Here is a 110,089-nt window from a genome sequence, read left to right as displayed (position 1 = left end):
TCAGCCGACATGGAGTATCATTCCATTGTTACGCTGATGACACCCAACTGTACCTCAGGATCAACCCTACCTCCTCTGCAGCCCAGCCTTCGCCCACACTCACTGCCTGACTGGAGGAGATACAGGCGTGGATGAAGCAAAACTTCCTGAAACTCAACAGCTCGAAGACCGAAGCCATTAGCCACAGACGTCTGTACAAACTGTGAAGTCCACTGAGACAAATGTAACATTTGTGATATTGGGCTATATAAATAAACATTGATTGATTGATTGATTGATTCTAGTTGGCACCCCACACCAGGTTCGGTTATCCACCATCACCACCATCACCTTCTCCGGCCAGGACATTACCCTCTCCTCAATAGTCACCAACCTGGGTGTGAAAATGGGCGCCCATCTGACCTTTGAGGCTCACATTAAACAGCTGTGCAAGAACTCCTTTTATCACCTCAGGAACATCACCAAACTCCGCCCCACACTCACTATGTCTAACGCCGAAAAACTAGTCCACTCCTTTGTCTCCTCCAGGCTGGATTACTGCAATGCACTCCTCATCGGGATCCCTAACAAAAGCATCCAGAAGCTCCAATACTTTTAGAACAGCGCTGCTAGAATCCTGATGAGGGTGCAAAAATATGATCACATCACCCCCATCCTTAAATCACTACACTGGCTCCCCGTGAAACTGAGGATCGAATTCAAGGTCTCCGTCCTCACCCACCAGTGTATCCATGGAACTGCCCCTCCCTACCTCAAGGAACTCCTCACCCCCCATACCTCCTTGCGGACCACCCGCTCCAGCAACTCCAACTTCCTCAAACCCCCCAGGACTAATCTCCGTACTATGGGAGACCGGGCCTTCTGCTCGGCTGCCCCCAGTCTGTGGAATGCTCTCCCCGACCACATGAGAGCACCACAGACCGTGGAGGCTTTTAAAAAAGGCCTCAAAACCCATCTTTTCAATAGATTCTTTCTTTAGACCTTTTATCTATTACCACCCTTTTATTTTATTTGTATTGTTTTTTTTTGTTGTTTAATGTTTTTATATTGTTCATACTCACTGCTTGTAGCACTTCGGGATTTGAAGTCAAATATGAAGTGCTTTATAAATGCAACCCATTATTATTATTATTTAACCACAAGAGAACAATAAGAGAACATCCATTTATAGGTACAGAGGTATTGGGCAGAAGAGGTTTATGATCTTGTTTAAGTACATACAGTATTGTTTAAATTACTAAGTAGCCTCATAGACATTTCAACACCGGAGCCTCGCTGAGAAACGATGGCATTGCGTTGCTCAGTATACAAATCAGTGGTTGCGGTTAGACCTTTTCGTAAAATGTCCGTCACAATCCATCATTACCATGGATGTATAATCATACGATTATTACCCGTTGGGTCAGTACTCAACTCGTCTCTCACGTGTCGCGAGCGGTGACAGTGACGGACGGACGGACGGACGGGAGAGGTGGAGAGGACGCTGAACTGTTAAGGCGGGGGGGGGGGGGGAGAACACTGAACTGTTGCGAACTGTTAGCACTGGTGTTATGCCATTTTAGTGACTGAATCCCTAATGCTAACGGTAGCTAAATTTGAAAAGTTGGTTCAGCCTATACAAACGCTACTGAGCAATGCACACGCAAATAGTGCCTCATTGAATTCGGTATGAAAGTCAACACAAATATTAGCTGGTACCTTAAAAGGGCATTGTATAAAGATTAAATATCAAGAACATCAAAATAAATTGTGACATAGGACCAACCTTTTTTCTCCTTGCAATGCTTTTAGTCGAGACAAAGACAACACAGACTGACTGAATCCCTAATGCTAACGTTAGCTAGATTTGAAAAGTTGGTTTCGCCTAAACATCCAGGAAAGTTGGCATGTTTGGTAACTTAGTGTAACACAAAACGATGTTCAACTGCAACAGCAACGTCATTTAAAAAATGTGTGTTAATTAACAACAATAAAGCAGGTCTTACCTTTGGTAAACTGGCAGTCACAGAGTGAAGTGTGGCAGACGCACGATGAACATGACCATGTGGCGCAAAATTCCTGGGCGGAAGTGTAAAGGCAGTAGAACTGACGACCTCCCAATGAGTAAAATGTATCAATATTTTTGCATTTTTGATGCTACTAAAAATATACCATTCATTTCTACTCAGTAATCCACAGCTGATTGTATTGAAGCAAACCTAAGTAAAATGCAATTAGTAAATAATTCAAAATTGTTTGAATTTAGCTTAATGTGATTCTAAACTACACAAAGTAATTTCTATTGTGTATAATTTACTTGGTATTATTTATTTAATATTAATTGACCCCAATCCCAGTTTTTACAGTGTACATTTCTTGAGGTTTGTCACGATTCTCATGTTATGTCACGTTTATAGTTTTGTAAGTTTGGGTGTTTTTGCTGTTTTCCATGTCATGTTTTCCTTTGGGTTTATTGTCTGGTCCTTTTCCCTGTGTGTTCCTCTTGTCATTAGTTTCCCTGGTGTGTCTAATTGTCTGATTATGTTCACCTGGGCCCCTGTGTTTTCTTCTCCCTCCTCACCTGTGTCTTGTTGTGTGATTGAGTCTTGTGTGTATTTAAGTTCTGGGTTGTCTGTCTGTCTTGGTCGGTTCGCCTTGTTCCCTGACTAGTTCTGCGGTGAGTGTTCTGTTTGTAATTGTATAGAAATATCATAGCCTTGAAATAAAGGAAGTTTCAGTTTAAATCTGCATTTGGGTCCTGCTTGTTTCACAAACTGTGACAGGGTTACTTAGCAGTTGCTAGGCCAAATGTTGGTGTTGCTGTTATATGGACTATAAACTTTAAACACAAGTCATGTGCACGGAAATGCTGTTCAACAATTGGTCAGACATTAAGGGGGTAAAAAAGCAAATCCCAGCAATTTCTACCTTCGCCTCCACCATGGAGCATCCGCAGGTTATTTTCATGCTGCTGTTAATCTGGAGAGCATATCAACAGACTCCTAGTGGCCGGCGCATATGATTATACCATCAGACAAAGTGAGATAAAAAACATTATAAAACATATAATGAGAGACGTTCTGCTGTAAGGAGGAGGTTTCACCGAGGACAGGGCCTCGCACGGCTTAGTACGTTATAGTTATGCCTTGGTAGGCCAGGCTCACTTTCTGCTGCGTTTCCATTACAGTTTAGGAACTGGGGTAGTAACTATAGTAACGCAGTGTAGGCGGAGCCGTGACGTCATCTTCAATGCGAAACACAAAACCAACATCAGCCGTTAGCTGTTAGCACTCAGAGCTCACAGCTCCTCATATCTGTTCAGAAACTGGACAAAAGTTAAACAAGTACAAACCACAGACTGTCTGTGTCATGGCGAATACATTCACTGGTTATTTATGTCTGTATAGGCCGTTGTTGTGAGTGTGGACGGTCGGAGCATATACAACGTTAGCTTAGCCGATCTCCATTCAGAAAAAAAGCATTTAAAAAGGTTTTTCGCCTTCGTTTTTCGACTTGTCTGCAGACTTGTCAAAGCATTAATTCATGGTTTTTACTAACCGGTATTTGAAACGTTTATTACAATTAAATCACGGTAAAATATGTTCATTTTGTTGTAGTTGCCAGCGATTCTCTCACTAGTTTAGCATACTCAGCCCGGTTGTTGGCCCGGAAAAAACCTCGATTTGGGAGAGCCAAAAAACTGTGAAAAAGTACCCACTAGCCGGAACTACGCCTAGTGGAAACGCAACCAAAAAACGGGCCGGGCACGGCACGCTTAAACCGCGCTGTAGTGGAAATGCACCATTAATGACCTAAAACAGCCTTGTTGTTATTTCTTTTTTTTAAATGTATTATTACACATTTTTTATTTATATAACTTCTATTTTGGGATAGCCTAAACCCTCAGGAACTGAGCTGGGCGTTGAAGCCAATTATCCGAGTGGCCAAACTACAACTTCTGTGTCAGTCCGTGACATCATTGGGCCCAAAAATACTTTTTTTTTTTTTACTTACATTGGGAAAGAGACATCTGTAAATCAACTTTCCAGTAATGAACACTAAATAATTAGATCCTAAAAGTTGTAAAATGTGCTTAAAGCCAAAATATTTTTCCTAAGCCGGCTTTGTTTTTGTCTCTTAAAAAAGTAGTTATTTGTAAATAATGGATTTACAAAATAATCTGCAATTTTTGTATCCATTTGAATCATAATGACGGGTTAAAATGTGCTTCCCACACAGAGAATACTTTTGATTATTATATCATGATATTGACCTTGCATGAACATTGATGCTAAACATATTATTGTAAAAAGCAATTAGGGGTGGGTAATGCTTAATATTTACAGTATAAAACCTCACAGTATTGCAAAATGATCATGATCACACACACACAGACAGACAGACACACACACAAAGAAGTGCTTAATACGTCTGAATGCTCTATGTGCTCCCTGTCCATAAGACCTCTCTGCGTTCTGACAGTAAAGCCTGAGACTCGTTGCTTTCTTGGCAAGATCAGTGAGGCCTGAGTGTGTGAGAGTGTGTGACGTACACGTGTAAGCAGCACCTCAGCCATCAGGGCCAGGATTGTGCTTGCGATTAAACCACTACAATAGAGAGGCAATAAGAACAGGATTGTTGGTTTGCAACTCTGCAACATGCATACAACACACTGAGTTTAAAGCTACAGCACTTTCTCTCCCTCTCTGTGTGTGTGTGTGTGTGTGTGTGTGTGTGTGTGTGTGTGTGTGTGTGTGTGTGTGTGTGTGTGTGTGTGTGTGTGTGTGGCCTTGACAGGAATATGCTCACACAACATGCTGTCAACATTCCAGCATGAACTAGAACAAAAAGGGTGCAGCATGTGGTGTGCATCTGACATATCATGTACAATCTTAGCATGCATGAAAACACATGTAGGAATAGGTTTGAATACATATACATAGAAGGTTTCTAATTTCTCTAATTTCCCCTCCTCGACTCCTCAAATCCTCAGTCCTCCGGTTGTGACCCGGAAATGGATTTCAGTGCGCCATGTTGAAGGACATCTCATTTCTCTAAATGCACATCGAGGACCGAGGATCGAGCATCGAGAAGGCTCTCTGGAGGAGCTCTAACCGAGGAGACACTGATGGTTCCTCCACGGATCCTCCGTGGACGTATCTCCGGGACCAGAGATGTTTAAAAGGCCGGACTGATCTCAACCAATGACAGTTCTGCATGCATCCCCTGGATATTATTTTATGTTCTGCTTGAATCGCGATGCGATGTTTACAGTGAGAACAGCTGTGAGGTCCGTGCAGAAAGCAGAGCAGTGAGTATAATATATACAGTGGGGCAAAAAAGTATTTGGTCAGCGACCAATTGTGCAAGTTCTCCCACTTAAAAAGATGAAAGAGGCCTGTAATTTTCATCCTAGGTGTACCTCAACTATGAGAGACAAAGCGAGAAAAAAAAATCCAGAAAATCACTGTCTGATTTTTAAAGAATTGATTTGCAAATTATGGTGGAAAATAAGTATTTGGTCATCTACAAAAAAACAAGATTTCTGGCTCTCACAGACCTGTAACTTCTTCTTTCAGAGCCTCCTCTGTCCTCCACTCGTTAACTGTATTAATGGCACCTGTTTGAACTCGTTATCAGTATAAAAGACTAAAACTAAATAAATAGACTAAATAAAAGTCCACAACCTCAAACAGTCACACTCCAAACTCCACTATGGCCAAGACCAAAGAGCTGTCAAAGGACACCAGAAACAAAATTATAGACCTGCACCAGGCTGGGAAGACTGAATCTGCAATAGGTAAGCAGCTTGATGTGAAGAAATCAACTGTGGGAGCAATTATTAGAAAATGGAAGACAAACAAGACCACTGATAATCTCCCTCGATCTGGGGCTCCACGCAAGATCTCACCCCGTGGGGTCAAAATGATCACAAGAACGGTGAGCAAAAATCCCAGAACCACACGGGGGGACCTAATCAATGACCTGCAGAGAGCTGGGACCAAAGTAACAAAGGCTACCATCAGTAACACACTACGCCGCCAGGGACTCAAATCCTGCAGTGCCAGACATGTCCCCCTGCTTAAACCAGTACATGTCCATTCCCGTCTTAAGTTTGCTAGAGAGCATTTAGATGATCCAGAAGAGGATTGGGAGAATGTCATATGGTCAGATGAAACCAAAATATAACTTTTTGGTAAAAACTCAACTAGACGTGTTTGGAGGAGAAAGAATGCTGAGTTGCATCCAAAGAACACCATACCTACTGTGAAACATGGGGGTTGGAAAAATCATGCTTTGGGGCTGTTTTTCTGCAAAGGGACCAGGACGACTGATCCGTGTAAAGGAAAGAATGAATGGGGCCATGTATCGTGAGATTTTGAGTGACAACCTCCTTCCATCAGCAAGGGCATTGAAGATGAAACGTGGCTGGGTCTTTCAGCATGACAATGATCCCAAACACACCGCCCGGGCAACGAAGGAGTGGCTTCATAAGAAGCATTTCAAGGTCCTGGAGTGGCCTAGCCAGTCTTCAGATCTCAACTCCATAGAAAATCTTTGGAGGGAGTTGAAAGTCTGTGTTGCCCAGCGACAGCCGCAAAACATCACTGCTCGAGAGGAGATCTGCATGGAGGAATGGACCAAAATACCAGCAACAGTGTGTGAAAACCTTGTGAAGACTTACAGAAAACGTTTGACCTCTGTCATTGCCAACAAAGTGTATATAACAAAGTATTGAGATTAACTTTTGCTATTGACCAAATACTTATTTTCCACCATAATTTGCAAATAAATTGTGATTTTCTGGATTTTTTTTCTCATTTTGTCTCTCTGAGGTATACCTAGGATGACAATTAAAGGCCTCTCTTATCTTTTTAAGTGGGACAACTTGCACAATTGTTGGCTGACTAAATACTTTTTTGCCCCACTGTATCACTCAGTATAACAGGCCTACATTACTCTCTGTATTTGTATGCTGTAGTTTAGTAGATATCTACAAACAAAGAGTCGATATATCCTGATATACAGGACTGTCTCAGAAAATTAGAATATTGTGATAAAGTTCTTTATTTTCTGTAATGCAATTTAAAAAAACAAAAATGTCATACATTCTGGATTCATTACAAATCAACTGAAATATTGCAAGCCTTTTATTATTTTAATATTGCTGATTATGGCATACAGCTTAAGAAAACTCAAAAATCCTATCTCAAAAAATTAGAATAGTTCCTCAGACCAAGTAAAAAACAAAGATTTATAACAGCAAAACACAATCAAACATTTGAAAATGTCCATTAATGCACTCAGTACTTGGTTGGGAATCCTTTTGCACAGATTACTGCATCAATGCGGCGTGGCATGGAGGCAATCAGCCTGTGGCATTGCTGAGGTGTTATGGATGCCCAGGATGCTTCAATAGTGACCTTTAGCTCATTAGCATTGTTGGGTCTGGTGTCTTTCAGCTTCTTCTTCACAATACCCCACATATTCTCTATGGGGTTCAGGTCAGGGGAATTTGCAGGCCAATCGAGGACAGTAATGCCATGGTCAGTACACCAGTTACTGGTGGTTTTGGCACTGTGGGCAGGTGCCAGATCATGCTGGAAAATGAATTCCTCATCTCCATAGAGCTTTTCAGCAGACGGAAGCATGTAGTGCTCTAAAATCTCTTGGTACACAGCTGCATTTACTCTGGGCTTGATGAAACACAGTGGACCAACACCAGCAGCTGACATGGCTCCCCAAACCATCGCTGACTGTGGGAACTTCACACTGGATTTCAAGCAACTTGGATTTTGCTCCTCTCCAGCCTTTCTCCAGACTCTGGCGCCTTGACTTCCAAATGAAATACAAAACTTGCTTTCGTCTGAAAAGAGGACTTTGGACCACTGTGCAACTGTCCAGTGCTTCTTTTCCTTAGCCCAAGTCAGACGCCTCTTCCGTTGTCTTGAGTTCAGAAGTGGCTTGACCATGGGAATACGGCTATTGTAGCCCATTTCCCGGACACGTCTGTGAACAGTGACTTTTGATACCTGGACTCCAGCTTCAGTCCACTGTCTTTGAAGCTCCCCCAAATTCTGGAAGCGACTCTTCTTCACAATGCTGTTAAGGCTGCGGTCATCTCTCTTGGTTGTGCAGCGTTTCCTGCCACATTTCCCCCTTCCAACAGACTTTTTGTGGATGTGCTTTGAAACTGCACTCTGTGAACAGCTTGCTCTTTGAGAAATTTCTTTTTGTGTCTTACCCTCCTGATGGAGGGTGTCAATGACGGTCCTCTGGACAGCAGTCAGATCAGCAGTCTTCCCCATACTTGTGATTTAGTTTACTGAACCAAGCTGAGTGTTTTTCAAGGCTCAGGAAACCCTTGCAGGTGTTTCGAGTTAATTAGACGATTCAAGTGATTCGTTGAACACCCTACTAGTATACTTTTTCATGATATTCTAATATTTAGAGATAGGATATTTGAGTTTTCTTAAGCTGTATGCCATAATCAGCAATATTAAAATAATAAAAGGCTTGCAATATTTCAGTTGATTTGTAATGAATCCAGAATGTATGACATTTTTGTTTTTTTAATTGCATTACAGAAAATAAAGAACTTTATCACAATATTCTAATTTTCTGAGACAGTCCTGTATATGATATGCTTTAGGAGCTGTAGGTGCGTGTGATACAGTGTGTGTGTGTGTGTGTGTGTGTGTGTGTGTGTGTGTGTGTGTGTGTGTGTGTGTGTGTGTGTGTGTGTGTGTGTGTGTGTGTGTGTGTGTGTGTGTGTGTGTGTGTGTGTGTGTGTGTGTGTGTGTGTGTGTGTGTGTGTGTGGGGGTGAGAGAGAAACTTTTGGCCCGTCATTTCAATTCCCCATTGTAGCGACCAGAGAGGCGGGGGAGATATATCCAGTCTCTGATAGTGTTACGTTATTATGAGAGTGCTCTCATACTTGTGTGAGTAATTGTAGAAGTAATTGTCTCATTATACCGCACTGTGAATGAATCAAAGTAAATATATAAGTCATCATGAACACATCTTTCCATCAGGGCTGCTGTGCCTCCTGTCATCATTAATGGACGTCTCTTTAAAATGACCGCTCAGAGGAGAGGAGCTCTCATTTCTCTAACCGCCTGCTGCTTCCCCTCCTCTCTCCTCGGCTCCCCTCCTCGAGTCCTCCGCTCGCATCTCCTGTGGGCGGGACTAAGACGGGAATTAGAGAAATGAGAAACCTTCATAGATGCAAACACATACGCTGTACGGAGAGATGTCTGAACAACAGGTTGCCAGTTAGCCGGCGCCTGGGAGAAGATGGGGGTTCGCTGTCTTTCTCAAGGGCACCTCAGCAGCGCCCAGGAGGTGAACTGGTACCTCTCCAGCTAGTCCACACTCTGTATTTTTTTGGACCCCATTCGGCAGTTCAAATTATACTTTGACCGGCGACCCTTTGGTTCCCAACCAAAGTCCCTCAGTCTGAGCCACTGCCGTCCCATGTACACTGGGAGTATTGGTCCGGCTCAGTCAGTAGGGGCTTGGACTAGGCCATAGGGTTGCCGGTTCAAGTCCCAGAACAGACCTAAATATGGAGTGTGGACTGTTACTTGGAGAGGCACCGGACTGATTTTATTCAGCGACGAGTTCAGATTCTGCCTACGGCACTTGGATCATAGGGTCACAGTGTGGAGAAGACGCAGAGAACGCTTTGCTAATTGCTGCACCGATAGAGTAGGAGTGGAGAGGATGGAATGGCCTGCCTGCTAGTGATGGGAATTACGGCTCTTTGAAGGGAGCCGGATCTCACAGGTCCGTTTCTTTCCGAGAGCCGTTCAAAAGAGCCGTTTTTACTAGGTTTATCTGCGAAATAATCACCAGGATAATGATTGACTTCTTCCACACGCTACTGAGGCTGATTGTTAAACAAATAAATTGTTGCCAATATGTCTTGTTTCATCAGAATTTAATTATCTAATCTACCAAACAAGAGTCAACAGAAAAAAGCTGTTTGGCATTTGCAGAGGAGATTCCTCACATTTTTCATGGGCGCACCCCACACACTCAGGTCTCTGCTGCTCATCCCAAAAATCCATGTTCTTCACAAATGTGGCACCATTTGAAAGGTAAGAAAACAGGCCTTCCAATGGTATAAGATTCATTGCCAAAAAGCATTGATACAACAAAAAATAATCTACCAAACCTTACTTTTTGTGTTGAGTTTATATATATATATTATTATTTTTGGAGGAGCCACACTGTAGCATTGCATGTGACCACCTTTGACTCTTTGAATTTTCAATGTAGTTATTTTGTGGTAGCCTTGGAAAGGTATCTTCTGTATTTAATTGCTACATTTTAAACATCAGAGTCCCCTTTCTCAACCCTTATAGTTTTATAATTAATTAATCAAAACTAACACGTTAATTTGACAGCTCAATATTATATATTTCACTTCCAACCTTTCACTAAGTCCAGCTCTCATCCATCCAGATATTTAGAATATCTCTTCACCACAGAAGGGACTCCATCAGAGGATAATGCTTTACAGCTCACTACCAGTCTAAAATGAAGAGTTCAGGCTGGGGTCTGACCACAAACACTCGTAGCTCTTCAATGGTCTCACTGTGCACTGAAGCTCAGCACAAGTTCAAGCAGGAACGTTAGGCTTGTTTGAGACAAGCGAGACCTGCGCAGTTGCGATCAACGTCTTGCTAGTGCGTTGCATGATGGTTAGTCATTTTGTCCGACTTGTTCTGGAGGCTCGCCTACATGAGACGTTGAAATCTTGCGGGACAAAGACTCCCGCAGACTTGAGAGCGAGGCGCAGCGAGGTGGCGCAGTGAGGTGGCGCAGTTTCTCTCCGCGGGCTGCGGAAGCGAAATGCTTGATGGGAAACGACTCGCTGGTATCTCGAGCTGAGCGCTCATTGGTTGTTTTTACCACGTGCTGCTGATGAAACTCTCCAATTGGCTCGGCAAAAGTTTGTTGTTGTTTTGTGTCAGTTTTACGTCGCCACTTCCATTCACATTTTTCATCATTGTTCCACAATGTTTATCATCATGAAATTAATATCTATATATTTGATACTATACTTGCACTGCTTACCGTTTTCATACTTTATATATCTTAGCATATTCATACACACTGTTCATGCTGCTCACAGGCTGCTTTGTGTATTCATACACACTGTTAATACTGCTCACAGGCTGCTGTGTATATCTAGTGTATTGATACCCCTCTTCACTATTTATTCATCATTCAATTTATTCTATATTTTATTCTGTAGATTGTGTACATTACTTTTCACTTTACTGCTTTTTGCACCCCTGGTTAGAAGCTAAATTGCATTTCGTTGTCTCAGTACCTGTAATATGTGCAATAATAATAAAGTTGAATCTAATCCTGAGCAGGAACAAATGTATTTACTAAGTACATATCTGACATTAACGATTAAACACATGTGTGCATTCTTTATAAATGCAAACCGAGTCAAGCCGACTCCGGAGTTGGTGGTATGCACCTTAAAGTTGTTTGCAATCCGCCACAAAAACGAGAGAAGAAGAATAAGAAGAAGCCGACTCCGAGCTATCCGACTTCATGCAAGCTTTTTGAGACCTCCCCCGGCTGCGATCGGCTATTCTCGTCTACTTTCGAGGCGAGCCGCAGCTCGTCTCAAACAAGCCTACTGGCTCTACATTAATTCACTCCGCAGCTGCATATAATCAGCTCATTAACCAATTACATTTCACCACAATCTCCAGCAGCCAATCATTTGGCTGCAGCCAATCATTTGGCTGCAGTCAAACTTTAAACAGTTCTCCTCTCTCCTGCAGTCAGCTGTGATTTCAGGTGCCCATGCAGCGGCCCGACTCCCCCTCCTTCATCACACCCAGCACCAGGAGAGCTGCACTTCCACCTTAAGATATACAATATCATGATTGGGTTTTAATCGCCAAAGAATATGAACATTCTATCATATTGCGCACGTGTCAATAAATGTTCTTTAAACGAAAAAAGTATTACTATTATTGCTGATTTAAATGTATTGAATTACTCTTCGTCTCTCCTGGTTTAAATATCAAAGTGTTCAGTTCCATCTTGTTTGTCCTCTAAACAAGAGTCTCCGCTCACATTTCAATTTCCTGCTAAACTTTTCTTTCCGACACAGCTGGGCTCAGCATGTCGTGTGAGAATATTGAGAGTCATTCAAAACACCTGCACAGCACTCAAAATATTCAGCACGTGTGAGGATATCTGCACAGGAACTAAATCCCCTCCATTGTCCTTGTGAGCCGTCTTGAGAATATGTGAATATCTTAGCTTTAACCGACCTGCCTTTGGAAGGAAGGCAATTACCGTGGGATTTCATGTACACCACAGCTCAGGATTTAAAAAGCCTTGTATCAGGACGGTGCGACCCCACCCTCCATTGTGGCTTCTAAGGAGGTATCCGCCGTCTCCAGCTAGGATGAACTAACTCTAGACCTGGGAGGTAAATGTAATTTCTGAAGATCACAGGATTTAATGATAATCGTATCCAGCACCGGACTGTGAGAGATTTCAAGAGACAGGATTACCAGGGTTTGGTGACTTAATTAAAAAAATATATATATATATGAAAGATTAATTTAGGGGTACACGGGAAGACAGCAGAGAAAACAATGTCTATGCTAATTTTACCCGACCCCTATTTGTAGAGATATTCTATTATATATACTATTGTTCTTCTACAATTATAAGATTGATCTAATTTAATAATACATAGTCTATTAGAATTACATTTAACTTATATTGCAATAAAGCCAGATCTATGTAGTATATCAAATGTTCCTTTTAGAGAAATAGACAACAATAGACGGAAACATCCAGAAGATAAAGAAAAATTAAATAAGTGACAAATGGAAATGATCTACTGTTCAAAATTAATTTAACCAACTAAGTATACAGTTCTTGAACACATAAAAGTAGATAAATGAATACAGATCTCAAAGAGCGGTGGTGATTGGCCTCTCCATTGCTTTTATTGAACTAATACTGCAATCTATTCAAATTATTATTTCGTTTTTTTTTTAAGTCAGAGCTTTTCATTTGTCTGAAACAGTCTTGTTTGTCAGTGTAGGTGAGGACATTAGGAAATATAATGACTTGCATGTCTCAGAGTCTCTCCCTTAGTGTTTGCCTGTAAAAAGAAAAATAGTCAAAAAGTATTTAGTTAACAGATAATAGATGTTAACTAATCTGTCATTTTTCCCAATTAATTTACCTGATTCTTCCTTTCTGAATTTATGAAGTCATCATGGCCAGCACTAGCACCCCGCCGCTTGCATGTCCAGGTAGTGCCAGGTACAGCTAGTACACACGGTTCTCTTTGGCATTAAAAGGAAAGCTGAACGAAGAAAAAAAACGTAGGAGTGTAGCAGAGTGTCAGGGATGAGGAAAATCAGGACCCAAATGCAAATTGAGGAGAAGCGGGTTTCAAACTAAAAGCAAGCTTTAATTAACAAAAGCTGTTGACATGGAAAAAACAAGATAAAACCATAAATCCCCAAAAATCCTGGACGAAAAACGCACAGGGACCAACATGGAGGGTGACAGGAAAGATGGGAACAAACTAACAGAAGGGAACAGGCAGGTAACACGGACAAGGAAGACGAGCAGATAACTTGGACTTAAAAAACAGGAAGGTATCATGGACGAGAGAAAAGAGACGAACAGGTAACGTGGACTAGCAGAGAAGACGAACAGACATGGAGCACAGGGGAAGACAAGACTAAATACACAGAAGGGTAATCACAGGACAAGACATAGCTGGACAGGGGAGGCCAAAACACAAGGGCAACAGGTAAACACAATCAGACACACAGTCTCACTCTCTGATCGTCCAAGAGCGACGCTTGGTCAGGGTCCCGTGGCGTGCAGTTGGGATGCGCCGAGGCTCCTTCAGCTTCATAAACGGACGCAAAGAATTTCAACTGATTGCAATGTGTTCCCATCGGCGGCGGTATTTGACGCTCAGGGAAGCACCGCATCCGTCAATGTCGGCGGCTCTTAAAGGCAATGTGAGCGTCCATTCCCATTGGATAACGGAGGATTTTAAACCCAGAAGTAAGTATTCTCCTTACTGTCGATTGATTTTACAGTGATATCTGCACTACTCATCGACTAATAAACACCAGATTATCCTTGTTAATTACACAACAGTAATTGGTTTAAATTGTGTGCAATACTTTTGTGTTTTTCGCCTTCCATTCTGAGAAACAAATAGTTTTATCGGAGTTTAGGATGGCAGAAGACACTACACTACCCATAATCCTCAGCTACCGTTTGGGACGAGCCAGTCCGCTTTGCTCGACAAACCCCGTGATTAGTCCTGAAGCTCTGTGATTGGTTGACCTTCGACTGTATTCCATATGAAAAAAACGTTTCGTAAAAGATAAAATCATACTTTATTCAGCTCGTGCTTGGTTTACTCTTTGAAAGTCATCACATGAATGCATTGTAATGAATGGTTCGGCTGCATTAAATATTATACATCTGGCTTAGTTCTTTATTTATCTACAGAGATTGGGCCTCAGACTAGACCGGAAACTTTTACCGTTCTGTTTTAATTTCACAATAAAGTTAATAGTACTATTTTTTATTAACTAGACCGCTGGGTCATGTTAAGACCATCTTTTCTGTGTTGCTGTGGTTTTTTTCGATCGCTTTTCTGTTACAAATATCAAAACAATATGTGTGGATAACAAAATATATCCGTCGTAAACTAAACCGGAAACTGCAGTATAACTTATTGTGTTAACACTGTAAACTTGACAGTTTTTTAACCCGCACCACCTACTGGTTAAAGCACGTTATTACACATTTAGAGACATTTTAATGCTGGTAGATTATGTTGGTTTATAATGACTGTTTTTAAATGCCTTTTTCTTAATGTCTTTCATTTTTGTAAAGCACTTTGAATTGCCGTGTGTTGAAAGGTGTTGAAAGGTTGAAAGGTCCATGGACGGATGCTGTGCTTCCCTGAGCATCAAATACCGCCACCGATGGGAATACATTGCAATCAGTTGAAAGCTCTTTGCGTCCGTTTATGAAGCTGAAGGAGCCTCGGTAGGCATGGGCGGTATCATTTTTTTCATACCGTCATACCTTGCTGACATCATACCGTGGTATACGGTATATGACGGTATCAGTCCCAATTTAAGGGGTAATTTCTCCCCCCAAAAATTTTTTTACTCACTATATCAACTGCCCCACCAAAAATATTTGCCACCAGCCGCCACTGACGGTATGACTTGGGTCGACTTGAGTTCGGCGGCAAATAGATGTTTCGAACGGTATATTATATGTTCGGTGTAAAATGCAGCCCGAGCCAGTAGACGCTCGCAAAGTGCCGCGACGTGCGCGCAAGTGCAAAACAAGGGCTGCATACATGACACATTGTGCAAATGGCACATTTTGAGATCGGATACAGGACGCGTTTGTAGATGTCCGACGTTGTTTCCATAGTGAGCTAAGTTAACAATATATCATCATACATAAAAAATTTCCGGGAGTAAATACTTGACTTATTGAATAAAGTTTGCTATATTCACTAACTAGTTTGGCAATATTATTCCGTGCATGTGTTAAAAACCTTATTTCCATTTGATTCATTGGATTACTCGCGTGAATGTTTAGCACGTAAATGCTTTCGTTTTTAAAACCGTCCGACCTCGACTACAAAACCATCAACCAGTTGCATAGGATTAAAAAATGTCAACACTCACTCACCCCGTCTTAAACATTCCCAAAGAAGTGCCTCTGTCTCTCGTTGTGCTGGATGAAGTCACTGGCGACGAGTAAACCCAAAATAGTCCCAAACAGGCGCAGAGGCATTTTTCTTTTTTACTAGTTGTCCGAGTTCGGGGCCGGCAAATGCTGCCGCCATCTTGCTCAGCTCAGCTCTGTGCTGAGCTCTGAGAGCGGGAAAGACGGACTGCCCTCCCCTGCCCTCTGCTGGCGCGTGCTGTGCATTACAACCAATGTCGTCCCTGTCAAAACTCCGTGTCAGTGTAATAGAATGAAACGCATCTGTGATTTGGCGCACAGTCTGTGACGTCACGGTTTTGAAAATCATACCGACGGTATTTCGAAATACCCTGGTATACCGTAATACCGTCATACCGCCCAAGCCTAAGCCTCGGTGCGTCACAACTGCACACCACGGGACCCTGACCAAGCGTCGCTCTTGGACGATCAGGGAGTGAAACTGTGTTGAATCAGACAATCAGACATAGGAGGGAAACTAAAGGCAGGAAGGCAAACACAGGAAGTAGTACCAGACAAGACACAAGGAGGAAAACATTTCAAAATAGAAAGGTGGAAAATTGCAACAAAAATCCAAAACCGAGGGATATCGGACGCAGTGAAATTAGCTCCTAAACAAACTCCTTCTTAACTCCTATTTTGTGCATTTATAGCTCGGAACAACCTTATTTGCCTTGAGAGACTATCGGTACAACACCAAACTGTAAATGCCTCAGAAAAAGCCAGAGGCTAGGGACGACAAAAGTAAGAAAACAAGTGAATTGCCCACAGCTAGCAATAGCATTAGCCCAGTCAAGGCAAACACCGTGACCGAGGTACCGCCGTTGTGGTTTCTGGAAGAAATGGAAAAGGGGTTCAACAAAATTCAAACCTTTCTGGACCACAAGCTGAACACTTTAACCGTCTCTGTGGAAACACTTCTTAATGAAAACCGTACTCTGGGATGCCGTGTTAAAGAGGTCGAAGAGAAGCAGGCTAACCACACAGAAAGTCTCGAATTTTGCACCAGGACCTCGCAGACTTTAAAAAACAAACAGAGGAAGAAGTGAGCGGACTAAAAGAAAAACTTGATGACATGGAGAACAGGGCGTGGAGGATACACTTAAGGCTGGTTGGCTTCCCTGAGGGTGTGGAGGGGAATAATGTTGTTGCCTTCCTACAGGAATGGCTCCCCAAAAGGCTGGGTCACAACACCGGGGACTCGATCGAGATCGAGTGGGCTCACCGTTCACTCCAGCGCAGACCCGATGACGGCAGCCTCCCCCAGGCTCTAGTGATCTGCTTGCGCCGCTTCACCGACGTAACCAAGATCCTAGATGCGGCGCGGAAAAAAGGTCTGCTTCATCACGGTAACTCCAACGTAATGATATTTAGAGACATGTCTACGGCTCTGTACAGGAAAAGGAAAGCCTTCGTGCCGCTGAAGAAGATGTTACACGGCAAGAACATTATGTTTAGGCTACTTTATCCTAACGACTTAACCCCGGAACTTCCGGAGGGCCGACGCACCTTCTCATCACCCGTGTCGGCATAGCATTACTTGGGGAAACATCACCCAGACGTTTTGGCGTGAGCCCGCGACGGTCACGGCTCTCTCCATAAAGACTACTTGGACAATTGCAACAAGGCGCAGATTGCATTTCCAGCTGCCTTTTCTTTTTGTTTATTACTTTAACTTTTCCAAATGTGCATTTTCACACATAATTGTATAATTATGTTCCTTTCTACAACTAGAGATGTGCGATGATGTGGGCTCTCACTTGTAGACTCCCTCACCATAGTTCTGCCTTGTTCGGGCCATTCGTTTCACTTTTTTTAATTCATGCTTGAATTAATCTCTGTAAGAGTCCCTTTTTATACTTGCTTCAAGACCTCAATTTCAAGTTTAAATACAGTTATATCATTCCCCTATATGACCCAAGGAATTTGTGTTCACAGCGGAGTTTATATATTTCAGTTTCCGGAACTCTGTCTCAGTTTAGATAGCTTGATTTCACTCACTAGGGTAGTGCAGTAAGACTTCACGGTTATGGATGGAAGTGTAGGCCAGTTTCCCCTTTCAAGGGGTAGGTGGGTTTTTGTGGAGGGGGGTGTGCTCCAGACAGGGCAATCATTTAATTTCTCTATGTTCGTTATTTCTTGTTTTTTTGTACTTTTTTACGAACAAGCTCTTATGTCAACTCAGGAAGTGTTTGCAAATCCATTTTTTTCAGCTACACCCATAGTTACACCTATCTTATATCATTTGCATGTGTGCAGCCATAACATATAAATTCCTAAGCTGGAACATTAATGGAATCAACAAGCCAACCAAGCGCCGTAAAGTTCTCTCCTTCCTTAGAAGGCACACAATTGATGTGGCTTTTTTTTTTTCAAGAGTCTCACTTAAAGGAGACATGTCATGCTTTTCCGGTTATTACCCATCCCCTTGTGTGTTATGAAGGTGTTTATGCATGTAAACGGTCTGCAGAGTCAAAAACCCTCAAAGTACACCCTGTAGGGAGTAAAACTCTAACAGAGAAAAGACCTCCCCAAAACGCCTCGTTGGAGATTTCTCATGTTCTTCCTGGGCATTGTGACGTCTGAATACCTACCAGGAGCCACGCCCAGAGCTATGACCAGGCTGATTGGTCCAAATTGACCAATCCACTGACTTCCTCACACACACACACACACACACACACACACACACACAGTGCAGGTAGCTCTGCAGATTTATCCTCCCCTGCTGCAGGCTGATAACAGACAGTTGGGATTGCGGCAAAATGCTCTCCGCAGACCCATTCTCACAGCGTTTATCAACCTTTTTCTTACTCAATATCAAGCCACACTTATGTGTGACTTTGTGTGTGCTCAGGATGAGCTTGGCTGTGTTTCGCTGTGTATCGCTAAACAAGGAAACAACACCCTCCACGGAGCTCAGCGCGATTCACAACGTCCCGACCAATCAGAGCACACTGTGCTCACAGGGAGGGTGGGGGCTGGAGCTATTGGAGCTACAACGAGCCGTTAAAGGCAGAGAGTGAAATTCAGTAAATACACGTAGTTTACAGAGATGCTGTATGAGAAACCAATGTGAGTTTTGAAAATTGCACAATATGTATCTATTCTAGTAGACCTCAACAATGGAATTATGATCAGTGGAAATGGCCATGACATGTCTCCTTTAACAGATACAGAGCACTGTAAGCTGGGGAAACAATGGCAGGGTCAAATATTTTTTTCCTCATTTACCTCGCCTGCAAGAGGGGTGGTTATCTTGATAAGGAAAGGGACGTCCTTCCAAGTAGAACAAGTTGAAAAGGATAGAGGGGGTAGATACATCCTAGAAACAGGATATTTTGGAGACCAATTGATCACTATGCTTAACATCTATGGACCAAACCAAGACGACCCTGACTTTTATGTTAAACTTTTTCTTAAAAGAACGCGTCATCCTTCTGAGTTCATAATAGGAGGGGATTTAAATCTAGTGCTAGACCCCAGAAACGACGGATCCTCTGGCACCTCAAAAAAATTTACATCAGCAGCCCAAGACCCTGAAAAAATTACTTTTAGATCTATATGTACTTGATGTGTGGCGGGAGGGACACAAATCTCAACGTGACTATAGCTTCTACTCACATATGCACAAAAGCTACTCTAGGATAGACACTTTTTTTCTTCACACAGCAAAAACACACCTTGTGTCTTCATGTGAATATTTAGCCAAGACACTCTCAGACCATGCTCCCCTTATGCTTCAAATAATATTAAAGGACCCCCACACAAACCCTAAACGCTAGAGGTTTTCAAACCACGTTCTTAATGATAGTGACTTTGTCAACCTAATTAATGAACATTTGGGTTGGTATTTAACAGCAAACAGAAACTCTGCCTCCCCGACTATCGTTTGGGAAGCGCTTAAAGCCTATTTTGTTCACATTATATATGCTTCTGTTCGGCAATATTATAAGGAATCATTCTGTACATTTTCATTGTTATGCGGATGATACTCAACTATATTTATCAATTAAGCCTGATAAAACCAATCACCTAAATACAATTCAAGACTGTCTCAAGGACTTAAAAACGTGGATGACTTTAAACTTTTTGATGTTAAACACGGCCAAAACTGAAGTTATTGTACTCGGCCCAAAGAATCTACGAAACAAATTATCTAAAGATATACTATGGATGGCATTAATTTGGCCTCCAGTGAGACTGTAAGGAATCTTGGTGTTATATTTTATCAGGATTTATCCTTTAACGCCCACATAAAATCAATTTCAAGGACCGCCTACTTCCATCTACGTAACATTGCAAAAATCAGGCCCATCTTGCCTCAAAACTATGCAGAGAAACTAGTCCATGCATTTGTTACTTCTAGGCTGGATTATTGTAACTCTTTATTATCAGTGTGTACCAATAATAATAATACATGAGACTTGTATAGCGCTTTTCAGGAAACTCAAAGACGCTTTGACAGAGAATTAAAAAAAAATTAAAAAAACAAAGACAAAAAGAGATAAACAAAACAAAAAATAGGGGGGCGGGGTGGTTGAATGCAGTGCTGAACAGGTGGGTTTTGAGTGATGTTTTGAATGCTGTGAGTGAGGAAGAATCTCTGATGGATTGAGGTAGTGAGTTCCAGAGGGTGGGTGCAGCAACGGAGAAGGCTCTGCCGCCCCAGGACTTGAGATTGGTCCGGGTGGGGGGGGACAGGAGGTGGGCAGTAGCAGAGCGGAGGGAGCGAGTGGGAGTGTGTCTGTGCCAGGTTATGGAGGGCTTTGTACGTCGTTAGGAGGACTTTGTACTGATTTATCCAACCCGGTATCACGGCAAGACGTGAACATGTGACGATTTACCATGCTGGGAGACATGAATATGTCACGGTTTTGTCCCTTCAAAACGTGACAGTTACACGGTATTGTTAACCCATGTTAACCAGTGGAGAAATACCCGGAAGTGCCAAGCAAAGGCTCTACCGCGCCTATTGGTCGGTTTTTATTGTCAAAATTAGATGTTTTTAATTTATTTTTTAATCCTCACACTCGATTTCGCCGATGTTCTTGTGGCCCTAGCTGGTCCACACCTCTTTCAGCAGAAACAAAGGCTAAATTCATGTATTACATCGATGTTAACCCCCTTCAAGCGTGACAGTTACACAGTATTGTTAACATGGACAAATACCCGGAAGTGCCAAGCAAATGGTCTACAGCGCCTATTGGTCGTTTTTTATTGTCAAAATTAGATGTTTTTAATTTATTTTCTAATCGTCACACTCGATTTCGCCGATTTTCTTGTGGCCCTAGCTGGTCGACACCTCGTTTAGCAGAAACAAAGGTTACGATGTTAATCCATTTGTGTTGTTGTGGAAATACCGGACGTGACGTTGTGTGATCGCTTAGCAACTGAACTCCGTGAAAAATAAACACCACTAAGGTTCAAGGGTCAAGGGTTTTTGTTATCAGATGCAACATTTTGGCATTTCAAATCTTAGATCCCGAGCTCCTCCAACAGTGCAACATAATATAAATAGGACATAATAAGAAAATAAATAAAGATCAGTGACGTGCGGTGAGGTTCATGGCTGGTGAGGCACTGACTCTTTCAGAGTCAGATTTACAAATATTATATTTTGACCTTAATCGAAATATTCGGCTATTTTCAAAAGCTTTTTTAGTCTGATGCTTCAATTCATTTTAAACAGACCGTTCAACAAAAGGATACCCAATATCTAAATATTGGATTGTTCTTTCTTAGTAAGATCCCATTTTCATTACAATTGTGGTCTTACCTTGACTTGAAGATGAAGTCCATGCTATCCTTCTGGACAACAATCTCTATTACCTTTTTGTAAAAGTCCTCCTTATCTTCCTGTAGTTTGAAAAGTCTAGTTTGTTGTTTGCGTCTCTTCTCTGCGTAGAATAACAGTAGCAACAAGAACCTGTGGGCTCACGTGCGCCCCCTTCAGTGCGGCAGAGGTTATGGCTGCCTCCCCTGGTGCTTTTTTCATTGCCGTTGTATGATGAGACCAGCGAGCCTAAATATCATATATACGTGAAATAAGTTATTTAGAGACTATGGATGGCGAGGATAAATGTAATAAAGGGATCTACAAACATTACATTGGTGACCTACAGTGAGATGGTAACAGGCATGCGCTTAGTGCCCGCGCCTCCAGCCAGTTTCTGTGGGGTGACGCATTCTGAGGTGAGGCGGAGCTCATCTGTGCCTCACCTCACCCCACAGTAACTGGCTTGAGCGCGCTCACAAAATAAGTGCCCGCGTTAAATTAGTGCCCGCGCTCCAGCAAATTACTATAGGCTTACGAGAGGCAGAGCTTGTCCCTGCCTCACGTCTCATCGCTACCCGTAGTTGTAGCGGAGCTCGGCAAATTTGCTGATTTTGACTTTAAAAAGCGATTGGAATCATACATAAAGCACATTTACAACACAGATCAGTGGAGAGATTTTATTATTATTATTACTATTTAGTTTTTCTTGAGTTGTTTTTCCGTTACATTGGAGTATGACAGGTGAGGCTCTGCCTCCCCTGCCTCCCCTGACCGCACGTCGCTGATAAAGATAGATAAAAAATAGTGCAAAATGCACCACTTTTGTTTCAAATTATGAAACCAGTAGATTCATTCATTTAATTATTTTTGTTGCCCCAGCTAAATGGATTTTAATCCATTTATGTGGTTGTGGAATTACTGTACGTTACATTGTGCGGTCGCGTAGTAAGTGAACACCATGCTACCGATTACTATCCGATGACCATGAACGCACCGGACATCGGCTACAACCTCCTGTCTGTCTGACTTCGTCAAGCAGGTAATGTGCTGCACCACATGCCTCCAATATTTTAATGTTTATTGCAAGTAAATCAGTTGTAGTTACATATATTTTTAAAGCAGGAGCTAGCTAAACACATATTAGCTTTACTTGACCGGAGATATAGTGCAGTGGTGAGTCCTACAACCCGGAAGTGAGTTAGCATTTTACAACTATTGGTTCCCTCGACTCAGAGTCAATAGCTGTGTCCCAATTCAGCGGCCGCATCCTCCTGAGGATGCATTCGAAGAGCGCATACGTCACTTCTGCCAAACAAAGGCTGTCCCAATTCAAAAAAAGACAGGATTCCTCCGAATGCAGCCCACAAATGCAGCCTTCTATTCCCAGATTTTGAGGATACATCTGATGTACACTCCGCAGTGTACCATATCCCAGGATGCAATTGGCGACGGTGACGAATGAGTTTTTTTTTTAAAGAAAATGGCTTCTAACGTCCTGGCAACGGCTGAAGCTTCCGCGGGAACTGAATTTGTTTTTAAATGTAAGTATAGGGTTTCAACTCACCCAAATAGTAAACGACATGAAACAGTGAACCGATTTAACTGTTTTATTTAAAGATACGGGCGATTGGAGATGTCTTCTTTATATTACATACATAAAATAATATGAAGTGAAAATATTTCGACATGTTGTAAACCCTGTTTGGTTTTCATATTGTTGGGATTCATTATAAAGCTAATTTATTTATTTAACTGCTTTTATTATACAAATCTTACTGCAACAATTTGTTTTGATATCAAGAAAGGAGTAGACTGCTCAATTTATTAAAATGCGTGGGGAGAATGAATCCCTCTTCACCGGGGCCAAATTCTCCGCGAGCATCGCTTGGAGGTAAGGCACAATATCCAGTTTGTGTCGTTCTTATTTTATGAATCATCCCTCATTTCATACACTCCATTCTAATAAGACAACTAGTATATGGGTCAATACCTTATTTTCTTTGTTGTATTTGTGTAGGGATGTGATCAGTGCTTGAATTGGGCTGGTACTCACCGGTATGCAGTACCGGGATTTCTGATTTTTACCCATAGGAGTCAGGCTTTAGCCATATCCGCTGCCTTTCATACTTTTTTTAAGTACAGTGAGCCTTTCTAAAATATACAGTAAAGAGACAAACCCACCAGCATTATAGGATATGACCTGATGTAGGCACATGTCACGTCATGTTCTCAATAGCAGCATTCACACCGCAGGACTTTCCCTGGTACTTTGGTTCTTTAGTTCCGTTAGTACCAATAATGTCGCGGTCACACCGCCGGGACTACTCAGTGCCGGGAACTCTTCTGGCCATTTTCAGTCTCTGCTAGAGAGGTGGCACGAACCTGGTGATAAAAGAGTGCCAATTTCTATTCTATTTCTATTGGCTGGGCGAATTGCAAACCACGACCCGTTAGACTCTGAATTTTTTTTGTTAGGCAGCCATTTTTTTCCTCGCTACAAAACCACATCCACACCTGAGCGAGTAGTTTTTTTGTACTTTAAAGCAGTTATGACCACACGTACTACAACAATGGAGCGGTGGAATGATGAGGAAGTGTCGGCGCTTCTGGCAATTTACTCTGAGGACGGGATGCAGCAGCTTCTACAGAAAGCAGTTCCCAACTCCAAATGTTTTGAGCGATGTTCGCAAAAGCTACTTGAGCTGGGAATCGTGCACAGTGCACACGGATGCCGGGTAAAAATAAAGAAACTCAGGCAGGACTATAAAAAAATTAAAGACCACAATAATAAGAGTGGTAACGATCGAAAGACCAGTAAATGGTACGAGCGCTTGGATGATCTGCTCGGCCAGAGACCCTCGTTCTCCGGGACAACGGCGACCATTTCACTTTTATTTAACTTCAATTTACATGCATACGACACACCTGGAACAGCGTGATGCCGTTATTGTTATGTCTTGACTGTGCAATAAAACAAACAAACCCCAAATTTGGAGAATAGAAGAATTTGAGAGCAGACAGGTGTCGGTGGTTGAATTTATCTACAATGTTGCAACCTTGTGCAGCAATGGCAGGGGCAGAAACACAAGTCTTACACACATAAACACAAGTAATTTATCATGTCATTTGTTTTAGATAAATAAGGGAAAAACACCAAACAAGGGTTAATGTCCTTTTCCAAAATCAGCCTGAGGGGGTATGTATTTTGTATAAATACATAAAGATAAAGTCCATTGTTATAATAGATATAACATGAGCACAAAGACAACAAGCTCAGTGAACTCCATCATGCCTGAGGTCTCATGTACAGCGGGTGGGCTTTATACCCCCTCCCCCGTGTAGTTGTTTTTCTCTCGTTTTTTTTTGTACTCGCCGTGAAGTGGTTTTGCCAGTAAACCCAGAGAAGAAGAAGACGAAGTGACGTCAGCGTAATCTTGCCTCAGGGAAAGTACTGCGGTGTGAATGCGATTGGCACTAGCCCCCTGGCGGATTCAGTGCCGTGGTACTTTAGTGCCGGCACTAAAGTACGGCAAGTCCTGCGGTGTGAAAGCGGCTTATGAGAACCCCGGACCTCCCTGATTAATCGTGGAAAATCATGCAATTTCTGAACGTTACAGTTAATATTCTGTTTTTAAAAAAAAACTTTTCCTTGTCTGTTAAAGCTTTGTTGTGTTTCTTTTTAATTACTGAATCAAAGATATGATGATAAGAATAGAGGGAGTCGTATGTTGTACAGATTGTAAAGACCTTAGATCCAAATTCTTGTTTTTGGGCTGTATCCATAAAATGTACTTGAAACAGTTGCTGATTTAGAGTACTGGCACCTTTTTTTATTCCAATTCAAGCACTGGGGATGTCTCCATGCCACCATTAAAAAAAAAAAGTGTGTATTGTTATTGTTTTATTCATAATCTTTAAAAAATATATAAAGTATGTGAGTTTTACAAGTTAATAAACACATTTGCTGACATTTGTTTATCTGCTGGTGTTTTTTTTTGTAATGCCATGATTGTTTTACTCTGCCTTTAGGATTGCAAATACCCAGGGTCAGGAGAGGGAGTCGGTGGGAAACCCACTGCTGCAACTTGGCCGTGGTTTGTCCAAATGGATGAGATATTAGGACAGAGGCCCTCCATCTGCCCGCCTGTCCTAATATCCTCTATTCTAGAGGACACGCCGCGGCCAAGTTCAGCAGTGGGGGACCAAGAGGAGGACGAGGACGAGGATCAGGTTGAGGCAGGGCCATCCCGGCTTAAAAAGAAATGAAAGGATGGGCTAATGGACTTCATCAGAGAGGACATGAAGCAGCAGAGGGAGGAGAACAGGGAGAACCTTAACAGGCTTTTTTCTCTCCTAGAAAAATGTGTAGATAAATAAATGTAATGAGCAATATGAAACTTATCATTTATTTGATGGAACAACATACAAATGAAACAACATGCAAATAAAACAACATTTAAACTATATACACATTCAGGCTGAGCAGGGAGTCCCAGGTGGTGGTGCTGCTGGACCTGGCTGCCACAATTAAGACCCTGGTGTCCTCTGACGGTGGGTGGGGCTTCATTTGGGGTGGTCTCCAGAGCTGTTGGGGATGCTTCTCTCCACGGTACATCGGATTGTCGGGCTAGGGTTCGCAGGGCGGACGCAATCGACGGCTGCCATGTCACTAAGATGTTTTCAGCAGCAGATAAGAACAAAAGATGTATATAAATATTGCACAAGGTTATTTTATCACAGCTCGTCAATTGTTCTACATACCTTTACACATAATCGTGGTCACCAGGAACCTCCTCCAGGGCAGACACCTCTGCAGACAGTTGGTCCCGCCAAGGAGCACAACTGACTGCCTCTAACACATTCTCCCCCTCATCCTCCGCTAAATCCTCCACAATGTCCTCTTCTGGGGCAATGATGTTGCCGGCCCCAATGCAGATGTTGTGGAGGACGGCACATGCTGTTATGATCTGAAATTTGAAAATTGGCAGAAATATATAAATATACTGTATATATATATATATATATATATATATATATATATATATATATATATGTTATACCTCATGTTAGATCTACTCTTCAGTATTATCAAAATGTCCTAATGAGTGATTACTTACTTGAGGAACAAAGGTGTGGTGCACCTCCAGCGCTTGCAGGAAGATACTCCTGAATCGTCTCTTCATCACCCCGAAGGCACGCTCGATGATGCAGCGTGCCTGGGAGTGATGGCTGTTGAAGCGCTGGGGTCCCACACCTTGCAGCGGCCGTTTGTAGGGAGTGATGAGGGGAAGTGGATGTTGGAGGCAGGGGTACCCCCCGTCTGCAAGGATATAGTGCCCTGGAGGAGGCTAGAGTGCCCGCCGATAGAGTGGGCTGTGGCGGAGCACTCTAGAGTCATGGACTGACCCAGGCCAGCCCACGTACGTGTCGATGAAGCGGCCCTGATGGTCAGAAACAGCCTGCAGCAAAATGGAGCTGAACAGTTTTCTGTTTCTATAACAGTGACCATCAGGGCCGCTTGGTGGTACGATGCGAACATGGCAGCCGTTGATTGCTCCAGCAGCTTTTCTGAAGGCTCTGTGTCTGGCCAGCTCTGCGAACCCACGCGACACAGCCTCCAGGTCTTCTGCTGTCCTGGGGAGGTGGATGACCTGGTGGCGAATGGCCACCACTTCCTCAGTCACTCTGTGGACAATCCGATGTACCGTGGATCTAGGCATCCCAAAAACTCTGGAGACCACCCTGCATGATGCTCCACTTGCCAGCCAGAACAGGAACACCAGGGTCTCAATTGTGGCCCCCCATCCATGTCTCCTGTCCTGACCCAGGAGTTCCAGCAGCACCTTCAGGGACTCCCTGCTCAGCCTGAAATCAGGGCGTGTGTCCTGGTCATTAAAAAACCTGTCCAGGACAGGGACGCTTAGGTTGACCCTGCAATATAGGGGCCTTGGCTGGTAGAGGGAAAGGTTGAGAAAAAGGGTTAAATAAGTGAAGAGCATTTTTTTTCTATGTTTATGTGTATACATATATCTATTGACATGTTTATATATATATATATATATATATATATATATATATGTTTATTATACATAAATATATATGTATATATATATACTTATATATATATACATATATATATATATATGCTAACAGTAATGTTATTAGCATATAATACTGATACAAATTTAATTTCAGGTTGAGTATAGCTTGAGTATATATATATATATATATAGTCATGCTATACTCAACCTGAAATTAAATTTGTCGCTTCATTCACAAATACAGAAAGACAAGTTTCATGGACTTTCAGTTGTGTTTTGAAGAGCATTTGAACACATCAATATTTTAGATCAACTAAAGTATATCTAATCTTGTAATTAAATAATATATAGTCTTTATACATTAAATAATCATAATTATAATGTAAATGTTTACATTACACTTCTTTATTTGTTATGCTCATACTTTAACCTTTACAATCGTTTGCTTTAATATGCCGTATATTTTTTGTATATTTTTGTGTTTGCTTCCTCCTGCTCCCTTTCGGACACATACTGTATGATTTATTATTATTATTAATATGAAGATATTATTAAGATAAGATAAGATGTTACTTTATTGATTGAACATTTTAGTTTAGAATGTGCTGTCCCACGGTAATTCAAAAGGCTCACAGGTCACATTCCGACCATTATTTAAAACAATAGGTGCTTTCACACCGTCTACAGTTTGATTTGTATAGAGGGGGCTCTGTCAGTTTTCGAATTACCCATTTGCTTTCGGGGAGCCCTATTTTTCAGAGCACATCCTGCTACTAAATATGTCACACGCACGCTCTGTTGACTGGCGCAGCAGCGCGGATGCGATCAATTGCTATAAAAACACTCTTCTACTAATACAGACGGTGTCACTATGCCGGCGGATGTGGCCGTTGTTGAAGCCTCTTCAGGCTCCGCATCGGCAGGCCTCTCCCTCGGTGTGGAGCTGTCAAGCTCGACCCTAACGCCGCTTACAGCCGGCCAACTAAAAGTTGTTTTCCGTTCACGTTGTCATTTTTAGACTCCTTTGCTTCTTTGCTTGTGCATCCAAAAGCTGTGACGGTTGGCTGTTTTCGTTTTGCCATGTTTTTTATTACAAAGCCAGAGTTAAAAAAATATCAATATGAACATGTCAAATTACCTCGCCGGCATCACCGCCATAACCATAGCAACGTAAGTAAGAATGCAGTGCCGCCACGTACAGATGGCAACACCCAGACATATTCACAAATATAAAACAAATATTCAGAAACTGTAATGAACAATAACTATTATTTATTTCAAGAACTGTTATTTACAGAAACTCAACATTTCTAATCTGTGTGACACAAATATGCACGATTGTTTTGGGCTCCCCCTATTTATCTCAAAGTCAGCCTTCAGGGGAGCTCCCTCCCTCTTCGGGGGAGCCAAGCTCCCCCTAGCTCCCCCCCATTTCAAACAGTGTCTGTGGCTGAATGGCCAGCGATTAGGTGCGGCGCATTTATCATAGGTGATCAGAGCTAACTGCCTGCCGTCAGATTTCATCTAAAAAACAGATCTGATTTTAATACTATTTCTGCGCTCATGAAAAATGATAAGAATAAGAATAATGCGTATTGAACTGGTTTAATTAATTAGTGAGTTTATTTAACACTAGAACCGCCAATCTGGTCAATTTGTGTGATGTGTGTGTGCAATGTAACTTTTTTTCAATAAAATATTAAAGTCTCCCAGTCCGTGACTTTTCCTGAAAGTGTGTTATGTAGCACCCTATGTTGTAAAAAATTGCATTCTAATAGCGGGATTTGACGGGTTTAGGTAGGCCTATCCAAAGACGTCTGGCGGTTCTAGTGTTAAGGCAGGGGTCACCAAACTTTTTTCTCTGGGGGCCACATTATTGTTCCTGACTCTGATGGGGGGCCGGGGCCGAGTCAGCTCATTGTGTAGAAGAGATTACTAGCCCGGCACAGCCATCCCCACTACTACTTCCACACTACTGTATCAACACTTGATTCCTGTCACATATTTGTTTACCATCTTTACTAGTGGTTTACAAAAGTAGCAATTGAGTCTTCACACTTTGCTTTAATTTGAAATACCACAGATATTCCATTTATTTGTTTTCTAATAAAAATAACATCAAAGCTGTCAAGGTAAGAAACATCTGCCTAGTTGAGGTGATTGACACTGGCAAAGATGAGTTTAAAATTATAAATTATAGGTAGGCCTGATGATGATGATAATAATAATAATAATAATAATAATAATAATAATAATAATAATTGTGTGCAGCACTTAATAAAGGTCAAATAAATAGGCCTATAAAATAAATAAATAAATAAAAAACATCAAAATTATAATAACATGAGTAGGCTAATAGAACTAGCTAACTCTTATGCCTATCCAGGTGAGCATGTTCAGTTCACATTTTGTTTAGGTCAAGGTGAAAAGGACATGAGCAGTGTAGGCTCAAAACTAAAGCACAACAATAATACAGAATAATGGCAATCAAAATCAGTAGCCTATATGTAGGTGAGCTGGATTTGTACTTGTTGATGAATTGTGCTGTCTTTGGGATGGGATCAGCAACAGCAATCTCCTCTCCTCACTTCAGAGTGCCTTCCGGAGCCCTGGCATGGAGGGATGACGGATTGAACACAAGAAGCACCATATTCAGTAAATGGCAAGACATGCTGCTGTCTGCTTTTCTCTGTGAGATAATTTTACAACATATGTAGCAAATTAAAAAGAGCCTTCACATTTCATATTTATAGCAATTAAAATCAGTAATTGTTAAAATCAGTGTGCTTACCGTATCAGTGTGAACTGTGTGTTTGCTTCTGGCTGATGAGAAGTTCAATGTCTGGTTGCAGTCTAGTGGTAGCCAGTCTCAAGGTCTGATGCAAGTGTTTATCTGTGAGTCTGTTCCTTGTTGTATTCTTGGTTTGCTTCATGCGGGAAAAGGTTTGCTCACAGATGTAGGTGCTGCCAAAAACTGTGGACATCTTCATTGCATGCTGTTTGATGTTTGGGTAGGTTTCCCCTGGGAGCGAAGCATAGAACTCAATGAGACTGTCAGGCTTGAACGCATCTTTAAGGATATCACAATTCTGCAACTCGGCTAGTTCAAACTGAAGAGAGGGATGGGCATCATTTATGTCGGCAGCAAAGGGGTTCTGGAACAAACGTATTGCTTTACCGTTGACATGAAGCTCACGGAACCGCACACTGAACTGCCCCTGCAGCATTTCCAGTGCATCCTTGCACTTTTCGACTGGGAACGGGACAGGTGGTTTCTCAGCGCAGTAGCTCTGGGTGGCAGGGAGATGCGTAAAGTCCAGCTTTTCGACCTGTCTCACAAGCAGCACTAGTTTGACCTCGAACGCTTTGATGTGGGAATACAGGTCACTGATTAGCTTCCCTTTGCCTTGGAGCTGCACGTTAAGGTGGTTCAACATTTCAGTCACATCTGTTAAAAATGCGAGGTCCCATTTCCATTCTGGCTCGGTCAGCTCTCGTACCGTTTCACCTTTAGACTGCAGGAAGGTGTTGATTTCGGGTAGCAGGTCGTAGAAACGGCGCAACACTTTGCCTCGGCTTAACCACCGGATTTCTGTGTAGTACAGCACATCCTCGTAGGCAGACTCAAGCTCGGAGAGGAAGGCCTGGAACTGTCTGTGTTTCAGACCTTTTTTTCGGATGTAGTTGACACAGTGCACAACCACCTTGATAACAGATGCCCACTTCAAAACTTTGCAGCATAGGGCTTGCTGGTGAATCAGACAGTGGACTTGTAGTGGGGGGGTGAGACCTCGTTCCTCGAATTCGCTGTTCAAGCGCCTTACTAGCCTCCTTGTCGTGCCAACCATACTAGGTGCGCCATCCGTAGTGATGCTGGCAAATTTACACCAGTCTAGACCCAACTCTTCCATTGTTTTGCACACTTGGACAAACATATCCTCTCCTGTTGTAGTTCCTTTGAGGCTTTTTAGTGCTGCCAGCTCCTCAGACACTTCAAAGCTTTCGCTTATCCCACGAATAAAAATGAGCAGTTGTGCTGTGTCCTGCACATCATTGCTCTCATCCATGGCCAAAGCAAAAAACTTGAATTGTGACGCTTTCTCGTTCAGCTGCTCATAAACGTTGTCCCCCAATTCTTCTACTCGCCTGGTCATAGTAGTCGCGGAGAGACTCACACCGTTGACTGCCTCTCTCTTGTCGGGACACACCTCCTCGGCCACAGCAAGGATGCATTTTTTAACAAAGTCCCCATCAGTGAAGGGCTTCCCATGGGTAGCTAGTATGTGAGCTACCTTGAAGCTAGCTCGAACAGCAGCGTGGTTTACCTGGGTTTGGCGAATGAATGTGTGTTGTTGAGCTGCCAGTCCGCCTTTCATTCTGCGAATTCTGTCTGCTCTTGCTTGCCCTCGCAAGCTAGCAAAGTCACTGTGGCGGGTTTCGTGGTGACGACGAAGATTATATTCCTTGAAAACCGCCACACTCTCTTTACAGATAATGCAAACGGCACGGTCCTTATACTGAACAAAAAAATAGTCGTTGGTCCACTGTTCTTTGAAAATTCTGCACTCTCTATCAACTTTTCGTTTAACTTTAGCCATTTTTGCTGTCCTGAACACTGACAGTTCTCTACGCGTGCGTTGTCTGTCACTCACTTGATCTCCAAGATGTCGGGTGACGACAATTCGGCAAATATAGTGCATTTTATTTTATAACTAAATATAATTTTTTTAACTGAAACAAAATCAACAAAATACCAAACGCAGACATGTTATTATTTTCCAAAAATCTATTTGAAAAAAATAAGCCATGACGACTTTTGGGGATTTGCATCATAGGGCCGGTTCAAGTAGTGGGGGGCAGAGGGGGTGGGGGCCGGTCAAAGGGGCCGTAGTTTGGTGACCCCTGTGTTAAGGTAATTAGGTACAGTCGAAGCCCTTTTTTATCAGTAACGAATTTAGCAGTTGAACATAAAAGTCAACTAACTGAGGGTAACTTGCAATGACAGTGTTATGTCTAATTGTAAGCTTGTCACTCAGAGTAACCTACAATTAATTTAGCTGCTGGAGAAGAAAGATCAAGGGGGGAGGGGGGGAGAGAGCTGTGGTTGATGGGCCATTAGTTGTGTAAATACACAGCTGAGAGCTGCCGTTTCATTCAGACTGTTTAAAAAACTGTAACAACGGACTATTTTTCTTCGCGGATGCATGTCAATTTAAATCAATACATACAACTATTTTTTAAATCAATAAAAACATTTTCTAAATCCATAAAAGCATTTAAATTAATATTGGGAGTTATGTCGTTACTTTGTTGAGAATGTGGCCATGTAATAAGCGGGATAATTTGCAGCGACTTGTTCCTTATGGGGAAAATAACACCCGTCATGTGTGTGTAGAGGTGTGTGTGGTTAAAACACTTTCATGAAGTGAAGGAATTTCCTTCTATAAAACAGCTGTGGGCGGCAGTGAGTGTCATGGACATGAATTCATAGATCAAGGCAGACTGGTGCACACACTCTCCTGTCCTGCCAGGCGACACGCGCGTTCTAAGCCGTGTCCCTCACTCCTCACATCCCAAGCATCCCCAAAAAGTGTATTATGTTGTTACATCTCAGATGTTATGTTTCAGTTGTGCTCTGTCTATGTTCAGTGATGCAACTTGTCACCTTTCGGCGAAATTCGCCATTTTGAATCCAAAATAAGTCGTTTGTGTGATTCATGTAGATCTGCAATAAAAATATTTTTGGGGTATGGGGGGGTCTGGGACCCGGAGTAATCTGCGGCCGTGAGCTGTTATGTGCCATCAAGACACGCATGGTGTTCTTTTTTTATATATTATAATGAAGTGCGAGCTGTGTGCTCGAGTCTTCCTGCCTGTCGGCTCTGCTCATGGATGTATAATAAGGCTCTGCTGCTCCAAGATGATGGTCTCGCTTCAGCAGCTACATTACCTACGGGTGCGTTCGTTAATATTAACTGTGCGTCCGGAGTCACTGTGGCACAGACTGGACCGCTGGTGAACAGCTGTTAGAACGGGCCGTTCAGGTGTTCAGAGCAGAGCTCCCTGTCGGAGCGGCAGAGCGTGATGTGAACTGAAAAGTTTTTCTGTGGCAATATTATATAAGGAATCGTTGAGCTACCTAGCTAGCATACATTGTCACTATCTGCTAACGTTAGCTTTAGCCTTCTATTTCTAATAGCTTTTTTAATAAGCTATAAACAGAGGTGGTATAAGCAGAGCTCTCAAGTCTCAATCATTTCACTGCATTCACACGCTCACACGCCACACCTTGTATTTCTCACGCAGAGATTTCTTTCCAGGGTACCGCCCACCAAGTCGCGCCACAATTTTGTAAACAAATTAGGCTTGTTTGAGACCCCCCCCCCCCGTTGACATTCGCGATACAGAGGGCTTCATACTCCACTAGCACCCCCCCCCCCCCCCCGTTGGCATTCGCGGTACAGAGGGCTTCATGGGAACTCCAGAAGTTGGAGTACCAAACACCGCTGCCAAAATCTCACTCTGAACTCTGTTCAAAACTTGAGAGCCATAAGTATAGATATATTTTACTTGAGTAAAAGTAGAAGTACTCAGATCTTGTACTTGAGTAAAAGTAGAAGCACACAGATCTTGTACTAGAGTAAAAGTAGAAGTACTCAAATCTTGTACTTGAGTAAAAGTAGAAGCACACAGATCTTGTACTTGAGTAAAAGTAGAAGCACACAGATCTTGAACTAGAGTAAAAGTAGAAGTACTCAGGTCTTGTACTTGAGTAAAAGTAGAAGTACTCAGATCTTGTACTTGAGTAAAAGTAATAGTCCCACAGTGTAGGAATACTCTGTTACAGTAAAAGTCCTGCATTCAAAATGTTCCTCAAGTAAAAGTAGAATAGTATTATCTTCAAAATATAGTGAAAGTAGCGACAGTAAAAGTAGTCATTGTGCAGATTGGTCCATTTCAGAATAATAGATATGATATGTTTTATAATGATTGATCATGAAAGTGTTCTCAAAGCTGGTAAAGGTGCAGCTAGTTTGAATGACTTTGAATACTGCAGGGTAGCTTGTGGATTTACTCCAGGTGGAACTAAAGTCTGATTTAACACTTCATTATATTTCACATCATTCATCCACATCTGTAAAGTAACTAAAGGTATTACATACATGGAGTGGAGGAAAAGTACAGCATGTACCTCTGAACTGTAGTGGAGTAGAAGAACAAAGTAGCAAAACATTGAAATACTTAAATAAAGTACAAGTATCTCAAAATTGTGCCCAAGTATAGTACTTGTTGAGTTTATGAACTTAGTTACTTTACACCATGTGGCTATAAAGATAGAAAGACTAATCCTTGCACAGAGGCATGAAAATACATTTTCAAAATGCTCAACAGTGCTGCCAAAATTATAAACTGACTGCTACACAATTTAAAATAAATGCTTTTATATATTTCTATTAGATGTGACTCTTTGGCATTTCTGTTATTATTAACACTGCTGCTTTAGTTGTTCTGACTGCTAAAATCCTCTGTTATTCCGTGGGGTGAGGGAGCCGGGGGCTCGGATCCTTGTCACCTTTTTCATACCTGATGAGTTTGCATCCCTGTATGTTAAAAAGCCTCAGTCACCTTAATTCATGTAATAAAAACATCTCAGGTCAGTAACACTCAAAGCTAAATGTGCAATACCATGTTCAGCTATGTTACTATTTATAACGTAGTTGTTGTTACATCCGAAGATGTACATATTGGAATGATTTCTTAACTTACAGTAGGCTATTTTTTACAATGTGTGTTGGAAGGATTTATTAAATTACTATGAATATTGTCATTGTTGAAGGCTTATAGAGAAGGGTGAACTATAAGCCTGAATTACATAACATTTTATACCTAAAAACATAAAAGCCACAATAAATAAATCACAATTATTCTAGTTATTTGTACCTCCCGTATTGCTTTCAACCCACCAGCTTTTATGGTGTTGTTACGTCACTAACTGTAAGCTTGTCACATACAGTCTATGGTCACTCAGAGTAACCTACAGTTAATTTAGCTGCTGGAGAAGAAAGATCAGGGGGGGAGGTGTAGAGAGAGCTGTGGTTGATGGGCCATTAGTTGTGTAAATACACAGCTGAGAGCTGCCGTTTCATTCAGACTGTTTAAAAAACGGTAAAAACTGACTATTTTTCTTAGTGGATGCATGTCAATTCAAATCAATACATACAACTATTTTTTAAATCAATAAAAACATTTTCTAAATCCATAAAAGTATTTCAATTAATATTGGGAGTCATGTCGTTACTTTGTTGAGAATGTGGCCATCTAATAAGCGGGATAATTTGCAGCGACTTGTTCCTTATGGGGAAAATAACACCCTTCATGCAGATGAGGATCCCTCCGCTACGCTTTGGGATCCTGATCGACCGACGAAGCTCCTTTAAAATATACATATTGTTGGTGAATTACTGAGTTTAGGCACGTTAATAACGTTTTAATGAAGTTGAATACAGTATATTCATATGTGTCAGTGATTTCATGTCAATTTGGCAAACATAAACATAAATGATCTGGGTGAAGATGATGATTAAATTAGGATTAAAAATCGAGAGCCGGGCTGCATTTCCTCCCGTTCGTTTTTTTCGAATAACAATTTTTTTTTTTTAAATAACAACATGTTGATGTTTTGTAAATGATTACAAGTCTCTTATTTAGCACAGTAATATGATATCCGTGACATATGGATCTTAACAAAGTTCCGCTGTACATCCAGCGTACTGTATCTGACTTTATTTCACATGAGCTCCAGTGTGGAACCCCACTGCACCCCCTGGTGGATCAATGATCCATTGCAGCTGGCTTCATTATAATTACATTTATCTATCACGGGGGTGGTCTCAAGTCAAGCTGGAGGTTTTCCCTTGAGCGAGGGCAGATCACGTACCAATCACGGCCCTCGCGTTTCAAACTGTCTGAAATGAATCGCTACATCTGTAAGTAATGTAGGCTACATGGGGCTATAAGACTAGTCGCCAAAGACCCCACCGTCTCAACCACCGGCAGTGACCCAGATGGAGCAACACCATCTAAACAGCCAAAAAACGACTTTTTTAAATCGCCACATGTCACCCAGTCAACTAAACAGATTGATTGCCAGGTATGTTGTTGAGGACATGCTGCCCATCGCAACGGTTCGAGTCTGTTGCCTTCAGAGAACTAATCAGCAAAAACAACACAAAAACTTGTATTTTTATTGTTATTATTTTTAAAGTAAAGTAAAGTAACTTGTTACTAGTTACTTTTATAATTTAGTAACTAATAAAGTAACTAGTTACTTTTTGAGAGCAGTAACTATAACTATTACTAGTTACTTTTTAAAAGTAACTTGCCCAACACTGCCCATGAATGTATGGGTTGGGGTATTGTTCCGCATGGACATTTTAGTTAACCGGACTTCCTGTTGATGTGAAATCCGAAAACATTTTTTAAAAATAAAATAATACTTTATTCCGAGTTTGCTTGCTTTTCTCTTTGGAGGTCATCACATAACGGCATTGTAATACACGGTTCGGCTGCATTAAATATTACATATCTGCCGTAGTTCTCTATTTATAGAGCCCTGATGAGAAGACTTCTAGACAAACAGGAAGAACTGCCGCCAAAACTGAATATGTGACGTGGATCATAAATATATCAGCTATTAAACAACATCTTCAATTTATCTTCACAATATAAGTCTCCTTGCAGTATCAATACTAATTCGGCTGACTTTTATATTTGATCCAATTGGTAGATAGGCTGTATTTACACCATAAAGGTGCACAGCTGATAGAAAGGGACACCTAGTAGTTAAATCACGTTATTGAATTTGATTATTTGTATTATTAGATATTAATAGGAGACACAGTCAGACACACTAATAAAGCTTTATTTAAACATTAAAGAATACTTTAGGTTAAAGGTGGGGTAGGTAAGTTTGAGAAACCGGCTCGAGATTGCTAGAATTTGAAAATACACGACCGGAGACAAATCTGCCACTTCCTTATAGAGCCCCTCCTCCAACACACACGAACGTGCACATGACCAATGAGGGCACGAGATAAGTTTGTGCACCGATGGAAGGCTGACAGGCAGGTAGGCCATCCAATCATTTTAGCCGGCCCGGCTTCCACAGATGATATTTTTTTATGGATTTTTCGTCAAAGCACTTAAGATATTCATTGCTATCGGGATGTTAAGAGCATTCCATGGAATATAACAAAAAGTGTATCTCGAGCCGGTTTCACAAACTTACATACCCCACCTTTAAGGTCTTCTTTTGAATAAGAAAAAAGCTTTGGGGGTAGGCTATACAGATAAATATTAAGCCTGACTAAGTACTAATATATTGCTTTCCTGCAACGTTAACTACTGTATGTGTAAGCACTTATTTTAACTGATATTATACATATGTATTATACTCTTATAAGATGTATGTAGATAGTATAAGAAATGTGCAGAATATGACAGTTTAATGGTGGAGGTATACACACATATTGATAGATGTCTTGTAATGCACTGTTGAGGAACCTGCGACCAAAGTTTTTCATCTCCGACCTTGTCAGGTATTAAACATTCAATAAATAAAGAACACAGACTTATTAAATATAAAACACAGAATTTGTGTGATTATACTAAATGGTTTACAAATAAACACCACTGCATATTTACAACTGTTAGACATGCTGCTGTAACGAAAAAATGTTTCCAACTTGGGATCAATAAAGTATATCTTATCTTCAGATGATCGATGGCTACTGCCATATTTACAACATTTGCCTCTGAACCTTGACAAGTGCATGTTTCAGACTTATCAATTAACAACAGGAGGGGTCACAGACATAAGACCAGCTGTTAAATAAAGTTCTTCTGATCTTAGCTGTCATGTGGGTATATATTAATGCTGCTCATTATGGACACAAGCAATTTTCACCCATGTATTAATGATATGTTTTACATTTGAGTGTTCCTATCCCCTAAACCTCCAGGGATGTACACAGTTTTAATACTGGCAACTTCTTATTATGTTCTTAAAACGTCTTTTAAAATTACAATTCCCAGTAGAGACGTGCCATAGAACATGTTGCGAACATGCTTGCGAAAACACAATAGCTATTAGGGGTGGGCGGATCGATCCCAAAATCCGAATCCAGTTTTGAATAGTCTGCCGTGGTTCCATCCCATTTCAAAGTACTGCCTGTTCGACGCTCGGCGTAACCAACGGCGCACTGCCACTCAAACATCCAATCACAGAGCTTGAGGACTAGTCACGGGGTTTGTCAAACATAGCGGAGAGAATACTTCTGTGTGTATGTGTTTGTGTGTGCCAGATGTGATTCACATTGGGGGATGGGCACATAAGGGGGGGAAACACATCTAGTGTATGTGTATGTGTGTGTGTGTGTGTGTGTGTGTGGGTGCGTACGTGCGTGCGTGTGTGTGTTTGTGTGTGTTGTATCTGATCCGGATGGTTACTAATTCCATTTCTTTATGGCGGTCATTGGTGTTAAAAAGTGGACTAAATCATCAAAAATTCAATGAAAGTGCTGATCAGCAATTGTATATGTTCAAATGTCTACTGTGAAGGAGATCATAAACCTTAATGCAATCGAATGTAAAACAAACAAGTTTTGATTGATGAAAGTAGTAAATCGGTCAGATTTGACCCGAACACAACAGGAGGATCAATGACCCCATTTTGTGTTGACTTTGTTGGAGTTTTGTCAGCTAGGATGTCGAACTCGTTAGCCTAATAGCATAATTGCCCATGTCATATTTGAATGTTGTTGGAAAACAAGAAAAAACTAAATGTTTAGCAAGCACATTGGTATTTTTTATTGATTTTGTAACAGTAAGTTCAACCAGATGTGTGAACACATTTGCACACAAAAAAAAGACACAAAATCAATTGCATAACAAATAAAAATGACTTAGGCAGAATGTGCCATGACTTAGGCCATTTTTCTTACACAACTTTTTTTACACATTTATACAAACATAACATAGAAAAGTAGTTTTACTTTCCTAAATATAACCAAGTTGTGTTACCTGTCTAACCTTAACCAAGTTGTTCTTAATGTCTGACCTTAACCAAGTTGTTTTACTTGTTTAACCTTAACCAAATCCTACTCAGGTGCTGTGTGAACTCGTTTTCTATTGATGAGGGAGGTTGTCGTAGTACTGGTGGGCCACTCTTGGTAGTACTGGTTTCATTGCCTGAAAGTCATTGTATTTCCTGAGAGTAATTGGCAATTGGGCAGGAAAGAGCGGGACCCAGTGGACCGGTTCTTCGGGGATGCTGAGTCGCTGAGGTAGGTCCTCCCAGTCAGACTCAAAATCCAACTTGTGCCGGATTCAACACTCTGCCAAGTACTGGAGAGCCCGAAGGTCATGGACTGTGGGGTCGCCAACTTTTCTGCCTGGTCGAATTTTAGTGACATAGGCCCCAGATAACTTCATGAAGTCACTATGGTATAGCTGGGTCACCTTGTATGGGGATGGGTGCAAACGTGCAGTCTCAAAGATGACAATGTAATCACGTGGAGTGTGAATATCTTTGATGGTACGCCGTTCAATGAGGCTATGCATGGAGTCACACTCCATTTGTGTGTGCCCTGCAACCAGAAACTTTTGTTCTATGGTGACCCCATGCTTCATGGCCAGATCTAGGTACACATTTGTGATGGTACAACATCGATTTTGATAGCCGCAGCCATCACTCCAGATTATGACCTTTTCGATATTTCGGTTGGCATCTAGGACTGACTCAAAGTGCTTGTACTGCAGATGGGCAAAAACCTCGCTGCTGAGGGAGCCCTCATGCTCCTCCCAGGCGTAACAATACCCATCTTTGTTACCCAGGTTGAAGCAAGTAAAGTTGTGCATCTGTAATTTAGTTTTGTAATACATCTTGCTAGCTTTTGTCTTGGGACACAGAAGAACGCTCTGAAGGTTCATTGTCCACACTGAGACCTTGTCACTGAATTCCTGTTTATCCTTAGCTTTTTCAGCTTGAGCTTGAGCCTTTAATTTCATGTGAGTAGTAAGGGTATCCTGATCTATATTTCCCACCTTGGCGCCGATACATACATCACACTGGTCTTTTTTTGGTACGAACACAGAGTATTTCTGCTCACTGAACACTTTTCGGAAATATGTCTCACTCACAACACGTGCTCCACTTTTACCAGCAGCTTTCTGGTATTCCTTGTGAAGGTCACTTAGAACTGTTCCCGGCTCCACAAACTTCTTATCCTGATAAGAGGGAACCTGACGGCAGTAATGGGATGGAACAATAGGCAGCCCAGAGAGCCATTCTTTCAGGAAGGTCTGGTCAGCATCTGATATGGGCATATGTAGACCAGTCTTATTGATCTTGGGTTTGGGCGGATCAGTTTTGGTTTTCATGTCCACAGTTAACCATGATCCGATGGTTCTGGGGGCAATGCCAAGGGTTGAACAGAAAATAATCTTACACACAGGTAGTTTACATCTATCTGCCAGTTGCAGGTGGTATGATAGGGATGTTTTTCTCCTTGATGCAACACCATCTTTCTTCTGCTTTATAGGCACATTTTCCACTAAAGTCTGGATATACAGCTTGCATGTCTCCCAGGAGGGCATGGACCAGAAATTGTTGACGATTCTTCACTCAGCAGTTCACAACTTCGTTTCTCCGACCTTAAGCACTGCTGTGATGTGCAGGGTGGGCCCATGGTCTTTGGCTGCCTCTCCTGTCCCGCTGAGTTCTTGTAATTCTCCCCCTTAAGGCGCTTCTCTTTTATCACCTGTCGCTTCCACATATGTGACCTTGGACGCTTATGACGTTTAACAGCGGGAACTTCAAGTGCAGCCTCTTCTTCACTATGTTGAGCCGTGTCTGCATCACTATCCTCATCTGGGCGGTCATCTTTCTTAGGTCTATAGTCCTCATCCAAGACAGAGTCATCGTGTTCACTTTCTGACCATGAATCAGGATCAGAATCAGCTCTGGAGGCTTCATCGGCTGTTTCTTCTTCAATCCGTTGCCCGTTGTCTATTTCATTTCCTTCTTTCTCACATCTACTGTCATCTAAATCCTTCTCTGAGTCCTTCTCTAAATTGGTATCAAGTTCATTTCCTGACCCTGAAGCAGAAGAAAATAAAGTTGCTGATTGTTGCTACTTCATCATACCTTGTCGCAGAAATGTGATTAAAAGTTTAAACACACAGTTCCTAATCCCTTTGATTGACTGAAAGTACTTTTAGTGTCTAGAAAGTTGAAGAAATATGAACTAGCTCACCGGATGCATTTTTTTTATGCATGCATTAACAGTCTTAAGACTGTTGCGATCAGCAAGTAGAAGCTTTGAAACTTATTCTGCATTGCATTTCTCATTTCTCTTGGCGGAATTTACACTGTATATATCATCTAGGTTTGTGGAGCAGCACTGTGGTTTATGAACAGTGCCATAGATTCTAAGTGGGATTAAGTTTAGAGCCATTCTACAACATAAACGTCGCAATTTTTTGATCACCTGCAGTATTTTTTTTAGTCTTGTGCTTGGGGTAATTGTACTACTAGAAGGTGAGTATTCACTTGGATGCCTTACAAGTATACTAGATGTTCTGCTGTTGCACACAGGCTCAATCACAGTGTTCAGATAATATCTCTATTTCTAAAGTACACTGTGGAGTATTTATAGGGGTTCTATCAGATATAATTGATTATGGTATTCATAATTAGGTTTCCATTAATGTGTATAATCACCTATAACTATTTTTTGTTGTGATTAGCTTAGAATAAGCCCTTCATATATACATAGCGAGCCGGTCTATTTCACTCTCTTCTCTTTGCCGTATTACGACAGTACTTCAATCGGAAGAAAAAAAACACTGGCTCTAGAGAAGGCCTTTCATGTTGTTATGGCAATGGATGGCCACTGTAGGTTTTTGTACATGCTTATAAAGGGAGAGGTACTCAGTTGGTTGCAATTTAGAAACCTCACTATTACACAGTGCACCTTTAAATTACATTGAATCAAATTCAGCGATGATTCGCCAAAGTTAAATAAGCATAACTTATCCCTGCGTCTACAGTAGTTGTATTGACAGGGAGCAGACACACTGATGAAAATGTCTATTTCGAATGTAAGTTGAATTGGATAAATGATTAAATAGTGCAAATGTATTTAGCTGTGTTCTGACACAGTGCTTTAAAACTTGAATGTACATATAGTCACATTTTTTTTGGGACACACAGTTCATGCAGGTCATGAAATTTGCATAATGTGCACCAGCTCAAAGCCCATTTCTACCTAGGGCTTTGAGCAGCAGATTTGTATTACGTAATTATGATCAGATATCGTCAGATATTACATTTCTGTATCAAATGTAAATATTTTTTCAAAATCCAGAATGAACAAGTACAGGGCTGTTATTAATTATGCATGCAGGCCAACAAAAAAAAAAGTCCATCACATACCACCAATGCAGCTTGATCCCACAGGTGGGATGAAGTTTTATTCTTTTTTTGTGCCTGGACCCAGGTGTTTGCTTTCGTATCAAACTTGTCCATTCGTTTGCTAAGGCGCAGTTTGCGGGGCTGCACCGCCTTGCAGAATTTGCAAGTTTTGCATGCCACATTCAGTGACATGCAGCAGCTTGAGCATTGCCTTGAAGTGGATCCTGGTCCTGGCATTCTTTTGGAGATAAAGACAAATAAAAGGTCATTTAAAACTGGGTTTCAAATTCAGAATGCAATCAAATACAAATATTGACTAATTTTCCTCTGTCTAGTCCCTCCCCAAGCTACAACAAAAACTGTATCCTATTTAGAATAGAATAAAAACAATTACATTTTTATTTAATTTGAGTAAATTAATTTAGTATCGATGCAATAATGGCCCCCTTACTTAGTTTTAGTACAATTTCAAAGCAAAGCTAAAATTCAGCGGTAAAATATTATGTCATCGAAACGTAAGGTTACACAACTTCTACTATATTACAAGCTTGACCATGACATTGCACTGTAAAAGCACTATCTTGAATTTGACGAAAATATATGATAATGTTAATCTGTTGAAATCCTATATATAAAATCTTTTTTAGAATATAATCTAGAATTATAGCAGTAGGCTACTACAGTATAATACACTGCAACGTTGTCTACTGTGTTACCAGGTCGAATAAGACCATTTTTAATTTCACTGTAAGTTTTGCATAACAAAGACATAAATATATGACACTGTTAGTCGATTGTAATGCTACATATAAATCGTGAAAAGTTTAAGTTCTTACCTGTGGGCACAACTACCTGTGTGTGTGTGTGGTGTGTGGTGTGTGTGGTGTGTGTGTGTGTGTGTGTGTGTGTGTGTGTGTGTGTGTGTGTGTGTGTGTGTGTGTGTGTGTGTGTGTGTGTGTGTGTGTGTGTGTGTGTGTGTGTGTGTGTGTGTGTGTGTGTATAAATACAAAAGAGAAAGTGGTAAAGAGACAGCGATGAAGATGGTAAAAATGGGGAGAAGACAGGAAGAAATGTAGGGAATATAGCTCTGAGGGAGAAGAGAAGAAATTGAAAAAGGCTCTTAAAAGTGCTGTTTGATCTTGCTTTGGTTGAACACTTTAGAATGCATGACAATTTACAATCTCACATATCATCAACAAGCTTTAACATTGGGTGTAATTTACGAGTTAAAGCACTAATCAATCAAGGGCTTCTAAAGGTAATTATTCTAAAGGTTCTTATTATTCTTTCACACACAGTGACTTCATGAGCTACCCACAATGCAACGCGCAAAATACGCCATTTTCCTGGAGGTGCAAATATCTTGGAGAGGTGCAAATATAAACAGCTAGCTAACGTAGCCAGGCAGAGCGCACTAGGTTTTTTTTCTGAATTAACGACTGAAGAAATCGCTGCATGTCTTCGGATTACATCTCTGGACTTGAGGGGTGTGCTCTAGGTCGTTACCAGCGTAAACTAGAGCTGTGTGGGTTGTCGGATTGCCCTTACAGACTGCCTGCAGATGTATGGAAAAACGACCCTCGAAAGTGGCCTTCGGTCGATTTTCGCAGCATCTATACGTCTATCATCTGGAAACACCAGGTGAATACCCCACTTGTCACAATAATATTATCATGCTATTGCATATGTGTGGTATTTTAGAGTTGACTAGATATTGATTAAGGCAATAGACTATGATATTCAGTACAGGAAGCTTAACAACACCTAGACTGTTACAGGATTTTTATTTTGGAAAGTATTTTTTTTTTCTTCTTACTTCTCACGTTTTTTATTATATTTTATTATATCATAACTTAGTACTTTGTTCTTAACATAGGTAACATTAATCTTTATGTGGCTCTTTCCTGCTGTAATGATGCAAATTTCAGTGGTTACTTTTTTCTGTTTTCAAAAAGACATGTGGATTACGACGAGAAGTGCGACATTCGTGCGTTAGATAGACGATATTCTTCTGATTGTGTGTGGATAGCGTCCCATTTTGTCCCATAATAGCGTGTTTAAACCGAAGAGATGACCATACTGGCTCTTAAAGTCAAAACATTTACGTACATGGGTAGAGGGCTATGACGTAAGGGTATGAGGCCCATTTATCATTGTAAATTAAATAGAAATGTTATTTTAAACTACAGTGTTGTGTGTTGAATTTACTTGAGAAAATATCACCCACCATTATTTCAACTCCACTGTGAGAGCCACGAGGTGTTTTTTTAAATCCCTTTGTTCTTCAGGTCAAAGGTTGGAAAACCAGTTGTCATCTTGTCTTGACCTCATGTTCACAGTTCGCAGTCGCCATTTCATGAAATGCTAATTGAAGTACTCTGTTTGCTTTAACACACTGAGGCTAGGCATTCCATCTTGTAAAGAACATCATACTTCTTGTCAGAGTTAAAACTATTGGAAGTACTTCTGCTGGTAAAAGTGTATTGGCTGGTTTTGGGATATTCTTGGTTGCAAGTGTGTATTGGCGGTTTTGTGAATATTCTTGTTTGCAAGTGTGTATTGGCGGTCTTGTCACTATTCTGGTTTGCAAATGTATTTTGGCGGTTATGTGCTGTGTTGTTTAACCATAGTGTAATGTTCTTCCTATTTTAAAGATATTTTTAAGGAAAATAAGTCTCTCCTTGTTAAAAACAAGTCAGTTTTGCAACAGCTATTCCCTAGTGGATTAAGCTGGAAATTAAAATAGCGCACTCTGGTGGTAGTACAGAATTATTACACAAATAGAAGAAACACCATAACATTTTGAAGTATAATTTTAAGTGTTATAAATAAACACATGCTTGATCGCCAAGATCGAATTGCAAGTGGTTTCTAATTATAAGATAAGAAACTTTACATAATACTTTTTCAAACACCAATTTATTGAAGCTAACACAAGTAGTGACATTAGCATAATTTCATACACTTCGGTATGCACTGTACACTAGAGATGTTAAGATTCACCGATTCGCATCGGTGCACCGGCATAAACGTTCAAGATGCGAGTGCACCGGTTGAAAGAGTGCACATCGGCTACAGTTTGGATTGAACCGGGTTGAACTCGCGATGCATCGATTGCCTAGCGTCTTTGCATCGGTAAAAAAACGATTCATTCATATAAAATCCCCTCATCTTGTCAACGCTCAGCAGAGACGATCTTTGATATTTGCTTCGCCACTACGGAGGCCGAGAGTCTCCGTTATCAACACACACGGAGGTTGAGGAGAAAGAGAAACACAGCGCACCGAAAAATACCTACAAATCAAACGTTTGGCAACACTTCGGATTGTTCAAGAAAGACGGTGTAATAGTCCTTTATGCTATATAGTTGACCGCAGGTCATGGAGAGTAATAAGGTATCCGTAGACCTTTGTATGAGGTATCTTTATTACTTAACAGGTCTACAGCCATGATACATAGATCCGTCCTAGATGCGGACTTGCATACACACAGTATCACTCCGCAGCCGCACCCCATCAGTAACGTCCTGATGGTATATGTGCGCGGCACTATATACTACAGACGGTCAACTTGAAAAATCACTGGCAAATTGTTAACGATGCAGAGCCGCTTTAAAGTACACAAGTAGTTCGAGGAACTTAGCGACGCACATAAAGAGGCGACGTGGGGTCTGCGGCTGAAAAGAGAAACCTGAAAGTTAGACATATGAGTTAAATCACTCAGTGAGGTGTTCTGTCAGAGAGAGTGGTGTTTAGTTTACCGCAGCCTGTGACGGCCAATAATAATTTAAATGTCTTCCTTACTGTAAGCAGTTATGAAATACCTGTTTGTGAAAGGTTATTTGTATTCTTTATTGTTCATATAGAACCCACTGCTTTCTGCTCACTGATGAGTTAGCCTATGAATGAGTGTTAAGCACATCAGGCTGGCAGCTGAATGGGCATTGCTCTATGGTAGCTGTTATTTTCACATTGTTAATCATGAGCAATGCATCCTTACATTGTTTAACTGTGAGGTGTTATACAATTGTACTGTACTCTGGAGAGCTTTTAAAGGTAAAAGAATAAACGGCATGATGGGATGTGCAGTACCAAATATGTAAAGCACTTTTTTGTTAATGTATGATTTGCTGCATATAAGGAATAAAACAAAAATCCTCTGTCGTACCATTTTGAAGTATCATTATTTTTGCATCGTGTTGAATCGCATCGTATCGCCCCGAATCGCATAATGTTGAATCAAATCGTATCGAACTGTATCGCAACAGGGGTGAATCGTATCGTATCGCATCGCCTGGTGTTTCAAATGTATCGTTAATGTATCGTATCGTGGCAACGTATCGAGATGCGCATCGCATCGGCCTCAGTGATGGAGATGCACATCCCTACTGTACACAGGAGATTTAGATTTTAACCAATATTCATATTTCAAAGTCAAAACCATACACGGTAACATTTTTATTTTAACATTTCATATTTTAATTTTGCATAATAATGATATATTAATTAACTTTATTAATATTTTCCATATAACTTTAAAAAAAAAATGTATAAAACCTTGAGCATCTAAAAAAAAAAGAAAAGAAAAAAAAAAAGATTTAAAGTTCGGAAGAACAGCAACGAAGGTGCTAGTCAGAAGATTAGTGCTTCATCTTTGATAAGTTAATAAACAATTAGAGAACATGTCACCAAAACAAACTAAGTTGAGACTAGACGCAGAGCCAGGCTCAACAGCAGATATCAAGGGAAGGATACAAATCAGATCAGATGCTATAACAGTTCCAAATCTTAGACAAAAGACATGGAACCACATGGAGAAACTGTTGGAACAGTGGCAAACGAGATGACTGTTTCCAGCAGATGATCAGCCTGAACCAACGAAAGCCCATAGAAAAGCTGTAGTTGAACATGAGAATGCTGAATACCTACAACAGGTAAAAGCATGGATCAAAGCCGGACAACCCTCTTGGTATGGACCTGAAAACATTGCTATGAACAGAGCTGAAAAAAGAAAAGTTATGGTTGCAAGTCTGGTATTCCATCTGGAAGATGCCAGCCAAGGATTGACAAACAGCTTACATGTGGTAGAACTCAGCAGAAGAATGGAAGAGGAGACCAACAGAAGAATGGAATAACTCAGCAGAAGAATGGAAGCAGAACTCTGCAGAAGAGAGGAAGAATCCAACAGAAGAATGGAAGAACTCGGCAGAATAATGGAAAAGGAACTCTGCAGAAGAGAGGAAGAATCCAATAGAATAATGGAAGAACTCTGCAGAATAATGGAAAAGGAACTCAACAGAAGAATGGAAGAGCAGCTCAACAGAGGAATGGAAGAGAGACAAAAAGCAGATGAAGCCCATAATGACTTTATTGAAGAGAGACGAAAGTCAGTTGAAGCCCATAATGACATTGTTGCAGAAAGACAAAAGGAGGAAAATAAATACCAACAACTTCTGGCGGGAGGACGACAAGAAGATGTAAGATTCCAGGACATGATGGCAGATAGACAACGGAGAGAACAAGAAGAACGAAGAACCGGTGCATATACCTCCATGCCATTGATAGCGGCTGGAAGAGGAGGATTTCAATACCAACCATGGACTCACAGGGACATGGAAGCATTAGTGTCAAAGCTACCTCCACTCACGAAAGGAGGTCAGAAGTGGGTGAATGATCTGGAGAGATACACAGCCCAAGACCACCTGTGCTTGGTAGACATGAGGGCACTGCTCGGACGGATTGAAGGACGACTTGAAGTGAGAGCAATAAATTCCAAGGCCAAATGCACCAACTCTCCAGATTACATTTCCTTCAACAAAGTCAGGTCGAGGTATTGGGCTGCCATTCGTCAAATCTACCCAACAACACGGAGTTTACATGCCCTCAACAGCCTGAGAAAAGAACCGGGGAAAGACATGTATGCCTTCCTGAAGAGATGTGAAGGAGTGTGGGAGGACTGCACTGGAGAACGACATGACGTTTCACCATCTGTCGTAATGCTGTGGAAGAACTCTGTCATTAACGCCCTTCCCCAATCAGTGCAGGCAAGCCTGGGAGTTGTGGTGGCATTAGACGCTATACCCATTGAAGAATGGAGACAACATCTAATTTACCACGATATGAAATACCAAGCAACCCAGAGGGAAAAAGACGAAGAAATTAAAACATTACAACTAAGACTCTTGAAGATACAAATAGCTGAGAAAGATACCGAAGCTAATAAAAACAAGAAAGCGGCAAGGCAAATTGCAGCTACATCAGAGAAGGCAGTGCAGATTCCTCCAACAATTCAAGCTCAGGAAGAACCAGAGAATGCAGGGCAGACATCTCAAACAGTTGAATCTCAGATAGTGCCAGAGAATCAGATGGAGAACCAACAACCAGGAGGTTTGCGAGGAGGCAGAGGCAGAGGAAAAGTTCTCCGGTTTGAGGGATGCTACATATTCAATCAGCTGGGCCATTGGGCTAAAGATTGTCCACAACAACAAATAAAATACCCACTACATGCACCAAACAACGGCCCACCATGCAGTTTCCATGATGACGACGGAGCCAGGGGGTCCCAGAGATGTCAAAGACGTACAGGATTTCCAAACATGAACCAAATGCCACTGACAGCCTGGTATCAACCACAACAATGAGGAAGCTTAGAGGACCAGACCATCAGGTGATGCATCTTCAGCACTAGAGTATTTAGAAATCCAGCTACATAGAGCCACATATGTCACCACAGGAGGGAGAGGTTGAATGTTATTTAAAAGATAGTGAGTAGAATATTGCATTTACACATAAAGCATCCACAGAGTAGTAGAAGATTAAGACATAGTTGAACATTTAGCAGACTATTTTTGTAATTATGAGAAGGAAAATACATTACGAGTGATGTTGTTCCCCCACACAGAAAACTATTGTGTCAACACAGCTAGTGAGGTCGAGATGATGGGCTTCCACCCAAAATATGCAAGGGGCGGCGACGATACACCTGACGTGAAGCTGTCCAGACCTAAAAACAGAAACTCGATTCTGCTGTGGTGAAGTCTGGCTACAAAGGGAGGTGTTCCAATAGGGTCGCTTGTCTCAAACCAGTGAAGAAGTCAACAAGAACCCAGCTGAACTAGAGAGTGACTGTTAGCGGGAGAACTGTGACGGAGCGACAGAGACTGGCCCAACATTTTCGAGCCAGTACATAGATAGACCCCGTCAGAAGACCAGGGCTGTGTTTAAAGGGGAACTTCATTTATTCTTAGCCAGAAGTGCAGTTTTTAATTAAACAAATTATGTGATTTATGGAGTCAGATTACATTTTTCTCATAAACACAATTTTATAAATCGGTCTGAAGTATCTGTTTAAGGCATGAGCCGCAGATTAAATAACATAACACTGATTGAGAGCTTGGAGGAAGAAGTTGTAGGGTTTTTACAACAGTTTCAAGAATCGGTCTTTATTTATTTATTCAATCTTGAGTAACTTTACTGATTTATAGTGTTGTGCGTAAGGCAATATCTCATTTGAGTGAGGGGCACCAGCCCTTCATGCAGGTCACCCTCTGTGAGAATATTTCATATTTTCCCTCCAGTTTGGAGAAATATTATTTTATGATATGTTAGCTCAACAGTGTCAACCAATCCTCTAATCCAAGAATTATTGAGACGCATTAGCGACATCAGGGGTATTGTTTTTCGTAGCAACAAATGTATAATACCATGACAAAAGCCATTATTGAAACAAGTAAACTATTAGAAGTGCTAATGGCAAACTTTTTGTGAATATGCATTTATGCCATCAGAAAGCCATACATCATACGATATTTTTGTAGGCCTTGTGGGTACACGGAGACGTTATAATTGATTTAATCCAACGTTATGTGTTTTACATATCCTGTTCATAATAGGGTAATCATTGCAATATTAATTGAGCATTTTATGCTCAAAGGAGGGCGTGTCATGATTATACATATGTTGATTTCAGTGACATAGTTAATAAATAATAACATGTAGTTAACCATAGGTCTCATAACAACAAGAGGTATGCTAGGGCTTGGGCCTTCTCCAAGGAGGGAGTGGTCCAGTTTTAGATATTACACAAATAGAAGTGGATGAATATGTCAGAACTCTGAGTAATATTATGCAAGTTTTGTCTACACAGGCTAGGAAAACTACAGAGATACCAGACGAGACACCAGAAGAGACTCCTGTTCGGCCAGGTGAATGGGTGAGGGTGAAAGTTAACAAAAGACAGTGGGCTCATCCCCGAGGACGGAAGTGTGAAAAGTTGTAACAAACTTCACACGCGCTCCGGTTTAAAGGTAAAGAAAAAGGAGCAAATTGACACCACCTCACACATTGTCATCCTTCACTGGCAACTTCCAGAACATTATTGGGAGTTAGGACTGATTTGGCAGAGCTGGAACAAAACAAAAAATAGAAATAAGATAAAGATAGAAACAGCTCAAAAGACAAATTGTCTATAGATTTTTATAGATTGTACATTAATGTGAAAACCTATTTTTTTGTTTTACATCTGAAAAAGAGTCCAATTTTTTGTATATGTTATTTTTGTACTCATTATTTAAATTCTGTAACGGACACAACCAGGGATAAAATAGAGATGATGACAAGAACAAAGCCAAACCAATTGTGGGGTCCCCTAGGGATAAGAGGCAGAATAGCATTATCGATTGTGCTCATTACACTTGGCACCTTTCTGGTTGGAAGGGGAGTACAATATCAAGTAAAACATAGAACCATTAGTTCACTCATAAAGAATGCCCACATCACTAACAAGACTCCAGCTGTGTTTCAGAGACTTTCACTTATCCCCAGAGCCAAAAGATCAGCTGAGCAACAAGAGGAGGAGTTAGAAATACTCGTTCCCAAAGGTGAGGCGGTTATAATCAAGATGATTCACCCCCCCTATATGCAGTGCTTGTATCAAATGATGAGATGGGTTTAAGTGATCGGATATGTAAGTGATGGGGATTTACAGATTAGGGGAATCTCTAAATACACTGGATCCATGTTTTAGTCTGTACCAGAAACACCCCCTGTTAAGCTATGAACAACCGACCGGTGACCTATCTGAGCACAATTATTGAAAATGATTGTTAGACACAGGCTACTAACCCACAAGTACAGCTTTGTATATACAAACTCTATGAACAAGATTCCCCAGCAGATAGTGGCGACATTGCAGATATGTTCAGTCACAAAAGTTACTAAAGTTCTTAATAACAGTGGTATTAAAGTGATGTAGAAAATATGGAGACGTTCTTTTATAGTGTGTGAAATATCTGGTGCTTGAAACATATAGGTATTTAAATGTATAGAAGAAAATGGTTTCCTGAAAGAGTTAATTGGAGTAAACATGTTGCAGTGGGTGAAAGCAATGTTTAGGGATATGGTAAAATTATTAGTAGACATGAATTGTGTTTAGATGACATTTAACAACTAAGATGGATAGTAAGATTAGGAAAATAGAGTGGAAAAGGTTGGATTTATTTTACCTCGGTGTGTTAGAATTTAACTATACGTAATGCCTCCCGAGATCTCTCTCTCTCTCTATATATCCGCCTGTCAGACCGCTACGACCCCATCATCCAAGCAGACAAAAGACCTCACCACGGAAGACTCCTCCTCCTCCATCAAACAGACAGAGAAGCAAAGCTGAACCATCTCCACCTGAGGCATCCAGAACTACAGGTGACATAAAAAGGCACACTCTCATCGGTCCCCCACAGGACATGAAGTTCCAAGCTGAGCCACAAGATTTGGGCACAAGAGCAGAGTGTGGGACATGAGAGCGGAATACGCCCTCCATGCAACCAGTAGAGACTGTAAAGGAGGAGATGAAATGCAAAGCAGTTGGGCCACTCAAAAGAGTTACAGCGGAAGGATCCAAGAGCGGATGGACTGAGGAGAAGGTGGACGGAGGAGAGGACAGGACGGAGGAGTTGGCATGGTCCGGCAGAACGTGAGGGGGTCGTGGCTTGACAACCAGAGGGGGAGAGAAGGAAAACGGGAGTGAGTGAGTTTACACATAAACACACTTATTCATCAACGAGAAATACGTAAAGAAAAAGATTTATTAGCCATGAATTAATCAATTGGTGAATTTATAAAGAAAAAAAGAGGAAAGTATTAAATAACCCTAAAAACACACTGAGGGTAGAACATATTATTCAATCTTTTCATCATATGAACAAATTATTCTTTAAGAGTTTTTTATTCATGTGTGAATTTGGGGAAGATTTAATTTGTTACAGTATAGACCTACAGTTTAAAGGGATGGTTTTAGTAACCACTCTATAAAAGCAGACAAATCTTTATTTGTATGGAAAATGTTAAAGGTAGAGCTAGTACCAAGCCAAAGATAGTATTCCAATCTAGAGTATTGATTTCTCCATTGTAGCATGGTTATTACCTCAGGAGGGAAGATTAAGGTGGAAATAACATTTGTTTTTCGTCCAAGGTGTAGAGTTTTAAAAAGACACTGGGCAAAGAGAGATTGCACATTTTAATAAAAAAAAACTAATATAATTGGGAGTAATACATGCGGGGCCTTGGATCACTCATGTGATGGTGCATATTTTACAACAAATATCGTTCAGGGAGAAGGGGTCGCTCGACCCACCCTGCAGATGTTTTAAATCTTACTTGCAGCTTCAGAGGGAGCGCACGGCACCAGAGTATGAGTTTTAAAAGACAAGCGCCACCAGCTCCTAATGGTCATCCATTCACCAGATGACCTGACATTTAGAGATGTTATTTAAAGGAGAAACATATCTGCCATAAGTGTAAATTCCTGAATTGAACTGCAAACCATTAATGAAATGACTTCTGTTTTAAAGTCCTTGTTAAAGGAGGGAGTAATTATCACATGCTCGGGCACCCAAGGTTCCACACACTGTTAAAGGGGTTAGCATAGCTATTTAAGTAGACCATAATTGAAAATAAATGAGTATAATGCGTTATTGATATTCCACCGGTTCTCACACCATTTCAGGGACTTTATCACTGCATTAGAACAGACCACCCAAAGGTACTTAGTAGGAACTTTTAAGTGATGAAATTCTACAACTGTTGTAAATGACCAAAATCTTCTCCCAGAAATGACTGTCTAGAATGCCGTACCCCAGAGTAGAACGCACAACGGCCCCTTCTAGAGAACATATTACTTTCATACCTTAAATCAGGCCTATTCAACTGGCGGCCCGCGGGCCAGATGCGGCCCAGAACCAACTCCTGAGTGGCCCAGCCTCCCGCAGCCAAATTCCTACACTAGTACAGACCATGAACGCAACACTCCGGGTTGTATAGAAACCACCAAACCACAACGCAGCACGTTTTTTGAAAGTGCATCTAATGGTGCTAGTAACGGTGGTCCTATGATAGCAACTCTAAAACATGTCTCTCTCAACTCTGAAGCGTAAACAGAGACAAAACGGTCATTGATCTTGTGGAGCAGATCCAAGTCAAGCTGGACCTTTTCGCGACCGACTTGAGCACGGGTCGGATACTGCATTTTCCGACGCTCCCCAAACACATCACATCTCCGTCACAAATCACGGATGTGATGACAGATTTCATTGCGAGGTTGAAAGAGAACTTTGCCGGTCGATTGGATGGACTTGCTCTGCCCACAGAGGTGATGATGAGCTTTGCCAGAGACCCCTTCACTGTTGCAATAGAGGGGGACGTATCAACCAGAACAAAGGAAGTGGTCCCCTGCATCGACAAGGGGAAATATACACTGGAACTTATTGACATGCAGCGCACTAACGGGCCCAGCAAAGTTTTGGAGTGATGTCAAAAAACAGCAATTCCCTAACGTTCAGAAAGTAGCGATCTGTGTGCTCAGTATGTTTGGATCAACATACACAGCACTCTTCACCAAGTCTTAGGATTGCATTGACATCCGAGGAGCCAAAAATCACTGCTCTTGTTCAAAACAAAAAATGTCCCTTCTCCCATTGAGAAAGTCAGCGATGACAAATCACAAATGAGGTGATAGTAAGCACCTATATACTATAGTAGACGTGTACTGTAGTATTCATTCATATAGTTACCCTTATCCCTTGTTATGGGTTTGTGCACTGAAGGGTTTGACAGTTCTTTCTGTATCCATTTAAATGCACTTTGTAATGTGTCTGGGTCAAATGTGACCAAAACATATGATTTTTTTGTTATTACTTGAAAAGTGAAAAAATAGTATTGCTACAGTACTACCTCTTTGTGTTGCATTGGAGCTCTTTAGCTGTTTTTTTTGGATGTGAGGACATTTATTAAGACTGCTATTATTGTATTCAGTAAATGCACTTTGTGATGTGCCTGGTTAAAAAAAAATAAACTGAATATTTGACTTCTAAAGCAAACAAATGTAATGCTACAACTGTGCACTTTTTTTTCAGATTCTGTTAAATTAATGCAAATTTGTTGTGTTTTTATGCACTTTTTGACCTACCTTTGTTAGATGAACAATGAATAAAAAATGCATGTTTTTCATCGCAGTATAATGTGTTGGTTTAAAATGTATCACTACCCGCTTTTTACAGGCCGCTGAATGTCTGGCCCAGCTGAATTTTGTAGTTATAAAATCTGGCCCAACTGAATTTGTAGTTGAATAGCCCTGCCTTAAATGGTATGAAAGGAGGGAGGGTACATTTCTCATGAGGAGACAGTTACAAATGCTAGCAGAACAAGACGACCAACCCCCGTATACAGATGTTGATGACAATGATGCGTTAGTTTAAATGATATGGATGTTCGGAGATGAGATTGATCAATGAATGTCCAGCCGATGTGATTCTTTAAATGATGAAATCATGTGAAGAAGTGAGCAAAATTAAAATACTAAAATGGACTGAATCCATTTCGATTTACTTCATACTATTCCAAGATAGTATATTTTTATTATTCCAATTAATTTTACACTATTCTAAGATAGTCCATTTTATTTGACTTTATTATTTTATACTATTCTAATATGGTAGATTTCATGTTGTATGTATTGCTATTCTAAAATGGTTTGTTTCTTTTCACTTTGTAAAAACAAGTGCCTTAACACTGAGCGTGGTATGAGAACGGTTTCTGTGAAAGGAGGGAGGAAGAAATGTTCTGATACCAAGCCATTGCTGCTATTTTGAAGAATGATATTGAATGTAAATACTAGAAGTTATGCACAAGAAAAAACGTTTATGTTTGAACCAAGTCAAAGTATTTTTGTAAAGTTAGGGCTATTGAACCATTCCATTTTGATTGTATGTTTGTAACATGAGTTATGTGCTATGCAAAGTTCAGATGAAGAACTCATTGATTTCAGTATTAGATACACACCTTTTAGGTGTGTAAGGAGGGACTGTTAGAAATTAAAATCAATGTTTTGATGGTATAATGTAGCTTAAACATACCGTCAGTTTAAACGCTGTTTCATACTGAAAAAAACAGAAATTCTCGTGCACAACCAGTTAAGCTTTTATTCTGAAAATCCTTCATCTCCGGTTAGCATTTAGCATGTGGCTAATATACGATTTCCTAAAGAGGTGAATTTAGTAGCGAAATGACATGGAGTGGTGCAAACCGAAACCTACTGATCTATCACTACAACTATAGATGTCGAGATACTACCATGCTGAATATTAAATGAAGGTACAGTTTATTTGAATACATTATTGTTTACAGACGAGAGTAGCATGTGACAACATCCGGAATGACCGGAAACCAAACCAGCCGTGAAGTATTTTCTGTATTTTTTAGAGTATTGATTACAGCGTTTCGAATGTGTTACATGAAAAGTGATGAAAGAGATGAAAGAGAAGATGAGGAGAAAAGGCGTGTTAAGTATATATTGAATGTGAAAAGTACCAATCCTCTGTTTAAATGCAACAACGGACATTAGAGACGAGGCGAGCCGGCTGGCGGGGAGGAGCCAGCAGAGGATATATATAACAGCACCAGACGAGGGATTCGCTCTCTTCTCTTGCTCATGAGAGCCGGATCACAGCTGTTTTCTGCCTGAACAATATTCTGTCTGTAACACTACCGCGCCTTTTTTAATTAAAGTATCCCATTTTAATCTTCTCAGACTCCATTTAGTCTCATTTTAAAGCTTCTCTCCTGGACGCGAGAATAACGAACATATTTAACAATTGACCTTTCGCAAAGCCACGCCCCCCCTTGGTTACTGTTGCTAGTCCGACAAGCTGAGAGCCAGATGCGTTAAACAAAGCCATAATGGAGGGTCTCCGTAACGTCGGAGTCGCCTTAACAGACTCATTTTGGAGCAATAACGCAGCAATATCATCCAGGTCCCGACAAAAGGGGCTACAATACGCTATGGAGGGTTATATCCACAGTATAAACATTAGAAAACAGGGAGGCACAACATCAATAGAGGAACTTGCATACAGGTCGCAGTGCAAGAGTGAAAAACCACATGAGCTGTATGTCAAATTCGACGGAATTATTATTATTATTATTTTGGAATAAAACAATACAATCACAAGAGGCATTAAATGTTGTAGTTTGTCTAAAGTTAACTACCATTTCCTTGGTGGCTTTCTGCATCCACCTTGTTGTTCCTTTGTGGGGGTCGGGGTGCCCACTTGTGCAGCAGGATTAGGGAAGTCGGCAGTAGGCTTTCCATTAACAAAATGCTACAAAGATTAAAGCAAAATATAAATGAATGATTGGCTGTTGGCTTTCTTGTTTGTACTTTGACCACAGGTAGACTAATAACGGAGCTCAGCTGTTCAGACATTATTATGCATCAAGTGATATACATGGTCAAAACGACCTAGAAGCAAACAGCTTACAGCTGTAGTCGTGTGACTTTAGCTAACGTTAGTTAGTTAATTTCTGAATGTAATCTTTGCTAGCTAGCTAGCTACGTTAGCACGTATTTACCTTGGAGCAAACGTATTTGTGTTTGTTGATATTCGCCATATTCAGCTGGGCATGGGGCCTGCCGCATTTCTTTATCCACTGGCGGCATCTCGGGTTTTGGGTTTAGTGAACGGGTAAAATATCACCCCCCCCCTCTAAGCTTATGGGATATCTGCTATCCGATTTGCAAAGACCATAAGCACAACGCTTCACCATTTTCGCAATGAATTTGAACGCTATCCTTGTCGGACTTCCACAGGGAGCCGCGCACGTGATCGAATATGATTGGACAACGGGCATTTAGGGGCGTGGCTTTGCGAAAGGTCAATTGTCATTGGTAGATAGGAACTACAATTTTGGGGCTGACTAGACCAACCATGATGCTATGCTACCATGCTATGATTCTGCTGTAGAGGAAGGTAAACAGTAGTTTGGTCCAGTCCGGGCTAGGGGCGGACATCAGATTAATCATAAACATAGTAGTTGTTCTGAAATACAACTTCAACTTACCAGAAATGAAGTGTGCCGAGCAGATGTACACATATTGCACGGTGTCCTTGGGTTTCCATGGCTTTTGAGTGATGGCATCGACGCGAGCGCAAGCTCTCGCCCACTGGGCCCTCCGTCCTGGCTGTTTTTCGTGACTGGGGAACTTGAAGAAAGAAAACTTGGATTTTCCATCACTATCTGTCATCGAATGATGATTTCTACAAGTCCCAGCACTGTACCACTTCACCACCTTCAAAGTATTGTATCTAAAAAGTAAGTAACACGGCTAAACCCTCGGCCTGCTTGAACCTCGCGTAAAATGGCGCATACCGGAAGTACGGTGTCGCCCTCGGCCCAATACCCGTATGTGTGTGTGAAAGAATACATCCATGGTCTGTAGTTCGTTTATAGCATAACGTTAGCATTTTGCTTCTGTTCATTAGATTTATGATTCGAAAATTATAAAAGTAGGGTAGATATGTGGAGATTATCCGGCTGAACAAAACGTGCATCTATCAAGCAGGTTCATTTTCCACAGATCTTATTTCGAGCTATTTTCCAAAATCCTATGGAGAAATCCCATTGACTCTGAGACGAGGGAACCAATAGTTGTAAAATGCTAACTCACTTCCGGGTTGTAGGACTCACCACTGCCCTATATCTCCGGTCAAGTAAAGCTAATATGTGTTTAGCTAGCTCATGCTTTAAAAAGATGTAACTACAACTGATTTACTTGCAATAAACATTACAATATTGTAGACATGCGGTGCAGCACATTACCTGCTTGGCGAAGTCAGACAGAGAGGAGGTTGTCATGGTCATCGGATAGTAATCGGTAGCATGGTGTTCACTTACTAATGTAACGTAGAGTAATTCCACAACCACATAAATGGATTAACATCGATTTAGCTGGGGCAACAAAAATAATTAAATGCACTGTTGGAGGAGCTCGGGATCTAAGATTTGAAATGCCAAAATTACACTGTAGCTAGCATCTGATAACAAAAACCCTTGACCCTTGAACCTTAGTGGTGTTTATTTTTCACGGAGTTCAGTTGCTAAGCGATCACACAACGTCACGTCCGGTATTTCCACAACAACACAAATGGATTAACATCGTAGCCTTTGTTTCTGCTAAACGAGGTGTCGACCAGCTAGGGCCACAAGAAAATCGGCGAAATCGAGTGTGACGATTAGAAATTAAATTAAAAACATCTAATTTTGACAATAGAAACGACCAATAAGCGCTGTAGACCATTTGCTTGGCACTTCCGGGTATTTCTCCATGTTAACAATACTGTGTAACTGTCACGCTTGAAGGGGATTAACATCGATGTAATACATGAATTTAGCCTTTGTTTCTGCTGAAAGAGGTGTGGACCAGCTAGGGCCACAAGAACATCGGCGAAATCGAGTGTGAGGATTAAAAAATAAATTAAAAACATCTAATTTTGACAATAAAAACCAACCAATAGGCGCGGTAGAGCCTTTGCTTGGCACTTCCGGGTATTTCTCCACTGGTTAACATGGGTTAACAATACCGTGTAACTGTCACGTTTTGAAGGGACAAAACCGTGACATATTCACGTCTCCCAGCATGGTAAATTGTCACATGTTCACGTCTTGCCGTGATACCGGGTTGGATTTATCTGGGGGATGGGGAGCCAGTGGAGCTTGATGAGGACGGGTGTAATGTGTTTACGGATTCGGGTGTGGATGAGTGGATGGGTGGCAGAGTTCTGGATGTATTGAAGTTGTTGAGGATTTTTGCAGGTGATCCATAGTGGAGGCTGTCGCAATAGTCCAGACGGGAGGTGATGAAGGCGTGGATAAGGGTTTCTGCAGCAGTTGGGGAGAGGGATGGACGTAGACGGGCAATATTTTTTGAGGTGGAAGAAGGCTGTCTTTTAGATATATTTGTTGTAGGAGAGGGTTTGGTCAAATATGATGCCTCGGTTCCGGATGTGAGGGGATCTTTGAACTGGGAAGCCGTCTATGTTGAGGGTTAAGTTATGGATAGGTGTGGTGAGCTTTTTTGGTCAAATGATTATTATCTCAGATTTATCACAGTTGAGTTTCAGGAAATGCCAAGAAGTCAGTTAAGTCGCTTCAGCTAATTCAAAATGCTGCAGCTCGTGTACTAACCAGAGTTAGGAAAAGGGACCTCATTACTCCTGTTCTGGCTGGCTCCCTATAGAACACAGGATAGAATTGAAAATCCTTCTTCTCGCCTACAAAGCCCTTAATGGGCAGGCGCCATCTTACCTTAAAGAACTCATTATACCCTACAGTCCTACTAGGGCATTGCGTTCCAAGAATGCAGGGTTGTTGGTTGTTCCTAGAGTCTCTAAAAGTACAATGGGAGCCAGAGCCTTTTCTTATCAAGCTCCACATTTGTGGAATCTGCTTCCAGTTTGTGTTCGGGCGGCAGACAGCCTCTCAGTTTTTAAGAGTCCGCTTAAGACCTTCCTTTTTGATAAAGCTTATAATTAGGGCTGATTAGATTCAGCCCTAGTTTTGCTGCTATAGGCTTAGTTTGTCTGGGGACATCTTACTTCTTCCTTCTCTCTGTCTATACCTCTGTACTCTCATGTTCCGAATAATCCAGCTTTCCCAAATTTATTTTTGGTGTCTATATACGCCGGGATCCTGAGTCGTGGCTGACCCTGTTGCTGTGGTTCTGGATCATAAGTCCTGGATGGATATCCTCGTGGATTCATCTTCCTATTATACACACATGCATTTCCAAACATTTGGACTACCTATGTTGCAAATGTATTATCTTTTCAATTTACACACGGCAACTATTGCACGTCTGTCCGTCCTGGGAGAGGGATCCCTCCCCTGTTGCTCTCCCTGAGGTTTCTCCCATGTTCCCCTTTTAAACTGTGGGGGTTTTCTCCGGAAGTTTTTCCTTGTACGATGTGAGGGTCTAAGGAAAGAGGGTATTCTGTACAAACTGTGAAGTCCACTGAGACAAATATAACATTTGTGATATTGGGCTATATAAATAAACATTGATTGATATAAGACGCACTATTATTAGTTACTCTTCCTGGAAAAAAAAACAATATCAATCTGAATTAAACTCTTTAGAAAGTGATATTAAAGCGCTGGGAAAAATACATTGTCAGTCACAAACGCAATACATTTTTGATCAGTTGGCTGCAAAAAAGGCAGAATATAACTATCACTACACGGGAGGTGGATTATGCGATTGCCAGGTTAAAACAGCGTTATAATGAGCTGGATAAGGCTGGGAAATTGTTGGCATGGCAGATAAGAAGGGAGGAAGCTGCTCGATGTATCCCTCGGTGTATCCCTGCCATTAGGCAGCTTATATTTTTGGACAGTCTCAGTATCCCTATATTATTGGAAGCAACAAAGGAGGATCTTGACAGAAATATAACCAAACAGGAGGTATTAGATGCTATAGCACGCTTATCTTCAGGGAAAGCCCCAGGACCTGATGGTTTTTCAATAGATTTTTTCAAAACATTTTCTAATAAACGAATAGACCCTTTTTTTTTGACATGTTTAATCACTCCATTAATAGCAACCGACTACCCGAAACCCTTGAGCAAGCCCTTATTATAGTTTTGCCAAAACCAGGGAAGGATCCTATTATGTGCGTTTTATAGGCCAATTTCCCTTTTATCATCCGAATACAACACTTTAACTAAAATATTAGCCACTCGACTGGAGAGATTGACCCCCTCACTTATTGATGCAGATCAGACCGGAATCATTCAAAATCGCTCATTGATAGATAATGTGAGAAGATTCCTTAAAGGTCCCATGTCATGGCCATTTCTACTGATCATAATTCCATTGTTGAGGTCTACTAAAATAGATTAATATTGTGTAATTTTCCAAACTCACATTGGTTTCTCATACAGCATCTCTGTATAGCATGTGTATTCACTCTCTGTCCTAAACGGCTCGTTGGAGCTCTTGCCCCCCCCTCCCTGTGAGCCCAGTGTGCTCCGATTGGTCAGCTCGGCCACTCTGTTCTGATTAGTCAACCACCACAGAGGCTCCGCCCATGTCTAACAGTGCTTTTTTTGACTCGCTCTGAGCGGAACATCGCCACAGCGTCATTATGCCTACCGAAGTGGAAAACGTCTGTTGCAAATAAATTAGAAAGGTAGCCTGACAGTTACAACATCATGTAGCCAGCTACAGTGATTCAAACACAGTATGGTGAAAAAAGAGAGAACTATTCGAAGCTGAAAAAAACCAGCATAATATACCATCTGACAAATGACTGTGCTATAATGCTTCAATTAACTGGCTATTCTTTATAATATACTCAGCTCAATAGGAGACATACAGATGTAGCGATTCATTTCAGACAGTTTGAAACGCGAGGGCCGTGATTGGTACGTGATCTGCCCTCGCTCAAGGGAAAACCTCGAACTTGACTTGAGACCGCCCCCGTGATAGATAAATGTAATTATAATAGGGATGTAACGATATACCGAATATCGCGGTATCGCGGTAAATAAACTTCCTAATACCGTCGTGAGACCGACAAAATCTACCGCGATTTTTAAAAAATAATAATTTTTTAAAAAAATATTTTTTTTTTAAACACTTTTTTTTTTTTAAACCTTTATTTAACCAGGTGGTCCCATTGAGATCATCGATCTCTTTATCAAGAGAGACCTGTCCAACATGGCAGCAAGTAGGTTACAACATGAAAATAAAACAACAGATAACACAAAGGGACATCGTATTTACAGGGCTAAATTTACACACCTAGAGACATTGACAAGTACCAACCATATATTTATATCTTGCCATGTCAATAAGCCTGGCGTTAGACTTTTTCGCTGTCCGTCATTTTGACAGACAGGATCGTAAAATATCCGTCATAATCCCTTATTACCCGTCGGGTCTGAACAGTTCACGATAGAGCATGCTCGTGAACTGTCAACGGGGGGGGGCGGTGTTATGCCGTGTGTGCATGCACCTCGCGGGACGCGCACAGCGTGAAGCAAAACCTCCCAGACATGTATTGATCTGTACGGCAAATTACGGTTTGGGAACTATATCATTTCCTTTTGGAGGGCATGCATAACACGGCATAACACCAGAGCCTTGCTGTGGGGAAACGTTGGCGCTGTTCCGAGTTTGTTCTAATCTGTCAAAATGACAGACTGCTTTCAGATTTTTCCGTCATTGTTAAATAAAATATTCGGTTAACGCGACCACTGGTGTCCCAGCAACATCAGTACCAAGCGAGAGAGTTGTTTCCAGAGCAGGGGATATTGTAAATGCCCAAACACCCCAGCTTATAAATACCTGGAAATGTGGACATTCTCATATTCCTAAAAACCTGTCTGATGATGCTGAGTGAGTGACTAGTGAGTTTGAGTTGAGTTACTTGAAAAACTAAAGTGAAACTTGATTTATTTTATTGCAGGGTCTGATTATTAAATGTCCTTGTTTATTTGTGAGATGCAGTGGCAAAAAGAAAATGCTTACTTTGTTTGGTAGTACCAGTAGGTACAAAAACACTGGTTTTCTTGTTCCAGTCTGTTACTGTCACTTTGTTTTTGACACTTTAAAATACTGCTATCCTACAAAAAGGCTGTAAAAATCAGATTTATTATGTAATAAAGAAACATTTTCCGAGTAAAAAAATGTTTTATTGAAAAAAAAAAAATTATGAATTTTTTTTCTTCCCTTTATTATTCAATATCGCGATAAATACCGTACCGTGGACTTGTTATCGCGATATTATCGTACCGTGAGTTTTTGGTATCGTTACATCCCTAAATTATAATGAAGCCAGCTGCAATGGATCATTGATCCACCAGGGGGTGCAGTGAGGTTCCACACTGGAGCTCATGTGAAATAAAATCAGATACAGTACGCTGGATGTACAGCGGAACTTTGTTAAGATCCATATGTCACGGATATCATACTCTGTGCTAAATAAGAGACATGAAATCATTTACAAAACATCACCATGTTGTTATTTAACAAAATAATTTTGTTATTCGAAAAAAACGAACGGGAGGAAATGCAGCCCGGCTCTCGATTTTTAATCCTAATTTAATCATCATCTTCACCACGATCATTTATGTTTATGTTCGCCAAATTGACATGAAATCACTGACACATATGAATATACTGTATTCAACTTCATTAAAACGTTATTAACGTGCCAAAACTCAGTAATTCACCAAAAATATGTATATTGTAATGGAGCTTCGTCGGTCGATAACAGCTGTTCACCAGCGGTCCAGTCTGTGCCACAGTGACTCCGGACGCACAGTTAATATTAACGAACGCACCCGTAGGTAATGTAGCTGCTGAAGCTAGACCATCATCTCGGAGCAGCAGAGCCTTATTATACATCCATGAGCAGAGCCGACAGGCAGGAAGACTCGAGCACACAGCTGGTACTTCATTATAATATATAAAAAAAGAACACCATGCATGTCATGATGGCACATAACAGCTCACGGCCGCAGATTACTCTGGGTCCCAGACCCCCCCATACCCCAAAAATATTTTTATTGCAGATCTACATGAATCACACAAACGACTTATTTTGGATTCAAAACGGCGAATTTCGCCGAAAGGTGATAAGTTTGCATCACTGAACATAGACAGAGCACAACTGAAACATAACATCTGAGATGTAACAACATAATACACTTTTTGGGGATGCTTGGGATGTGAATGAGGGACACGGCTTAGAACGCACGTGTCACCTGGCAGGACAGGAGAGTGTGTGCACCAGTCTGCCTTCATCTATGAATGCATGTCCGTGACACTCACTGCTGCCCACAGCTGTTTTATAGAAGGAAATTCCTTCACTTCATGAAAGTGTTTTAACCACACACACCTCTACACACACATGACGGGTGTTATTTTCCCCATAAGGAACAAGTCGCTGCAAATTATCCCGCTTATTACACGGCCACATTCTCAACAAAGTAACGACATGACTCCCAATATTAATTTAAATGTTTTTATGGATTTAGAAAATGTTTTTATTGATTTAAAAAATAGTTGTATTGATTTAAAAAATAGTTGTATGTATTGATTTAAATTGACATGCATCCGCTAAGAAAAATAGTCCGTTGTTACCGTTTTTTAAACAGTCTGAATGAAACGGCAGCTCTCAGCTGTGTATTTACACAACTAATGGCCCATCAACCACAGCTCTCTCCCCCCCTCCCCCCTTGATCTTTCTTCTCCAGCAGCTAAATTAACGGTAGGTTACTCTGAGTGACAAGCTTACAATTAGACAAAACACTGTCATTGCAAGTGACCCTCAGTTAGTTGACTTTTATGTTCAACTGCTAAATTCGTTACTGATAAAAAAGGGCTTCTACTGTACCTAATTACCTTAACACTAGAACCGCCAGAGGTTTTTGTATAGGCCTACCTAAACCCGTCAAATCCCGCTATTAGAATGCAATTTTTAACAACATAGGGTGCTACATAACACACTTTCAGGAAAAGTCACGGACTGGGAGAATTTAATATTTTATTGAAAAAAAGTTACATTGCACACACACAACACACATCACATAAATTGACCCGATTGGCGGTTCTAGTGTTAAATAAACTCACTAATTAATGAAACCAGTTCAATACGCATTATTCTTATTCTTATCATTCTTTATGAGCGCAGAAATAGTCTTAAAATCAGATCTGTTTTTTAAATGAAATCTAACGGCAGGCAGTTAGCTCTGATCACCTATGATAAATGCGCCGCACCTAATCGCTGGCCATTCAGCCACAGACACTGTTCGAAATGGGGCGGAGCTATGGGGAGCTTGGCTCCCCCAAAGAGGGAGAGAGCTCCCCTGACGGCTGACTTTGAGATAAATAGGGGGAGCCCAAAACAATCGTGCATATTTGTGTCACACAGATTAGAAATGTTGAGTTTCTGTAAATAACAGTTCTTGAAATAAATAATAGTTATTGTTCATTACAGTTTCTGAATATTTGTTTTATATTTGTGAATATGTCTGGGTGTTGCCATCTGTACGTGGCGGCGCTGCATTCTTATTTACGTTGCTATGGTTATGGTGGTGATGCCGGCGCGGTATTTAAAATGTTCATATTGATATTTTTTTAACTCTGGCTTTGTAATAAAAAATATGGCAAAACGAAAACATCCAAGCGTCACAGCTTTTGGATTCACAAGCAAAGAAGTGAAGGAGTCTAAAAATGACAACGTGAACGGAAAACTACTTTTAGTTGGCCGGCTGTAAGCGGCGTTAGGGTCGAGCTTGACAGCTCCACACCGAGGGAGAGGCCTACCGGTGCGGAGCCTGAAGAGGCTTCAACAACGGCCACATCCGCCGGCATAGTGACACCGTCTGTATTAGTAGTGTTTTTATAGCAATTGATCGCATCCGCGCTGCTGCGCCAGTCAACAGAGCGTGCGTGTGACATATTTAGTAGCAGGATGTGCTCTGAAAAATAGGGCTCCCCGAAAGCAAATGGGTAATTCGAAAACTAACAGAGCTCCCTCTATACAAATCAAACTGTAGACGGTGTGAAAGCACCTATTGTTTTAAATAATGGTCAGAATGTGACCTGTGAGCCTTCTGAATTACCATGGGACAGCACATTCTAATCTAAAATGTTCAATCAATAAAGTAACATCTTATCTTATCTTAATAATATCTTCATATTAATAATAATAATAATAAATCATACAGTATGTGTCCGAAAGGGAGCAGGAGGAAGCAAACACAAAAATATACTGCATATTAAAGCAAACGATTGTAAAGGTTAAAGTATGAGCATAACAAATAAAGAAGTGTAATGTAAACATTTACATTATGATTATTTAATATATAAAGACTATATATTATTGAATTACAAGATTAGATATACTTTAGTTGATCTAAAATATGGATGTGTTCAAATGCTCTTCAAAACAACTGAAAGTCCATGAAACTTGTCTTTCTGTATTTGTGAATGAAGCGCCATCTCCTGGTTAAAACCTGAAATTGAAAATCTGGCAACGCCCTCTTAGAAAATAGTGGGAGGGCTTAACATTCCTCTATACTGGTCTTTGGCAGGTCGTAGGCAGGAAGCTGTAAACTGGAGTCCGAAATTCAGTGTTACATCTGTACAGATTCGATTCTAGACCTTTGAGGCGTAGAACGGAAGAAGCGTACGTTATTTTTACCTGTAATAAACAACTACTGTGTTTGATGAAAAATCAAATCATGGTTTGCTATATATGAATGATATGTTATAGGAGCAAATAATTCAGGGAATAAAGGCTACTAAGTATTTCCATCAAACTTTATTTTTAGAAATGTACAAAATGAACATGTGTAAATATACATATATACACGGTATATCATCCATTTCTCCCATTATAGGCGTTTTCGGCATCTTGCCTATCGCAGCTTTGTAAGCTGGTGCTGGGGCTTCTTAGGACGAGGCATCAGAGTGGTCATCCCGTCATGTGTTGTCCGCCGGATACGCCAGGAGTTTCCTGATCTGGTTGGACGAAATCAAATGCAAATCACAAAATATTAGAGAAACTTAGTTGTTTTAGGTTCGTTAGCTTGCCAGCTAGATTAATATGCTAACCTATGTTTGCTAGTTCAGTGTAATATGCCAACCTTCTATGAACAACATGTCTAGCTCTTTGTAGCCTTAGGGTGGCCATTTCCATAACACCAAAAAGGAGGACACTTTGGGATTATCTTTTAGTTTTTATCCTGGCTTCACAGAATCCTTCACACTCAAAACACAATGAGAATAGTGTACTAACCACAAATTGAATGTCTATTTTCGATACTTTTGCCCTTTCCTGGCTACCTCCAAGAGTTTTTTGTTTGAAAGGAGTCTCTGGTACATGTCTGTGCACTCAAATGTGAAGTTGACACAAATTTGAAGCTCTGCCTTGACACTGTCGACATCCAGACGATTTCTCTCATTTCTCCATGCTGAGGTCATCATTGAGAAGACACGTTCTGTATGGGCATTGCTACATGGGATGGAGAAGATGTTTCCTGTACCGGGTGTACTGGGTTCGCAGAGAATCCCACTTGTTCCTCAGCTCTTTCTCTGAAGCATACACATAAACAATGTAAGCATTGTGGCTAGTTAGCATGTCCAATTCACATCTATATGCAGTGCCAAACTGCACAGCTAGCAACAGCTAGCAACAAGATAACAACAAAACACAAGGTTGAAATAACAAATTACATTTCACGTTAACGTCACTGTACGCTGGCAAACAATAACAAGCCAACAGTATCTGCTAAAGAGCTCAATTGATGAAAAAGATAATCTTACCCGAGAAACCAAGTTGCGTTTCAATCTCTCGCCAGAGTCCGGTTTTCACTACTCGGTTCGAGTACCTTTTCTCTGTGATGTCGTACAGAGCTGGCCTCTCCTGGATCAAGGTGATGAGCAGGTCTTCGTTTCCGTCATTCCAGATCGCCATGATGAGATGAAAATGAATAGCAGTCTGTGTGTGCCTTCTTATATCGTTTGTTTACGTCCCTCACTTCCGTTTCGCTTCTCATGCACTGATTTGCTAGCTGAATAGCCAATCAGAGTGATTGCTTGGTCCGACTGCCTGACCCGATGCATGGCCGATTGTTGTTGAAAAATGTTGAATCGGCTATGCATCGGGTCAAGCAGTCAAAATAAGGCGTGTCACTGCCGACGGTGCGGGACACACCAAATTGAGTTTGGGCGACAGGACACGCTTCGTCTTCCGACTAACGAAAACGGCCGAAATCGGCCTGGTGTGTCAGGACCTTAACGGACATACGGAGCTGTTTTTTCCACAACAAGCTGGAGGAGAGCTCTCCTCTCAGACTGAGAGGCTCAGGTGAGCTAAAGGACTCTCTGAGTGTTTAGATAGTTAACTTTAGTCTAAGTTATCTCAGTGGGTGACAAACGGTTTGGTCACAAATTATTCAAAAGATTATTTCCGCAGCACACGTTCATATGATCATTATACAAAAAATAAGAGAATAAAGGAAAAACAGTTATGAAATACTATATGGCAGTAAAACAAGAATACAGTTTGAAAGGGGAGTGATTTGTAAAATATCCATAAAGAAAAAGAACATCTGCTTACAGTTGTGTTTCATCTGGGTGTTAAGAGATGTATCCATAGATCTCTTAATGTTGCTCTCAAAGTGCACCAGATTGATGCTTTTAACTTCAATATTTAAAAAAAATCTTCCCGGGGGAGCATCTCCCCGGACCCCTCTCGTAAAAAATAGCACTTTACCCCTGCCTATATGCTATGAGCTGATTATCGAGCCTTCATTGTAACAGTCGCGGGTGTACTGTGTGTTTGCGTGTGGTGAATGCTTTTGTGCATGCTCTATAGTGCCCGTAATAGCGTTCACTGGAGTCCAGCACCTCAGCACCCCCACTCAAAATACCTTCCTGTGCCTCTGGACACAGCAGTGTTTCCCCTACCATTGTCTTGGCGGGGCGCTGCGCCCTGCCAACGGAGCCCCGCGCCCTGCCTGAAATTCAAGCTGTTTTTATTTTGTTTTTTCTTTAAAAAAAATATATATATAGCACCAAATTTCAACTGAAGTCATCTATCTACGGTCACTTTTCCCATTGAACATGTGCTCTTTTATTAAATAAACTAAACGCCATGTTATTTATCCAATGTGTTCATGTTTCAGTGTACACTGCTTTGCGTATTCACATTCTCCCTCCGCTCTGTTTCTGAAGGGCGGGGCTCACACACACACACACACACACACACACACACACACACACGAATGCACACACTCGCGCTCACAATCAGAGACAAGAGCGGAGGAAAGGAGGAGAACAACAAAGTGTAAAAAAGTCAAACAAATCTGCTTTATTGGCACGAGCTCTGCTGTCTGCCCGTTTGTGTCCCCCCCAAGTTTCAAATTCGTTTATTATTATTTTTTAACCGCAAGCCGTTATCGTCACGGGAGAAGGACACACACAGCCTGCCCAGGTGGACGCGCGCGAACGCGACAACGAACGTAGCGTGCGCATTCTAAAAATAGCTCACAGATGGAGCAGGTAACCCGGTTTTGAACTACAGTATTGAGATGTGAGTTGGTTTATTCAGTAAATTAGCTCAGGATAATTGGATGTTCTGTCTACACCTGTTGATGTGAGGCTAATGCAGGACTTGCTAGCTTGATGCTACCGGCATTTAGCGGCAGTGACTCAACAAATTGCCACTTAAAATGTATCGTCAGCAATGTATGACAAGTAGACTGCTTGTTTAATGTTACACTAACACCAATAGCTCAATATGATCATAACACGATTGCTTTCATATCAGAGATCAGATGAGGTGGAGCTGCCTCCAGCAATAGAGGATGAGGCAGAGAGAAGCAGCAGCAGCACAGGGTTGCAGCAGGTATGTTATATGCTGTAGTCAGGTGATTTAAATGTATCAATGAAAGGAAGAAGTGTAGACAACATGATAAGAAGGGAATACAGTTTAAATTAAAGTAATACAGTATAGTGTAACACTGTACTGTATTACTTTTTAATGTCCAAATACATTTGTTACTGTACGATATCGATAACAATAATTCACAGCTCCTCTCTGCTCCAGAGGATAACAAAAATGTGGGCGCCCCGACATTTGTTTTCGAGCAGCACCCTGCCAAGGCTAACCTAGGGGAAACACTGCACAGACATTGAAAACCGGACTGTCCAACCTAAAACCGGACGGATGCCTTCTTGTTTAGCTCGGTAGCATACACGCTAGGAACGGTAGCTCGGTAGCATACACGCACGCCCGCCTTAACCTGCCATCAGGCCCTGGCCCAGGTTTTGTAGGCCCCTTATTTAAACAACAAATCAAAGTCATTTATAGCCTCTGCAGGCTCTGTGATCACACACACACACACACACACACACACACACACACACACACACACACACACACACACACACACACACACACACACACACACACACACACACACACACACACACACACACACACACACACACACACACACACACACACACACACACACACACACACACACACACACACACACACACACACACACACACACACACACACACACACACACACACACACACACACACACACACACACACCTAATTCAGCACCATGAACAGCAACTTATGGCCTCAATGCCAGGTATCAGTAGATGAGAATGATCATTATCTCCGGTGGATTAACACAAACCTAGTTATGTAAAATGAAGCACAACACATTTAAACCTGCAGGCTACTGGGAATAGTGCAGCATTGCCTTACCTCTTTAGAAGTGCTTCCGTCTGGTTTTCTTTGAAGAAAAAGCCTTTATGATGTTCTTAAAATCCATCTCACGAAGAATGTCATACTCAATTGACATCAGTGTGAGGTTACTGACTGTCTTGCTGCATGCTTGAGCGCAGTCTGTTTTTCACCAAGGCCAGTTTTGAGAATGAACACCCTCCGCTCGCGTTGGTCACTGGTAAAGTTAGGAAGAGCCATAGAGCTATGTCTGTGTTGGGAAACACTGTATGGAGTTTTCTCCTTCTTAACATTTTCTGTAACTCCACTGCAGACGAGCTGCTCAACTTCTCATTTTGTACCAACTCCCTGAAGTGTACAGCTTCCTCCACAATTTTGTGTAGTATTTTTGTTGCAGTCTCCGCGCTGCTGAGCGCAGGTCTTGGGGGGAAAATGAAATAGAGCGAAATCTGTTTAAAAACCCGAACTTTTCACACACGTCATTATATGACTGGTATCTTCGGTCCAGCTCTGACACTAGCCGGTCAATCCCACGGATAAAGACTGATGTACGGACGCGACTGCGGCCTGACAGCTCGCACTCAGGCTCAGATGAATCAACAGCCTGGCTCTTTCTTTTTCTCTTTCGTTGAGTGTCTGCTCTGTACTCATCGGACACGGTGGGGGACATGTTCTTTGCTGCTGTCTCAAAGTTGTCCAACTGATCCCGTAGGCCTGCTACATATTCACGTAATGACCTAACTAGAATAGATCCACAGCATTGCAGAGGTCCAATTCCACTGCCTGTAGTGCAGCGCTCACGCCCTGTAAACGTTGGAGAATGGCATTCCACATGTTGCACATTAGTGCAATTTCCAGTTTATTCATATTTTTATGCAGTAACCTGGCCTCCTCTCTCAGATTATGGTGCTCATCATCCACAACGTTGAGCAGGCTGGATACAGGCGTAATTCAGACACAGGGCTTTGGTTGCAACAGCACGCGCTGACCATCTTGTATCGGAAAGCGTTTTTAAAGTTTCAATTCTGTGATTTTCATTAGGCTGCAAACCTGCCTTGATCCTCTGCCACCGTGAAGTGCTCTTTGATGCAAAGTTAAACAACGCTTGCACAAAACTGAAAAACTGTTCAGTCTCTCCACAACAGTTAACGCTGTTAATCCCCACCAGATTTAAGGTGTGTGCTGCGCAGGGAACCCACTCTGCCAGTGGGTTAACCTGTTAAGCCCGAGAGACCCCGGTAACGGGGGCCTCCTGCAACATCTTGCAGGAAACAGTGTCTGAGGGCATGTTCATTTAATAAACTATGAATGTTTTATATCCATATAACGGAAAGAAACTTTTTCCCAAAAAAACCCACAATGCTAACGCTGAGTCTCTGAATTATCAACGAGCGAAAAATGCTAACAGATGACTGCACCGAAATTTACTCACAAAACCTTATCATTTATCTTTGCTGCACATTTCACATCGTGAGGTGACACAGAATCGAGGGGTACCCTCATTAACACTCAATTATCTGATTTCTCTGAGATAATAACAAGAACACACATCAAAACATATGGAGCTAGTTAGCTAAAAACGGCAAAATGGCTCACCTGTGTGGTAGTTTGGTCAAAAGTGGTCTTCAATGGCATTAAAACGATAAAAACGATCCTGAAGTTAATCCATAGGTTAATACAATGTGTCTGTGTCACTTTGAATGATTTCTGATAATCCATGAGCACTAAATCTGCTTTTCGGTTTTGAGATGTCAGACCAAGAGACATCTTCACTCTGGAGCAAAACTGCGTGCGCGAAGCCCCCACCTTTTTGTTTTACCGTGTGTGTGTGAAGAGATTCCCCTTCGATTTTATTGGCTCTAACGGTCAAAAAAATATGTCAATCACTAAAATCGACCAATGGGTTCCAGAGAAACGGTAAAACCCCCATTTCCACCCAAACGCCTCAGAGGTGGAGTTTTTTTGCTAAACCCCTCTAAAAAGGTCAAATATCACTTGTTTTGCATCAATCTTGATACAGGGTACTTATTATATGTTGCACTTTGGATTCCTAAAGCTTGTAGTCTACCTTACCATCATCCAAGGGTAGTTTTCACTGTAAGTAAAAACTATAATTTGCAGTTTTTTACGATGTTCAATCTGAATTTTCTTTAAAATATAAAACATCTATATTGATTCTGACTTTTCTACATCCAACTCACAGGTTTATCATTACTTTGAGAAAAAAAGATTATTAATTTAACCCTTTTAGAAGGGAAGATATGGTCATTTGTTCTGGGAAGGTCATTTTCGAGCCTGAGACCTGAAAAACAGGCTCAGGGCTTAACAGGTTAATCTGTTTGATGCGGGCCTGAACGCCTTTGTATGTGCCTGACATGTTGCTAGCATTGTCATAACACTTTCCTCTACAGTTATTTATGTCAATGCCCATGTCTCCTAAAACACCAATTACTGAATTGAACAGTGCTTCTCCGGTGTGGCTGAAAATGGAGAGGAATTTGACAAAAAGCTCCTCTATACAGCCCTCTGGTGATACGTACCGCAGGATGAATGTAAGCTGGTCCACATGTGTGATATCTGGCGTGGAGTCCACACTGACAGAGAAATACTTAGCAAGTTTTACTCTGCTGATGACTTCATCCACAATCTCTGTCCCATCAGCTGTGTGAATTCCTCACACACATTTAGTGAGAGGTAAGATAGATTTCCTCTGCCGGCATTTCCGTATTTCTGAATATGGGTTTTTAAAAAAGGATCAAAGTGACTGATCAGCTCAATGCTACCCAAATAGTTGCCATTGTTGGTGTCCCCAAACCTGTGGCTGTCACCCCTAAAAGCAACTCTGCCATATAGTTGACTACCAGCTTCTATGAGTATTGGCGTAGCCCTCTAAGGCTATCGCTAGGGATGTCCCGATCACCTTCTTTTGCTCCCGATCCGATTCCGATCATTTGATTTTGACAATTTGCCGATTCCGATTTTTCCCGATCCGATCTTTATGCAAAGTATTAAGAGAGAAAAAAGAAAAAAAGCATTCAAGTTGTCCCTTAAGGTTATTTTTGTATTTAGATTGGATATTCTATCCAACATGGATATAGCTTCTTTTTTTCACAGCAGCATTGGATCAGTTCAGTTGTGCAGCATTGGATCAAAAAAAAAAAAAAAAGATCCCGATCCCCAATTTTTTTCTCCCGATTCCGATCTTTTGAAAATCACGTGATCGGCTCCGATCCCCGATCACGTGATCAGGACATCTCTAGCTATCGCTATTGGGTAATCCCCCTGCGCAACCGCGCAGCACTGAAAAACGTACTTGTAGTCCACGCCCACCCGCAAGGTGGGCCCCACCCTCGGGCTCCCTTCCGGTATAAATAGGAAGGAGGCCCGACAATCTGCTCCCACACAAAACAACTTTTCTTCAGCTTTTTGTGGAGCCAGTGGGGCCCAGCACTTAGAGGGCTACGCCAGTACTCATAGAAGCTGGAGTTACAGTAGGTAACTTCAGTTCTATTTCGTATATGGCTTCGCCCTCTAAGGCTATCGCTATTGGGTTAAGGGCGAAGCATGATGTAGTCTGCGCCATGCTGGGTCCACCCGGTACTAGAAGCACAGACACACCTGCTCAGATAATAACCCATGCCTATTGCGCCATGCGTAATGGCGCATCACCGTCCCTGGAATATAGCATAACATGATTATTTTCCATGAGGGGATGAAGGCTGGGAACAATACATACCTGCCGCTGTGAGGAAGTAGAGGCAAAGGTCATACTTTGCCCAGTGACAAAAAGAGGGGCAACAGCAGCTCTCTGCGTGTAGACAGGAAGGAGAGCGCACAGCTGGATCCCTGACGTCACTCACTCTGACAAGACACTCCGTACAAAATGTGTCAGAGGAAAAAAAGGAAACATCCCTCTCATAAGAGGGAAAAAGGGCCGCTTTCCGCGTGCAGAGAGGCAGGAGAGAGGCGCACAGCTGGATCCCTGACGTCACTCACTCTGACAAGACACTCCGTACAGGGTGTGTCAGAGAGGAATGGGAGACATCCCTCAAATAAAATTGAATAAATTAACAGGGGGAAGACCAAGATGCAGCAGTGCAAATGTCTTCCACTGACATTCCTCCGTGACAGCCGTTGTGCAGACAGAGGCTGCCCGATCGAGCGCTCTCTATAATGCACAAACAGGCGCTGAGAACGGCGCAAGGCAGCCGTGCGCGCCACATAGCAGGACAGCGCGCGCATCAGGGCCATCTGTAAAAGCTAATTTACAGATGGCCCTGAGCCCAATAGAGATTGCCCTGAAAAATGCGTGCGGACGAAATGACGCACGAAGGGTTTGGGGGGCCTCCCCCTAGAACATTTAGATTTTTGCAGGTCTTAGATGCTGTCTGGTGCATTATCTAGACTGAATTATAAGATGAACCACCACAATATTATATTGTACAATTTCAATTTTATTTTTCATTTCACTTGTTTGTTTGTTCTTGTTTGTGTTTGCTCGCTTGCATGCCCTGCATAGCTATAAGAAATACTTAAGTTGTTGGTCAAGACACTTTCCATCTGATGAGGGCAAATGCCTTCCCAGATGTAAAAAAGTAGAAAACATTACATTCAGTTATAACTGCCAAAACAAACATTATTTACACTATTATGGCCCCTGTTAAAAACGTTTGTAATGTTATCGACTGTAAGATGGTCGAAGGAATGCCTCCTCATCCGGAAGCTGACCGAGCAGACCAGAGCAGCCGAGCGCATCCGCGAAGCACACAAAATGGCGACGTCAGAGTTCCCGTTAGCCGGCAAATCTAAATCTCTTCGGTCAAAATGTCCGGTCAAAATAATTTCACTCACCCTTTTCGCTGATAGAGCCAAAAGTAATACTACTTTGGCTGACAACAGTTTGAGGGGAACCTGGTCTAAAGGTTCAAATGGGGCTTTGCTTAGTGCACGTAACATCAAAGCCAAATCCCACTGAGGCGCCAGTGCGCGCGACACAGGTCTGAGTCTCCGTACTCCTCGCATAACACGGCTGCTGCGCTCTGCGAGCCCCTCTGATCAATTCGCCAGGTATATATACATTGCTCTGATGGAGAGCAACGTGTGTGCGCGCCCAGAACAGCAGCCGCCTGGCTGCGTTCAGAAGCTGCGTAGATCGTACTCCTCCCTGGCGATTGAGGTAGGCTGCTTACATAGCTCTGGCCTGTTGTCTGTGCAATTCAACACATGTTGGATCGTACAGCAACGGGGCGACTCCCCTGTTCTTTTCCGAGATATAGAAAATAGCGGGAGTAAAAACCGCGCAAAACACTGTTCCTGGGATGACAGGAGTGTTTCTTGTATCCCATGGAACTGCTGGGGGGAGAGGCTTCTCTGTGATGTGCCGTAATGGTCGTCATGGTGATGAGCCACGCCATCGCCGCCGCTGCCCGTGAGGCAAAAGGGCTGCGAGGGAATCTCCACGCGCTGCATTTCACTCCGTCTCTCATCATGAGGCGCGTACACGCCCAGGGGATGTGTGGTGTGTGCATGCTGTCCACACGAGGCGTTATAACGGTGCTTGTGGGTTATTATGACCGTGTATAGGAGGCATATCTGGGACAGAGGAATGCCGCGAGCTCTGCAGTTTATAAACCAATAGGTTAAAAACAGCAGGCCTCTGCAGCGAATGAACCACCTCTGGAGTGTCCCCCTGTTGGAAAAGACCCAGGGGGATCATCATATGACCAGTTGACACCAACGCCAAGCAGCTGCGTCACGGAGTGGGCTGTGCGGGTTGTGACACGCCGGAGGAGAGCTGTCAGTTACTCTCATGCTGGCTGAGTTTAATTCCACTCCCAGATAAACGATTGTCTGAGAGGGAAGAGGACAGCTTTTCCAATTTATTATGAAACCCAGGCTTTGACAGATGCGATACGAGATGTACCGTCTGTAAAACGACTTCTTCCCTTGAGCGAGCCAGCAAATAGCAGGTCGTCCAGAGAAAACCACACTCTCATCCCTCCTCTGTGTAGTGGCTTCAGCCTTTTCTACACAAAAATGCAAGGAGCCAGGGAATATCCGAACGGCAGACGATTGTCTGGTCTGATATTCCCTGAAATGAGAAAATGCAGGAATTTCCTGATGATGGGTACGTGGAAGTATAAATCCTTCAGGTGGAAGTGAACCAGTCGTCCTGGTGAACAAATTACAGCACCGGTTTGATCGTCAGCATGTGGAATACTGACAGACCAAGGATGTCTCATTCCCCCAGTCTTTTTCGGGATTAGAAAAATAACGGGAGTAAAAACCCCTGATTTTCCTCCCTTTGAGGAGCCCTGGAAATATCCTCTTTCAACAGGAGTTCCAGCAGCTCTGAATGGAGCACAAGAATGTTCCTCGGATAGGGGGGGGGGGGGAGAGGCGAACAGCAGGGTGTACCCTCTGCTTGATCAGCCTGCTCATCCATCTGTCCATCAGACACACGCGCTGCCACTCTGAGAAACACTCTGAGAGCGGGCACACATGCTCGAGATGTTCTGTGGTCGTCATGGTGACAAGCCACGCCAGGGAGCCTCGACACGCTGCGTTTCACTCCGGCTCTAATCAGGAGGCGTTTACACACTCAGGGGATGAATGGAGGTGTGTGCAGTGCTGTCCACACGAGGCATTATAACGGTGCTCATGGGTTTATTATGACCGTGTGTAGGAGGCGTATCTCGGACAGAGGAATGCCGTGAGCTCTGCAGGTTATTAACCGATAGGTTAAAACCGGCAGGCTTCTGCAGGGAGCCCTGCTGTCTACTTAATCAACAGATTAGTGGCAGCCGGCTTAATTACCGGCTCTGCTTCCTCAGAGGCTCTCGCGGAGCAGACCAGGAGTGGGGAGCCTCACTCCCCTTTGACTCGCCGCCGGGAGACCCTGTCTCTGGGGTGGCTGGGGAGCGGAGACGTGGGACGGAGCCCCTGCAGCTGCCGAAGGGCGAGTCTGACTCTGAGGCGGTTGCTGTGGGCGTCTCTCCGCTTACGGCCTCCTGTGGCCGGCGTGGACGCCACGGCTGCTGCGGGCGTTGGTGCCGCTGTGGGCGCTCAGCAGGCTGGAGCCAGCTGACATGCTGTTCCGCGGCCGTCTTCAAAAACTCCACCATGGCGTGGAACTGGGGTCCGAACAGCCCGTCCGGGCTGATTGAAGCGTCCAGTAGCACTTTTCTGGCCGTCTCCGTAACAGACGCCTGCTGCAGCCAGAGGGGGCGCTGGATCTGTGTCACCCAAGCGGAAATCCTTGCCTGGGAGACAGCAACGGACGCGCACAGAGTGAGGGCCGTGCTGGCCGCCTTGCTGATTTCCTCTGCCTCGTCAGCGGCCAAGGTGGTGGACCGCTCTACCAGTGTCACCACCGAGTTGGGGGAGCAGCGCGATGTTATTCGCCGCCGCCTGAAAGGCACACTGGTGCACCCGGTCGGCCTGGCGGGCGACATACTGGTCTCTGGGGGAGCTCAACGTAGGGCGCCGTCCGGCGATTATGTTGGCCTGTCTTACCCCAAAAAACGCCGTCAGGCTCGGCTCCAGAGAAGGGTTGGCTGGGAAACCAGTATCTGTGAACCCCTCAACCTTGATGACGGGATCAAATGTTGCCACCGGAGCCTTCAGGGTCCTCGGGTTTGCCGCCGCCCCCTCCTTGAACCTCTTGATGGCCGGGAAGCGTGGCCAGATCGGGTCACTCCGGACTCCGTATCTCTGGAATCCATCGATCTGATTGATTAGCGGAGCAAATGATCAAAATAGTATGGAGGGAAGATATTTTCGTTTGAATCAGTGTTGATTTCGTCAACGAAAACTATGACGAAAAATGTTCGTAAGCAACCTTTTTTACATGACTAAGACGAGACGATGACGAGCTAAAAATAGATTCTTGACAACTAAAACTTTGACGAAATGTATATTTAGTTTTCGGGACTAAGGTGTTAATGGTGGACTATCGGACATTGAAAATGCAGGGTATTTCCCACCAATTGTCCGTCTTGTCTGTCAAAATGCATCTTATGTTTATAACTTGCAATATCAAAATCGACCAAGGGGGGCCAGAGATATGGAAAATCCACCCAAATGACCCCAGAAGTGGGTTTTATTTTTGCTAAATCTCTCTAAAAAGGTCAAATGTCACTTGTTTTGCATCAATCTTGATACAGGGTACTTATTATATGTTGTACTTTGGATTCCTAAAGCTTTTAGTCTACTAACCCATCATCCAAGGGTAGTTTTCACTATAAGTAAAAAATAATCTTTGGACGGACACTATCATTTATAGTTTTTTACTATGTTCAATCTGAATTTTCTTTAAAATGAAAAACATCCATATTGATTCTGACCCTTCTACATCCAACTCACAGGTTTATCATTCCTTTGAGAAAAAAGATTATTAATTTAACCGTTTTAGAAGGGAAGATATGGTCATTTGTTCTGGGAATGTCATTTTCGAGCCTGAGACCTGAAAAACAGGCTCAGGGCTTAACAGGTTAAATACATGTAGTGGAGTAGAAGTACACCATGTACCTCTAAACTGTAGTGGAGTAGAAGTACACAGGAGCAAAACATGTAAATACTCCAGTAAAGTACAAGTACCTCAACATTTTACTCAAGTACATTACAATATTTTAACATAATTATATATATTTCATTTATTTCACATTTAAATAAAGCAATTAATTCGGTTAAAAATGTGTTAGTTTTTCCCTTTAAAAAATAACAAAAAGTAAATACAAGAATAACGTTAAAGTACCGGATCGATAAGCAGTATCGATAAGACTAGTAGTACCGTAGACAACCTTAACGATACCCATCCCCAGATATTACACAAGTAAAGTGTTAAGAGAGGGAAATATTGCTTTACGAATTTCAACACTTGATGCTGTCACCTTGATTCCAATGTCAGAAACCTGTATTTGCCTAACTGAATTAGTTTAAAGAGAGAAAATATTTTGACTAAAAGTAGACTAAAAGGTTTTGAGTTTTCATCATCTAAAACTATAGACTAAAACTATGAAGGATAGAAATTACTAAACATGTGACTAAAACTACTAACAATATTTGTCTAAAGACTAAGACTAAATCAAAAACAGCTGCCAAAATTAGCACTGGTTTGGATTAATGGTCTGGGGGAAGCTAGCGAGTGTGTGTGTGTGTGTGTGTGTGTGTGTGTGTGTGTGTGTGTGTGTGTGTGTGTGTGTGTGTGTGTGTGTGTGTGTGTGTGTGTGTGTGTGTGTGTGTGTGTGTGTGTGTGTGTGTGTGTGTGTGCATTTATGTTTGTTTCCCAGGGAAAACACTCACGAGAAACACCGGCTGTTGTTATGCCTGCTGTGACGTTAAATTACTCCGTTCTCCGCTTGTAATTATGCCGTTACAAGCTTCAAAGTTGTATTTATCATCTGAATTTGCCGAAACAAGTTTAATATTCTGAAAGCCAAGACTTTGTTTATTTGAAATCAGATGAAAACAAACTGTAACGGACCCTGCCGTGTAATCTATGATTAATATACGCATTACATTCATAATTTCAGCGGAGCAAGGGGAAGCGGCGCTGTGGAAGAGCAGAGTGGCGAGTGAGAGCTGTCTTCTTCCCTTTACAAGCTTCAAAAATGTATTTATCGTGTGATTTTGGAAATAAAAGTTTCATATTCTGAAAGCCAAGACTTTGTCTATTTAAAATAAAAAATAAAAACCCAAAATAAAAATAAATTGAATTTTTTTTATTTTATTTTGTATTGGCTCATGATAGGCCCCCGATCTCCGTAGGCCCCATGGCAATTTTTTGTATTGGCTCATGATATGCCCCCGATCTCCGTAGGCCCCTGGGCTTCAGCCCAGGTCAGCCCGTGCATTAAGGCGACCCTGCATACACATGTATGCTACCGAGCTAAACAAGAAGGCTACCAAGAGCTAGACGTGCTAGGGAAAACATTGTTACATGTATCTCATAGCAGGAGAATGTCTGCATTCCCACACAAAATACTCATAGACTCTATGAGTATTTCGTGTGTGAATGCAGACATTCTCCTGCTATGAGATACATGTACGGCATCTGCTGACATTGGAGTTGATATATGGCAGGGGTCTGCAACCTTTTTCATATGAAGTGCCATTTTAAAAAAAAATGTATCAGCGTGCCAACGATCGAGAATTATCAACGGGGGGGGGGGGGGGGGGGGGGTTGAGGAGCTTGACGCTCGTCAACTATCAGCCTCGCTGCGGGGAAGCAGTGTGTGGACATGTAAGCGCAACTTACATGATGCCAAATTTAACAAACAAATTTAAATAATTGGTTTGAACGGCATAATAATAAGGGCGATCGTCCGTTCTGTGATTTTCCAGAGCACACATGTTATGCTATTAGGGTCATGCAGAGTGAGATGAGATCGCTGTCCCTTTAAGAGAGAGAGAGAGAGAGAGGGGTGTGGCTTGTGCATGTGTGTTTGTGGATGGTAGAGCAACTGGAAGGGTAACGAGGCAGCGGAAAAACAGAGGCCTGTGATGTATTTTGTGAAACAGAAGAACAGCTAAATAAATGCAACGGCCTCCCAAGAAGAGCTCGCCTCTCTCCAGTAATTTAAGCTAAAGTGGGTTATTGAACCTGAAGCTTGTTGCTTCTGCCCTCCTTGACCACGGTCTGGGAGCCGACAGGAAAGTTCAACACACAGATGGCCAGTCCGCCCCTTTGTAGCATATTATTTCGATGAGAGATCAGCAGATCGCCACTGGGCTTTCAACTAAATACACAGCCACGCAAAAACTGCGGCATTTGTACAGCTCCTTATGGGTACTGCAATTAGTGAAGTGCTTTCCTCCGTGGTGAAACGATAAGCACTGCACCACGGAGGAAAGCGTCAGAAAGTCACCTGGAGATAAAGAGAGCGGGGCTGCGTTACGTGCATGGCTTCCTTCTGCAGGTAACGGGGAGACGCGCTCTGGACGAGACGAGACGCCCTCTCGTTCAGGATCCGAAAATACAATTTAAATATTTTGCACACTTATCCCACTTATTCCTAGTGTGCCACTGGAGACGCGTGCCAGGGGTTGCCGACCCCTGATATATGGAAACACTAGCAACTTACTTAGCCCAGTTAGCACTGTGTCAATGGCATAGCAGCCCCAAAAAGTTTACCAATTTAAACAGTCGTGGTAGAAACCTTGTTTGTTTTAAACATCATAAATACACAAACAACAATGCGTACTTACAGGTTGTGTACCAGAATCTCCCGCTGGTCCAAACAAAGTAGGAACAGCATCGTGATTCAGTGTCCTACGCTGTGCATATCCGGCATGAATCGCTGCAATGTTTGCGAAGCTTTGGTCCGTGAAATGCCGCGCACACAGTACAATACCGGTGTTACAGTATAAGTTGAGTCATGACAACTGGCGACATTCTATTATTTTCGTCATAGGAATCCGGGGCGTGTACATTGAGGACCCATTGTTGACTTACCAGGAAAGAAACATCGTTTGTCGTTTACGTTCATCTTTTGCTATATCTGCCTTCCTAAGATCACTTTGCTGCACATTCAGTACTCGTATGTGAGGTTGTGGGTGAGAGTCCGATATCGTGACGCTTACAGGGAGGTATCGAACATTACAAAGTAGGTGACTGTGTGGATGCCTGTTCAAAACATTGCAAACTTCAATAAATCATTTAAATTATATATTTGTTTCCGACTTTCATTTGTTCATCGTTCTTAATGTGATGTATAGTAGCTTTGATAGCTGTCCATACCTTCAGACAGCCTAAAAGTAAAACACAAGTTGTTTATTCACAGCCCGAACGCTCATCGAGATGACTGGATCAGTCATGACAACTTGTGATCAGCTCCGATTAAATTGTGATATCAATTCTGTAGCTAACCTCCAGGGAGCACGTTTATTTTATGAAATACCTGTATCCCTCTCATCACAACAAGACTCTACACTGTGCAGGAAAAACAATTACATACATGAAAATAACCTTGATGCATGGGAATTAAACACACAAACTATCTTCCGTGGCTATACTGATATGTCACAGTAACGGTAAACCAAAGAAAAGTAAGTCCAGCGGGGCACAAGTTGAATACATATAATATGGTAGTTCTATTATGCCTTTAAGCCTATACGTTTAACCCATAAGAACCCCGACCCATTTCTACTTTTGGGGAAATTAAGGGGAACGTCATTTAGACTAAATAGACACATTTCTGACAAGTAACCTTCCTAGTGTCAAATATCTGGGCTTTAATGGTAAAGTAACTCTTATTTATAACTTAATTAACAAGGATGATGTTTTGGTTTGCATTTGTTTGAACATACTATGAATTGAAGAATAAAGCATATGTTAACTAAATATAATTGAATCAGCTAAATTAACTGACCAGACCATAATCATATTTCTAATTGTGCATATATGTCACTCCGGGTTTACTGTGAATGTTTAGGGTTAAAGTCCCGATGTGACACCATGTGTCACAGCAATATTTATGGCATTTGTTTCATATCAATTTCATCAAGAAATGTTTCCACAACAGGTTAAATGTAATCAGAATCAGAATACCTTTCTTCGTCCCACAGAGGGGACATTTACATTTGTTCCAGCAGAAAAGAGCCGAAGACAGCTTAAAGTTTAACAAATGACATGTCATGTAAGCATTTTTATTCTTAAATGGCTTGAATATTAACTTTAGCAACAAAAAACCTTTCCAAATCTAGCTAGTTCTGTCACATGTTTTAGCCTGACACATGGACATCTTGGACATGTTGTTATGGGAAGACAAAAGCAAATGACAAGGACCATGACCCCAGACTGTTCAGTGTGTGTCACTTTGGGACTTCATGAGATAAAAAAGGCTAAAGCTGTATAAGGAACTTTCCAGAACATTTAAATTTCATGTGACACCCGTGTCTAAGCAATTCTGTCTGCCTTCCGTGTTTCTGTTGTTATTTACTTCCTCTCTGCCTTCTTCTGATGATTTATCTGTTAGTTTGTGTGTTTAATTCCCATGCATCAAGGTTATTTTCATGTATGTAATTGTTTTTCCTGCACAGTGTAGAGTCTTGTTGTGATGAGAGGGATACAGGTATTTCATAAAATAAACGTGCTCCCTGGAGGTTAGCTACAGAATTGATATCACAATTTAATCGGAGCTGATCACAAGTTGTCATGACTGATCCAGTCATCTCGATGAGCGTTCGGGCTGTGAATAAACAACTTGTGTTTTACTTTTAGGCTGTCTGAAGGTATGGACAGCTATCAAAGCTACTATACATCACATTAAGAACGATGAACAAATGAAAGTCGGAAACAAATATATAATTTAAATGATTTATTGAAGTTTGCAATGTTTTGAACAGGCATCCACACAGTCACCTACTTTGTAATGTTCGATACCTCCCTGTAAGCGTCACGATATCGGACTCTCACCCACAACCTCACATACGAGTACTGAATGTGCAGCAAAGTGATCTTAGGAAGGCAGATATAGCAAAAGATGAACGTAAACGACAAACGATGTTTCTTTCCTGGTAAGTCAACAATGGGTCCTCAATGTACACGCCCCGGATTCCTATGACGAAAATAATAGAATGTCGCCAGTTGTCATGACTCAACTTATACTGTAACACCGGCTCGAACATCTGAAGGAACAGTGTTAACAAGAAATGTCAACCACTAACTTTGTCGTGATTCTGCCCTTGGTGAGGCATACATTGAAGTACAGCCAGTGCTTGAATTGGAATAAAAAAGGTGCCAGTACTCTAAATCAGCAACAAGTATTTGGCACAAAGTCATAGTATATCCTATAATGCTGGTGGGTTTGTCTCTTTACTGTATATTTTAGAAAGGCTCACTGCTATTACAAGCACCACAACACTGTAAAATATCTAATTTGTATTACACCACAGGGTGTTACATCCTTTGTATCAAAGGGCTGGGGGGGACGCACAAGCAACAATTACATTACAGAAAACTGCTCATATCTTGATAAATTATCACCAGGAGATGTCGTTCTTGCTGATAGAGGCTTCAATGTGAAAACTCTGGGACTGTATAATGCACAGTTGAAAATACCAGCATTCACCAAAGACAAGCAGCAACTGCATCCACTGGAACTTGAATGCACAAGGGGACTCGCTGCCGTCAGGATCCATGTGGAAAGAGTCATTGGCCTGGTCAGGAACAAATACACCATCCTTCAGAGCACCATCCCGCTGTCTCTTTGCCACTCACGGACAACCTACAGATGAAGCACTTCATTTCAGACGCCTACCTGTGCGGGTCCGTGATCTGCACGGGGTGGGCCCCTGCTGAAAAGGAAACCCCCCCCCGCAGGACTTGATACGCCCCCTTGATAAATAAATGTAATTTTAATGAAACCAGCTGCAATGGATCATGGATCCACCAGGGGGAGCCGTGAAAAGCTGCCACACTGGAACTCATGTGAAATAAACAGCTGATAGATCTACAGTCTGATATAGCGGATATTTGTTAAGATCCATATGTCACGGATAGGATCATATTCTGTGCTAAATAAGAGACATGTAATCATTTACAAAACATCACCATGTTTTTATTTAACAAAATAATGTTGTTTAATTCACGTTGGCGTAAGTTCAAAACCATCGCTATGTTTTTTCATCAGGAAATGCAGCCCGGCTCAAACAAACGATTTTCAATCATCATCCTCACTATCATATGTTCGCGAATTGAAATGAATGCACTAATACATGTAGTTTAATCCACGTGAGTTTACAACAACAAAAATAATCGCTTTGTTTTTATATCACATCCGACCGGAGGAAAATGCATCACGGCTCTCACTACCGATAATCCTAATCCCACGGGCAAACAATAATATGTACAGTGTTAATAGTTTACTGTATTATTAGTGTCTAATATTACTGCTATAACAATCACATATTGAGTTGTTAAAATCAGACCGTTTTTTTTTTTTAAACAGTCTGAATCAAACGGCAGTTCTCAGGTGCCTCTCAGGTGTGTGTATCAGTGTTGGGACTAACGCGTTACAAACTAAAGCATTACTGTAACGCAACTACCTTTTGTGGTAACTAATAACGTTACTAGTTACCTATTCCCATTCAGTAACACTGTTATAGTTACTGTGATTAAAATGGGTTACACTGCGTTACATTATGTGATCCAATTTAACCGAATCTCCCTGCGGATGTAATTTACAGTTGAATACAGCGATGTCCTCTCACAGTACCATGGAAAAGTGAATGTGACCAGAGAGGAGTGATGATTGGTTAACGCGGGGTAACATTTCAGGGTAAGCCAATCAGAGACAGAGTTGGGCGGGTCTTGCCTTATGGGGAAAATACACAGACACACAAACACTTGCTAACACACACACATACACGGCAATGCCCACCACCAGCACACACACTATGGCAGATGCAAGTATCAGCGAGAGCAGCAGCGCATTTACAACTTGGAGATATAACCACTATTTTCAATTTGTGGGGATAAAGGACGCACAACACATTACGGTCAAATGTAAACTGTGCAGGACAGAAAGCTTTGTCCACATCGAATAACAGCAATGCCAATCTCCTGAAGCACCGAAGTAATGTACATAAAACTAGTCGCCAAAGACCCCACCTTCTCAACCACCGGCAGTGACCCAGATGAAGCAACACCATCTAAACAGCCAAAAAACGATTTTTTTTAATCGCCACATGTCACCCAGATTGATTGCTGAAAATAGTTTGTTTGTCTTCAGTGTGTTAGAAATTAAAATCAATGTTTTATGGCATAATTTAGTTTAAACATGCCATCAGTTAAAATGCTGATTTACTGAAAAAACTGAAGTTTTCGCGCACAATGTCTGATGTCAAGCTTTTATTGTGAAAATACTTCTGGTTAGTTTCCGCTTGTGATTAGGGTTTATTTTGAAAAGCTATTTCGGAAAGGATCTCCAAAATACCAACAGTAGCTTGACTTCAGGCTTTACGGAAAACACGATTTATAGCCGGTAAAATGTGTTAAATGAAAAGTGATGAAAGCGAATATGAGGAGGAGAGGCGTGTTTATGTACATGTTGAATGTAAAAGGTCTGAATCCTCTGTTTAAACGCAATAACGGGAGTGATTAAGACGTGGAGGACCGGCCCCCAGCTGCGCCAACCGGCTGACAAGGAGGAGCCAGCAGAGGAGATGTAGCAGCTGGAAAACCAGGGGCTCACTCTCTTCTCTTCCCTAACGAGGAGCGGATCACAGCTGTTTGTCTGACTGAACAATATCATGCTTGTGACATACCCGCGCCTTTTTTATTTAAAGTACCCAATTTAACTTTCACAGAGACTCAATTTAGTCTCCTTTTAAAGCTTCTCTCCTGGACGGGAGAATAACGAACACAGTTTACAATCTGGTGAGCTCCCCGACGTGATCCCGCTGACCGAGGAGAGAAAACCAACCGGCTGTTTCCTGGAGACGCTTGCAGCCATTCGACACACAAGAGCTCAAATCAATCGGTACGAAGATGCCTGTTATGACAAAGATTCTTCACTAGTTAAACTACAGATGCAGCACTGAATTTAGGACTCCAGCTTACAGCTTCCTGCCTACCACCAGCCAAAGACCAGTATAGATGAATGTTAAGCCCTCCCACTATTTTCCAAGAGGGCGTTGCCAGATTTTCAATTTCAGGTTTTAACCAGGAGATGGCGCTTCATTCACAAATACAGAAAGACAAGTTTCATGGACTTTCAGTTGTGTTTTGAAGAGCATTTTAACACATCAATATTTTAGATCAACTAAAGTATATCTAATCTTGTAATTCAATAATATATAGTCTTTATATATTAAATAATCATAATTATAATGTAAATGTTTACATTACACTTCTTTATTTGTTATGCTCATACTTTAACCTTTACAATCATTTGCTTTAATACGCAGTATATTTTTGTGTTTGCTTCCTCCTGCTCCCTTTCGGACACATAATGTATGATTTATTATTATTATTAATATGAAGATATTATTAAGATAAGATAAGATGTTACTTTATTGATTGAACATTTTAGTTTAGAATGTGCTGTCCAACGGAAATTCAGAAGGCTCACAGGTCACATTCCGACCATTATTTAAAACAATAGGTGCTTTCACACCTTCTACAGTTTGATTTGTAAAGAGGGAGCTCTGTCAGTTTTCGAATTACCCATTTGCTTTCGGGGAGCCCTATTTTTCAGAGCACATCCTGCTACTAAATATGTCACACGCACGCTCTGTTGACTGGCGCAGCAGCGCGGATGCGATCAATTGCTATAAAAACACTCTTCTACTAATACAGACGGTGTCACTATGCCGGCGGATGTGGCCGTTGTTGAAGCCTCTTCAGGCTCCGCATCGGCAGGCCTCTCCCTCGGTGTGGAGCTGTCAAACTCGACCCTAACGCCGCTTACAGCCGGCCAACTAAAAGTTGTTTTCCGTTCACGTTGTCATTTTTAGACTCCTTCGCTTCTTTGCTTGTGAATCCAAAAGCTGTGACGCTTGGCTGTTTTCGTTTTGCCATATTTTTTTATTACACAGCCAGAGTTAAAAAAATATCAATATGAACATTTCAAATACCGCGCCGGCATCACCGCCATAATCATAGCAACGTAAGTAAGAATGCAGCGCCGCCACATACAGATGGCAACACCCAGACATATTCACAAATATAAAACAAATATTCAGAAACTGTAATGAACAATAACTATTATTTATTTCAAGAACTGTTATTTACAGAAACTCAACATTTCTAATCTGTGTGACATAAATATGCACGACTGTTTTGGGCTCCCCCTATTTATCTCAAAGTCAGCCTTCAGGGGAGCTCCCTCCCTCTTCGGGGGAGCCAAGCTCCTCCTAGCTCCCCCCCATTTCGAACAGTGTCTGTGGCTGAATGGCCAGCGATTAGGTGCGGCGCATTTGTCATAGGTGATCAGAGCTAACTGCCTGCCGTCAGATTTCATTTAAAAAACAGATCTGATTTTAAGACTATTTCTGCGCTCATAAAGAATGATAAGAATAACAATAATGCGTATTGAACTGGTTTCATTAATTAGTGAGTTTATTTAATACTAGAACCGCCAATCGGGTCAATTTGTGTGATGTGTTGTTGTGTGTGTGCAATGTAACTTTTTTTCAATAAAATATTAAAGTCTCCCAGTCCCTGACTTTTCCTGAAAGTGTGTTATGTAGCACCCTATGTTGTTAAAAATTGCATTCTAATAGCGGGATTTGACGGGTTTAGGTAGGCCTATACAAAAACCTCTGGCGGTTCTAGTGTTAAGGTAATTAGGTACAGTAGAAGCCCTTTTTTTTATCAGTAACGAATTTAGCAGTTGAACATAAAAGTCAACTAACTGAGGGTCACTTGCAATGACAGTGTTGTGTCTAACTGTAAGCTTGTCACTCAGAGTAACCTACAGTTAATTTAGCTGCTGGAGAAGAAAGATCAAGGGGGGAGGGGGGGGAGAGAGCTGTGGTTGATGGGCCATTAGTTGTGTAAATACACAGCTGAGAGCTGCCGTTTCATTCAGACTGTTTAAAAAACTGTAACAACGGACTATTTTTCTTAGCGGATGCATGTCAATTTAAATCAATACATACAGCTATTCTTTAAATCAATACATACAACTATTTTTTAATTCAATAAAAAAAAATTCTAAATCCATAAAAGCATTTCAATTAATATTGGGAGTCATGTCGTTACTTTGTTGAGAATTTGGCCATGTAATAAGCGGGATAATTTGCAGCGACTTGTTCCTTATGGGGAAAATAACACCTGTCATGTGTGTGTAGTAGAGGTGTGTGTGGTTAAAACACTTTCATGAAGTGAAGGAATATCCTTCTATAAAACAGCTGTGGGCAGCAGTGAGTGTCACGGACATGAATTCATAGATCAAGGCAGACTGGTGCACACACTCTCCTGTCCTGCCAGGCAACACGCCCGTTCTAAGCCGTGTCCCTTACTCCTCACATCCCAAGCATCCCCACAAATGTATTATGTTGTTACATCGTTTCAGATGTTATGTTTCAGTTGTGCTCTGTCTATGTTCAGTGATGCAAACTTGTCACCTTTCGGCGAAATTCGCAGTTTTGAATCCAAAATAAGTCGTTTGTGTGATTCATGTAGATCTGCAATACAAATATGTTTGGGGTATGGGGGGGGCTGGGACCCGGAGTAATCTGCGGCCGTGAGCTGTTATGTGCCATCATGACACGCATGGTGTTCTTTTTTTATATATTATAATGAAGTACGAGCTGTGTGCACGAGTCTTCCTGCCTGTCGGCTCTGCTCATGGATGTATAATAAGGCTCTGCTGCTCCGAGATTATGGTCTAGCTTCAGCAGCTACATTACCTACGGGTGCGTTCGTTAATATTAACTGTGCGTCCGGAGTCACTGTGGCACAGACTGGACCACTGGTGAACAGCTGTTAGAACGGGCCGTTCAGGTGTTCAGAGCAGAGCTCCCTGTCGGAGCGGCAGAGCGTGATGTGAACTGAAAAGTTTTTCTGTGGCAATATTATTTAAGGAATCGTTGAGCTAGCTAGCTAGCATACATTGTCACTATCTGCTAACGTTAACTTTAGCCTTCTATTTCTAATAGTTTTTTTCATAGGCTATAAACAGAGGTGGTATAAGTATATATATTGTACCTGAGTAAAAGTAGAAGTACTCAGATCTTGTACTTGAGTAAAAGTAATAGTCCCAGAGTGTAGGAATACTCTGTTACAGTAAAAGTCCTGCATTCAAAATGTTCCTCAAGTAAAAGTAGAAAAGTATTATCATCAAAATATAGTGAAAGTAGCGACAGTAAAAGTAGTCATTGTGCAGATTGGTCCATTTCGGAATAATAGATATGATATGTTTTATAATGATTGATCATGAAAGTGTTCTCAAAGCTGGTAAAGGTGCAGCTAGTTTGAATGACTTTGTATACTGCAGGGTAGCTTGTGGATTTACTCCAGGTGGAACTAAAGTCTGATTTAACACTTGATTATATTTCACTTAATTAATCCAGATCTGTGAAGTAACTAAAGGTATTAAATACATGTAGTGGAGTCAAAGTACACCATGTACCTCTGAACTGTAGTGGAGTAGAAGAACAAAGTAGCAAAACATTGAAATACTTAAATAAAGTACAAGTATCTCAAAAATTGTGCCCAAGTATAGTACTTGTTGAGTTTATGAACTTAGTTACTTTACACCATGTGGCTATAAAGATAGAAAGACTAAGCCTTGCACAGAGGCATGAAAATACATTTTCAAAATGCTCAACAGTGCTGCCAAAATTATAAACTGACTGCTCCACAATTTGAAATAAATGCTTTTATATACTTCTATTATGTGACTCTTTGGCGTTTCTGTTATTATTAACACTGCTGCTTTAATTGTTCTGACTGCTAAAATCCTCTGTCATTCCGTGGGGTGGGGGAGCCGGGGGCTCGGATCCTTGTCACCTTTTTCATACCTGATGAGTTTGCATCCCTGTATGTTAAAAAGCCTCAGTCACCTTAATTCATGTAATAAAAACATCTCAGGTCAGTAACGATCAAAGCTAAATGTGCAATACCATGTTCAGCTATGTTACTATTTATAATGTTATTGTTGTTACATCAGAAGATGTACATATTGAAATGATTTCTTAACTTACAGTAGGCTATTTTTTACAATGTGTGTTGGAAGGATTTATTAAATTACAATGAATATTGTCATTGTTGAAGGCTTTTAGAGAAGGGTGAACTATAAGCCTGAACTACATAACATTTTATACCTAAAAACATAAAAGCCACAATAAACAAGTCACAATTATTGTAGTTATTTTTACCTCCCGTATTGCTTTCAACCCACCAGCTTTTATGGTGTTGTTACGTCACTAACTGTAAGCTTGTCACATACAGTCTATGGTCACTCAGAGTAACCTACTGTTAATTTAGCTGCTGGAGAAGAAAGATCAGGGGGGGAGGGGGGGAGAGAGCTGTGGTTGATGGGCCATTAGTTGTGTAAATACACAGCTGAGAGCTGCCGTTTCATTCAGACTGTTTAAAAAACTGTAACAACGGACTATTCTTCTTAGCGGATGCATGTGAATTTAAATCAATACATACAACTATTTTTTAAATCAATAACAATTTTTTCTAAATCCATAAAAGCATTTCAATTAATATTGGGAGTCATGTCGTTACTTTGTTGAGAATGTGGCCATGTAATAAGCGGGATAATTTGCAGCGACTTGTTCTTTATGGGGAAAATAACATCCTTCATCCAGGTGAGGATCCCTCCGCTACACTTTGGGATCCTGATCGACCGACGAAACTCCATTAAAATATACATATTTTTGGTGAATTACTGAGTTTAGGCACGTTAATAACGTTTTAATGAAGTTGAATACAGTATATTCATATGTGTCAGTGATTTCATGTCAATTCGGCGAACATAAACATAAATGATCGTGGTGAAGATGATGATTAAATTAGGATTAAAAATCGAGAGCCGGGCTGCATTTCCTCCCGTTCGTTTTTATCGAATAACAAAATTATTTTGTTAAATAACAACATGTTGATGTTTTGTAAATGATTACATGTCTCTTATTTAGCACAGAGTATGATATCCGTGACATATGGATCTTAACAAAGTTCCGCTGTACATCCAGCGTACTGTATCTGACTTTATTTCACATGAGCTCCAGTGTGGAACCCCACTGCACCTCCTGGTGGATCAATGATTCATTGCAGCTGGCTTCATTATAAATACATTTATCTATCACGGGGGCGGTCTCAAGTCAAGCTGGAGGTTTTCCCTTGAGCGAGGGCAGATCACGTACCAATCACGGCCCTCGCATTTCAAAGTGTCCGAAATGAATCGCTCCATCTGTAGGCAATGTTAGATTTGTGTGTTTTGACGGCAGCCGGCGGATCCTGAAAATAGCTGTGCATTTTAATGTTAAAACAACCCAAATGGATAAAATAATCACTCTAAAACCATGAGGCGTTGTCTTGTCGCAAGCATGGTGAGTTCACACTTTCTTTTGTTCCATTAACCGTGCATGCTATTAACCATGTGTGGGTGTTGAATTTTAAATATAAATGTGTGTGGACATCGTACTTCGGATAGGTGCCTTGCTGTTTTCACGTAGGTGTCTCTTGTTACGTTATTAGTTAGTTAGCCTATGACGTAAGGGTATATAGCCCATTTGACGATTTTTGTTAAGATCTGGAGACATAGCGAATCGGTTAAGGGCCGAGTAAGTGAAAACCAGCAGGGCATAGCGAATTAACTCAGGGTTAAGTAACCGAAGTCAGTGCTTTAAAGAAAGTCCTTTTCGAGAAAAGGCTTGGTTAAGGTCTAAGCCTTTATCAGTGGTTAAAACTGTTCTGTTTTTAAACAAGATATTGCAGGTGGGTTACGGTAATCGGAATTACAACAGCAGTGCAGTAATAAGACGACGGTCTATTATTAGTTGCTGATAGGTCTCCATATTGGTTCCGGTTTGGCGTGTCCAAATAGCAACAGTTAACCAATAGTAGACTATAAAGTCAATTATTACGTGGACAGGTTTATAGCTTGTGCGTAAGGGTTCCTAACTTTAAGTGATGATATCAATAAGATAAAGCCCATTTTCTTATAGTAAACTAAATAGAAATGTTATTTTAAACTACTGTGTTGTGTGTTGAATGTACTAGACAAAATATCATCCCACCATTATTTCAACTCCACTGTGAGAGCCACAAGGTTTTTTTTCAAATCCCTTTGTTCTTCAGGTCAAAGGTTGGAAAACCAGTTGTCATCTTGTCTTGACCTCATGTTCACAGTGAACCACACGGCAGTTGCCATTTCATGAAATGCTAATTGAAGTACTCTGTTTGCTTTAACACATTGAGGCTAGGCATTCCATCTTGGAAGTACTTCTGCTGGTAAAAGTGTATTGGCTGGTTTTGGGCAAATGTGTTTTGGCGGTTATGTGCTGTGTTGTTTAACCATAGTGTAATGTTCTTCCTATTTTAAAGATATTTTTAAGGAAAATAAGTTTCTCCTTTATTAAAATAGCGCACTCTGGTGGTAGTACAGAATTATTACACAAATAGAAGAAACACCATAACATTGTGAAGTATAATTTTAAGTGTTATAAATAAACACATGCTTGATCGCCAAGATAGAATTGCAAGTGGTTTCTAATTATAAGAGAAGAAACTTTACATAATACTTTTTCAAACACCAATTTATTGAAGCTAACACAAGTAGTGACATTAGCATAATTTCATACATTTCGATATGCACTGTACACAGGAGATTTGGATTTGAACCATATTCATATTTCAAAGTCAAACCCATACACGGTACAACTTTATTTTAACATTTCATATTTTCATTTTGCATAATTTTTATATATTAATTAACTTTATTAATATTTTACCTAAAACTTAAAAAAAAAAAAAAAAAATCTATAACTTCCCAAAAAATATTTTTTTAATAAAACCTTGAGCAACTAAAAAAAAAAAAAAAGATTTAAAGTTCGGACGAACAGCAAACGAAGGTGCTAGTCAGAAGATTAGTGCTTCATCTTTGATAAGTTAATAAATAATTAGAGAACATGTCACCAAAACAAACTAAGTTGAGACTAGACGCAGAGCCAGGCTCAACAGCAGATATCAAGGGAAGGATACAAATCAGATCAGATGCTATAACAGTTCCAAATCTTAGAAAAAAGACATGGAACCACATGGAGAAACTGTTGGAACAGTGGCAAACGAGAGGACTGTTTCCAGCAGATGATCAGCCTGGACCAACAAAAACCCATAGAAAAGCTGTAGTTGAACATGAGAATGCTGAATACCTACAACAGGAAAAAGCATGGATCAAAGCGGGACAACCCCCTTGGTGTGGACCTGTGAAAAGCGCTATGAACAGAGCTGAAAAAATAAAATCTAGAGTTACAAGTCTGGTACTCCATCTAAAATATGTCAGCCAAGAATCAACGAACAGCATGTATGTGGCTCAAGGAGCAGAGCTCACAGCAAAGGAAGATAAGAAAGAAAAGATAGAAGAAGCTCCAGTAATCCAACCTTCAAAGCTCCTTCCAAGCCTGACAGATGCGCCTCCTCCCTACATGACAGATAGCGGCTGGAGAAGGAGGATTGAAATACCAATCATGGACTCACAGAGACATGGAAGCATTAGTGGCAAAGCTACCTCCACTCACGAAAGGAGGTCAGAAGTGGGTGAATGATCTGGAGAGATACACAGCCCAAGACCACCTGTGCTTGGGAGACATGAGGGCCCTGCTCGGACGGATTGAAGGACGACTTGAAGTGAGAGCAATAGATTCCAAGGCCAAATGCACCAACTCTCCAGATTAAATTTGCTTCAACAAAGTCAGGTCGAGGTATGAGAAAAGGACCGGGGGAAGACATGTATGCCTTCCTGAAGAGATGTGAAGGAGTGTGGGAGGACTGCACTGGAGAACGACATGACGTTTCACCGTCTGTCGTAATGCTGTGGAAGAACGCGGCCATTAACGCCCTTCCCCAATCAGTGCAGGCAAGCCTGGGAGATGTGGTGGCATTGGATGCTATACCCATTGAAGAATGGAGACAACATCTCATTTACCACGATATGAAATACCAAGCAACCCAGAGAGAAAGAGACGAAGAAATTAAAACATTACAACTAAGACTCTTGAAGATACAAATAGCTGAGAAAGATACCGAAGCTAATAAAAACAAGAAAGCGGCAAGTCAAATGGCAGCTACATCAGAGAATGCAGGGCAGACATCTCAAACAGTTAAATCTCAGATAGTGCCAGAGAATCAGATGCAGAACCAACAACCAGGAACTAGGTTTCCTAGGAGGCAGAGGCAGAGGAAAAATTCTCCGGTTTGAGGGATGCTACATATGCAATCAGCTGGGCCATTGGGCTAGAGATTGTCCACAACAACTGTACTGTCTATCTCCCGACAGTATGGGTGTAATCAAGATGGACGGAAACAACTCCTAGGTTTGATAATTTAATCAAATTCAAATAGGTTGTTAACCTTAGAAGAAAAAAGGACAACAACAATACAACAATTAGGATCACACATATCCCATACAACTTAAATCAAATTCAATATAATAATCACACTTACTAGTGGCCTCTCCTGATTCCTCAATCTCAATGACGTTCATTTATGTATCCCCTCTACACATCAATAAACCCTGCGAAGCTCCACCCAGATTTAAAGTACCACACACATAAACTGAACCCCATTAATTGAACCCTCATACACCCAGCACAAACATGAGTTTACAGCACACCTCCCACTTGGCACCCTGGTCGGATGACCCAAGGAGGCCACCAACCTAAATAACCTTGCTCTGGTGGTGGTGTCTGAGGAGGTTCTTCTCCTTAGTTCTCTACTTCGGAATCTTCCACGACCCCGAAGCCAGGTCCCCCCGCAGAGGCACAGGTTTGCCTTTTCTTTTGTCCAGGACTCTTGCCTCCCACTTTGCTTGACCCGTCGCTCGGCCTCTTCTAGTCAGCCATTTCTCTGCAGCTCGCCGGACCCATGCGACCACTCCACATAGCCTAGCCAGACTGCTGAACCTCTCTGGTTTTACCAGGTTCACAACAGCAATGCTCCGAAACTTTCCTTCCGGTCTTCTCTCTGTCAAGACTGAAGCTTCTTCCCTTTCGGAGGTTTCTGGGGATCCACCAACCTTAACTAGGGACTCCTCAGCCTCTGCGTCCTTTCCACTGGTGTCGTCAGGGATAGGGGTTTTGGTTGACTGGGCTCTGGTGAGTATTGCCGAGAATGCTTTTCTTTGAAGCTTGCCCACACTCTCTCTGGCACCAGTTGCCACCTCAGCGGCCGACTTCATGGGCCATTCTTCTAGCGGCCTCACCATTAACTCTGGTCCCCTCTGCCACTCTGAGCCCTCTCCCAGGTCTTCAGGAGTTGCTCCTCTTGTTACGATGTCGGCGATGTTAAGTGGCCCTGGGATCCACCACCAGTCAGTTACTGGTCCGGCCTTCTGGATCTCGCCGACCCTGTTTGCGAAGAAAGTCGGATACCCGTAGCTCTCTCGCTGGATGGCTCCCAGGACCGTCTGACTGTCAACAAAGTGGAACCAGCGCTCCACCTCCAACCGTCCGTGCTTCTGCAAATACCCTTTTAACCGAGCTGCAAAAACCGCACCGCACATCTCAGCTTTGACTACGTCTCCCTTTTGGTCGAGAGGTGTTAGCTTGGCCTTTGACTCCACCAACCTGACCTCGACCCCTTGCTTTGACTCCCATCTCAGGTACATCACGGCACCGTATGCGTCATCGCTCCCATCTGAAGACGTGACCCCCCACGGTTTGCCTTTCCACCCAGATGGCGTGAGACTCCTGTGGAATTTGACCTTACTCAGCCTCACATACTCTTCAAACAGCTTGATAGCATCTTCTCGGAGGTTCCCTGAGAGTGGGCTGTCCCAAGTCTCCTTTGTCAATCTTCCTCTCTCCGCCTCTTGGAAGGCCCTTCTGATGAGGATAGTCCCCTTCTGCTTTGCAGGCGTAACCAGGCCAATTGGATCATAGAGTCCACTAACTTGACTAAGTAGCTCCCTTCTAGTCAAAGGGTCAGGCGTTTCTGGTCTTACCTCCTCCTCATGAAGATTCAGTCCCACTCTCATCTTTTTCTTCTTTCTTGAGAAGTTGATCGAGGTCATCATGTAAAGTTGATCTTTTTCCACATGATATCCAATCCCCAGAGCTTTGTTGTCCTCGTCGCTTAACTGGTTCGGGAGTACCAGTGTCTTGAACCCTGACTCTGCTACTGCTCCAGCTTGGACCTGCTCTGCAGTCCTCTGCCTCCCACTTTGGCCTGACCTGACCCATGGTTTGAGGGAGAAGCCTCCGGCGCTCAGGATCTCTTCTACCCCCTCTGTGATTTCCTCCAGTCTCTTTTAGTCATTGTGGGATGTTAAGATATCGTCCACATAACTGTCCTCCTCCAGGACCCTGCGTTCTTCCACCATATGCGCGAACCTGGGCAGCCGAGCAGTCTCCCACATTGCCAACTGTGCGATGCACCCAGCGGGTCGGTCGCCAATATTTACCCTGGTGATGGCGTACTCACCGATGTCCTCTTCTGGGGTGTCTCTCCAGAGGAACCTGTGCAGGTGGACTTCGCGCTCTTTTAGCCAGACTGAGTTGTACATCTTTCGGATGTCTCCTAGGACTGCATGCTCTCCCGCCCTGAATCGGAGTAAGACCGATCTGATGGGGTTCAGCACATCCGGCCCCTTAAGCAGAAGGTCGTTCATGCTGACCCTCCTGAACTGTTGACTGCTGTTCCAGACCAGTCTCACTGGTGTCGTCACTGAGTGGGGGTTCGGCGCGACCATGTGGCTCACGTACCACACTGGTCCTCTCCAGCCGTCTATCATCTCCGTGGTGAGTTTTACTGCCGTGCCTCTCTCCACCATCTCGTGAATCTGACCTTTGTAGGCGGACTGCCACTCAGTTTCCTTCCTGAGCTGCTTCTCTGTTTTCAGGAAGGTGGCCTCCACTCCTCTTCTGTTGTTTGGAAGTGAGGCTGGGTCCTCGGTCCATGGGTAAGATGCGTCCCAGTGCGGAGTCAGGCAGTGTTCATCTTTGGCCATGTAGGACAGCCCCTCTTTAATCACTTCCAGCTCCCTTTCTTCTGCCAGGGTCATTTCCTTTCCTCCTGGCTGGCATGTCCCGCAGCGACACCCACCAAACCTGGGTTCACAGGCCGCACCGATGCTGTCCCACTTCCACCACTCGAGAACTTCTCTCCTTGTTGCAGTTGTATTCCTCGTCTCCGCCTTTACTTCCTGAGTCAGGCTCTTGGTCTCCTCTTCCCTCAGAATCTCAGGACTCTCAACTACTTCTCTGTACCCCACTGCAGCTGTCCTCATCGAGCGAGCGAAGTGCGTCTCAGACTGGTGCATTGCCACTTTTACATCCTCGAACAGACTGGGATGTGCTCCGCCCACGGTTTTACCCAGTGGGCCCTCCCATAAGATGAGGTCTCCAACTATCCTCAGTCTTTGTGGAGCGAGTCTCCCCTCTCTGTGACTGATGAGAAGCTCGACATGGTCTGGTCTCTTCAGTTCCTCCGTTGCAACCTCCGGAAAGAACCTCTTTAGCTGTTCAGGTCTGACGCTCCGATGCACTTTAGCGATCTCCTCCGGGCCATAACAAACCAGCTTGTGAGCCCCCACAGTACCTTTGGGGGTCTTGACTCTTACTCGCAGGAGGTACCTCTTCGTCTTGACTGTCACGGTCATTCCTCCAACTCCATGCACAATCAGAGTGACTTCTTCTCTGCTCAGACCGAGCCTGTCAGCCGCTACATGAGTGATGTAGTTGGTGTCTGATGCGAGGTCAATCAGAGCTCCGATCTTTTGCCCCGCGTTGGCAGTGACTTCCAACAGCATCATGATGACAGGGTGCTCGGTCAGTCTATTTTCTTCCAGAAGTCCACCTTCATCCTTCCTAGCGCTCCTTGTCACTGAAGTCTTGTTGCTGTTACTGAAAGCTTTCATGATCTCCGCCGCCGCCTCTGGGGAACATTTGGACAAGGCTAGCTTTTGTTCTTCTGTTAGCTCCCTTACCCTCTCACTGCCTTTTCCAAGTTTCCCCTTTGGTAGCTGTTCCCATTTTGGACAGAGGAGGTAGTGGTGGTCCGAGGAGGTCCCCTCTTGGCAGTCTTCCCTGTTGCAGAGGAACCTGTCTGTGCACTCTTCTACCACGTCGTGACATCCAAGACAAACGCGGCATGCTCCTACCTTCTTCACAGCAGTCTTTCTCTCAGCCAAGCCAAACCCCTTGAACTTCTTGCAGAAGAATAACTTGTTATTGTGTTTCTCCTCTCCACACACGATGCACTCCCCTTCTGGAGTATCCCTTCCTGTGGCTTTTGTGTAGGCATACTTCCTCTCGAACCTGTTTTGCGGCTTTTCCATTTTTTCAGATGTCTCTGTTATTTTCAGTTGTTCCAAGCTCTCTAGAATTTCTTCTTGCTCCTTCAGGAACTTCAGAAGCGCATTGAAATGGTTGACTGGGGTGACACCGTTTTCGGGCTTAGCCTTGAAGATGACCCACTCTCGCTTCACCTGGTCGGGCAGCTTGCTTTCTATAGACCTAATCATCAGCGGGTGGTTGATGGCTCCAGGGTTCCCGAGGTCTGTGAGGTCTGCCAAAGCCTTTTCCACAGCTTGGATGAGGTCTATCACCTTCCTCGGCTGGTCTCCTTTCACAGCTGGTATCTTCTCCAGTTCTGCGACGATCTGCAGTGCAATCGTGGACCTGTTCCCGTAACGGTTCTCCAGTACTCTGAACATGTCTTCGACTGTACTGTAGCTGGCCAATGTGACATCCTTTTTTACCTTCTCTTCCATGCTGTCTAGAAGCTGGAACTTCTTGACTTCAGGCGACCCGGACGGTTCTCCCTGCTTCTGCAAAGATTCCCAGTCCTTTTTCCAGCGGTGAAACTCCCTCATACTGCCACTGAACTTGGGAAGGCTTACCGGCTTGAGTCGTATCTTTGATATCGCTCCCATCGGGTTGTCTCTGGGTTCCGTGCCTGCCACGCCAGTAGTGTGCGCCTCTTCCACTGCTTTGTGCTGCGCTTTCATGAGTTCAAACCGTGCTTCTTCTGCTGCAATCTGAGCCTCGGCCAATTTAGAGCGTTGGGCCTGGTCTTGTCTTAGCTGAACCAGGGCGAACTGGGCGCGCTCATCCTCTGCTGCGGTGCGTGCCAACTCTGCTGCACCGCGTGCTTTGTTAAACTCAGCTTCGTTTTGACGCTTGAGTGCATTTTTCCTTGTCTCCAGCTGGCGCACTACCTCTTCCACATCTGTTTTAGCAGTCTCAGGAGCCCTTCCCCTCCAGGTGCTGTGCACTTCTTTTAATTCCTTAATGAGTATTTCTAAATTATTTAGCTGCTTTTCGTAACTCTCATAGCTTACTAGGTCAATTTGTGTCGCTTCTGCCTCCTCATAGACCTTTTCAGCTTCCCCGACAGCAAACATCACTTTCCTTTCTCCATGCCTAGACCAAAGGTTTGCTTTAATCACTTCACTGATCTCTTCAAGCCTTTGGCTGGTTTCTCCATCCGTCTTTTCCACGTCTGCCCTCAGCTCTTCTGATACTTGGTCCTCGTCGCTATCAGCGTTCAGAATTAATTTCATCAGGTATTCACTGTTGGCCTCTGTGACTTTGGTGGCGGCCTTGTGGACTTCACCATATTCTTTCATCAACTCCTCCTCTGACATAGTGTTCACCATCTTTGATACTGAGTTCACCTTACGACCTAGAGCCACCTTCGCCCTCGTCCGCAGGTCTTTCAGATGCTTCACTGTTTCCTCCCCCTTAATCATCTCTCTGAATTTAAGGCTGAGTTTAGCTCAATCTGTCTTATCCTGGCTAGCTAGCTGGATACCTAGCTGGTTGGCTTCGTTTTCTTGCCAATAGCTTGGTGTCTTTGACTTGGATAGCTAGCTTGGTTTTGTATGCTAGCACCCTTCAGTGTGCTAGCTAGCTAGTTATTGTCTTCTTGCTGGTTAACTTTGTTTCCTGGCAACCTTCAGTCTGCTGTCTAGCTACTGCTTCGTCTTTGCTATGCTACCGATAGCTTCTTTGGCTAGATAGCGCCGAAAATAGCCTTGTCACTCACGTGTTCCGACCACGTTAGCTCCGCTAGCTTTGCTAGCCTCGGGCCTTCACTTTCCGCCGACCGTTGCGACCACGGGGTTTCCTTGTCGTCCGGTCGTCAGCTCTACTTGCGGACCGGCGTCCCTCGGTGCTTCGCGAGCTCCGCTAGCTTCGTTAGCTCCGCTAGCTTCATTAGCTTCGCTAGCTTCGTTAGCTCCGCTAGCTTCGTTAGCTCCACTCCGCTAGCTTCGACGGTCCTTGCTAGCTTTGCTAGCCTCGGGCATTCACTTCCCGCCGACCGTTGCTGTAGTCTATCTTCCTAGCTGTCTCTCGCCATCGGTTGAAACCTTTATTCCTCCCGATGCGGTTAGTTAACAACTGTACTGTCTATCTCCCGACAGTATGGGTGGAATCAAGATGGACGGAAACAACTAGGTTTGATAATTTAATCAAATTCAAATAGGTTGTTAACCTTAGAAGAAAAAAGGACAACAACAATACAACAGGATCACACATATCCCATACAACTTAAATCAAATTCAATATAATAATCGCACTTACTAGTGGCCTCTCCTGATTCCTCAATCTCAATGACGTTCATTTATGTATCCCCTCTACACATCAATAAACCCTGCGAAGCTCCACCCAGATTTAAAGTACCACACACATAAACTGAACCCCATTTATTGAACCCTCATACACCCAGCAAAAACATGAGTTTACAGCACAACAACAAATGAAATACCCACCACATGCACCAAACAACGGCCCACCATGCAGTTTCCATGATGACGACGGAGCCAGGGGGTCCCAGAGATGTCAAAGACGTACAGGATTTCCAAACATGAACCAAATGCCACTGACAGCCTGGTATCAACCACAACAATGAGGAAGCTTAGAGGACCAGACCATCAGGTGATGCATCTTCAGCACTAGAGTATTTAGAAATCCAGCTACATAGAGCCACATATGTCACCACAGGAGGGAGAGGTTGAATGTTATTTAAAAGATAGTGAGTAGAATATTGCATTTACACATAAAGCGTTCACAGATTAGAAGTAACAGAGTAGAACATTGAGCAGACTATTTTTGTAATTATGAGAAGGATACAGATTACAAGTGATGTTGTTCCCCCACACAGAAAATTATTGTGTCCACACAGCTAGTGAGGTCAAGACGATGGGCTTCCACCCAAAATATGCAAGGGGCGGGGATACACCTGACGTGAAGCTGTCCAGACCTGAAAACGGAAACTCAATTCTGCTGTGGTGAAGTCTGGCTACAAAGGGAGGTGTTCCAATAGGGTCACTTGTCTCAAACCAGTGAAGAAGTCAACAAGAACCCAGCTGAACTCGAGAGTGACTGTTAGTGGGAGAACTGTGACGGAGCGACAGAGACTGGCCCAACATTTTCCAGCCAGTACATAGATAGACCCCGTCAGAAGACCGGGGCTGTGTTTAAAGGGGAACTTCATTTATTCTTAGCCAGAAGTGTAGTTTTTAATCAAACAATTATGTGATTTATGGAGTCGGATTACATTTTTCTCATAAACACAATTTTATAATCGGTCTGAAGTATCTGTTTTAAGGCATGAGCTGCAGATTAAATAAAAATAACACTGATTGAGAGCTTGGAGGAAGAAGTTGTAGGGTTTTTACAACAGTTTCAAGAATCAGTTTTTATTTATTTATTCTTGAGTAACTTTACTGATTTATAGTGTAGTGCGTAAGGCAATATCTCATTTTGAGTGAGGGGCACCAGCCCTTCATGCAGGTCACTCTCTGTGAGAATAGTTCATATTTTCCCTCCAGTTTGGAGAAATATTATTTTATCATATGTTAGTTCAACAGTGTCAACCAATCCTCTAATCCTAGAATTATTGAGATGCATTAGCGACATCAGGGGTATTGTTTTTCGCAGCAACGATGATGCATAATACCATGAGAAAAGCCATGATTGAAACAAGTAAACTATTTTTTGTGCTAATGACAGATTTGTTAGTGAATATGCATTTATACCATCAGAAAGCCATACATCATACGATATTTTTGTACGCCTTATGGGTACATGGAGCAGTTATATTTATTTAATGCAACGTTATAGGTTTTACATGTCCTGTTCAGAATAGGGTAATCATTGCAATATTAATTGAGCATTTTATGCTCAAAGGAGGGAGTGTCATGATTATACAGATATGTTGATTTCAGTGACGTTGTGGTTAATAAATAATAACATATAGTTAACAATAGGTCTCATAACGACAAGAGGTATGCCAAAGCTTGGGCCTTCTCCAAGGAGGGAGTGGTCCAGTTTTAGATATTAGACAAATAGAAGTGGATGAATATGTCAGAACTCTGAGTAATATTTTGCAAGTTTTGTCTACACAGGCTAGGAAAGCTACAGAGATACCAGACGAGACACCAGAAGAGACTCCTGTTCGGCCAGGTGAATGGGTGAGGGTGAAAGTTCACAAAAGACAGTGGGCTCATCCCCGGTGGACGGAAGCGTGAAAAGTTGTAACAAACTTCACACGCGCTCCGGTTTAAAGGTAAAGAAAAAGGAGCAAATTGACACCACCTCACACATTGTCACCCTTCACTGGCAACTTCCAGAACATTATTGGGAGTTAGGACTGATTTGGCAGAGCTGGAACAAAACAATAAATAGAAATAAGATAAAGATAGAAACAGCTCAAAAGACAAATTGTCTATAGATTTTTATAGATTGTACATTAAAGTGAAAACCTATTTTTTGTTTTACATCTGAAAAAGAGTCCAATTGTTTGTATATGTTATTTTTGTACTCATTATTTAAATTCTGTAACGGACACAACCAGGGATAAAATAGAGAGATGATGACAAGAACAAAGCCAAACCAATTGTGGGGTCCCCTAGGGATAAGAGGCAGAATAGCATTGTCGATTGTGCTCATTACACTTGGCCACTTGGCACCTTTCTGGTTGGAAGGGGAGTACAATATCAAGTAAAACATGGAACCATTAGTTCACTCATAGAGAATGCCCACATCACTAACAAGACTCCAGCTGAGTTTCAGAGACTTTCACTTATCCCCAGAGCCAAAAGATCAGCTGAGCAACAAGAGGAGGAGTTAGAAATACTCGTTCCCAAAGGTGAGGCGGTTATAATCAAGATGATTCACCCCCCTATATGCAGTTCTTGTATCAAATGATGAGATGGGTTTAAGTGATCGGGATATGTAAGTGATGGGGATTTACAGATTAGGGGAATCTCTAAATACACTGGATCCATGTTTTAGTCTGTAGCAGAAACACCCCCTGTTAAGTTTATGAACAACCGACCGGTGACCTGAGTAGAATTATTGAAAATGATTACAGTTGAAACAGGCTACTAACCCACAAGTACAGCTTTGTACGTACAAACTCTATGAACAAAATTTCCCAGCAGATAGTGGCGACATTGCAGATATGTCCAGTCACAAAAGTTACTTATGTTCTAAATAACAGTGAGATTTAAAGTGATGGAGAACATATGGAGACGTTCTTTCATAGTGTATGAAATATGTGATGCTTGAAACATCTAGGTATTTAAATTTATGGAAGAAAGTGGTTTCCTGAAAGAGTTAATTGGAGTAAACATGTTACAGTGGGTGAAAACAATGTTTAGGGATATGGTACAATTATTAGAAGACATTAACTGGGCTTAGATGACATTTAACATCAAAGAAAGATAGTATGGTTATGAAAATAGAGTGGGATAGATTGGATTTATTTTACCTCGGTGTGTTAGAATTAACTATAGATAATGCGTCCCGAGATCTCTCTCTCTCTATCTCTCCGCCTGTCAGAACGCTACGACCCCAACTTCCAAGCAGACAAAAGACCTCACCACGGAAGACTCCTCCTTCTCCATCGAACAGACAGAGAACCAGAGCTGAACCAATAATGACAAGACTTTATCCAGAACCATCTCCACCTGAGGAATCCAGAACTACAGGTGACATAAAAAGGCACACTCTCATCGGTCCCCCACAGGACATGAAAAGCTGAGCCACAAGATTTGGGCACAAGAGCAGAGTGTGGGACATGAGAGCAGAATACGCCCTCCATGCAACAAAGTAGAGACTGTAAAGGAGGAGATGAAAAGCAAAGCAGTTGGGCCACTCAAAAGAGTTACAGCGGAAGGATCCAAGAGCAGATGGACTGAGGAGAAGGTGGACGGAGGAGAAGACAGGTCGGAGGAGTTGGCATGGTCCGGCAGAACGTGAGGGGGTTGTGGCTTGACAACCAGAGGGGGAGAGAAGGAAAACGGGAGTGAGTGAGTTTACACATAAACACACTTATTCACCAACGAGAAATACGTAAAGAAAAAGATTTATTAGCCATGAATTAATAAATTGGTGAATTTATAAAGAAGGAAAGAGGAAACTATTAAATAACCCTAAAAACACACTGAGGGTAGAACATATTATTCAATCTTTTCATCATATGAACAAATTATTCTTTAAGAGTTTTTTATTCATGTGTGAATTTGGGGAAGATTGAATTTGTTACAGTATAGACCTACAGTTTAAAGGGATGGTTTTAGCAACCACTCTATAAAAGCAGACAAATCTTTATTTGTATGGAAAATGTTAAAGGTAGAGCTAGTACCAAGCCAAATATAGTATTCCAATCTAGAGTATTGATTTCTCCATTGTAGCATGGTTATTACCTCAGGAGGGAAGATTAAGGTGGAAATAACATTTGTTTTTCGTCCAAGATGTAGAGTTTTAAAAAGACACTGGGCAAAGAGAGATTGCACATTTTAATTTAAAAAAAATAAAATAAAATTGGGAGTAATACATGCGGGGCCTTGGATCACTCATTGTGATGGTGCATATTTTACAACAAATATTGTTCAGGGAGAAGGGGTCGCTCGATGTTTTAAATCTTACTTGCAGCTTCAGAGGGAACGCACGGCACCAGAGTATGAGTTTTAAAAGACAAGCGCCACCAGTTCCTAAAGGTGATCCATTCAATCAGTGATGACCTGACATTTAGAGATGTTATTTAAAGGAGAAACATATCTGCCATAAGTGTAAATTCCTGAATTGAACTGCAAACCATTAATGAAATGACTTCTGTTTTAAAGTCCTTGTTAAAGGAGGGAGTAATTATCACATGCTCGGGCACCCAAGGTTCCACACACTGTTAAAGGGGTTAGCATAGCTATTTAAGTAGACCATAATTGAAAATAAATGAGTATAATGCGTTATTGATATTCCACCGGTTCTCACACCATTTCAGGGACTTTATCACTGCATTAGAACAGACCACCCAAAGGTACTTAGTAGGAACATTTAAGTGATGAAATTCTACAACTGTTGTAACTGACCAAAATCTTCTCCCAGAAATGACTGTCTAGAATGCCGTACCCCAGAGTAGAACGCACAACGGCCCCTTCTAGAGAACATATTACTTTCATACCTTAAATGATATGAAAGGAGGGAGGGTACATTTCTCATGAGGAGACAGTTACAAATGCTAGCAGAACAAGACGACCAACCCCCGTATACAGAAGTTGATGACAATGATGAGTTAGATTAAAATAATATGGATGTTCAGAGATGAGATTGATCAATGAATGTCCAGCTGATGTGATTCTTTAAATTATGAAATCATGTGAAGAAGTGAGCAAAATAAAATGCTAAAATTGTCAAGGGGTGAACACTGAGGCATGAACTCAATTGCACGACTCAAAACTCAGACTCAGATAGCGTTTCAAAATAAAGACTTTACTGGAATTTTGCACAGTAATAAAATAAGGAAAACAAAACACTCTTTCAAGGAAAACTAGAATCGTGATCTATAGCATAGGTCCGTGAAAGGTCCGTGAAAGGTCTGTGAGGTAAGCCGATACGTAGGTCTTCGAGAGACAACGAACTGACAATTAACAGGAGGGAGCTAACACAATATATACACAGGTAAAGGGGACACAGTTGGAAACAATCAGGGCGGGGAAAATAATCAAGGACGCAGGAGACAGAAAGGGGCGGGGAGCGTGGAGGCCTGAAATGAGAGGAAGAAATAATTAAGGGCATAGACATAAAGCACAAGACAAAGGGACATGACAACTCTAACATAAAGAATAAACTTTCACTATAAGTTTATTGGACATGACAGTACCCCCCCCTTCTAGGGACGGCTCCTGACGGCCCAGGCTCCTCTGAGTTGAGGCGGTCAAAATCCTCAATGAGGTTTTTGTCTACGATGAAGCGGGAAGGAATCCATTGCCGCTCCTCAGGACCATAACCCTTCCAGTCAACCAGTAACTGTCGCCCTCTATCCCTTTTCCGACTAGCCAATAGTGACTTGACCGTGTAAACCGGACCTCCATCGATCATCCGGGGGGGCGGGGGGGGTTTGACGGTGGGAACCATAGCGCTCTCCTTCAACGGTTTTAATTTCCCTACATGGAAGGTGGGATGTACCGTCATGGCCCTGGGAAGCCGTAGTCTCACTGAGACTGGGTTTATGACCTTGGTGATGGGAAAAGGACCCACAAACCGGGGAGCCAGTTTTCGGGAGAGTACGTGGAGGGGAAGGTCTCGTGTAGAGAGCCAGACTTTTTGGCCTGGCTGGTTTACAGGGGCTGGTCGGCGTTTTCGGTCTGCTGCTCTTTTAACCAGTTGCGCATTCCTGCAGAGTATCTTCCTAGCCGCAGCCCACACGCGCCGACAACGCCTGACCAGAGCGTGGGCAGACGGGACCGTGACCTCCCTCTCCGTGGCTGGGAACAGTGGCGGCTGGTAGCCATAAACACAGTGAAACGGGGACAGGCCCGTGGCAGAAGTAGGGAGGATGTTGTGTGCATACTCAACCCAGGTGAGGTGCTCGCTCCAGGAGGATGGATTCTGGGACACCAGGCAGCGCAGGCAGGTCTCCAGTTCTTGATTTAGGCGCTCTGTCTGGCCGTTAGACTCCGGATGGTATCCAGACGAGAGACTGACCGTGGCACCGATGAGGCTGCAGAACTCCTTCCAGAAGCGTGACACAAACTGGGGGCCCCGGTCGGAGACAATATCCTGAGGGAAACCATGAAGCCGAAACACATTCTGCATCATGACCTCCGCCGTTTCCTTAGCTGAGGGCATCTTGGGCAGAGCAATGAAATGTGTCATCTTGGAAAATCTGTCCACTACCGTGAGAACTGTGGTTTTACCTCTAGAGAGGGGCAGGCCAGTGACGAAGTCCATGGAGATCTCTGACCAGGGCCTGTTGGGAATAGGGAGTGGTTGTAATAGTCCTATTCGCGACCTGGAAGAGGTCTTGTTTCGAGCGCAGATAGGGCATGCCTCCACATACTCCTTCACCTCCTTCTCCATGGATGTCCACCAGAAACGTTGTTTAATAATGAACATAGTTCTCTTGACTCCGGGGTGACAGGTGAGCAGCGAAGTGTGAGCCCAGTGGATCACCTGTGGTCGCTCGGCCTCCTGAACAAAAATCCGGTTAGGCGGGCAACCCCTTGGTGCAGGAGCTCCAGCATTGGCACGTATTACCTCCTTCTCTACTGGCCAAGTCAGCGCTCCTACCACCCGGTTCAATGGGATGATGGGTTCCGGCTCCTTGGCTGCAGGCACAGGGTCAAACAGACGGGACAGAGCGTCAGGCTTGACATTCTGAGACCCCGGCTTGTAGGAAAGAACAAAGTCAAAACGGTTGAAAAACAAGGTCCACCTAGCCTGGCGGGAGTTCAGTCTTTTTGCCTTTCTTATGTACTCCAGGTTCTTGTGATCGGTCCAGACCAC

At 42.2% G+C, this 110,089-nt stretch overlaps 1 protein-coding gene and 1 long non-coding RNA gene across 6 annotated transcripts; both read right to left on the bottom strand.

The window, feature by feature from the left end:
* Positions 1 to 25,937: 25,937 nt before the first annotated feature.
* LOC307036476 (uncharacterized protein) lies at positions 25,938 to 83,000 on the bottom strand. Of its 5 annotated transcripts, none has more exons than XM_079676829.1 (5): positions 82,880 to 82,949; positions 43,083 to 43,299; positions 26,663 to 27,496; positions 26,307 to 26,512; positions 25,938 to 26,214 (listed from the first exon to the last, which is right to left on the bottom strand). In XM_079676829.1, exons 1-3 carry the CDS (start codon positions 82,927 to 82,929, stop codon positions 26,894 to 26,896), a joined length of 870 nt encoding a protein of 289 aa, XP_079532955.1. In that variant the 5' UTR covers positions 82,930 to 82,949; the 3' UTR covers positions 25,938 to 26,214; positions 26,307 to 26,512; positions 26,663 to 26,893. The 5 variants fall into 5 exon arrangements, with proteins under 5 accessions (XP_079532955.1, XP_079532956.1, XP_079532953.1 ...); XM_079676830.1 differs by lacking the exon at positions 82,880 to 82,949 and adding an exon at positions 58,451 to 64,308; XM_079676827.1 differs by lacking the exons at positions 25,938 to 26,214; positions 26,307 to 26,512; positions 26,663 to 27,496 and adding exons at positions 39,163 to 41,744; positions 58,451 to 58,592 and having other exon boundaries at positions 82,880 to 82,968.
* On the bottom strand, positions 67,789 to 68,859 carry LOC307036478. The gene is made up of 3 exons (XR_013807369.1): positions 68,726 to 68,859; positions 68,199 to 68,494; positions 67,789 to 67,921 (listed from the first exon to the last, which is right to left on the bottom strand). It is a non-coding gene; the product is annotated as an uncharacterized lncRNA (long non-coding RNA).
* Positions 83,001 to 110,089: the final 27,089 nt, after the last annotated feature.

The sequence above is a fragment of the Notothenia rossii genome, assembly GCF_949606895.1.
Source record: "Notothenia rossii genome assembly, chromosome: 4".
NCBI lineage: Eukaryota > Metazoa > Chordata > Actinopteri > Perciformes > Nototheniidae > Notothenia > Notothenia rossii.
This window is presented reverse-complemented; position numbering and strand designations above follow the sequence as displayed.

Coding starts and splice junctions, on each gene's coding strand:
- LOC307036476 (XM_079676827.1), bottom strand. CDS start 41,242: ATGCCCTCCTGGGAGACATGCAAGCTGTATATCCAGACTTTAGTGGAA.